This window comes from Mytilus californianus, unplaced genomic scaffold (assembly GCF_021869535.1).
Source record: "Mytilus californianus isolate M0D057914Y unplaced genomic scaffold, xbMytCali1.0.p SCAF_1, whole genome shotgun sequence".
In the NCBI taxonomy this organism is placed as follows: Eukaryota; Metazoa; Mollusca; class Bivalvia; order Mytilida; family Mytilidae; genus Mytilus; species Mytilus californianus.
In genome coordinates, this window is record NW_026262581.1 from 92072085 (window position 1) to 92193980 (window position 121896).

A 121896-nucleotide genomic window follows, 5' to 3' on the forward strand; every position below is an offset into this window, starting at 1 on the left:
TTTAGTTCTTCATTGTTGTAGAAAAATTTTGCAATTACCGGTTGCCAGCCATTTTTGAATACAACTACTTTCGTTTTGTTAATATTCACTTCTATATTCCATTTATTACAGTAAATAAGTAGTTTATCAAGTAGTTCCTGTAGAATTTCAGGAGATTTTCTAAATAATACAATATCGTCTGCAAATAGTATTAAGTATATCAGAACTTCATTAATACTATGTCAACTGAAGGATTAATATTGCTTGATTATAAATAAATAAGGTTTTGGCTCAACTTAAATAAAATCTTTGCTATACATCAAATCCTGTTGTTTTTATGAAAATCAACCATGAAAATAGAATGTACAGGTATTTATAGGTATTTTTTTATCCTGTAATTTTCAAAAGCCATGTTCATAGCAACAACATTTGTAAGATAACTGCAATTTCAGTGTTCATTTGTCTAGATTGATTTTTGTGCAGCCATTACCCAAAAGAAAATAACCAAAATTATTAGGAGAAAGACTGAAAAATCAAATATTCTATATAACACATGGCCACTTTTTTGTATTTCATAAATTCATAATAGCAATTTAAGTCTGATTTTTTTACTTTTCATTACAAAAATAGAAATTAGGAACCATTATGTTGAAATAGGAAAGTTGGTCCATTTACTCTTGAAACTACAAAAAAAAAACAACATCCTAAGCTACCTTAATCTTTTCTTTTTTAAGTCAAATTGTTTCAAGAACACAATAGTATTATAAAGATCTTTAAAAAATTCTAAGACAAGTTCTTTAAATATTACAGTTTTGGAGACCCTTGTAATGTCAGACATATTTACTGGAGCCTATATTATTTACATTAAAATTAATAAGTTTAACATTGAAAACAGTAATATCTTGAGTAAATAAAATTTTGTATCATAAGTGAAACAGTAATGAAGGAGGTATAATAAGAGCCATTATTTGGCCCCTGAAATTGCAACAAAAGAAAAATTACTCAAGACTTTCAAATGTATATTAATGATAGTAATAAATTTATAGGTTAATAGAATCTAGACACTTAATCAGGGTACTCACTAAGTCAGTTGTCTTTTTGAAGGCAAGTCCAGGGACTCATTAATTTTGTCCATGGGACATCCAACAATGAGAAGCATTTTTATAGCTATATGTTTAAATGTTTCACTCTCCATGACTTTAATAATAGAGCATGGAAATGACATTAGATTTAAATTATTTTTAAACTTTTGCTATCAAATGAGTTCAGACAGATTTTCAGGAGTCCATACCTCATGGGCTAGCCTTAGTGAGAACACTGCTTTAGTGAAGAAAAACCTGTGATGTCATAAACATGTTGAAATTGACATATTTGACCTAAAGTTACCAGTTTACTAGTAGTTTTTTGATAAAATTAATATTAGCTACTGCCTTACCCAAAAAGAAAATTTAACATCTGTGTAAAATACAATCTTGTAGAAAAATATCTTTGTGGATAAAGCTATTTCTCAAATCTAAATATTAATGACAAGATATCAAAATGAGGCTATTTTGGCAGTTTTTACTGGTTTGCTCTAAATGTAAGAAGTTTGAAGCTCCTAATAACAATCTGTTTATAGACAAAATTCAAAAATATAAATACTGATATCTGTCAGACTAATGTCTTTTGAATATCTGAAAGATGTTATTTCAGAGATTTGTGATAATATTTGATTTTCTATTTGAAGGGGCCAAAAGAATGGCCTTTAAATATCATACCTTGATCTGATAAATAACCTTAACTTTCAAATGGGAATACAACTCAAAATGGAGAGGCTTAATTTTACCTAGAGATTTCATATTTATTATAAATCACTCCCACTGGAGACCCCATTGAAACAAAGGACCAGTGTTCTCCCCAGACCATTAAAGGACCATGGGCCCGCGATGTATAATTTTTTACCGCGGTGGTATCGTTCTTACCGCGATGTATAATTTTTCTCCGTGGTGCTAAAATTTTCAGTTAAAAAATCGTAAATCGGTAAAGTGTTAAACGACTTGTTTAATCTTTTCCGTGCGGTATAAAATTCCAGGTGAAATTTGACCAGTTCAAACCAGTTCAACACGGATTGTTTACACCACGTGATCGATTTACCTTTATGAGGTTAACCTTTGTTGATTGGATGTAATCGATGTAATTAACACTTTTTACATGATTCTTTTGTGTTTTAATTTAGAAATCATAACTTTATGATCATAGATAACTATTTTAAGGCTTCACTCACCACCTGACAAGTCGGCAAATACTTTGTACACAAACCGTGTTGACCCGATAGTTGTACACACGACGGTATAAATTTTGTACATTATAAAGTTAGCTCAATACTTATATTATAGTTTTATATGTCTCTGATTAAACCATGGCCAAAATTATCTTTAATTATGACATAGTTATTGCATGATATTCCGGTTTCAAACTGTCAACAAGTAATTCAAAGGGGAAAGATCCCATGACCCAGTTAGTTCATGTAGAATATTCAAAATTATTTACAATTAACTGCAATCTATTCTATTTTATAAATAAAATGCATGACTGTACCTTCAAACTGGATATCTATATCCATATGATCATTAATGAATAACAGAAGTGATCTTGCAATTTTAATCCATAAGCACATGTTAAATCTATTTATATCTACTTCCTGTCATTTAGGCGGGAAAATAGGGAGACTTTGTTGTTGACATTGAATATGTTACTTATAGATCTATAGACCTAAGATAAATTTATAGATTTAGGAATTCTTTTTAAATGGATCATGACAAATAAAGATTTAGATTTCAGTGCAGTATTAAGTCTGTATCTATGCATATGTTTGATCATCACCAAAGACAAGAAAGGTTAATATTTACATGTACATGAAATCTATGGCAAAATGTTTTAAAATTTGTGAAAAATTTCTTTTTATTAAAATTTAAGATAGAAACTGGTTCAAATTATAACACAATTTTGTTCTTGTTAATTTTATATCTCCTTATGACAGGAATCCTTTCACATACAACAACTTTCTTTCTAGAAACTAGAAAGTATTTTTAAATTGAACATTTTTGTTCTCTTTTAAATCTGGGAACAGTATATCTAACAATATATATGTTCCTGTTTGAATGATATTTTATTTTTATTGATCATGGATAAAAGATTTAATTACTTTAAATTTAGATGAATATTATGTAATGAATCATGTTTTATTTATTTTCAAAAAATATTAAAAAGAATACAAACTGTTTTATTGATCTTTTTAACCAATAATATTCTGACATAACACAGTACCACAGTATTAAAACAAAACAAGAGACATAAAAACTGCAGTAACTAGAAATATAGCGACGCCACGCGACACAACTGATTGTATGAATCATTTCACCAAGCTGTTCACACGCGTTACCCTGGTGCTATCCAAAAATCCTGGGGAGAACACTGAAGGACCCATTAACATGTATGAATATCTATGATGATACTGCAAATAAAAAAAAAAGTGCAAATATTTCTTGGCTATTACAACAAAATTTTAAAGTAACATGTGAATTTTAAAATTATCCATTTGTTTATGTTGTTTGAAGCTGTAATAAAATCCCCACTATTAAAGCAAACATTTTATCCATAATAGAGAAAAAGCAATTTTTATATGACCGAAAAAAATTTGCGGTCGTTTTTTGGTATCATGTCGTCGTCCGAAGACACATTGGTTTCCGGACAATAACTTTTGTGTGTATGGATTTCTATGAAATTTTACCATAAGGTTTATGACCACAAAAGGAAGGTTGGGATTGATTTTGGGGGTTATGGTCCTAACAGTTCAGGAATAAGGGGCCAGAATGGGGCCCAAATAAGCATTTTTCTAGTTTCCAGACCATAACTTGTGAAATGGTGTATGGATCTCTCTGAAATTATACTACAAGTTACTATATCACAAAGGGATGGTAAGAATTTGCTTTGGGGGTTATGGCTCAAACTGTTTAGGAATAAGGGGCATAAAAGGAAGAAAAACAAGGGTTTCCAGGTTAATGGACAATTACTTAAGTACAAATCATAATTTTAAAGCAGTGTAAGGGAGGTAATTCAAACACATATTGTCAAATTACCTCCCTTACACTGCTTGTAAATTATTTATAAAGAAATGTATTGTCTTTAGGTGATTAGCTTTCAATTTATTTTTAGAAACTACTATTTTAAAAATGTTTAATAAAGGTAATATAATTATAGCCATGATTATGTATGTGAAGGAATTTTATTTTTAGATATTACTATTTAATGTTGCTGATGGAGGCTTTTTAATTTGAAAAAAAAAAAATTTTCTAGTTTCCAGACAGTAACTTGTGATTAAGTGTATGGATCTCTCTAAAATTGTACTACAAGGTTCCATACTACAAAGGAAAGACTGCAATTGAGTTTGATGGTTAATGCTAAAAGGGGGATTCAAAAAGTTTGGGGGGAAGGGGGGTTTCCAATTTTTTGTTAAAAGGGTTCATATTTTTTTCTCAAAATTTTCAAAATTTCAAATTTTTATAAAAGTTTCAAGAAGAAATTTTCAATTGCACAGTATTGCGCATTAGATTTGCAAGATCTTTGACCACATTTATTTTGTGTCAGAAACCTATATTATGTCAAAAATTTGATCACAATCCAAATTCAGATAGTATCAAGCTTGAATATTGTGTCCAAATTTGCCCCAACTGTTCAGGATTCCACCACTGCGGTCGTATCAGGCTGCGCTCAGCGAAGCATTTTATTTATTCTGTTTTTACACTATTTAGAAATGACACTAAATATAAACCGGTGTAATAGAGTGGTGATATATATTATGATTGTTAGTTATAATTATATTCAGTTGTTTAAGTTAAAAATTGCACCTGATGTGTTTTGAATATCAATTTTATTATACATTTGTTAAGTTTTATGATTCAGGTTTAACCTTACCAATTGTGCTTGATGTTGTTAATCTGTTATTAGTGAACTACTATTAAATGTTATTCAATGGAAAAGGAAATAATTGCTCACAAATTTTCAGAGAAATTAACTTTAAATTTTTTTTTTTATTCATGTACATGTGTATTATAAAAAAATATTTAAAAATTGTCTGGGTATTAAAATAGTAAATCTTTTGATACATCAATAGAATTGTGCACACAAGTTTTGACTTCTTACCAAACAAAATATCAAGTTAAAGCATGAATGGTTTCAGTAAGGACAGTAAACTGGTAAACAAATTAAATTTATGTTTGAGAAGAGAACACATTATTTTTGGCTATTATTTATCCATATCAGTGGTATAGATAAAAGGAGATGTGGTATGATTGCCAAAGGGACAACTATCTACCAGAGATCAAATGAAGTAGATGCTAGCAACTAAAGGTGACCAAACAGCCTTCAACAATGCGCAAAACTCATACTGCAAAACAAGCCATAAAAACTCTGATATGGAAAAATAAAAAAAACAACATTCAACAAAAAAAAAACCCAATATCCTGATTTATGTACAAAACAATATGATATACAATGTCAAACGACAACCCTTGAATTACAGGTTAATGAATTGGGAAATGCCCATACAGAATGTGGCTAGGTTAAACATGTTTGCAGGCAGCAATCCCTACCTTTAACCTGGAACAGTGGTGTAGCAGCAACATGAGAACAAACTAAAAAAATCAGTTGAAAAAGACTTTGCTCATTAGAACAATATAGAGCACAAAAACAACTTAAAAACACTAAATACACAAAGTACTGATCTGATCGTACTCACAGTTACTGATAGCTAGTTCAAAGCCAATAACAACTAAGAAAAAAATCATGTATCCAAGACAAAATATCAATCAGTACAGATCCAATGGATTTAGTGTAAAGAAGTCATATCATGACCTTGTGCAATGCCAAAATATAAGTATAGACAAGTTGTAGAACTGTAAGTGTTAATAAGTATTAAATTGGTAACCTTTTGAATAAGTTTATTCAAAGAATCAATAAGCTTATGTGGGTCGTATCTAAATTTATTGGCTCTAAACACAAAATCATTGTAAAAATTAGAATGTAATATATCGGTAGAAATACGTTTTTTACAGGTACAGGTAAAACTTTCATACCAAATCTTTTTATCAATAAAAAATTTAGTAAAGGTTTTAAGTAATTTTTGGTAACACAATCCCTGACTTCTTAATTTGTTAGTGATACGTAGATTACGTTTATTGAAATCTATAGCATCACTGTAGACACAGGCATAGCACACGAGTTTGGATATATAAACAAAGTAAGGTTTGACAAAAGGAACATCGCAATCAAAAAGGGGAAAATTAACAATAGGGAACGTAAAATCATCCTTTTTGTTGTAAATTTTTGTTTGGAGTTTCCTGTATTAAGCCGAAATATTTAAGTATAAGAAGGAGCAGTTATTGCTGTTTACATTAGATTTATTTATAAGTTTCTTGTGGTTAATTCTGGGCAGTATATTTTGGGAATTCACGATTATTTAACGAAAAATTTAATCAATTTAACGGTAGTTGTTGTTGTTGAATTTATCAAATAAAAAAAAGTTTGGCCATAAACTGTGATTCATAAGACATGAACAAGTCTGCTATTAAAGGGGCGCAAATGATGCCCATAGGCATAACATGTCAATAAGCTTTACTAAATATTGTTTTTATATTGAAATATTAAATATCATTTAATATTGTTTTTATTGGTATAATTTAATTGATTTTGTTTTTTGAAAAATTAAAACATAACTAAATATATATTGCTATATATGATCCTACATCTTGTCGATACTGTTTACTTATATGATGGCATTACACAAGGTCATGCGTTTCTCAGACTGTATATGACCTCTTTACACTAATTCCGTTTGATGTGTAATGTATGATACTTTAGTTTTGGAGAACATGATTTACAACTAATTGGCTTTGAACTAGCTTTCAGTAACTGTGAGTACTTTTATTTCGGTGCTTTGGGTCTATTGTGTATGTTAGTTGTTTTTGTGCTTAGATCCGATTTTTTTAGTTAAGTCAATTGCAACTGAATTTTACAGTTTGTTCTTATGTTGAGCTGTAACACCACTATCCCAGGTTAGGGGGAGGGTTTAGCGCTAACAAACATGTTTAACCCCGCCACATTCTTTATGTGCCTGTCCTAAGTTCAGTTGTTGTCGTTGGTTCATGTCTGTCATATTAGATTTTCGTAAATTGTTTTGTTATAAATAAGGCCGTTAGTTTTCTCAATTGAATTGATTCACATTTTTTATATCGGGCTTTAGTCACTTCATCACAGTTCCAGTATATCTAGCATATCTAATATTTCATAGCTAAAGAAAGCTTTGTATGAGTTGCAGAAACTGCATTTGCAATCAGATTTTTTAAAGGACAAGTGCAGAGAGTGAAAAAGTCAAAACTGTCAACCGAATTGAAAAGACCATCATTAGCATGTATTTTATCTAAAACATCCAAGGAATTTTTTATAATCCAGAAATAATGAATACCATTATTTTCTTATGTTTCATTGCAGTAATGATACGTTTTTAGGCAGTTAAGCTGCCTTATGCGAGCACCCTAGATTTGTGTTCTACCCAATAAATGCTGAAATACGTGCCATTGTTATTATCTAGCTGGATATAATGTTATTTATAACTAATTGAATAGTTTTTTCATACTTTTAATTCTGGATTACAAAAATATGACCAGAAAAAACCTTAAATGATCGTCGAACCACCCAAAAGTTTTGAAGTTGCACATAGGAAGTAGAGCACATTAGGAATCCTTATGTAGTTTATTATCCCCTGTGCTTTTGGCTAAGATGTCAAAGAACAATTGTATGAAATATTTAATCGCCGAAAATCTTTAAAGACAAGTCGTTTAGATTTCCCAAATGGCAAAAGTCGTAGGAATATTGTTTGTCGTCAATACGTGTTACAACTACGTCAGTAGTCTATTAATAAGTTCCTCTGTTCATGCTGTTGGCGGCAATTTCAAATTAGAAGACGAAATTTTCGTATCTTTTCAATTTGGAGGCAGGGGTTCAAATTAGCGGTGGTCCGAGGTCCGCGACCTTCCACTTTTGCAATCGGACTCTCGACTTGGTTACTAGCTACGCCCGACGGACCTTTCACTTGAAAGAAAATTAAAAATAACTTTGCAAACCTTTTTACCAAAGTCTCTAAATAAACGATCTCAAAACGTATTTTCATCTTTATTATTCATGACAGCGATGTTCATTTTGTTCAACCGCTAGCTTTATACAGATAATCGCCTACAAGTAATGTGTAAATTCGAGTAAAATCGTATCTGACTGACGAAAACAACATTGAAAAACAATGGATGCCGTGTAGACAATTACAATATCGGGTCCGATTCCGGAAGCGGATAAGGGTAATTCCGGGTTTTGGAGATCAACTACAAAAAAAAATTTCAGGCAGGTGAAAAAATACATCTATGCATGGTAAATAAATATAAACAATAGAAATGGAAACCAAAAGATATATGTAAAAGAAAGAAAAAGCAAAAAATATTTGATACAGAAACTCAAAATTACTTTTTGACAAATTTTAATGTCAAAATCCAATACAATGTGACAGCTGGGAACAGTATATCTAACAATATATATGTTCCTGGTGACAGTATAAATCTTCTTTATCAGTGATAAATGTTGATAATGCATGTAAGATGCTTTTAAAGTGTAAACATATTACTGCAATTTTTTTCTCAATTTTGAAGGGTCAGTTAACATAGCTGGAAGTTTCTTACTTTGTTTTCGCAAATAGTGCAACTAGATTATATGATACCTGAATGTAAGCAAATCATATGATATATAGGTGGAATCCTTTGGGTCACTCTACCCCCTCCTGTTTGATAACTTTGAAACGGATGAGATCCCCACCCCTAAACCATATATATTCATGTATGGGACTATATAAATAATCAAATGAATTATAGGGGGAAGTCCCTAGGGTTACCCCACCCCTCCTGTTTGAGAACTTGGAAACAGTTGAGATCCCCACCCCTAAACCATATATATTCATGTATGGGACAATATAACTAATCAAATGAAATACAGGGGAGTCCCTGGGGTCACCCCAACCCTCCTGTTTGGGAACTTTGAAATGGTCGAGATCCCCACCCCTAAACCAAATATATTCATGTATGGGACAATATAATAAATCAAATGAAATATAGAGGGAGTCCCTGCGGTCACCCCACCCCTCCTGTTTGAGAATTTGGAAACGGTCAAGATCCCAAGACAAGACAAGACAATTTATTTAAACTTAAGCACACGTATGGTGCTACAAGAGGATAACAATTATACATTAACAATTACATATATACTTATACATTTACAAGCAAGACACACAATAAATAAATTAGTGATATCATACAATAAAATTGAAATAAACCATAGTTGGTTGATTTGTTTACAAAATTCTTAATTGCAACGTGGATATGAAGTTATTGTAACATGCTTTGTATTATGAAAATATTTTTTCAATATGTCTTAGAAACATGCACACTTTTGTTAGCAGTGGCACGTTACAGTGTGATAATAGACCAGTAAGTTTCAATTGGGAAGGATTTTGTGTGTAATATGTAGGTATATATCTTTCTCTTAAAGACATAATTTGTTCATTGGAGCATACAAAAAAATAATGATCCCATAAACCATACATATTCATGTATGTGACAATATAACAAATGAAATGAAATATAGGGGGAGTCCTTGGGGGTCACCCCACCCCTCCTGTTTGAGAACTTGGAAACGGTCGAGATCCACCCCTTAACCATATATATTCATGTATGGGACAATATAACAAATCATATGAAATATTGGTTGAGTGCTTGGGGCCACTCTACCCCTTCCTGTTTGAGAATTTGAAAACGGTCGAGATCCCCACCCTAAACCATATATATTCATGTATGGGACAATATAACAAATCAAATGAAATATAGGGGCAGCTCCTATGGTCACTGTAAACCATCCTGTTTGAGAACTTGGAAACGGTCGAGATCATCACCCCGAAACCATATATACTCATGTATGGGACTATATAACAAATCAAATGAAATATAGGGGAGTCCCTGCAGTCACCCCACCCCTCCTGTTTGAGAACTTGGAAACAGTCGAGATCCCGACCTCTAAATTAAACCATATATATTCATGTATGGGACAGCAGAACTTATCAAATGAAATATAGGGAGAGTCCTAAGGTTCACCCTACCCCCTCCTGTTTGATAACTTAGAAACAGATGAGATCCCCACCCCTAAACCATATATACTCATGTATTTGGCAATATAACAAATCAAATGAAATATAGGGGAAGTCACTGGGGTCACCCCACCCCCTCCTGTTTGAAAACTTGATAACGGTCGAGATCCCCACCCCTAAACCATATATATATTCATGTATGGGACAACATAAAAAATCAAATGAAATATAGGGTTAGTCCCTAAGGTCACCCCATCCCCTCTTGTGTGTGTTTTAAGAACTTGTAAAAGTTTGAGATACCAACTCCTAAACCATATTCATTCCTGTTCGTCATTTCAAACAGATTTGAATGACATACAAGGTCAATCTCATAGGCATCACATATGCATATCACTTTACTAGACCTAATCCATGTGTACTAGACTTTGCCCAATGTCAGGCGACCATGGGAATGAATAATTATGGTAGCTTTGTTTGGGAGACTTCGTAACAGCATTCTGTTACAATTATTTCTTGTTTATTATAAAATTTTATTGATGCAAAAAATGAGTTGGTTTAAAGAAATTACCGTAATTATATTTTGAATAATTTCTGGTTCTATAAAAAATTTCATTTTAATATGGCTCATTTTAAAGAAAACATATCTTTCAAGCCCAAGAGTGTTTGACCAACTTTATTATAATCACCTGTCATTTTATTCCAAACTTAGACATCATGGACTTGGGGTGAAGGCGGGGGTCATTTACATTTACTATGGGCAGGTCAGTCAGACCTCACCTTTGATCCCCGTAGTAGTAAACATTTGTCTGATTTGTGTCTCATAACTTTTGCACTGTAGAACACAAACTCAGTTTTCTTTCCAGGGAAGCAAGTCCATGCATACTATTACAAGCTCGTACTAAGTCAACTTGAACTACTAACAGTCAACTAATACCAACGTTAACTATCAACTAGAACAACTGCAATCATTTCGAACTTGTACCACTGCAGACACATGACCATTAAAAATATAGTTGATATATGCGTTGCTTTTGAAAACCTTGATAAAATATGAATTATTTGCCTTAATAATTAATTCATTAAATGAAAATAAATGCACAATATATGAATGTTTAATGTTTGTTCTTTTAAATCTTAAAAAAAAATGAAGCTACATAGCCACAGTTTTCATAATTATGTTTGCCTTGGTTTTTATACGACCGCAAAAAAATTTTTGTGGTCGTATATTGGTATGACGTTGGCGTCGTCGTCGTCCGGCGTCGTCGTCGTCGTCGTCGTCGTCGTCCGGCGTCGTCGTCGTCGTCGTCGTCGTCGTCCGGCGTCGTCCGAAGACACATTGGTTTTCGCACTCTAACTTTAGTTTAAGTGAATGGATCTTTATGAAATTTTACCACAAGGTTCAATACCATAAAAGGAAGGTTGGGATTGATTTTGGGGGTTATGGTAATAACAGTAAAGGAATTAGGGGCCAAAAATAAGCATTTTTGTAACTTCCAGACATAACTTGTGTGTTAGTGTATGGATCTCTCTGACATTGTACCACAAGGTTCCATATCACTAAAGGAATGCTGGGATTGATTTTGGGGGTAATTGCCTCCAAATTTTAGGAATTAGGGGCCAAAAAAGGGGCAAAAAACAAGCATTTTTCTAGTTTCATGACAATAACTTGTGTGTAAGTGTATGGATCTTTCTGAAATTGTACTACAAGGTTCCATATCACAAAGGGAAAGCTGGGTTTGAGTTTGGGGGTAATTGCCCTAAACGTTTAGGAATTTGGGGCCAAAAAGGGGCCAAAAAACACATTTTTTTCTAGTTTCCAGACAATAACTTGTGTTCAAGTGTATGGATCTCTCTGAAATTGTACTGCAAGGTACCATACCACAAAGGGAAGGCTGGGATTGAGTTTGGGGGTGATGAATCATAATGGGGGTTCAAAAAATTTTGGGGGGGGGATTTATTTTTTTTTCCTTTTTTTTCTTTTTTTCCTTTTTTGTTTCTTTTAAAATTTTCCATTTTAAGTTGGTTATTTCTGATTTATATTTAAAATCAAATAATAATGATATGGTAGGAGATACACACCAAACAGGATGTGTAAATTATTATATAATAAGTATTGTGCAATAGCAAGAAATTTTCAATTGCACAGTATTGCACAATAGCAAGAAATCTTCAATTGCACAGTATTGCGCAATAGCAAGAAATCTTCAATTGCACAGTATTGCGCAATAGCAAGAAATATCCAATAGCACAATATTGCGCAATAGCAAGAAATTGTCAATTGTACAGTATTGCGCAATAGCAAGAAATATTTAATAGCACAGGATTGTGCAAAAGAAGATACTTCCTATAAATTGCTTATTTCTTGACCAATTTCAATGGGGTTTTATTCTTGATTTCATGGGGTTCTTTAATATGCTGAATCTAACCGTGTATTTAGTTTTTGGATTTTGGGCCCCATTTTTAAATTGGTCCACATTGAGGTCCAAAGGGTCCAAAATTAAACTTTGTTTGATTTCATCAAAAATTGAATTATTGGGGTTCTTTGATATGCCGAATCTAACTGTGTATTTAGATTCTTAAATTTTGGTTCCGTTTTCAAATTGGTCTACATTAAGGTCCAAAGGGTCCAAAATTAAACTTAGTTTGATTTTAACAAAAATTGAATTCTTAGGGTTCTTTGATATGCTGAAACTAAACATGTATTTAGATTTTTGATTATGGGCCCAGTTTTCAAGTTGGTCCAAATCGGGGTCCAAAATTAAACTTTGTTTGATTTCAACAAAAATTGAATATATGGGGTTCTTTGATATGCTGAATCTAACCATGTATTTAGATTTTTGATTTTTGGGCCCCGTTATCAACTTTGTCCACATTGAGGTCAAAAGGGTCCAAAATTAAACTTTGTTTGATTTCATCAAAAATTGAATTATTGGGGTTCTTTGATATGCCGAATCTAACCGTGTATTTAGATTCTTAATTTTTGGTTCCGTTTTCAAATTGGTCTACATTAAGGCCCAAAGGGTCCAAAATTAAACTTAGTTTGATTTTAACAAAAATTGAATTCTTAGGGTTCTTTGATATGCTGAATCTAAACATGTATTCAGATTTTTGATTATGGGCCCAGTTTTCAAGTTGGTCCAAATCGGGGTCCAAAATTAAACTTTGTTTGATTTCAACAAAAATTGAATATATGGGGTTCTTTGATATGCTGAATCTAACCATGTATTTAGATTTTTGATTTTTGGGCCCCGTTATCAACTTTGTCCACATTGAGGTCAAAAGGGTCCAAAATTAAACTTTGTTTGATTTCATCAAAAATTGAATTCTTGGGGTTCTTTGATATGCTGAATCTAACCATGTATTTAGATTTTGGATATTGGACCATAATAGGTGAATGTCCAATTTAAAATTTTTAAGTTCTTAGACCACATTCAATCTGTGTTAGAAACCTATGCTGTGTCAAATATTTAATCACAATCCAAATCCAAAGCTGTATCAAGCTTGAATGTTGTGTCCATACTTCCCCCAACTGTTCAGGGTTCGACCTCTGCGGTCGTATCAAGCTGCGCCCTGCGGAGCATTTTATTGGTTAACTGCCTACAGCGCTTACAGTGCTTTGATTTGATATTAGTAAGGGAGCTAGTTAGAAGAACTGAAAGACTAGTCGTAGAACACAGATTAGAGGCCGAGATGAAACGATATTTGACTGTGTTTTTTTTTGTGAAGTTACATTGTTTCAGAATATTTGCATTGACTATAGAACAACAAAGTTGTATTCGTTGGATCTTTAAAACATTGTGAACATCAAAAAATATTTAAGCTTTTCACTGCAAAGTTTTTACCTTGGATGAGGAAAGTTCATTAATGTGTGTTGATCTGTGATCAATTAAAGTTTATTAAATGATTTTAAACAACAATTACATACTTTGACAGCCATAATCCTTGTTAAGAAATGAAGAATTATCTTGAGGTGGTGATCTTTATTAATATGTTGAACAGAGGCCCTTTGTAGCTCACTTGCTCTTAAGGGGGAGTGTGAGCTGTTGTCATCAGTTAACAAGCAATGCATTTTATAGACCAAAAACAATATAATATAATTGATTGCAGTAATACATAAAATCTTCAACTAAAATTCTGTCTCGTATAGCTCTTGAAAACTGCTTATTATGCCTGATAAAATATGAAATGTACATTTCATAACAAAACTCAAACGAACAGCACATACAATCGGAATAAAGATAAACACAAATAATTATATGTTAAGGGAACATATAATTTAGGTATGGCGTTGACTTTCAGGAGGCTCAGTGGTCAAGAAGTCAAAGTAATTTATGTACAGTTATCACGAGCCTGTCAACTCAGATGTGATTTCGAATCCGGCCAGAGGTAATTGGCAGGAATTGTCAGCTTTCCAATGGAAGGCTAGTGGTTTTCTTCGAGCACTCATCTTTCTCAACCAATAGAATCTAACCTTCAGGATATAGATATAAGAAGATGTGGTATGAGTGCCAACAGAACCAAAGTCGCTGTAATTGGCGTAAAACACCGACAAAGAAATAAACTACGACTGTTTCTGATCTATATCCATTCTTTGACATGCTATATTGACTAAATACTAATTTAATTTATGACAATATACTATTACTAGATTCGTACTGATTGAAATTTAGTCTGATAAAACATGTTTATTTATTAGTTGGAATTGTCTCTAAAATAGTTTTCAGTAACTCTGAGTATTCTTATATCGGTAAATGTGTTTTTGTTTGTTTAGTACCGATCTGATGAGTCAAGCCTTTTCCAAAAGGATTTTTGTATAGTTTATTCTAATGCTGTCCTGTTATATCACTGTTCAAAGGAGATGGTTGAGCTTTGAGTATTTAAACCTGCAGCACAATGCGCTTTTAATTCAGTGGCTGTCATTGTCATTGTTTTTGTTTTCAGCATAAATCAGGCAGTTGTTTTTCTCTTGATCTGTGTTACATTTCTTTATACCAGGGCCTTTTATATCTTACCATATGGTATGGATTCTGCTCAGTTTTGAAGGATGTACAGTCCGTATAGATGTTTACATCGTCGTCTTTGGTCATTGGTGGATAGTTGTTTCATTGGCAATTTCACATCTTAACTCATATATATTTTATATTTTATTGGATTGATTAGATTAATTCTAAGTATGAGTTCACATACTTTGATTATTTTATTTCTATTGTATTTATGGATACTTTAACACTAGACCGGACTGAACAGATATTTAATTTTGTTTACTACACAGAAGTATAGCTGCAATTGCATACATTTCTGGCATTGGTATTTACTATTGTAGATATTTGAACTTATTATTTATGTCAGATTTATACCTTTGTATATAAAGGATAGTTAAGATTTAAAGAGGAAATTCCATAGGACTATAAAGTTTCTACCATGTAGAAGACGAAAAACACACATAAGCCCAAGGCGTTAAAAAGATCGATTATAGTGTTTACTTTAGAACAGTTACAAGCTGAGAAAACAGATGTTAAGTGGGAATCAACACATTGACCAGCTACCACAGCATATGACCATATAATACCACCCAGACTGAACATCTTTTCGTAATGTTACGAGGAGAAAACTGGTGAGAATACATACAAACTATGGAAAATGAATTACAAGGACACATCCAAAGGTAAAGCAACAGCAAAACAAGCAGTCGCAACAGAGACAGAAGTAAAAGCAGAACTTACTGGTGTGTTAAATCAAATAAAAAAACCGCATAGAAAGATTAGAGTCTAGCAATCAGAATAAAGATGATTCAATCAACAACACCATAGATATAATGGTTCACAACAATACCAGAGAGAAAATTTTAATTTAAGAGGTATCCGAGATAGAGTTTGAGGTTAAGGATTTTACCAACAGCAACATTCCATTTATACTCGTTCTAGTAACTATTTACCTATCACTTGCAGGAGATGTGGTCAGCAAGGACATTTAGAAAGAGGGTGGCAAAAACAGAGATATTAATGGAGAGCCCTTTAACTTCTGTCAGTCATTGACCAGGGGCGATCGATAAACAGTGACAGAGATAGCCATACCCATGAAGCATCTGTCAGTAGTACCACCAGGACTTTGTGGGTCACCATCAGAAACAGTCATTTCTATTAACAGGATACAACTGCAAATTCATTGGATAAAGGGTCAACAGTTGGTTCTATTAGTCAAAGGTTTCACGAGGACAATTTTTTTAAATGCAACCATTTGAATCCATCATCAACATAAAATGTACCATATTTGGGTTATACAGAGTTAAATATGCAGATTAAAGAAGATGAGAAGAGGTACCCTTGCTTACTTTTAGTATTCCGATAGTACATATCATCAGAAAACCAACATATTATCAAACATGATACTCAGTTATGAACAGACATATTGAAAAAGGTATCTGCAGACAGCAAAGCTCACTTCACCTTTGTATTTATCTTTCCGTTGCATGTTTTTGAGAGAAAACGAGTTGGTCAAGAACTACCACATATTAGTTTAATCAGCTGAGAAAAATCGAATCACCGTACCATCCAACACCAATATTACAATTCGAGCAATACTTACTAAGGAAATACAAGTTGAGAAATTTACTATATTGACTTATCATTTAGTTAGTACAAACGTTTGACTGTAATATTTAGATATATGTTCCTTTTGCAATATTTTGTACTTTTACGTTATGCATGTGATGTATGTTTCAAATATATTTGTATGTTATACCATGTTATACTTGTATGCTTCAGGGTTTAACCCTACAGAATGAATTCACGAACGTAACCCTAGATGTCGTTCTTTAGACCTCGTACCATCTGCTGTATATGCTGTAATCACGCAATTTTTTTAGAACGTGTATACACAAAGCTAATTTGTTATGACCTATCGCCATAACTTAATTGTTCGTTTTTTATAATGGATGTTCTAGATTTATGCATTTGTCAAACCGAGTACAAATCATCCAAATCAACCAGTGGAATAAAGTGTATGTGTTGAGCAACCTTGTCCGGAAGAGGCTTGGCTGACAGAAAAGATTTGTGAAAGTAACTATCCTACACAAATACAGCTAAACAGACGGACGTCTAAGGGCGTATTAATATTTACTGTCCTGTTTTTCCATCAATGGATAAATTCCAACAATACAATAGAACTATTTCAAGCTTGCTATATAAGTTGACGATATGAGAAAAAATGTGTAACATGATGTTATATAAAATGATAAAATGACCTGCATTTTTGCGGTTTCCATTTTTATATCGAAATTCTTGGAAAACACTAGATTAATTTCCTCATAAACGATATGTAGTTGACTTAGTTTGATATTTCCGTTTCCTTTTTTACTGTAATTTTTATTTTTCCGAATCACTAGAGGCAAGAGCAAATCTATTAACTCTTCAATTCGTATATATGTCTGTCTGTCTGTACTTCCGTTTGTCGGAATCATAATGAAGGTACTAAGTACTATTGTACGACTCGGGTCCAAACACGGTATAATAGTTGGTTTTGTTCGTACTAATATTTATTTTTTTGTCACTTGACATTCGTTTACGTATTTTCAAACTTTTCACTCAGACATATTTTAAATTCTGACATTTATTCTATCTCCTGGTTCAGACGGTATTCCATGGTTTACCTTCCATGGTTTGTTTTAAAGAGGAGCTCTGTATGTGAAGTATACGAAGAAGCTATTCAACCACGGGTTCTTAATCATGATAATGGTAAACTTAATGCCGGGATTTTCTGACTGTTTATAGAGTTTGACCACTTTTTATTTATTTTATATGATTTATTTACATATAATTTTCATGTACATATTTGTTTTACATTTACATATTTGTAAATAACAAAACTGATTTTGTCGCTTTTGCCGCTCTGCACAAAGTTCAATCATATATACTGAAAAAAGGGAAATTTTTTTTACTATCTATAAATTTCATAAGTTTGGAAGTTTGGTTGCATCTGTAGAAAATTAATAAAAAAACTGGATATCATATGCTAATTTTTACGGTGGTGCTGTTTATAGAGTCCGTAAATTTAGATAAGATCCATGTAAACTTATCGATTCTTTAAATAATCTTATTGCAAAAGATTAACACTGAAATAAGATATTTAAATTATGTTTTTATCTTACAAACGTTGATTTTGTTATCAATAATATTAACGGTACCAGTTTTTCTGCACCAGATGCGCATTTCGATAATAAATGTCTCTTCAGTTATGCTCGAGGCCAAAATATTGGAATATCCAAAACTCATTTAAACATTTAAAAGAGGAATAGCTTATAAACCAAAAACGAAAAAAATTTAGCCAAAGCCGGGAAGGAATTAGAGCACTGCATGAGGGAGACATATTCCTTAAATTTGAGATAATTTTTTGAAATTTTGTAACAGCAAATTTTTATAAAACAATAAATTAAAACATAACTATAAATATCATCGTTAAACTAAATCCAGTGAATGTGTACTGCCTGATATTGTAGTCATGGGTGCATAAATATTTATTAGTTTTACTGGCTTTGAACTACCTCTTAGATCGATACTTTGTGTAAATTGTTTTGGTGTGCTTTATTTTGATTTGACGAGTCTGATGTTAATAGTTTGTTCATATGTTGTTTTGTTACACAATTTTCCCAGGTTAGGAGAGGGTTCCGGCAAACATGCCTATTCTGCCACATTCTGTATGTGCATATTCAAAGTCCGGAGCCTGTAATTCAGTGGTCGACATTTGTTGCTGTATATAATATGTGTTTTCGCTTATTGATCAAACTACTAATTTTTCTTTTGAATTTTTTTACATTTGTTATTCCGTGGCCTTGTATAGCTTGCTATACGCTATCGGTTTTGTCTTTGTCGAAGGCCGTGCTGTGACCTATAGATATAAGAAGATGTGGTATGAGTGCCAATGAGACAACTCTCCATCCAAGTCAAAATTTATAAAAGTAAACCATACATGCTTTTTTCTACAACATTTGATCTCTGGTGGAAAATTGTCTCATGGGCAATCATACAACATCTTATTTTTAAGTGTTTTTGTGTTAAGCATGCCATCATATTTCATACCAAGTTAATAATGGCGGATATAGATTAGTTTAGGTTAACATGTTTAAATATATACCAATGAAAACTACAAAGAATTTTAATATTTATGTTATAATTGAAGCAACATCTTTTATTATATTAAAACACAAAAGCATGTTTGTATAAGGACAAAATTATATAGCCAGAAACTAATACTTTGAGACAAAAAACTAACTAATCCACGAAAATAGAAAACCAGAAAATTTCTCAGATGTAACTGTATTCTATACATAACAAACATGATTGTTTACGGAAACTGACACAATTGCATAAACACACACAGAAATTTTGATTCAAAAACTAAGATTTATATCCTGAAATCTCCGAAAATAGAAAACCTGAAAAATGTCAATTGTAATGCAAATTTAGATTTCTTTGTCAATATTTTCCAAAATATATGTTGAATAAGTTGAAATATTTTACATCTTTTATTACAAACAATATTTATGAATCATCCAAAAACTTGAAAAAGTAAGTAAAATGTATATTATGATTCTGTCAAAATCTCTGTTGCCAAAACAATGTAAAGGTACAAGACTGTATGGATAGAACTTAAATTTCGTATAGCTATGTATAAATTATTCCAGAGCCTGAGACGAACCAGGAAGAAAGGAAAGATTGTTGATACAGATTAAATCAAATTATCGGAACTGTATAAGTTTGACTATTACGCAGATTATACATATAGCTGCTAGATTCAGATACAAGGGGTGGTATAATGTTTGTAAGATAATCCATCCACTGTCTGATTATATTGTGTATGTTTATGGAAATAAGGAATATTCACCAGAGTTCAACATGACGTGGATGTAAACAACAATAGATCACCGTACGCGGGCCTTCAGCAATGAGCATAACCCATACCGTATAGTCAGTTTTAAAAGGCCTGACATTGCAAAATGTGAAATAATTCAAACGAGAAAAACGAAGGCCTGATTTATCACAAAACAAACTAAAAAAACAAATAGGACATACAACCTTCAACGACAACCACTGAATTACAGGCTCCGGACTTAGGACATACACATAACGAGTGTGGTTGGGGTAAAAATGTGCGTAAGTGCTCAAACCCCCCTAACCTGGACACACTGTAAAAAATTGAATTAACTTGTTTACTACTAGCTCGATACCAAAATACACCTGGACACAACAAATATCGTTTTGGAGCAATTACAAAATGAAATATTCCTACCGCCATTCCAACGCTTCGCATCATATTCCAAGCCCACTTTGGTTCTCTTTAAATAAAAAGGTCAAATATTTCGGCGGTTAAGGCATTGCAAATATGGTCATAGTGTACTTCTTAAATTCTGGTCCGCAACGACTTTCTTGTGAGTTTATTAGGTTTCTAAAGCAAAATTCACAGGTTTTCATCAAAATATGATCATGCTGAATCAAATGCAAATGATAATTGTGAAACAATATCATCTTTTATTACATTTGCTAGAAGTGTAATGCATGGTTAAACATTTTCATTTTGAGTGCGAAAGTCTATTTGGATTTTTTTAAACATATTGTATTTGTGAACGTTAGGATCCAAAGTTTGGGATAACTGATCAGTATGCAAATGTTATTAAGAACTCAGGGAAATCATAAAAAGATTGGTCCACTTCCGAAGATGATCTGCTAGTATGATTCTTAATCAATGGAAAATGCAAGAAGATCAAAATGAATGTGTTGTGGTCCTATTGGCATTCGATGAAAAACGTAGAAATGCATAAAAAACGAGATACTTTCATCATAGTTGTCTTTATGAAAAAAATTATAAGACCCAAACATATCCATGATTAGGAAAATGTTCCTTTTGATGATTTTTGTCATAACAAAACGATTTAATCATCAATGTCAATAAGCATTAATTAGTAAAACAAAAAAGTCATTTACAAAACTTCGAGTTTTTGGAAAAATTTAGGATGTTCTAACCCAGGAATAGATTACCTTTGGTGTATTTGGCAAATCCTTTTGTAATTCGGGTCCTCAATGCTCTTCTACTTCGTACTTTATTTGACCTTTTTAACTTTTTTGTTTCGAGCGTCACTGTAGTGAGTTTTTTGTAGACGAAACGCGCGTCTGGAGTACATGATTTTAATCCTGTTATACATTTATTCATTAGTTAATGTAAGTAAACTATAAGACAATAATCATGATAAAAGTGAAAGCCATTACTCGTGTTGAGTGTCTACAAGTAACTTCTCGTAGGACATTTGATTGTTTCATCTTATAATACTGTAAATGCAGAAATTAATGCGAGGTTTATTATTATTGCAAATAATGCGACATGGTGAGTATCGCAAGAATAAGAACTCGTATTTTGATATCTGATACATTCATCTATACGTAGAAATTCCTGAAATCGCAATAAAATCTCGCATTTATCAATTCTTCAAAAATTGCAATGATTAATGAACACAATAATTTCTGAATTTGCAGTACTTCCATTCAAATACTTTCACGAATAACTCAGCTTGAATAACATAATTGCCAAAGGATTTTGCATTTGCTTCGCATCTTGATTCGAGTAGCGAGCCAGAATACAGGCCTTTAGGACGTGCAGCCACCGGTGATGTATTTTCATGTTGTATACAAATTCTAACCATATAGTTATATACACTATAACATCTTTGTTTTAAGGAAACACTTGCCGGTCCAAATTGGGACGGGGTCGGGTCTACTTAAAGTGCATGATCAATAATTTAATATTTAACAAAAATATGTCTTTGTTTCAATTGCTTTTGATGATACTTTGATATTAGAGTAATAAGTGTTAACTTCTTAAATATTTCAAACTTAAAAATAAAGCTTTATGTAGTATAAGTCTATTACCAATAAATAACAGATTTTTTTTCAAACTTTGCAAAAATATAGTCGATATCATGCTATTAAAAAGTAAATAGTTCATCTAGCTTGTTTTCATACCCTTTTATAGCTTGTTATGCGGTATTGGTTTTGCTCATCGTTAGTTGGTCTCTGGTGGAGAGTGGTCTCATTGGCATTAATACCACATCTTCCTTTTTTTATATTAACGACATTCAATAACGCAAAAGACAACACATTTGAAATAACTCTTTCTCTGTCGGAATACAAAGTATTTCCTGGATACTTCATCTCCTAAACAAACATAAATATTATATAGACATAAAACTGATATATTGAAACTATCTAGAAGACTTCAACCTCAGATTAAGGATTGATATAACTTTGAAAATTATTCATATAATATTTCGTACATAAACGACAATGTATCGTAAGCCTCTAAAGGCTGTTTTTTGTTGTTGGTTTTTTTTGTACTAGTACACATGTTTATTGACAAATATACGAATGTTAAAAATTGTAAGAAATATAGATTCTTAAATTGGTACAAGTGGATTATCGGATTCATCCCATCTCGATAGTTAGATAAGTAACTATGTAAGAATCTGTTTCTCTAATGATTATCAAAAAAATTTTCATTTTTAATAAACGAAACTCCCCTTCGAGTGCCTTTCACATTCTTGATTTCTACGTCATACAATTACAAAAGTGATGCGCAAAAATTCCATTTATGCAACTCTGGATCAATAAATAAAAACCACGTTTAAGCATGAACATTACATTTAATGAAATATATTTGTAATTCACTGAGATAATCGGCAACCATATGTTGATTAATTTTTTTTATACAGTGGGTTCAGAAAGGTTAAAATTTAAATGTACCTTTACTGTTTAGTCCATTTTTGGTAATATACTTTTGGCGTGGCTCGGTACTTATGCATCCCGCCATTGTGTTGTTGTGCTGTGCTAATTTTTTGTATTTTTGTCTTTCATTTTTGCTTATGTGCTTTGTCTTTGTGTCATTTTGTTTTTCTTTGTTGACATATTTGTTTGTTTTTATAATGATTAAAATTATAACACAATGTTGACTGCTGTACCCTTTTTTTTTTACATTTTTACCTATTATGTCTGTTTGTTTTGTTTACACATTGTTGTCAATATAATGGAATTATATGCGACTGTCATACAAATGAGAGGTTTGACTAGCTATAAAACAAGGTTTAATCCACCATTTTCTACATAAGGACATGTCTGTACCAAGTCAGGAATATGACATTTTTTTTTCCATTCGTTTGATGTGTTTAAGCTTTTGATTTTGCCATTTGATAAGGGACTTTCCGATTTGAATTTTCCTTGGAGTTCGGTATTTTCGTTAATTTACTTTTAACAAAAGAATTAGAGAAATTGTATTTTACTTATATGTACCAAGTTGCACTTTAAAATAAAAAATATATCTATTATCAAACAAATACTAACGACTTCATCTGTTCTTAGAATTTAAAAGGGTATTGTCCGTAAGTGTTACAACTAAAATGCAATTTTAAAGGCCACAACAGAAACAATTGCACTTAACAATTCAGAAATACTAATATTAAATATTATATATGATTAAATACATGACGAACTAAATTAAGAAATTATAAGAAGCTAAAGTTGCAACTGCCTCAGGGAAAGTTTACCTGAGAAGATTTTAGCTATTCAGTTTATGTCCCTTTTGTTTATGTAGCTCAAAAGATATTCATATATCCTCGCTTTCATTTTTTTGGAGATGAACGTTTCTGAGAAAGGTGAGTCCAGAAAAGTGCCTCGGACGCACTAACTTTATGAAGTGTTATTTTCAATTTTAAGTCACTGTTTTATTGTAACATTGCTAGGAAATTTGTGATTAAAGAGTTGAAATTTCATAGCCTAGGGCAGATAGTATGTGAATAATAATGCGTGGCAGTTAGTTGACAACAGCAAACCTGAAGTCATTGCGTCTGTCACAGATGGTAGTTTTTATTCTAAATTAATTCAAGTAAAATATCCAGATATAAAACAAAATTTGTTATATTTAATTTAAGATGCATATTGAATAACATGGTAATAAATGCAGCCGACACGAAACGGGCAATCAAGGAAAGGAAAGTAAAAATAACAATAAGAAAGGGACAGTTGTTTACCTTGGTATATTTCATTCTAATGGTGAAATCCAAACAAGGACAACGGTCACTTGATAACTTTTAACGTTTGATTACGTTTAGTTTCATGAACATATTGGCCGAAACTGCAAATTTTCAAGAAATGTCTCATACATTCTCTAAATTTGATGGTTGTTTCACGTAGTTCTCCAGTATCAAATATTAATAACAAAATTGATTTATAATTTTAAATGATAAGTATGTCGTCATATTGCCTGAAAATTTTTCGAACTTATTTTCAACTTTCAATATCTCATTGTTAATGAAAAAAATGTACTAACAACTTTATGGAATTTACTTTGTATCTATAACAAATAATTTATTGTTTATAAATTAAAGAAAACGTCTTATTGTTTATAAATTAAAGAAAGAGTATCATTGTTTATAGATATGGATAAAAGATCAGCTGAGAAAAAAAATGTTTGTTTATATATAGTTCTTCATATTGTTATGATCTTATGTGATATGTTTGGTATGTTACATACTTATGTTTCAAGTGGTATGATAAATTAGGGCATGCTGTAGTGTATCAAGTGAATTTTTAAATATTGGATTTCCAGCATTGTATACGGGTAAATCTATTTTTAAAAACACTCCCATAATGTTTTTTGATACACATTTAATTTTATTCATTTATTGTGCACTAGGTGAATTTACAGGTATGATAACAATAAGGAAGTATGAGATATGGATGGTAGGTCTTATATTTTATTTTGACCTGTACAATGACACAGGAAACGCCTTGTATTATTTGTAAATTTGTCCCCTGTTTATGAATTTACAAATGCTTTTTACTTTAAAATAGTTCATTTTGTATAAAAAAAAGTCGAGTATTTTTTCTTTTTTTAAGCTAATATGTTTCATATTTACAAAATATATCATAACGAATAAGCATGTCAGTCGTTGTTCTCTGTAAATTCCATTTACATACTTTGCTTTAACCTCAGTCTTCATGGTCTATGTTAAAAATCATTTTGTTTTAGATTTTATATAGTTCTTATATACATAAATGACTGGATTATAGAAATGAGATTTTATCTTCTTAATTATAACATATTATTTTATTATGCTGTATTGATTGTAATAATTTTCTGAAATATGGGCCTTTGCCAATTATGGTAATTGTGTTTGTGCCAATAAAACATTTGTATATTTGTATAAAAACACATGTTTAATCTTATCAAAAACTAATTTGAGGTCTGATATTCAGGAAATTTTTAATATTAAACTCACAAATTTGTACATGTTTTAAAGGTTATATGAAATATATTTATGACATGTCGTTACTGAAAAATCTTTATTTGTATACAAATATTAAAATTCAGTGTCTTTTTTTCCTATATAGCCATATGACTATTTCGTGCAGAAATTCGTGTTTGTCGTTAAACAGTGATTTCCCTAAAAAATTAAGTCATTAATATATTTCATAATTACTGCAGACGTTTCTGTAATAATCAATTAATTTTGACAAGAAATATCTTCAGTAGAATTTTTATTAAAAATGCGTATTTAAATATGAAATAATAGGGGAATTTCCGATTGGTGAAACACTTTTGACCCAAGACGGTATACCAACACTTCATTCCTGTATGAACAATTCCAATTTCGGAATAATAAAAATTTCTCTTGTAAACAATAATGTGAAACAATGGGGTTTCATATTTTTGTGACAAATTTAGAAGTTAAGGATCACCAGTCATTTAGCCTTCATTGGATACTTAAATTACCAAAATATATTCTACATAGTTTGATATTTACACCTATGCGTAGAAACTATTTTGTTTTGAATATGTACTACTTTCCAGTATGCTCTTTTTGATCGGGCCCGTTTAGGTGGTGTTAAATCTTACAAAGTCTATCCGAATTATTTTGTCAACATTTCCGCTCAAACCGGTGCTAGGGGCCGTCTTAAATTGCCTGTGAGGTGAGAATTGTTTCTTTGATTTTTTTATCCGTGTTGGAGGCCTCACTGTGAATCTGAGATGAAGAACAGCAATAAAAGCGCTGTTCCTTTGGTTTTTATTGTGTATTTTTGTTCTGCATGTACTGTCATGAGTGGATACCAATATCCTTTGTTTTTCTATTATATTAACGGGGTTTGTCTCTTGTGATGTGTGGAGGCCGTAGAAAGTTACCCCGTGCTTGAGGTGTATGCTCTTCTATTTTTATTAAAGTTAAGGTGTATTTAATCTTGAAATAACTTCTCTCATGTGTGCCATATCATTCTCTCAATTTAAGCCAGTTTGTGTTCTAAAATTTAATGATACGCACACCACCTATTATGGAACCCCATTACTTTCTATGTTAAATTTTTGAATATCAAGCATTCATGGGGGAGGGGGCGGTCTATATACCGCCATTAACATCTCGGACCGTACTGGTTACCGGAACTTTTGATATTTCAAATCAGGTAGTTCATATATGAGAAACAGTCAATATATGCCCTCCTTTTTAAATTTATTGATACACTTTTGTAATAATCAAAATTATCAGTCAAAAGGTGTTCTATAAGGATCACTAGTCATTCACGCTTGATTTGATACTTTAATTACCAAAATATATTCTACATAGTTTGATATTTACACCTATGCGTAGGAACTATTTTGTTTTAAATATGTACTACTTTCCACTATGTTTATTTTGGCCTGTCCCGATTAGGTGGCGTTAAATCTTACAAAGTCTACCGAATTAAACTTGAAGTCAGGTGAGAATTCTTTTTATTTTTTTTTTTTTTTTTGCTCCGCTGTTCCTTTGCTTTTTTGTGTTTTTTGCTGTGCATGTACTTATTTTGTGCCATGGATGGATATATCATATCCTTTGTTTTTCTATGTAAAAGACAATAATCCAAAAAGAGTTATTAAAACCACTCCGAATTGTGTGTACACATAAATTATTCAATTTTATACATTTGTGATGGTTTTAAAAATATATCAATTGCAATTTGAATGGAAAAATACTTGGCAAAGCAGGTACACACTAGGGTATGTCAATTTCCATTTCCGTGGGAAATACTTCTCTTCATTCATTTCCTACTCAATTATTGGCACCAAATTTGGAATTATTTCCTTGTTTTCACCAAAGTCCATTGAATCAGAATTTATTTTCTGACACACAATACCAATGATGTGTTAATCAATTATTAATACATTTTATGTGTAAGATATATTCCCCGTTTGTGAATTTCTTATGTTTACTCCAGAGATAACCCGTCTAGTAACCAGTGATCACGGTGCCAATGATACAGTGACGTTGTATCCATACCAGAATACAACAGAGATAATACTAAGCAGCAATGAAACAACAGTACATGTAGATCCGACTGACATGTCTGGTATGTCATAATTATAATATCTGCTTTTATTTTCTTTAAATTAATATTTCTAAATTTTCACATTTCCTGGGCACTGTAAATGCATGTAATTATACAATCAACTCAATTTACCTAATTGTAAAGAGGGTATCACCAGCCCATTAGTCAGTACTTCTGTGTTGACATGAATTATCATTGATATGGTCATAACTAATTAACTGTTTACAAAACTTTGAATTTTTCGAAATACTAAGGATTTTCTACCCCAGAAATAAATTACCTTAACAGTACTTTTTTTAATCGAGTGCACGGATGAGTCTTTTGAAGACAAAACGCGCGTCTGGCGCACATAATTTTAACCCTGGTATCTATGATGAGTTTATGTAAAATATCTTTCCAAATTATGCAGTTCATTATGGTAGTTTGAAATCGAATACGGAAGACATAACCTGACAGTTTTGATATAATTGACCTGTGTTGTATTTGATTTCATTTTTTACAGAAAAAAAAAACAACTTGGTAGTAACATCTATTGAAACATATTAGTAAACCCTTTATCTGGTACACACTAAGCTTTTACCTGTTTAGGATTTTGACTGTTATCAATTATGGCATAATGTTATTTCATTTTAGTATTTCGCCTTTTCTAAAGCTTACCTTTTTTGTTGTACTTTTTAATGCTTGACTTGGACTGTAGAATTTGCATATATTCCTTCAAATTTAGCTTTTCTTTTGACAAATTTAGTTGCTGTATCACTTTAATCAATGTTCTTTGTTCATACAGCACAGTGAATGATTTTGGTTAACGACCTCCCATTTGATATGGCAAATCTTTGACAGTTCTATCTTATTGACTTATTTGACTTATTTGACTGCATTTCCTTGAAAAGTAGATGAGTCAAAGCCTATGAAATTTGAAATCAGAATAAACGAATCAGCCAATTGTCTGAACAGTACTGAATTTACTGCACATGATAAGTCTGAATATTGACTGAATTGACTTAAAAATTTATTGTCTTTTTAGAGTTGTTCAGAACAAAATTTCCGTTTCAGATCAAAATTGGTTTTTCTAGTGCAAACCACAGGCACTTGTCTGAATTTATTTTATCTATACACCTTTATTAGGATATATAGGTAATGTTTTTCGGAAAAAAAGTTTCTGTGGCCCAAACGTTGCATTTTAATTGCCCTTATGCTTTATTTAAAACAGAATTTTGCTGCATTTCAGTATCAGAGGTAATAGGTTAAAAAGAAGTCAATAATCCAACTAAGCGTTACGTCTATGTACAATCCAGAAAAGCTCTTCTGACGCACAAAATTAATAAGTGTTTTGGATCATTCGTATCTCGATATACTAGAATATAAATGTAATAAGTACGTGTTTGAATTACAATGTTTTGATAACATACATGTATATCCTTCATTAATTTAGTAAATAACCTTTATTGTAGAGAAAAACGAAATGTGGTTCCAGGTTTCCATTGCCTTATTTGTGGTTGTAGGAGTCTTTCTTATAATGTTTATATTTTGCTTCATCAGACAAAGGCGAATATTGAGAAAAGCTTTGTCTCGTACATTAAATAGACACATAAGTGGACGGACTTCGTTAAGTCATAAATATAGTATTAATTCGGGATTCGAGGCAAGTGACGATAAAGTTACCATAGCAAAAACAGAAGACGTTACTGCCCAGTCACAAGAAAATGTCATAACAAGGCGAAATGATTCAAACTGTGAATCAGGATTCGAATCATTTCCTGGGTCAATCATGGATCGAAGGAGAGACAATGTCTATGAATCTGGTATAGGATCAATGGAAGGTTCCATAAAGGAATACAAAGGCAAAATAGAAGAAGAGTATACAACAGTTAGTGAAAGACATGCCATATTTCACACAAGACATAGGCGAATAAGCGAAGAGGACTCGTACAAGGAGGAATCAGAAATTCAGAGAACAACTCAATCCCTTGATTTTAAAGACGTTTTGAAAAATATAGAAGCTTACGCAGCCGGGATAAGTACAATTACAAATGACGCTGAAAAGAACGCCGACAGTTTTATCGAGGATGATTATGAAAACGTTTTGGACGTAACAGAAAAAGAAGCCAAAACGATTATTATTGATACTGAGGAAATATCAGCTCGAAATTTGGAAAACCCTACTTATGGTATAATAGAAGAGTATGATAGAGAAATAAGTGATACCGTAGAAGCAATAGAAAGTGACGATTCTGAAGTTGAAGAAAATGCATGCGCAGGTAGTAATCATCACATGTACCAAAACTATGGTCATCTAAGGAAAGATTATCTCAGTGAATTAAAATGTAATTCTGCAGCTAATTCGCTAAATTTCTTGAATTTGAACTGGGATTACAAATGTGACATAGACATAAATGGGGGTTTAGTTAAAGCTCCTAATTCAGATATCAGTTTGTGTTTACCGGCAAATTTTATTTCAACACCAGCAACAACTATCTTCTGGTCAATATTCGCACAGGATTATGAGGTGAAATCAAAGACGAATTTAGAGTCATGTATTGTGTCGCCTGTAGTGGAATATTATACACCATATAAAGAAAAATTTGACGAATATGTGGTGATTGAATTGCCACATTGTATATCAGAACATGAAGACGCTATGGTGCAACCTTATTGGTTCCACCCAAATGCTCAACCAACTGAAGGTAAAATCAACGTCCATCAAATTCCACATGTAAATGAAGATGACTTACATTCAAATGCATTACCCGAAGTGTTTTTCATTAAAACACGTCCAGGTTTTGTGACTATATATACAATACACTTTTCTGTTTACTTTTGTGCGTGTTCCCAAAATTTCCCATTAGAACTATATGCTGTGACATTTGGAAAATATGTTCCCATTGACCATAACCAGGTGAACATCAAAATCAAAGTTCACATTGCAGATGCAAAAATTACTTTGAAGGACTGTTTAGAGGTAAGATAAATTAATATTAAACCTTAATTCAATGAAACTGACGTAAAGTTATGTATCAGTTTTATTAACTAAGGCTTACAACCTTAAGGGTATTTTGGCACATACAATACAATGTATTGTTAATCTAAATTTGATTTTTCATCGTTTTTGTTTCTACAAGGAATGCCTGTTTTGATTACTATTTTGAAAGCCCGATGACTTTTCAGCTTACTATGGTATGGGTTTTGTTCATTATTGAAGGCCGTGTGCGTTGGAATGTAGTTCTTCACATCCTTTTGTCCTTGGTGGATAGTTGTTTCATTGGCATTCATACGACATCTCCTCATTACTTTGCATCACGGAGTGAAGATATTAGTTTCAATCGATATACACGCCATCTTGAAATTATTACCAAACATAAGTTAGTATTGATTTGTTGCTTACTGGTGTGACTAAGATTCTATTGACTTGAATGACTTTTTAAAATAGGAACAAACCAGGACGGGAGACGGAACTATCTATGGATGATCTGACAGTATGAATACTCGAGACCCAGTCGATGAATATGTTGCTATTGGTTTGCATTTTTTAATGCATAATCTCTGCTGTAGTCCATATAGCGCTATTAGTGTTATTCACATTTTTTTCTATGTATGGTGTTTGGTGTTAATACAATATCATCGGCCAATACAAAACTATACGGAAATGATAGCCTTGATCACTGATGCGTTTACTCGATGCTGACCGATATGTAACATTACTACTAACAATAATGAAACTGAAACCCAAATAAAAGTATCCGAAAATAGGAAAAAAGAATAAATACTTCTGACGAAAAAATATAAAAATTGACGTTTTTTCTAAAAAAAAGTAATCACAAAATCACAAAAAATAACCACAAAAACAAAAGTTGACATTAATTTATGATATTGCTAAGCACTGCTTACCTTTTTTGGAAGGTTACACTTGTATTATATAGATTTGGAAATTTGTAGATTTTTTTTTAACTGCAGGCATTGAAACAAGATGAACAAGTATTGGGTTACAGTTACAAAGGTAAGACAGAAATAGATGTAGCAGACGATATCGCGGGATCAGACTCCATAGAAATAAAAGTGGATTTCGAAGATGTTCCTAGAAATATGAATCCCATATGGAAACATTCTGTAGACAAGGAAGGATTCCCTATTCATCCAGCTTCAAAGGTATGTTTTCATATACATACGAAGAAATGAATTGTGAACTGTACTTTAACCTGCAGAAATATCCACTGCTTACTTTAGAATTGAATGTTTCTTTTTATAATTTTATTTAGTTGTAAAAACGTTGATCACATTTTCTATGAAACGCTTCCGCCCTTCATATTAATAATCTTCGCACGATCAACGCTTTTATAACTCTATATAGCATTCAATTCTTATCATTACATTTTTTATGATACTACAACTATGAAATGACGAGTAATATCACATTTTCCTATGCATTGTTATTACGTTTCATAGGAAGTAAATAAACTCATCATAGATACCAGGATTGCAGCACGTGCTGTCATGACTGTTGCATTTTATTGGGAAATAAAAAATCTAATTTCGGAATGCCTCGCGATTGATGTCAGCCAAAAAAAATTACGGATTCTTGTGAAACATACATGTAATGTAATTGTAAGTTATTCTAGGACAAAACACAAGTATATGTTCGGTATGAACAAGGCACAACAGTTTTAGACCATATTAAAACATTTTTGATAATATTGTGACATGTTAGTATCTGTTTTGGGAACAGCGGTAGTTTCCATTAATTGAATTTTGATTTTCCAACTTGCTGCTTTGAAATAAGGACAGCCGATTTCATCGGGACTTGACGAGGTAAATCACCCACAAACTCCCTAAAACTAATAACTATACATATATCTTAAAACTGAAACATATAAATTTGTTAAACATTATATATTAAGCTCCCTTGTGCATGTGTCTTTCTTCTATAACTGATTTGAGAGTGCTTGGAGTGTAAAATAAAATTTGCAATTTTTAAAAACAAGCCCTTAACTCATCTTGTATAGTTTGTTCTTATTTTGTTATGTTACACCATTGTCCCGGGTTAGGATGAGAGTTTGGCGCCAGCAACCTAGTTCAACCCTGCAACATTCTGTATGTGCTTGTCCAAAGTCAGGAGCCTGTAATTCAGTGGTTGTCGTTTGTTGCTATATATCATATTTGTGTTTCGTTAATTTTTTTGTACACAAGTTTTTTGGGTTTTTTTTATCAATCTTTTTTCTTTATTTCCATCAATTGCTTGTTACATTGTCTTCAACAAGTCCAAGCTCCTTGTGAAGAAAAAATATAATTTACAATTCTATTATATTAATAAATTATAAAACATCAATATAATAAATGTTTTTTTACATTAACTAAGAATTTAACTTCTTCCAACTTTTTAGTATAACACATTCGTTTTGTAAATTCTCTAATGAATAGACAAAATACATCAAGTCTTTTTTCATTTTCTGATCAGATAAATAGTAGGATTTATAAATTGAATATCCAATAAAAGTAATTAGATAGTTAAAGCCAAAGTAATATTTACCTGATATTTTACAGCCAAAAACAAGATCTTTTAATGTAATATCTTTTTCTATATTTACTTTTTTCAATAAATTATGAATTTTTCTCCAAAAATTGTTTAAAAAGGAACATGATATAAAATAATGATAATAATCTTCTTCAGTAAAACATTTGTTACATAAATCATTGTTTGTTACCTTCCATCTAAATAATAACTTTTTTGTAGGTAATATACTTTGTTAAAGTTTCCATCGATACATCTTCAATTCATTTTCTTCTAAATAGTAAAAAATAAAGCTGTACAATGATTTCAAATGAAATTATGTTTGTAATGGCAAAACATTCAACCATATATTTATACCAATCGGTTTTACAACTTTTTTCTTTACTAATTTGTTATATAATAACTTATTTGACAAAAAAAGAAATGTCAATATAATTGCCACTTATTGACAAACATTGTCGTTTTACATTGACTCTACTTCTCGTAGAATTCTCTGATCTTAAGACATTGTACCCAATCTTTTAGGATTGCGTTTTTAAGGATGTTAACTCAGCTATCCAGTTGGTTTTATTTTTCTATTTTTTGGAAAATTACATCTTGTGAAATTTCCCAATTTTCATCTAAAATATCATTTATATAAATCAAATTAACGTTTATCCAATTTTTGAAACATAGACTTTTGTTATCAAATTTAATGTATTTATTTCCCCAAATAATTTGTTTTCTAATTTCGTAAAAGGTTTTTGGTTTATCTGTCTGTCCTCTTCCTGCTTTCATCCAGCTTTTTAATACATTTTAAAAAAATTTGGAATATTTGGTAAATATTGATCAACTTTATTATAATCCATATTCATATAAACTACTAGGCAATTTTTTCCTAAGCCTTGTAAATATTTCAAATGTATAAGTTGCCATCTGGCAATATCTGTATTTAAGATTCTACCTATCCATGATGCTTTTAGTGATTCAAGTGACTTTCAATATCAATCATATTCAAACCCCCGTTTTCATAACTAGCAATCAACGTATTTCTTTTAACTTTATCTGGTTTGTCATTCCATATAAATCTAAAACCTTTTCTTTCTATTTCTTTTTTATATTTTTCGGGAAATACACATGAGCTAGCTAAATAGGTGAAGAGTGGTATAAGCAAAGCTCTGATGATCAAAATTTTTCCTACCATAGTGAGATTTCGCTTTTTCCAAAGGAATAACAATTTGTCCATGTTCTCTATTTTATTTTCAAAATAAATTCCTAAAGCTTTTACAGGTTTATTTGTCCAATTAACATTTGCTATCTTGTCTTAACTGTTTTTGAGTTTTCCTATCCATATCCCTTCTGTTTTATTTTTATTTTTAATTAATCCCGAATAAGATCCAAAAAATTCAATTTCATTCAATGCTAGTTCGATATCATTTTTATCATTAAAGTTGTGTCATCAGCTAATTCGCTTATTTTAATACATTGTGTTTTCCTATCAAATTTTATCTAAAATCCTTTTATATCTTTGTTGTTTCGAAATCTCAGTGCCAATATTTCAACGGATATGACAAAAAGTAGAGCAGATAAAGGACACCCTTGCCTAATCCCTCTTGAATTTTTAAACATTTCTGAAATCCACCCATTATTAATAATACATGTTTGAATATCATTATACACATTTTTAACCCGATTTATGAATGATTCATTTAATCCAAAGTAATATAAAGTATCTAACATAAATTTCCATTCAAGAGTGTCAACGGCTTTTGAAAATCGACAAAAGCAATAGCCCCTTCTATATTATATATGTCTGCATAATCTATAATATTTTGTATTTGCCTTAAATTGAATCCAATAAATCTATTTTTTATGTATTCAGATTGATCTGTGTTGATGAGGTTTTTTAGAACTGTATTCAGTCATTGAGCTAGTACACGGGACAGCATTTTTAAGATCTACGTTTAATAATGAAATTGGTCTATGATTTTCTAATATTAATGGGTCCTCCTTTTTGAATATTAACGACAAAACACTAGACTGTTGCGAGTAGGTCATTAAACTATCTGCATGACCCTTATTATATACTTTAACAAGTATATATTTAAGCCTCTCCCAAAACATTTTGTAAAATTCTACGGTTAGATCGTCAAGCCCAGGAGACTTATTCAATTGCATATTTTGTATTGCCTCAGAACATTCTTCAGGCGTTTTTGTCTCGCCTTGATGGAGTCAAAAAGCGAGACATAGGTATGCTGTTTCCGGCGTCGGCGACGGCGGCGGCAACAATGTATTAGTTTGTGATTAGGTCTAGTTCATGGTGAACCACTAGTGGTAGGTCAATGATATTTACTATGCAGTTGTATCAGCATTGGCACATATTACCATGGAGATTATTTGGCCCCGCTCCCTCAGTCAAGGTCTATTGACTTTGAAACTTTGCTTAGTTTACATGTATTAGTTTGTGATTAGGTCAGTTTATGGGGAACCACTAGTGGTAGGTCAATGATATTTGGTATGCAGTTGTATTAGCATTGGCACATCTCATTATCATGGAGATTATTTGGCCCCGCCCCCTCAGTCAAAGTCTATTGACTTTGAAACTTTGCTTAGTTTACATGTATTAGTTTGTGATTAGGTCAGTTTATGGGGAACCAGTAGTGGTAGGTCAATGATATTTGGTATGCAGTTGTATAAGCATTGGCATATCTCATTTCCATAGAGATTATTTGGCCCCGCCCCCTCATTCATGGTCTATTGACTTTGAAACTTTTGCTTAGTTTTCATGTATTAGTTTGTGATTAGGTCATTTTAAGGGGAACTGTTAGTGGTAGGTCAATGATAATTGGTATGCAGTTGTATAAGCATTAGCACATCTCATTTCCATGAAGAATATTTGGTCCTTTCCTCTCAGTCATGTTTTATTGACTTTAAAACTTTTGCTTAGTTTACATGTATTAGTTTGTGATTAGGTCAGTTTAAGATGAACCACTAATGTTAAGTCAATGATATTCGGTATGCAAATGTATTGGCATTTGCAAGTTTCATTTCCATGGAGATTATATAACCCCACCCCCATCATGGTTCATTGACTTTGAAACTTTTACATAGTTTACAAGTTAATGTTTGTTTTTAGGTTTGTTTAAAGGAAACGACTTATGAAAAGTCAATGGTATTTGGTTTGCAGTTGTATTAGCATTGGCACATTTCATTTTAATGGAGATTGTTTAGCCCTGTACCTTCAGTCATGGTTCATTGACTTTGAATATTTGCATAACTTACATGTTAAAGTATTGCTATTTTAATTTCAACATTTGCATTATCAAATAACAAATAGGCGAGACATATCACTGTGTTAACAGTTTATTTTTTTATTTTTTTCTCGTTTGAATTGTTTTACATTTGTCATTTCGGGGCCTTTTATAGCTAACTATGCGATATGGGTTTTGCTCATTGATGAAGGCCGTTCGATGACCTATAGTTGTTAACTTCTATGTCATTTGGTATCTGGTGGAGAGTTGTCTCATTGGCATTCATACCACATCTTCTTACTTTTTTATTTATACTTAAAATAGGCTAACAAATGTGAGAGAAAGGGACGCTGGAGAATAAAACAAGGAAGTACGTTTGTTGTACATTTTATAATTGAATTGTTTGACTCTTTCATAATTGAGGATGTCACATGCGCTCGTGACTCGAGTATTTCCGTACTTGTTGTACATACGGAAATGGGTCAATCTACATTACATTAATAACTACATCACTTGGAAACCCAACCAATATTAAATCGAAACTTACTAAAGATGAAATCCTGGACAATAATAGATTCCCTTTGGAATTTCAAACAACGATGAACTTTCCTTAAATGTAAAACCTTGAACATGTTGAAGTAAATTATAAAGTGTACAAGTTTGAAAAGACCAAAAGTCCTTATATTTCACATTGTTTACAAAACGGCTGGTCGAGAATATTTAAACATGATTTATTATTTCCGCTTAGATTGAATCGATTGATAACAACATACTTAATATTTTAAAATCCAATCTTCTATGAAAAAATAATTGTCTGCTTTTTACCTTTCTTTATCGTGCGTAGAATACATTTCGATGCTTCTCATGAAAATTATGCTTTGACAAGGCAATGATATTATATAACTTCAAATCACCATAATCTCAAAGTAATGCTTTATCTGAAAAAAAAGAGTATGCATATAATTAATTTTCAAATCATTTGGAAACGAGTTGATATTGATAATCCAGGCACAAGAAAGATATTTCAAATGTGGTAATATTAGTGTACAGACTAAAAAAAGTAAAATCATCATTATCATAAAATTAATAAAGTATTTTTTAGGATTTTCTTGTCGTATAAACCATTAAAACTAAACATTATCTGACTTATATACCGTCAAAATATTATTTTATTCAATTTTACAAAGATTTACAGGAAATTGCATGCATCCCATTTTACATTAAATTGGAAGATTATTTTCTTATGTGTTTAGGTATAACCGCGCCTAACGGTTCAATTATAAAGCGTAATAAAACGCACTAATCTAGATATAAACATTAGTAATCACTGTCCAATTACAATAAAAATGTTACTGTATTTGCACTTGAAGACCCAGCAGTAAGAAACAAATGATTTTTTACGAAACTTTGGTGACCATTTTATTATATTAACTTTATGAGAGGATTGTGCTATGTTTTTTTTCTGGTTTCATAGCATTTTTACTACAAAAAAACAGATTATTTTTCGACAATTTTAAATGAACTTATTCAAATTAATTGTTTTCTCTCTTTTGTCTGGCAAAAATTGATAATCAGGATAGAATATTATAACCTCCTCCTCGTTAAATTACGTGGCTCTTCCCCAGTAGAAAATGAAAATATAGTATTAAGTAATGTGTGTTTTCATATTGGCCCTGTTATATGTCCAAGGTCTGTAATAATGGTCTAATGGTGTCTGTAATTGTCGGAGGCAACGCAGAGAAACACGTTACCACCTCCGAGGCAATTATTAATTACCAAAGGCATATAACAGGGCCATTAAGAAAACATCCATTACTTAATCCATGTATTAACCAACTAAACAGAGGAAATATTTGTTTTTACTAAATAAGTAAATAATTGTTAAAATGCCAAGTTTTAACTAAAATCGCAACAGGGCCTTATTGTTGTTTTTTAAGTTCAATTGCAATGTCATTGATATACAAAGAATATAGATAAAGATTTACCTTACAAATAATCAACAGTACTTTGGAAGAAATTTGAAAACTTTCCTATCAATTTAACACATTTAATTTTGGTATACGTATAGATTTAGTAAGAGTTAACAAGCTTCCACTTATACCACATCTGATTAGTCTTTACTACAGTTTGAAATGGGATACACTATCAAATGTTTTTTTAAAGTCGATGAACAACCAACAATAAAAATTGGAGTGCAAAGATGTCATCGGTTGTTCGATTACCTGGACTAAATCGTTATTATCTTCAATCTTCAAAATATTTGTTCAGAAATCTCACTGGCTGTAGTCTTCCGATTTTTTAAACCTATAATAATATAAAAAGGTATAACAAAAATACCGAACTTCAAGTTAGATTTAAAAAGGGGAAGTCCATAAAAAAGACAAAATCAAACGTTATTTATCAACGGAACGAGTGAAAAAAACTGTCATATTCCTGCCTTGGTACAGGCATTTTCCGAAGAATATGATGTAATATAATATAACATAAATGTGTTTTCATACATGATATTTTTTCATGAATTTAAAATAATTATATTTTACAGAGTTGGAATCTTTCTAATCGGTTCAAATGTGGTCATCACAAATTCATACAGACAACAAAGGAATGGCAATTCAAAAATGAAAGTCCTCCAAGGTTTAGAACTGTATTCCAATGCTTCATCGAAATATTATACAAAAAATACATTGAAGAAAGCATCAAACAGAAAGCATTAGAAGAATCTGACACAGACGAGGGAGCGACATCAGATTATGAAGCTATGGAACATATTGATTTAGAAAAAGCTAAACGTCTGTCAAGCCACAGAACTGTACCTAAGTCAGAAAACGGTATTAGTCACACAAGTCATCAATGTGTTAGCATTAGAACACGAATGACAGTCGACATCGACCTCTCAGACACAGTTATTGAAAACCACTATCCAGTAAGTCAGCAATTTAAACATAACGAGGATGTAGATATTCACCCAAATAAAAAATAAATTGAAATTGCTCAATTGTTTTCTTTCCTCAGAGAGATTTCAATACATATGTACCTGCACCGTGACCAGCGCCATAGACCACTCGGTCGATTATTGCTAAAAGAGAAGTAAGAAAGTCATACTAAAACAAAACCATTTTGTGAAAAGTAAAACTTTATAATGACTCTCAGATACAAATTGTTGCGGAAGACCTTCGATCTAAGAATCATATTGTTGGAAAGTCTTTGTACATCGTTTCGACTATTCAATATTCCGATTGCAGTATAGGTTATTACAATCTTTATGATTTGACCTTGTAAGTGAAATATTGTATACAGGCAAAATTTGCCATACCGCTTTTCAGTTTATAGATGATGTAAATGCACTTTAATTACGGTTGTTTATATACCCTTTTCGGTTTTGATGCATCAAATATGCCCCAAAAAGTTCTTTGGGCTTGCTTGGCTCAACCAACAAAGCGACGAACGGATCTGAATTAACTGAAAAATAGTTTAGTCGTTTAGTCCATTTTCAGACTTATCCACTGCGGTAAAGTCAGTACTGTTCAGACTTCGCTTGCTGGCAATTAGATCTGTTTAGACTGTTCAGTAGTTGTTATTTACTGTTTAGATTGAGGTCTAAACAATATGCATGCATGTAAAACAAGGTGATAAAATAGAAAACACTTAGAAGAATACTTATAAAGGTTGAACTGTTCTCCACAGGAAATCACAATGTTAATAATATTCTGAGTTTTATTAACCGTTGGATACATTTCTTATTATTTAGTCGACATCTCATTTTATTCCTCCTTTTGTCAAAAAATGGTAATTGTTAACTATTAAATCCTGAACAATGCGAAAAAAAAACAAAACTCTTGTTTATTTAGCATATGATCGTTAATTCGTTTAGAACTGTTGTCACGAATAAAGGAGAACATTTCTGTTGTACTCCTTAAGCCAATAAGGAAATTTGGGTTATTTGGTTTATTAAAATCATTGAAACAACGATGAATTAAACATTGATATTATCGAATTTTTGTTACAGGAAAGCATAGATGAGTTGCAATGCTTGCCATCCAGGCGAGGTATATTACCTAGTATAATATATGAAATAGTCGATGGCTTAGAGGATGACAAATTTAACGAAATGTGCCGACGACTTGGTGCCGACAGAGAATTAAGATCTCTCATGAGGTATATTATTTTAATGACAAGTTAAAGAACAGTCTTACTTCATTATGAAATTTTATAATATAACCAGAAATTAAAACCATGAAAATGATAAGAATTATGTGTATTTGTTCAATTCAATACTAGATATTTTAGACTTGGTTGTTAAAAAGATTTAGAAAATCAATTAACTATATGACTTAAATAAGATCCCATAATGCTTTTATCAAAACAATCCGTCTAAGAAGTAAGCCTTTGTTCATTTTAGATCCAGCGATAATATGACCAGGGGAAAGAAATATGATTTATTAGACGGCATCAGGGACGATATGTCTGATGGAAAATTTTGTAGAGAAATACTCACAGTCTTAATGATAATGAAAGAAAATAAGCTAAGACAAGCTATATCCGAACATATACAGAAAGCTACTCATACCGGTGAACGTTCAGTTGCCAGTATAGAACCACAGACTGCCAATTTCCAGAGACTTATTCCTGTCCAGAATGAAGACAGAGAAACGTTACACCAGAGTTTAAATTACAATGATGAAACATTTAAAAAGGTCGTAGAATGAAAAAGTTCCAAATTAAGAAATATGAAATATTGAACCTATAAAATTGATCGACAAGTATTAAAGTGAAAGCGATTGTATATTCGATACACGTGAAACACTCAACTTAACGTAAATGGACAATAGATTGCAATATGTGTCCAATCTCTACCTACCTAAGTCTAAGTGTTTCCAAACGCAGGAGATCAGTTTTCTCTTCTATGTTTGGCTCTATTTCATCTTCACTAATTTCACGTGTGCTACTTCCGTTGGTATATGTGTAGTTAGTGGTAAAATCATATATCATTGGGTGGTCTTTCCAGTGCATGATTAGACGACATTCAAAGGTCTTTACATTCTTTGCAGTCACTACGGTATCTGGTAGGCTGTCTCACACTTCCACTTCTCGGTTCGTGAAGTAGTATTTCCTAAAGTCTAGTCTGCTTCTGTTTTTAACCAATATCATCGAGTTTCCTCTTGTTGCCGAGTTTTTGTTTCGCATAAATAAGCCTTCTGTTTCTCTTTGGTCATATACTCCTGTTGTTATCTTGTAGGTCTCTCTGTCATGTCGCCTCTTAACCTTCATAATTTTAATGTAGGAATTTTCAGGTTTTTTATTCGTTCTTCGTTCACACGAAATTTTGGAGAGATTCAACATCCACTATTATAGGTTGTTTATATTTAACAGAGTACGGGGTGTGAACATTACCCTTCGGTTTACAAAAAAGGTATTTGTGACGCATTTTATTCAACATTTCATGTATATTCTAAGAACAATACAGGTGTTTAACGTCTATGAAACATAAACTCAAAACAAAAACCTAGAAATGAATGAATATGAAGAAAAAATTCTAGAAGTCGCCGTTTTAAGTTAAACATTTATCTACGGGAAAGCTCTTGCGCAAGTGTCCGGGGTAGTTTCCGCTATATATAGCATGTTATTAATGGAACAGTGAAATTCAATAAAAATCAATTGAAATATTTACATAAATTATGTGAACCACAGAGCAAAATTACTTAAATGAAGAGATCTGATTTTGCTTGTCGTTTCTCCGCCTACCAAATTTGAGCATGCATTCAAAATGTAAATTGTTATTTTCGCTTTTCCCTTTAGCCTGTAATATAGTAAAAAAGGGGGGACGGATTTCCAAATGCCCGCTCGGATCTATGCCAATAAACTCCTCTTAGACACAAGGCTTAAAATCTTACCTTAGTGCAACAAAATAGGCCCAACCGAAGACAAAGATTTTCAAACAACAACGCACCATGAAGAACAATTGATTTTGTGTAAGACTATCAAAATAGAGTGCACGAAAATCTGACTTAAAAAATGATTACTTCTTAAACAACATTATTCTAAAAGTTCACAATATGAATCTGAAAATAAATAAATTAATCCAATTCTTATGCCCGCAATATATCGGGTGCATTTTGGTAATGAATATGATATGAACGTATGTGCGACGTGACAAGTGTTGTTCAAATTGGGTAGCTATAGGTAAAATGCATAACACATCTGTGCCAATTAAGACCAACAGAACCTAAATAAAAGAGCTGTATCAGTCTAATGTCTTCGACAAAGAAAAGGGTTAAATAAAGGCTTTGTTTATATTGTTCATATTTTCAACATTGATTGTATTTTAGAATGACTGTACTTGAAGTAAAAATAATGACCACTGATGAAGTGTAATTTGAATAAGTTTATTGTTCAATCAGCTGTACATACTATATATCCAATTTTGCTATTGTTATTTACATTTTACACTATATTTGTTATGAAGGAAATTATTTTTAAAATAAATAATACACAAAATTCGTTTTTAATTTCTTAAGTCAATTTAAAGACGATAAAAAGGAGGTAGCAAACAATGATAATAACATGGATTTCAAGTAGCTTGACGCAAGTTTCGACTTCTTGTAGTAAATGACAAGCTGTATAGGATTCCAAACTGAATTCCAGTAGTAAGTGTACCGTTCGGGAACACATGTGCAATCATGGTCAGAAATAAACAAGGAGTAAATATGTCTCTAGTCATTTGAGACAACACGAAACCGTAACAATTGGCCAATTTATAATGGTGACCATGCACTTTGTGTGAAGCATTGGTTGCGTTCGTTCTTCATTTTAACAATTATGTATCTATGAGTGAAAGGAAATTGGGTATACGTCGATGGGATCCAGACGACAAAAATAACAAAAAGACATCCAGAGAGCGACATTTATTATATTCAACAAATATACAGGTGTCTTTACAATCGTTCATAGTATATAAAAGTTGCGAATAAACCTGCAATCATGAAATCCACATAGGAAGAGAATGCTCTGCATGGTATATCGTACGAATTGAGATACGTTAAAGCAATAATCTGGGGCAGAAGAAATATAACTACCCAAAGAACTATGGGGACAACACGCTGGGGCGCATTGCATTTGCGCCAATTTTTACAAAATCCAATCTTTCATTTGCGCCACAAGGTTATATTTCATTTGCGCCAAAAGATAAAAACTACATTTGCGCCATTTTACAGGTAACATATAACGGAAAAGTTTAGAATATTCATCGTGAAGTAACTAAGTAAGCTCATACTCATTTTTTAATATAAAACTGAGAGTCTCTTAGGTTTAAAATTATATAGTGTTCACATGTTTGAGGTGTCAAGATGGACATTGTCAATTTTGAGACAAACAGGCCGCGTTAGTCTTCTCAGAATTGGATTGTTTCATATTTTTCATGTCGGAGCCGTCTATAGCCGACTATACGGTATGGGTTTTCTCGTTGTTGAAGGCCGTGCGGTTGCCTATAATATTAGTTACATAGTGTGCTAGTGACCTAATACGGTATATATGGGGTCAGTAAATTCCATATGGGGTGAGAGCGAAGCTCGAATCCCCATATGGAATTTACTGACCCCATATATACCGTATTACGTCACTAGCACACTATGTAACGAATTTATCTTAACGACTATCTTAATGTGTGAAATTTAGAGTAGTGACCTGTCAAAATGAGCAAGTCTTCAATACCGTTAGCATTAAGAAACTACTTCCATTGATCCTACAAAAACAGATGCCAACAATAACAACTTCTTAGGTTTAAATGTGTTTTATGAATTTATTTCAACCTTCATCATCAATTTCTTCGTCTGTTGAAACCTTTAAGATTTTTTCTCAATACCGTTTTGTTTTTATAAAGGGACGTAACACCACTACTAACCGTGTATGACATAAGCCGCGCCTCCCTACTAACCTAATATGGAATATACACGGTCTCCACGCGGACGCTTTTAACCAATCATATTCCTAGAAATGTATAGGAGGTAAGATAATTGCTTATATCCACTTCATCTGAACTTGGGTGGATAGTTGTCATACCACATCTCTTATTTTATATAGAGGAAATAAGTCTGTATATTTTTATGACTACACATATAGGTTATCCGGCCAATGTACATGAGTACATCCGAGCCGTTGATTACAAGTCTTGTGTCAGAACAAACTTTTGGTTTTACTCAAGTGTGTAGTGCTTTCTTTAAGGTTTTATGATATCTTTAATTTATAAGAGAACTGTGTTTTAACATTTATATGAAAAGCCTCTTATTAAGAACATGTATAGTGCTTTCATTATGGTTACGATGACTAATTTTGGAGGAATATGTTTTATTATGCAATCAAAAACTTTGTTTTGAAGTTAATATTAAAAGATTCTGTTGAATAAAACTATTTTTATATTATTTACCTGTATTTACCTGTATTATTGGCGCAAATGAAATGTTTTATTTTGGCGCAAATGAAATATATGGTTTGTGGCGCAAATGAAAGATTATTTTGGGGCAAATGAAATGTCAATTGGCGCAAGAGCAAAGCACCAACACGCTATTATAATATGCGTACACCCATGGACATATGGTTTGAATTCAGTACGAAGAATCCCATAGGTGCGACCAATAAATTTGGAATTTAGTTTTTCTCATTACAAAAAGAGCAAATGACGAAATATGATGCATGTTTTCAAAACAATATGTTTTTTGTTCAGAAAGGAAAAAAAAAACAGATACAATTTCAAAATAGTTTTAAAAGCTCGTGGATACTGCGTTTAAAATCATTTCTTTTTAAATGTGAAATAAAACATGTAAAATTTGCGTTTGATAGTTTTGGGGATTTAGTAAGATTCGTTGTTTGTTCTGCCAACATTTCGAGCAAATCCACAGAAACAACTACTTTAATGTGGCCATAGCCGCAAGTGCAGTGTGAATAAAACCATTGACTTTTCAAATTCGACATTGAATTGAATTAGCATGAATTATGTCAGCCTTATAAGAATTATGAAAATGACAAATTGTATGTATACCAAAATTTTGTATACGCGTTCATCATGTTTATTCTGGGAAACATACTGCATATCAATTTTATTTTCATCCTTCGTTATGCTACCTTTTGAAGACTTCACATAATAAAATCTCATCGGTAGTTCCACTGTCTGTATCACTCTGCTCAGTTCTTAGTAAAATTGCATACCACGCCTTGTGTCTTCAAATACGTTGACCCTGCCTTCATAACTTTGACCCAGACATATCAGCGACGTCATAATGTATGAACCGACGTTGATAAGTTTGACCCGAACTTATCAAGTCATCTTCCGGTTTGCTAGTGAATTTAAATAAGCACTTGTTTCTATCATGCAAAAAAAAAATGCAAATACAACCCAATAAATCAATTATCTGATTGTCTGTATATTGATATTGTAAAATATCAGCTGCTCGACACAATCTGAAGCTTTTTTGAACTCGTTCGCTGCGCTCACTCGACAAAAAGCTTCATTTTGTGACTCGCAGCTGATATTTTACAATATATATACCCAAAACATCCGATAATCTATTTATCGAGCTTTTTCTGGTCTTTCCCTTCTCTTAGACAAGATTAACGCTTGAAGAAAGTTAGCTTGTTTTAAAATGTCTCATCACACTTTGTGACGTCGCTGATAATTTCTCTTCAAACATCGTGACGTCACTGGTATAATATTATAAGTTCTTCTAATGTCTCAAAGCCGTGATACGAGAATAACGGAGGGACTGGACAGGGTGATATAGGCGGAAGGAATGAAGAAAAATGATTTCTGTATATGCATTGTAGCTAATACAAGTAAATTGCATGTGTAATACAATCAATTGCAATCGTAATGTAGATATCAGGCAGCTGTAATGATATTGATATCAGTCACGACCTCAAAAGCAGACGACTTTTTTTACAACTTTAATTATGCAGTTTATTGCCAACAAACAAACCAACAATTGCATTAATATAAAAAACTGGGTTTTTTTTTGGTTTTTTTTTATATATATTGGTATTATGTATGTTGTCATGTCATCAATATCAGTCACGGTTGCAAATGCTTTATCACACCCCTATTCTGTAATACGTCACGTCACGTTACGTGAAAAACATCTACTTGAGGTATATAAAAACGTAATAACTACTGTTAACCAACTTATTTTCGCGAGCGCTTCATTTTCGCATCTTTCATAAATCGTCGCGAATATGTAACACTTAAGTCTTCCTTTATATAGATACATAAAAAAATCAGAAAACCGTGAAAATTAATCGCAGCAAAGTCGGCTGAAAATGGCTACACACGAAATTAAGTATCCGCGAAAATAAGTTGGTTTACAGTATTCTGCCCTGTTTGGTGTTATATCAGATTCCTCTCGGTTTGATCTTTCAACTGACATGTTTTCGTCCTCATCTGAGTCTAGCTTATAACTTGGAATAGACGGGAGTAGCGGATACCCAGATAATGATGATATAGGCCGACACATTTCTACTGTATTTCCATCAATAATTGGTGGAAGTCTTGGTTATCCAGAGGACGAAAATGGTCGGTTTGCTGTATTCTTATTTGCAATAAACAAAGTCGATAACCTAGCAGACGACATCGGACGATCCATTACCGTTGTCTTGTTTGTTCTAATTATTGGCGGAAGTTTTGTGAATCCAGAGGCTGACAAGGGTCGGTTTATATAAATGTCTTTTCTGTTTTCATCTAAAGATTCGCTTTTTCCTTTTTGCTGCGTTAGACAAATTAATCCCAAGATTGATAAATAATGACTTGTTTTTACCATTGCATTCTTATTAGTTATGGACGGTAACTGCAGGAATTCTGATGATAACTCTGGACAAGTTCTTTCGCCTTTATCGCATATGCTAACGAGAATAGGTAAAACAGGTTTTTGATTTGCCTCCGAATTTTTAGCTTGATCATCTCTCTTTGAAAAACTCTGAAATATTTAGGGTAAATGTTCGGTTCGTATAAAGTCTTGGTATAATGCAGTCAGTAGGCCGACGTATCTTATTTTTCTGAATTGGAATTCTACTTAAGGAGCAAGTAAACGTCTAGCGTCATCTACTTTTCGCTTTTCTTCATATCTTACACTCTCTTCAGTATTCCAAACATAACCATTTATCCTGACCGGTATTCTAGATTTTCTTGTGATTCTTGGTAATTTTGTACCCCTCTCTCTCTCTTTCTAGGCGATCATCTATCATCACCGTTTGGACTTTTAGCATTTCGTGTTCTATTGATTTTGGTATCAGTTCATGGTCTTACTGGTATTTTACTCTCCGGGAACGATCTTACAGCTAACGGCCCTGTTAATGGTGCCCTGTTTGTGCTAGTTATCCTCAAAATGCGGACAGGCATACGTCTTACTGAATTCCCTCGTGGCCTTTCTCTAGTGTTGTAGCCATTGGTACTTTTATTATTTAGTCGTGTGTTAGACATGTTTTTACCATAACCTTCTAACCATTACAGGGATTCTGCTTGAGATAGTAGTGGTACCATGAAGAAACGAGAATCTAAACCTGACTTCACCATCATCTTTTCTCTTAATAGAAACGTCTTTTGCAAAGTTTCCTTCGAGTTTTCCATTTGAAAATTGTACCTCTGTTCTTTTACCGCGTACTACGTTGTGTGATTTCTCATGGTTTGCCTCTTCATTCTTCTCTACTTTTTGGGACTTCTTTTTCATCAGTGTTGTTTTTTTTTTTTTTACGTTTTCCTGCTTTCTATTGATAAAGCTCAGATTTAGTATAGACTTCAGATTCTTTGGGCTCTCGAAAAAGACATCTAAACTTATATTTTTCTTCAATGCATGATTTTCTTTGTATGTATTATCAAGATCTTCAACAGCAATTGCACTGCAAGCAGTTGTTGCATAATCATTGTGTTCGTGTTTGTGACTTTTATCTATCTTTTCATCAATGGAAGGTTTCGATTTAACCTGTGCCTTTCTTTTGCCAGAAGTGAGTTTTGGTTTAGTCATATGATATTTTTCTTGCCCTCCACGTGGTCTGTTTTTAAACCATCTACATCATTATCGTCCTTTTTCACATCTTCTTTGTTTTCATTGCTTCTTGTTTTATTATCTTTGACGGTAATCATCAGATTGTCTGTTTTTCTTTTGTCTGAAGTGAGGTTTGGTTTGAACATTCGTTTCTTAGGTTTTTCGAAAATTATGTCAAAACTAGTATTAATTTTCTCCTCGTAACTGACTTTGTCTGTGTCATCTATATCTTCATCAAAACTCCCAGTTTGGACTGGTGGCAGAACTACTTTCACCTTTTCCTCCTCGGCTCTCATTTTCTCGTCAAGGATATCATCTATAGCCTCACCAACATCACCAATGTGGACTTGTTTCAATTCTGATTTTGTCTTTCCACCTCCTTCTTTTATCATCTTAAATTTGACTTAATTTTAAAAGTCTCCAAAAGGTAGGTCTTTTTCCTCTTTTTCAATAGCCCGTTTTTCAACAGCTTCGTACAATTCCTCGGGATTTCTTGTATACACTTTAACGTACTTTTCTAGAGAAACGCATTCATCGCCCATCCGCCATGTAAAACTGTGACGCATTTTCGTACCATCTCCTTCAAAAACTGATTCCATACAAACCGATTTTTTAAGAACGCATTTTTTGAATGTTCCAGTTAGAAGTTTTTTTTTATTGCACTATCAATATCAATGCTAGATAGATTATTCACATTGGTCAATTCTTTAGCATTAGTATGATCTCCTTGTTTCTTATCATCAGATTGTCGTGGTGTATTTGGGCGTGCACGTTTTGGTCTTTTCCTCCTTCTTATGACAACTTGCCTTCTGCTTTTCGTAGCTCTCCACATATCATAACTGTCTTCATTAGGCCACCATTTATTATCAGCTGATTCAGTTGTTTTGTTTTCTAATTTTGTGGCAGTATCATTATTTTTCTTTCTCATTTGGTTCTCCTCAAAGTTAGCTTGCCTATCAAACTTGAGTTCATGGGCAATGTTTATCGAGGTCAACGATTTCCAGCCGCCATCTTGATCATACAGTCTATTCGTTTGTCTAAATTTTCTATGGAATACACTACTTTGACATCATCTAACCTGGTTAATGACTGGTTTGCAGGAATCGCGGAAAAACTTTCGAGATCACATGTTTCTGTGCCAGCTGGGAGTAACTCTACCTTACCGAAATGACCGGATACTAAGAATTTTCTTTTACCCTCTCGTTGAATACACGATGACTGGCATGGTCTCAGGCGTGTATGCGGTGGTGGATCTGGTTTAATTGGCTAAGACTTCTTTTTGTAATCCATAGAAAAAAATTCGCCAAACGATGTTGAATATTTGTGTTTTAAGAATTCCATTGTCATGAAAACCTGGTTGAAATAAAGGACATTTTTCGGGTTTTGGCCTTGTTTACGAAATATTTCAATTTCTCTGTGATAGATTGGTATGTACTTTGCTCAGAATGTTTCTTCTCTCTCTTATCGTTCTAGATCTTTGAATGTGTATTCCAATGAACTAAGCTTGTGCCAGTGTTATCAAAAGTAAAAGGCTCTGGGTTACGTGCATGGACATAATTAAGCTCTCCCTCAAGCTTTTTAACCATTTGTGTTTCTAAATAAAACCAAACCTGTTTTTCTTCTAACGTTAATTCCAATTCAATTATTCTTTCATTCTTCCTATTAATTTCTCCTTCAATCATATTTAGTTGTACAATATTTTACTCTGGATCTTGTTTTTTCCATGCTGACCTGAAAGAACAAGACGTAATTTTGGTGTATGCAATATCTATATATGAGGCTATAACCTTTAAGAATGTTAGCTTCAAATATTTCAACTTTTCCTCAATATTGTGTAACCCCTCCGACTATTTTCTCAGGCTATGTATATTAAGATTTCTCTCCAGAAACGTCTTATTTTGTTTTGTCAATTTTTGTTTGAAAATTTCCGTCTCAAATACAATTCTCGTAAAAGAGTGGCGGAAGATACCAACGCTATGATGGCAAAAAACACAACGACGAAAACTAAAGAATGAGCAACTCAAACCCCACCAAAAACCGGGTGTGATCTCAGGTGCTCCAGAAGGGTTAGCAGATCCTATATTTAGCTTTCCAAAATGTTGATGTACGATACATCATCCTTTAAAAAGGACGTCAGTTATGATTTTTTTTTTAAATGTATACAGTGGACATCCTTAATCAAAACAAGTCGATGATATCTTTATTTATACCAAACAATATTGGTTTTTGTCACTGTCTGGTCTCAAGAAAACTTTCATGATATGCAATATAGAGCATGATATCTGTCTAAAATTAACTTGAACCCGGGACCCCGGACGTAGTACACGACAGCGTTAGTACTACTAAGAGAGCGAAATTTGCTCCACTGACACAGCTAAGGTTGCATGGCGAATATAAATCTACTAGATCTTACAAAGCATCGCTTAACTTCCAACATGAAGACATACAACAGCTACCTATAGCTAAACTATCAAATCGTATTGTGATCTCTAGATATCTTTTATTTTGAGTTGTTAGGTTTCTGTCCCATGCGTCTATAGTAAGATATACAAGGCATGACAAAACGGGAAACAAATTAAAAGAGAAAAACAAAGGCCTGATTTATACGACCACAACAAACAAAAACAAATATTAGTCTTTTCGTAGTTTTTCTTTTAGGTCGTGATATTGTCTGTTTTTATGGGTCTTTTTGATTTTTGTACATGTTTTACTTCAAATTGACCGTTTGTTCTTACATTGTTGTGATTGTTTGTGTATATAGCGAGCATCATTGTCTGTGCATATAGCGAGCAATCAGCGAAAGAATCGCAATAAAATGACCACGATAAATGAGCTATTGTCTGAAGTGACTACTCTGATTAATCGTTGTTTGAACCATGGAATACAGACAAAACAATAAGCACAACAAATAAAGTAAAGCACAAGAGATCTTGAAATAACATTACGAAGAAATAAATAATAAATATAGAAAGATGGTATATAACACAAATCACATAGAGGTTACAAATGAATGTCAGATCAAGTTATTAGCTCACAGAACCCGTCTTTCATTTATAAGTCTTTGACTTTTTTGATAAATTCATATATTCCTTATGTTTAAAACATCACAATTGTTGATATTCAAAAAGATAGTGAAATTCGTCCCCAATGATACTAGTGTAGCATGATTTACAAGTTCTGTTTTTTCCCGTAATTCTTTACCATCTTCCACATCAATCATTTTATATTCATATAGAATGAACTCCGTTCCATATACCTTTCTCTCAAATAACAGCACTAAAACATGCCTGTGTATATCTTATGTGTCATCTTGCAGGCTACACAATAAAAGAATATGCTGGTAGGCTACTTACTGAGAAAACATTTCTTCATCCTGGTATTGTTGATCCGCGGACATTTCAGGTTTTTCCAGAGGTTCTTCTTTGTGCACTACCACACAAATTTCTATGGGAGAAAAAGGGATACGATAAATAGACAAAAAGAACATATTGTAAACGAAACATAAAAATATAACAAGGCAACAACTACAAATCTGAAGAATGACAGCAAAAGATAAAACAACAACACCCATGATTTTCCAAATAACATTAAGATGTTAACTTAAGTTGAGCAACATGGAAGCAATGCAGAAAAAGGGACAAATATGAACAACAGGTTTATTAGCGATTAAATACGTGAAGGGTATACAAGGCCCTTGGGTTTTCTTTGTTGGTCGTCTTCCTCCTTACTTTAATGTTCATGATTAGTTATTTTACAGACTTTTCCTCGTGTGATGGACGAATGTTAAGAACTAAGTTCCTGTCTCTCACGTCCTAGCGTTAAAGAATGTTGGATTTTACTATTTTGTAATTCCAACAACTAAGCCAGAAGCAATTCAATAAAATATAATTCCCTTTATTTTACTATGCACTAACAGTTCCAGATAATAGATAACTTGAATATAGAATTCGCTTTATTTATTGTTAACTTCATTTGATCATTTATATATGTATCCAAAACATAACAAAAAGTCGTCACTATTTATCAATATATTACATCGATACCAAATATAATGCCTTCATCACTCATTTTAGTTCCAAAATGTTTTTTAGACAAAGACCAAACAAAACAAATAACAATCTATATAAGGATTATATCACGCTAATGAAGTGAACATGGTGAATCTGTATCGAAGTATATTTTCTGTCTATTCGTGAGATATTGCACATTGCCTTCTTCCTTGTTGTAATTCTTCTTTAAAACAAAACTCAATATCTCCAAAGACTGTTCAGTTTGGTCATGTACGCTCATGTTTACGGTCGTGAGGTAAAAGCTCCTTTTTAGACAAAAGAGAAGTAAGCTATTATTATTAAGTTTCCTCTGGGCGCTATCATGACGTTCCAGTCGACGATATCCGAAGATGTGCACATACTACGTTTAGATAACGCTTTGGATGCAGTTCAATTTGGTATATTTAGCTTTGTTCACACGTTTGTGAAATAAAATGCATGCATTACTATTATAATTTGGAATACTTTTCCCGATAATTCGCGTATATGCAATCATTATTCTAAATTCAGATATAATGTTAAAATCGGCCAAATTTATTAACGGACATTTCGTCTCGTCGAACCAAAGTTCATAAAACTATGGTGCATGCAGGCCTGATCGTTAGCCATGGATGGATGCGAGAATATTTAAGGGTTATTGGGAAATAGTACATGCATATTTATGCTAAGAACATTTAATATGTCGTTTGCAACTCCCAATCGGCAAATATCAGATCTACAACTAAAATCAAACTTGTTGAATCTTTCAATTGCATGTGAAAAAAAAGCATGATTTTCAAAATACAAATGTATATGTGATTATTGCGTGAATTCACCATGCAACTTAAATAAAACACTCAATAAATGTCGTGCGTCTGAAGCGTGACTGAGCTTAATCAGGAACGATCAAACCAAAACATTTGATTTGATTTGATTTTTGGTGTTTTAACGCCACTTTTAAGCACCGCTTTTGGGCTATTTCGTGGCGGCCAGTTTTTATTGGTGGAGGAAGCCGGAGTGCCCGGAGAAAACCACCGACCTTCGATAGGAATCCAAAACATTTGAAGGCCAGTGATGTGCAAATGGCCAGTGATGTACAAATACATAAATAATTTAGTAGCTATCAAACCTCCGTGAAAAATAATAGCTTACTATGTAACTGAATTTGCAAATTGTTTAAAAAAAGGGCTAATTCATGGTAATCATAGCCATTCACTCAAATATGATTGATTGATTGATTGATTGATTGATTGATTGATTGATTGATAAAACGAACATGCACATATATAGATAAGAAAACTAAAGATTATTGTGTTATCTTGACTAACATTGTTTATTGTAAGAATTGAATGAAAACATCTAAATATATATGTAAGACTCTAAAGTGCGATGGGGACGCTAAAGTACGATGGTCACGCTAAAGTGCGATGGTATACGCTAAAGTGCGATGCCTCCATACGCCAAAGTCCGATGGTCCGCGAAAGTATAGACGTAAGAAACGTAGTTTGATTATGACGTTAAACAGTCGTTTATACAAACTAAAAATGAACACGCCGGAAGATAAATTACTAATATTTAATTAACAACTGTTAAACCAAATGTCAATGACTTATTAATAATTAATTTAAACCTAACCGTGCTTTGACGTCTGAAGCAAATGTGGGTTTTTTTTTCGGTAGCTGGAAGAAGAACTTGTATCCTGCAGTCGACCATTTTACGTATACTATTTTGATACAAAATAGTATTCGCATAAATATCCTGTATTGTGCTTTTATTGGAAGCGAACGGATACATTTAAATCATTGTTTATGTTTCAGTTTACTTTGCGGTCCCAGTTAAAATATTGTCGCTTTAAAAAGTTACATCGGTAAAATAAAGGTACATGTTTGCATGCGTAAATTATAAATTGTCGGCTAAAATATTAAAATACAACATGTATGTGTAGTCGCTACGAAAAAGGACCTTTTCTCTCATTTAAATTAAAGCTTAAACAAATAAATGTAACATATTCCGACAATAATCGAATTTTGTATTTGTAATTTACAATGACGACTGTAAGGGGAGGTGTTCCCATTAGTGATAGACTGTGTGAATGGCAAGCTACGCCAATTATCACAATATTTAATACGCCCGAATTGTTAAAAATTCATTTACAAGAAATATAATATTTTGTGACACCTAAATTACCTCTTTAGCAATTAGAACGTGTTCGGTCTTCTAAATTTAGAAACAATCACTTCAGCCTACCAGTAGGTTATACTGTCTATCACATATGGTATACCTTAGAATACTAGATTTTACAAAAGGACTATTTTTACATCTTATGTTCTTTAACGTTTTTAAAGCCCTCGAACCTTACCCTATTGGTCCATCGCACTTTAGCTTGATATACCACCGTACTTTAGCAAACAAACAACCATCGCACTTTAGCGTGAGACACCATCGCACTTTAGCGTAGACCATCGCACTTTAGCGTGACCATCGCACTTTAGAGAACCATCGCACTTTAGAGTCCTACATATATATATAAATATATAAACCAGTCTTAATTGAAAACAACGTTCAAACCTATGATTGCGTTGGATAAAAACCGCAATTTTTATACGTGTGCATGCAAAACAAATGTCTTGGTAGAGGGGTCTAAATACAGCACAAACAACGTTTTCCAAAAGACCAAATGAGTGAAAAAGTATATTTTAACAAAACGCATTTGACTAGCAGGTCGAACAACTGATGTTCTTAAACCCTGCTGACTGCCATTGGCGATTGCCAGATAAACGGATCACAAGATGTAACAAAATAGACCTTATAATTAATTTATTACCAAACAGAAAACAATAAACGTGCGGAAAAGATGGTATACCGCAAACATGAGGTGCAAATTTGTACACCATATCCAGATTTCGACAATTAATGTCTCTTCAGTGATGTTAGGAATCGAAACGGTATTTGGAAGGCCATAATTTACTTCAATTTAGGATAGACTCTTGAATTTTTAAAGAGTCAAAATAGGATGAACGGATCATATAAACCCGAAGGCAAATATAATACAAGCCCAAACGAAAAAATATAAACCAGTCTTAATTGAAAACAACGTTCAAACCTATGATTGCGTTGGATAAAAACCGCAATTTTTATACGTGTGCATGCAAAACAAATGTCTTGGTAGAGGGGTCTAAATACAGCACAAACAACATTTTCCAAAAGACCAAATGAGTGAAAAAGTATATTTTAACAAAACGCATTTGACTAGCAGGTCGAACAACTGGTGTTCTTAAACCCTGCTGACTGCCATTGGCGATTGCCAAATAAACGGATCACAAGATGTAACAAAATAGACCTTATAATTAATTTATTACCAAACAGAAAACAATGAACGTGCGGAAAAGATGGTATACCGCAAACATGAGGTGCAAATTTGTACACCATATCCAGATTTCGATATCTATATATATATAAGATCCATTTTTTACAACTTGTGATCCGTTTATTTGGCAATCGCCAATGGCAGTCAGCAGGGTTTAAGAACATCAGTTGTTCGACCTGCTAGTCAAATGCGTTTTGTTAAAATATACTTTTTCACTTTTTTGGTCTTTTGGAAAATGTTGTGTGCATGCAAAACAAATTTCTAGGTAGAGGGGTCTAAATACAGCACAAACAACATTTTCCAAAAGACCAAATGAGTGAAAAAGTATATTTTAACAAAACGCATTTGACTAGCAGGTCGAACAACTGATGTTCTTAAACCCTGCTGACTGCCATTGGCGATTGCCAAATAAACGGATATATATATATACAAATAAGAATAAGATAATTGAATTTGGAGGATGCATATCATTTCACAATAACATTTCCATCAATGGAGACAGTTTATACCAATATCTGCTATGAAAGTGAGTGTAATTAAGGTGAGTAAAAAAAATCAGAATCGTCTGAACTCAAACCTGACTGTGACATCATGTATGTCGACAGGGCACAATAGGTGCCTCTTGGTTTGCATGCAACGCATTTCATTCGATTCCAACACAGTTGCCGTCCTACATATATCTTTTTTTTTAAAAGGAGTAGATAAAAAAAGAAAGAAAAAAGAAAAAAAAGAAAATTAAAATATAAAATATTAAAAATTAGACCGTTGGTTTTCCCGTTTGAATGGTTTTACACTAGTAATTTTTGGGGTCCTTTATAGCTTGCTGTTCGGTGTGAGCCAAGGCTCCGTGTTGAAGACCGTACTTTGATCTATAATGGTTTACTTTTATAAATTTTGACTTGGATGGAGAGTTGTCTCATTGGCACTCATACCACATCTTCTTATATCTATCTACTATCTCCGTTATACTTATAATTTCACCTTAAACATTTTTTGCATATCGTCATTCTTTCTTAAAAGTTTGTGTCTATTTCTAAACCAGCTTACATTGATTGATTATGAAAATAAGAAGATGTGGTCTGATTGTCAATGAGACAACTCTCCACCAGAGACTAAATGACACAGAAGTTATAATTATAATTATATATAGGTCACAGTAAGGCCTTCAACAATGACTCCCATACAGGATAGTAGGCTAAAAGAAAACAGGCCCCGAAATGACAAATATAAAACAAATCAGACGAGAAAACTAACGGCCTGATTTAGGTACGAAACAATAAACGAAAAACAAATATAATATACAATAACAAACTACAACCACAGAATTACAGGCTCCTGACTTTGGACAGGCACAACAAAATGTGGCGGGGTTAAACATGTTTGCTGGCGCCTTCAAACTAGTTTAACCCCGCCACATTCTGTATGTGCCTGTCCCAAGTCAGGAACCTGTAGTTCAGTGGTTGTCCTTGGTTCATGTCTGTCATATTTGTTTTTCGCAAATTGTTTTTGTTGAAGCATAATGTTTTTCTTAAATTGTTTAACATTTTACAGCGGTATAACATGTTACTTTTATTATTCTTCCCTTAGTTTATTTATTTTGTATTTACATTGTATCATAGATCAAATTTATTTGTTCAGTGTATGTACACTGGTGTTAATATGTCTTTTGATTGAGTTAAGCCATTTCAATTGATATTTTATAGTGTGTCGTTCTATGTTGTGATGTTACACTATTGTTTCAGATAAGGGTGAAGGTTTGGTACCATTAAAACGTTTAAACCCGCTGCAATTGTTTGCACCTGTCCTAAGTCAGGAATCTGATGTTCAGTAGTTGTCGTTTGTTGATGTGGTTCATAAGTGTTTCTCGTTTCTCGTTTTTTATATAGATTAGACCGTTGGTTTTCCCGTTTGAATGGTTTTACACTAGTAATTTTGGGGCCCTTTATAGCTTGCTGTTTGGTGTGAGCCAAGGCTCTGTGTTGAAGACCGTACTTTGACCTATAATGGTTTACTTTTATAAATTTTGACTTGGATGGAGAGTTGTCTCATTGGCACTCATACCACATCTTCTTATATCTATTGTTATAAAATAGGCCGTTAGTTTTCTCAATTGAATTGTTTGATATTTTTCATTCGGTGCGTTTTATAGCCGGCCGCGACTATACAGTGTGGGTTTTTCCTCATTGTTGAAGGTCGCACGGTTGCCTATAATTGCTTACATCCACTTCATTTGAACTTTGGTGGACAGTTGTCTCATTGGCAATAATACAACATCTCCTTATTTTTATATTACCTCGTCAGATATATAGATACAAAGCACAAAAAACACAAAAGACACAAAGTACAGATCAAAGAGTACTCGTAGTTACTAATCAAAAATCATGCGCCTAAAAGATTGACTTGATTGGTTGGTTTTTAGGATTCAACTTTCTTTCGCTATGATGCATATGATTAGATGTTTATATTCTCATGTGATCTTTCTGTAAAAACTTTCACCGCTTAATTGTTGCCAAATTATGTAAGATAATTCATTTGGTTTTTCACATGTACAATAAGACTGGTGGTAGTTGTTTGCCTTGTGTCCAGTTGCGTGTTCAATAGAAGATAAAATATATTTGTTTATCGTCATATGATCCTTTAAAAATAAAAATTATGAGTATGTTTTATATACGTTTTACTATTATAAAAAAAAAGTGTACATAGACTTTCTATTTAAAAAATCCCTTATTTTATCATCAGAAATGTACTGCTGCTATTAGTTTGAAGGGAAATGCCGTGATGGAAAAAGTAAACAAACGATGGAAGGAAAATAGTATTAACCGATCCCCCCCCACCCCCGGTTTTTTGTGTGGTTCGTGTTGCTCAGTCTTTAGTTTTCTATGTTGAGTTTTGTGTACTGTTTTTCTTTGTTTGCCATGGCGTTGTCAGTTTATTTTCGACTTATGAATTTGAATGTCCCTTTGGTATCTTAATTTGGTCTCGATCTCTTTTTTCCCCTTCAGAAAGAAAAAGAAGAAAACACTTGACATGACAATAACATCAATAATTCGAGATTAAAACAAATAATATTCAATAAAAAAACTATATACATACGTGAATTACATGAGAATGTATATAAATATATATTATCACGTATGTTTTGATATAACTTACAGATTAGATAGATTACATAATAATTTTTTAAGTGTTGAATCCCAACTAGTTTTAAATTGTAAAACAATTGAAAGGTCTTTTCCTTAAAAGTCATACATTTGTAATGTGAGGCCTTCAACAATGACTCCCATACAGGATAGTAGGCTAAAAGAAAACAGGCCCCGAAATGACAAATGTAAAACAAATCAGATGAGAAAACTAACGGCCTGATTTATGTACGAAACAATAAACGAAAAAGACATATTTATAGTCATATTATTTTGTATAATTCATCTACGTACAGCTATATGAATATATATTTATATGTCTTTTGCAAGTACTCTTTAAGACCTTCCATTTGATATCATGGCGACAAGCATACCTTCTTAAACTTTTCAGTTTGCGCACTTAATGACCCTTTCGAGATCGGAAGTATGATAATTGTAATGTAGACTTGATGACCTTTCATTTGATATGCGACAACACCATCTTCTAGGAAGTCAGATTTTTTTGCACTCCATCCAACTCATTTTTGGGGTACAGAAATTTGATATTTGAAATGTACAAATTACGACCTTTCATTTGATATGAAACAACCTTAAATTTTAGTTAAGATAAGACAATTTCTTTTTTGCACTCAATGACCTCACCCTTCTCTTTATGATGGAAAAGGGGGTTTAAAATTTAGATTTTTTAATAGAGCTCATTAAGACGTTCAATGTGACATGTCACATGATCCCATTTGGCAAAGTTTAAAAAATGATGCAGTATTAATTTTATAAATAGAACTTATGAAACTTACAAAGTCAATATAAAACATGAAAATTTCAAACTGCTTAATTTTCTTTGTTTTTTATCAAATGATTTTGGTATTAAGTCAACCATATAACCATGTAAAACTCTTTAATTTTTGAAGATTGCAGGTGGCTGGCTGTTGTTGAATCAGAAATTTTTGCAAAATTTCAAACTGCAATATCTCTAAAACGACAACAGATATCTCAAATCGGCTAAGTGTAAGATGACCTGCAGATGAAGTACAGCACTGTCAAAACTTGGGGCGATTCCATAGCTCATTAAGGGCTCAATGAATAATTATAGATATATGATGCAATACCGAACTTCAGAACCGGAAGTCGTAGAGACATATGGGACTACCACTATTCAACTCATAACCACTTGACCTTTCTATAATTTTTCAAAAATTGTGTATAATATTTCAAGGGAAATCACTCTTATAAGGGTTGATAACAAAATAATTGTTTATGTTTATTAACATTGCCACCTGTTTCTGTACATGTTGCCATTTTCAGATCGATTATATCTGTAACAATTTTTAAGATATATATATGCAAATAGAAGAAATTGTTTCTAGGGGATATAACTCTAAAAGGGGATGATAAAAAGTCGTTCATTTTTAGAAAAAAATAATTTGAATGTGGGTGATATTTTTTGTAATTTTTTAAGCGAATCTTTGACGCACAATGTGATTGCTGGTTGAATTTATAAACATAATTTAACAAAGACTTCTTTGAGTTTAAAATATGCAACCAGAATCCTATAGAAGAATTTATAGTCTGTATACAGACAGGACACATTCTAAATTCAGCTCACCCAAGGGTGACTGGGGAATAGAAATATGGTCACTCTTGGTCTTCTTCGATCCGCAGTAAAACCCTTGTCAAAGTGGGGCGTCCGTTTGCCTGTGCGGAATGTACAAAAACACGCAGCCAAGTTCGGTTCGTTAAATCCGATGCCTCGTGTAGAGAGAGTGAGATTGTTAATAATAATTTGTTCTCTTCCTTAACATGCATGAAATATTTGCCAGTGGACGTTAAGCAACCAACAATCAAACAATCAATCAATTCATCTACGTACAGCTATATGACTATATTGACCCCCTTTGAAGTAACTCCAAATTGAGTTTTTGTCAATTTGATTTGACGTTTTACTGTTTACTTTGACAATATTGTGATTCATTTGTTGTTCTTCATAAAATTTATCTCACTGCAATAAAGCATAATTGTACTAACACGAGAATTAAAAGTTTCATATGCCGGAAACACTTCTGACCTATCAGATTTTAACAAAACAATGATTTCTGTGCAATGTTTAAATTAATCATTATTCAAAATAATATTTAGTTTTGTAATTTTCTAACCACTTTATTCAATAATACCATTGCTTTTTTCTTGTCATGATTGACTCAGTGTTAAGTCCCAATCCTCACAGTAGACGTTTAATCTCAGTATGTACTCATTTTTGCAAACAATTTGAGGATTCGTATATTAATACTAAGTCGATGGAGTAAAAAAGACGACAATTCTATATCGTGTAATGTTCAAGAATATCACGTGCGATCAAAGGGGGAGGTTAAGTCAGTTATAAAAAAAGAAATAAGGCAGGACTAAAAATATACAGCTTGTTTTACCCACATGGACTCGGTTAGAAGATTAAAATTTTGTTAATCAATGATTTTCAAAATAAATTTCATATTTCCTACAGGTATTTGTATTACATTAACGTATTTAACGTTGGCATCAATATTTATTTGTTTTCTAGCAATGTGCATTTTACTATCCATATCCGTATACTGAAAAATCTTATACCGTCGCAGTTTGCTATCCATACCCATCTTCTTCTTTATATACAGAAAAAAAAACATCAACTGTTTGATGATTACATTCTGGCACATACCTGGTTTAACACTATTGTTAATAATTACAAATTTATCTTTCTAATTTCATATGAATTTTTCAATCTTTATATTTGTAAGTACAATTTTTCAATTTTTAATTTGATTTTTGGTATAAGATAAATACAAGATATAGGTTATGCATGTAGATATGGGTAAGTGTCGAGGAGATTTTCTCTTGTGAGTTTTTCCTTATTAAACCCATAATTTTATATAATAGCAAAATTTGGTTTATGGAATAATATTACTCCTTTTTTAGAGCCACGAACAGATCCAAAATGCATTAAACTTGCTGTGATATTTTATCCTTGACCGATAGATTCAGCTTTGAGAAAGTGCATCATAAATTTTGTAAAATTGTTCTTGGAATAACAAAAAACTCATGTAATATAGCTGCAAAGTCTGAGTTAGGACGGTTTCCACTTGACTCCTTTATAAAAACTCAAGTTTTATTATATTTTTGTAGAATTAACTGCCAGGAAAAAAACCCTCTTGTTAAAGAAGATTTCAAAGTGAATAAGTCTATATCTGAAAATGGAATATATACTTGGCAGACTTTTACAAAGCACATTTTTAAAGAACTTAATATTGAGAAAGAAGAATATGTTGATTTTGATAAACCTTTTAAACTAATAAAAAATTCTCTTAAAAAACTATTAAACATATTTAAAAAAAAGTATGATAAAATCACTCTTGAAAAACTTTCAAATATCGATAACAATACAAACCTTTACCTTTATAGTAAACTTAAAAATGAAATTAAACTGGAAGACTACTTGCACAATCCAAAATTTTTTAAAAGTCGTTAACTTTTAACAAAATTCCGTATAAGTGACCATAACTTGGAAATTGAAAAAGGTCGATATAAGAAAATTCAAGGAGAACATAGTGTGTAAAGTTTGCAAAATTTTAGATGACTGTCGAGGAACACTTTTTCCTTCGTTGCCAATTGCAAATCAGCAGCAATATTAGAAATCCCCTTATAAATGCAATTAAAACCGTTAAAAGCCCATTATCCTAATTTTAACCAGCTTGACTCAATCTCTAAACCGTTGTAAAACTATTTTAGATCCCATAAAGATATTTTGTCTAGTGTTGTAGGCTATATAAAGCAATCCATGGAGTTGAGAAAATAAGGTCCACATTGGTCAATTATCTATATACTTATATATATATATACAGTGGCGGATCCAGGGGGGGGGGGGGGGGGGGGGTTCGGGGGGTTGGAACCCCCCCTTTTTTTGGACGATCAATGTATTTGAATGGGGACATATGGTTGGAACCCCCCTTTCTCCTGGGTTTGGAACCCCCCCCCCCCCCCCTTAAAAATGGCTGGATCCGCCCCTGATATATTATTAATATTAACTTGACTTGTTTAGAACTTTTTTCATGCATTGTATGTTTCTTGTGTACATGTCTGAGGGGGTCATGTCTATTATGTTTGCATTTTAACCCGTCGGGTTTTTTTATTTTTTGCAATAAAGAGTATTATGTATTATATATTTCATAATCATGAATTTAATCACATTTTATCATAAGATCATGACCCTTTTACAATGAATAAAGACGTTTCAGCATTGAAACCTCGCGTTGGTTTCCTGGTATGTGTCGAATATGTATACGGGACGAAACATCCGAACACTGCCGACTGATACCCTGTCCTGTACTTATGTTGTACTCTATTCATCATTTTCCTTTACTGGCATTTACCAGTCAATTTTACCTGTCGCGTCCAGGTAAATTACCAACTATTAATAGAATACCAAAATGGCGACGAAGGATATTTATTAACAAAACCAAAAGTGTAGGTATTCGATTGTAACAACCAACCTGTCAAAAAAGTCTTATTTGGTCACTTTTATTTCAAGTACACAAAATTATTGTCACCTCAAAGACCCCCCTTTTATTTAACAAAACCAGAATAAACCTATGAATCAGGAAATGACAATCCTAATTAGTATTATGACAATATAAATACAGGCTGTAAATTTCAAATTATATTCAATTAATATAAACTTTGAGTAGTAGTAACATATTATGAGTGTTACTGTCTAAAAGATTTACATTTCCTCGGTATCAAAATTTCTTTTTTGCATAAATACATGATATGGTGATTTGGCTATATGATTTTTGGTTAAATTTACTGAAAACACAGAAAAAGCTAATTGGGTCATTTCAAAATGAAGGCTCATCAAGGATTTTCTAACTGTAATAAATGTAATTTTGAGAATATATTTCTTGAAATACAAAATACATGTAGTAAAAATATAATATGAGGAAAGTGTTACCGGTGAAATGGGACGAAGTCAGCAAACCTCTAAATTTACTATCCTCTTAACAGCAGATTTATATATATAAACATTTAATGTAAAAAAATTCACATCATAATTGAGTGCCTGGATGACGAGTCCTTAATTTCTGTATCCTTTAAACTTGAAGGGCATTTTTCTTTATCTTTAAAAATAACGCTTATATATTCTGTAAAATTTTCACTAGAATGATACATGTACTATTAACTTTTGTAATAAGATGATTTCTTTATTTTGACGTCTTTCATTTTATATTAATCAGTATTTTATTACATAATTCTTTTATTTTCTTTATTCTTTTGCCCTCAATTATTCTCTATTCTTTATATTTTTTGCTCAATTTTCTCCATTTCCTTAGTTATTTTGGCCAATATTCTCTATTCTGAAAACCCCATCCAGACCCTCGTAATTTCTGGTGAAAAAGTAGCTGAATTACGGAAACATATCCGATGTTGATCCTATTGTTAGGAATTTTATATATGACATCATTTTCAATGTAAACAAAGAAAAGCAACAGATAGCATTTTTTTGTCTCGTTTTAAAGTATAGTTTTATTTAAAACATAATAACTTATATCTTGAATACCAAGCGTTAACAAAGTTAACGATTTTGAGATCATAAGTATATATTGATTTTCATATTGATTTTTGGTTTTACTGATTTTCTTACTGTTATTGGGGACTTCGTCCCCATATAAGACATCAATATATTGAAAATTCAACTCGCATTTACAAAACACTGTAGTCTCAGAAAGAGGTGTGGTGTTGGGTCTTTTGATTTTGCTTTTTTTTTGTTTTTCAGTTTGATGAATTTAGGGATAACTTTAAAAAAAAAAACTTTATATTCATTATCAAAAAAGTTAAGACAGCATTATCGATTCCTTTGGTCATTTATTTGAGGTTAATATTGGTTTAACCGTTTTTACGCTCATTGATTGGGTAATCTGATACTAGAGGTGCATTTTCACACTAGTTATATTGTTCATCTAAAACTGAAAAAGAAAAGTAAGTACAGATTCAAGAATCGTTAGAAATATTTATTTATGTCCAGAATGTTCTAATATTTAATTAAGTTGTCTGATTCTATTATGTGAACACTGACAAAGCCAAAAACTTGGAAGTGTGATGTCTACTATCAATTGAATGTTCACAATTAGAAATTCAAGGTTCAAAATTTTGATTTGTTTGGAAAAAAATAATACTCATAAATGTAAACACATGTCATGATGACATCCAGTTTTAGGAAGCTACACGTATACAATGTACTCTGTGGGAAAATAATAAAAATTTTGCACTAAAATAACTCCAGCAAAATGAGACATTGATAATCATAATAGTTTTTATAATCTCAGCCAATCACAAATAACTAAACATTACAAATTAATTTTTCAGTAAACCATCATAGGATCCACATGTAAAAGTGAAACAATCTTATATTATAGCTGAAATTAGAACCAAGTTAACATGAGTTATCTCCCTTTACTTTCATTATATTTTCTTATCTGTCCAGATAAGAAATATACAGACTATGCATTTTAATAGAGTAACCTCCCTTTTGATAAGCATGTACAAGCGTATGTTAGCACAGGAAATTTATAGCTAATCGGATAGCACTAAATAACCCAGAGAAGATTTTTCAAACAGAATGATTAATGTAACACCATATTAATGTAATATTATTGTAGGTCACTTATACATGTACATGTACAGTATCTGAGATCTGAACTCTTAATATAACATGTTCAATGAAGCTTTAAATGCAAGTCAAGAGTAACCTACTGTTTGAGAGAGGCTGCTACATGTACATATACTTATACTCCCAAGTTTCATCTTGACACCAATGAATATGAATTTAGGCCATTTTAGATATGATATCAAACATGAAAATTAATAGAAGTCAGTGAATGGAGCATGAACATATCAGAAATTTTGGTCAAAGAGATCAATTTCTTCATGGACAACTGTGACAGTCATGAATTCAGTCATACGTGTACTTTCAGCCCCCTATATGCATCCTTACACCAAGTGATGATTGTAATTTGTAGCTTGATCACCCTGTATATAATTATGTTGAACTAAAGTCAGAACATAGACATAAAGCTTTATACTAAAATCTAAAATTTGTATCAAAACTGGTATATCATTATGTTGCTAGACATGCTAGATAGTACTGTAAATTACAATGTACATGTAAGTGGACAGGAATTGTCTGGGAATTTAGCTTGTTGCATACTTATTTGGAATGTTTTAAAGAGAAATCAGACTCTGTTTGGTAAAAATGTACATGTATATTTTCCATAGGTGAATGTACATGTATGACAGGGTTATAAATCAGTGTTATCTGCATTGTGTTTCACTATGTTTCACTTAGGTGCCCAGTTTCACTGCAAAAAGAGTGCTCTTTGGCTGAATCACACTAATAATAAAGTCTATGTGTACTGAACAAATACATGAACATGTCATAACCATGATGAGACATTATAATTAATTTATTATATATCCTTGCGTTTTTCATGGTTAAAGGTTGGATCAAATTGAAGATGGCCCTTTGAGCCTGTGTAGACTATATAATGGAGAGATTTTAGATTAGAGTCAATGCTGGAGACAGCAACTAAACATCAGTCAATCCATATACAATATATGTACATTGTCAGAAAATATAAAATTTATTTGTATGAGCTTTAGAAACAGGACGAAAAGCGAGCCTCGCCGAGCTTTTCTCCTGTTTCGTAGCGAGTACAAATAAATTTTATATTTTCCGACAATGTACATATATTGTTTTTATCCTGAAATTTACACCCAACACTTGAAACTTTAGTTGTTAAAATCTAAATCATTGTCTCTAATTTTTCAAAGAAATCGACATAGTTTAAACGCAGACCGCGAAGAGGACCCCAAAATGAACTGGTACGCAGAAAGAAATATCCACATTACCGCCTGCTCAACATGGGAGAGGGGTAACAGGAGACTTTATTTGTACAAGTACAAATAAAGCAAAAATTTATTTGTGTACCTGTTATTTGTACAATAGTTAGCTGATTGCAGGATAAAAAGGATTACATTGTCTTTGATACCTTTATTGTCTTTAAGATAAAAAATAACTTAATTTTGATATTCATGGTTTTTTTTACATTTTTTTGTTTTATTACATGTAATTACATTTTTTTAATTAATCTGCTAACTGAACATCAGTTTCTGCTTGTGACTATTTATTTTTTTACTGACTGGTCCAATTGACTAAATCAGCATGGTTTCAAGTATGGAAATTATCTAAACATACACGAAAAGCAAGACTTTTAAATAGAAATAAACTCCCTAAGAGATTCTTAGGTGGACTGTTGCTATGCTAAATTTCTGTTCAGTCCTGTCCAAGATACTCTTATTTTCCAGTGGCAGGCCAGATCGTCTCCCTTTTTCAGTCGTGTCCAAGATACCCTTATTTTCCAGTGGCAAGTAATATCGTTCCCCCTTTTCAGTCCTGTCCAAGATATCGTTATTTTCCAGTGGCAGGCCATATCATCTCCCCTTTTCATTTCAGTCCACAACTACCTTGCAGCCCCTACCTATTTTATTAATTTTATTGTTAATTTGTTCTCTTGAACATTCACTTGATATAAAGTAAAATCTTCCATCTAAGGTTAAAGAGGTACTAAAACCCACATAACAAGTTATTCTTATCTAAAAGTTCGAAATAATTGATAAAAAATGCAAAAAAACCGATGCAATTTGGTCCACTAATTACAGAGATAATAGCGTGTAAAGTTCAACTATTTTTACCTTCAGAAAATCCAATCAACGCTACTTCCCGAAACAGCACTAAAACCAAATCTACTGGAAGTGACGCACTGTGGGTCACTTCTTCGGCTTATCTAAACTTTGTTTTATAAATGAACTTTCTTCTGATCGTTGATTTAAAGCACTGCCAATGAATTTCGCTACCCATTCAAGGCTCATTCTTCATTATGACCAATTTGTCAAAAGGAACAAAATATGTTTCAGAAGGGAAGTGTATTTATAACGTGTTTCAACAGAAAAGGGGGGATAGGGTTGGGATAATTCAACATTGAGTTTTTAACTGAAAACATTGTTCCTGATCGTAGAACTGAGACAAATTGACTGTCAATATATTATTAATCTAGCTATTAATTTTTTAAAAAATATTGAGTCAAGAAAATTTTTTTTTTTATATTTACATGTAGTAAAGTTGCATAACATCTGGGCAAGATATGACGGTAGAGGCTTCTGTTCCATGTAATAAAAATAATTAATTGCCAGTTAAAAACCGGGTATGTGTAATACCTTTTTAATAATGTTAATGATCAAACTATAAAGTTTATCACTTTATAAACACCAGGAGGCATTTCTGCATGGCCAAGTTGTTAATTACCTGAGTGGAGGGATAATAGCTACCCTTTGATCTTTATTACCTTACTGTATACAGGATGTTTACTTATCAGTAGTATCAAAGTGCAGACTGTTTTAATTATCAGGATCAAAATTTCTTGTTTGGTTATTTATTTGTCATTGCTTAAATTTCAAATGAAAGAAAAGTTCAATATTTAAAAAGCAGTATGGTATAATTTTTTTTTATTTAAAAAAAAAATTGGTGTGATCTTAACATTCAGGATTTAGGACACAGTTATTTTGGAATGCGCACCCCTTTTTCTAAAGATTTTATATCAATGGTTTTTGTTATAGTTTTAAATGCTCAAATATATTTTAACTTATTTAATAATTCTATTGCTCTTATATTTCTACGATATAGGTTTTTTCTAATAACAAAAAAAAAACATATATATTTACATATATAAAATTGGCCTGTGATCATGGTGATGGCAAACGTACTGAAAGTTACAGGACAGAAAGTAACAAATTTGATAGTACAAAAGCCACACATACTATTTGTTTAGTTTTGTTTGAAAACATAGGAAAAATTTCTACAATTTTTTTTGGTTACTTGCATATATTCATTTTGCAATTTATGAAATAGTTCATTTAAACCTAGAGTAATGAATAGATGTCAAATTTTATGCATGAAAAGGATATATTTATTGGCACTATGTCATAATGAAACCATTTAAGTACCAAGCCACTTTGACAAATTGTTATCTTTACAATTATTTTTTATTATTGATTTTTTCAGAATAAATTTTGTTTACAAAGTTGCCATATATATAAAAGCTCTAGAAAAAATAACAATTATTTTGACAAATGTTTTCTTATTCAAAAAAAAAATAAACTAAAAACTGAATTGTCAATTTTGGTACTGTGACTTTCTATCCTACATTCGTCCGAAGGTAGGACTATGCTCATGATGCTAGGTCCAGCTGGGATCTGATATATAACGTTACTATATATGACCCGTATAGGTTAATTACAAGTCTATCCAGTATTTCATTTTTAATGAAATAGCTTGATCAATACATATTCAGGTTTTTGCTAAACCAGTCAAGCAGATTACTCAGTTCTTCACATTATCTGAAGAATAAACTTATATAATTTTGAAATGCTGCTGTAGCTAACTAAAGTCGTAAGAAAGAGAATTTTTATTTTTTTGTAGCTCAGAAATACCCACATCATGAGTTTAATTTAACAAATTGAACTCCGTCGTCTTTTGGAAGCAAGTGTTGGGAGAATCCTATTTTGATTGCCGTTTTTCCGCCATGGAAAATAACATGCACGGTTCTACTTCTGCTTCTACGGCCACTTTAGGATGCACATGTTATATTTTGTAGAAAAAAAGGTAGATTTGTGCTCTTGGTTTTTCAATACTTTTCTAATTATAAACATTTGATTAAACTATTTATGCAATTTATATCAAGCCTAGATAAATGGTTATCAATATTCTCAATGTAATAATTGTCACCGTTATATTTCAAAACTGTTATTTTACTTAGCAAGCCGTGATCTGTTTGCATACGATATAACACACGTATTTGATCAGGGTTACCCACTGTGCGTCACTTCCGTTGGGTATAAGTAGTGTGTTGTAGTGGCATGTTTTACTAAATCGTTCAGGTGTTCAAATGAAAAACTGACAGTAATTTGCAAATATCTCGATAATTACAAGATGAAATTTTATCGTTTTTTTTGCATTCTTAAACGTTAATTACGAACTTTAGAATAAGACAAACATGATTTTAGTGTTTTAGTACCTCTTTAATAAATATAAAATGAATAACTACTTAAAGAAAACAAAAATAATATCTACTGCTTTCTCAATCTGATTAAAATACAGATCCTGTATCCATGCTTTGCTTATAAGGATCTGAAAATCTCCTGTTCTCCTTTCTGTAGTGTTCTAATAATTTAATCAACCAATGAAATTTCTGCCTCCAAATTTTTGAAGATGTATATCATTACAACAAAACCAGAGAACATTGAAGGTCTTTAAAACAGAAAGTGGAATGTAGCATGGTCAGATCCTTGTATGGGAAGCATGGACACAGGATCTAATAAATTATTTCCAAATCAGATTGCTCTTTTCTTCGACTAGTTTCGTCCTGAACATGCATGAAATATTTGCCACTGGACATTAAGCAACCAACTATCAATCAATCTTGGACTAGTTTAAATTTTTAATGATTCCATTTTAAAAAATACATTTCCGAATTATGCTTGGCATCCAAAATTACCAGTATCTGATCGATTATTTTCCATGATTAACAAATGATTAAGAAACTATGTGAAATTATGTGTCATAAATATTCTTCAAAACAAAAACAAAAAAACCACTATATAACCTTAAAAATGTAGGTGTATAAACATCATAACATCATTTACAAATGTATGTCACAAGATGACATGTTAATTTGTCAAGGTAAAAGTGATTGATTGATGTCTAGTAAAATGTTTCATTTATAAGTAAAAAATTTAAATATATATTGTTTTTAGTTGGTATTGAATCATTAAAAAAGATAAGATGTATAAAGCTGTTTGATGTGTTTAAACTTTTAATGAATTTTATAGATCTTGTTTTTATGATTTTTAACGATCTTATATTTGGTTGGTGTTGTCAATATTTTAGATTCAGTCTGTGGTAAAAGATTTTTTGGACATCAATAACTTTTTCATGTCAAGAATTCATGGAATTATGAAACAACTTGAACATATTAAAGCTATTTAATGAACATCTAGAAAAACTTTGGAGAATTTTGTGTTTTGATTTTTCAGTATTTTATCGATAAAGCAACAAGTTTTTTTTGATGTAAACATTTAGATACAGTCTGTGTTTAAATTATTTTTAGATATCAATAACTTTGTCAAAATTTCAACTGGATCAAAATCTTGATTTTTTTTTTTTTATGTTTCTGAATTTTGCTGATAGATGCTGGACTAAGTTTTTTCATAGTAAACATTCTCTTACAGTCTGGGGACAGCCAGGGGTTAAAGATTTTTTAGACACCAATAATCCTTTACAATATTTTTACTTACATAAGATATTACACTTCCACTAGGATCTGGGTATATATTGTATTCGCTTTTTCTTCAAGCTTACCGAAAGAAAATGTGCATGTATAACAAAAAATTTTATCAAAAGACTTTCAATCACATCTTTTTATACGACCGCAAAAAAATTTTTGTGGTCGTATATTGGTATGACGTTGGCGTCGTCGTCGTCGTCGTCTGGCGTCGTCCGGTGTCGTCCGAAGACACATTGGTTTTCGCACTCTAACTTTAGTTTAAGTCAATGGATCTCTATGAAATTTTACCACAAGGTTCAATACCACAAAAGGAAGGTTGGGATTGATTTTGGGGGTTATGGTACCAACAGTAAAGGAATTAGGGGCAAATCGTTTAAATTGCTTATTTCTTGACCAATTTCAATGGGGTTTTATTCTTGAATTCTTGGGGTTCTTTAATATGCTGAATCTAACCGTGTATTTAGTTTTTGGATTTTGGGCCCTGTTTTAAATTGGTCCACATTGAGGTCCAAAGGGTCCAAAATTAAACTTTGTTTGATTTCATCAAAAATTAAATTATTGGGGTTCTTTGATATGCCGAATCTAACCGTGTATTTAGATTCTTAATTTTTGGTTCCGTTTTCAAATTGGTCTACATTAAGGTCCAAAGGGTCCAAAATTAAACTTAGTTTGATTTTAACAAAAATTGAATTCTTAGGGTTCTTTGATATGCTGAATCTAAACATGTATTTAGATTTTTGATTATGGGCCCAGTTTTCAAGTTGGTCCAAATCGGGGTCCAAAATTAAACTTTGTTTGATTTCAACAAAAATTGAATATATGGGGTTCTTTGATATGCTGAATCTAACCATGTATTTAGATTTTTGATTTTTGGGCCCCGTTATCAACTTTGTCCACATTGAGGTCAAAAGGGTCCAAAATTAAACTTTGTTTGATTTCATCAAAAATTGAATTCTTAGGGTTCTTTGATATGCTGAATCTAACCATGTATTTAGATTTTGGATATTGGACCATAATAGGTGAATGTCCAATTTAAAATTTTTAAGTTCTTAGACCACATTCATTCTGTGTCAGAAACCTATGCTGTGTCAAATATTTAATCACAATCCAAATGCAAAGCTGTAACAAGCTTGAATGTTGTGTCCATACTTGCCCCAACTGTTCAGGGTTCGACCTCTGCGGTCGTATCAAGCTGTGCCCTGCGGAGCATTTTATTCTTTTTTGAAGCAATCTTTAGTAAATAAAACCAAAACCAACATTTATTTCTTGGAGGAGGTTATTTTAAATCATAAGTCATTGAAAACATTGAGTAATTTTATTTTGCTTTATTTGTTACCATGCAGTGTATCCCTAACTCTGTCTGACTGACAAAATGTCAGACAAAAAGTCATTCAGTCAGACAGAAATTTTCAGATTTTTTAGTTGAAAATATAGTAGAAAAACATCAAATTTCTTTTTCTGTCAGACAAACCCTAAAACAGTTTGGCACAGACTGATCATGGTTATTTTACACATAATACCTGGTAGTTTTAGTTTTATTTGCAGACATATCTAGTGTTGTTATCTCCCCTGAATTGGACATATTCACATATTTTTCCCAAAGTACTGTAAATTTAGTAATTATTAGAATGTGTTTATTAATGCAAACAATTCAAAAGCATCATGTTTGCATTAATAAAAACTTGCATTCATAATTTCTGTTGTGATTTTCCTTCATAAAATTTTTGCTATCGCATTTTGATTTCACATTTTTGCTGAAGATCAACTGCATTCCCAATAAAAAAATCACACATTAATATCTGAATTTACAGTAATAGGCAGAAGGAGCCAGAGGATTTTGTTTGTTTTTGGCCTTCATAATTCCCACTGAGGTACAGATAAAACTGAGGAATGTGAAATGTGAGAATAAAAAGTAATGTATAAACTGTACAGTTCTTTTGTTTTGACTGCATATATATAGCATTTCATTTTTATACAAATTTTGCGGTCGTATATTGGTATGAAGTTGGCGTCGTCGAAGACACATTGGTTTTCGCACTCTAACTTTAGTTTAAGTGAATGGATCTCTATGAAATTTTACCATAAGGTTCAATACCACAAAAGGAAGGTGGGGATTGATTTTGGAGGTTATGGTACCAACAGTTAAGGAATTAGGGGCCAAAAATAAGCATTTTTGTAACCTCCAGACATAACTTGTGTGTTAGTGTATGGATCTCTCTGACATTGTACCACAAGGTTCCATATCACAAAGGGAATGCTGGGATTGATTTTGGGGGTAATTGCCTCCAAATTTTAGGAATTAGGGGCCAAAAAGGGGCAAAAAACAAGCAGTTATCTAGTTACATGACAATAACTTGTGTGTAAGTGTATGGATCTCTCTGACATTGTACCACAAGGTTCCATATCACAAAGGGAATGCTGGGATTGATTTTGGGGGTAATTGCCTCCAAATTTTAGGAATTAGGGGCAAAAAAGTGGACAATAAACAAGCATTTTTCTAGTTTCATGACAATAACTTGTGTGTAAGTGTATGGATCTCCCTGACATTGTACCACAAGGTTGCATATCACAAAGGGAATGCTGGGATTGATTTTGGGGGTAATTGCCTCCATATTTTAGGAATTGGGGACCAAAAAGGGGCAAAAAACAAGCATTTTTCTAGTTTCATGACAATAACTTGTATGTAAGTGTATGGATCTCTCTGAAATTGTACTGCAAGGTACCATACCACAAAGGAAAGGCTGGGATTGATTTTGGGGGTAATTCCCTCAAAATTTTAGGAATTAGGGGCCATAAAGGGGCAAAAAAACAAGCATTTTTCTAGTTTCATGACAATAACTTGTGTGTCAGTGTATGGATCTTTATGAAATTGTACTGCAAGGTTCCATATCACAAAGGGAAAGCTGGGTTTGAGTTTGGGGGTAATTGCCCTAAACGTTTAGGAATTTGTGGCCAAAAAGGGGCCAAAAAACAAGCATTTTTCTAGTTTCCAGACAATTAAACTTGTGTTCAAGTGAATGGATCTCTCTGAAATTGTACTGCAAGGTACCATACCACAAAGGGAAGGCTGGGATTGAGTTTGGGGGTGATGAATCATAAGGGGGTTCAAAAAATTTGGGGGGAGATTTTTTTTCCTTTTTTTTCTTTAAAATTTTCCATTTTAAATTGGTTATTTCTGATTTATATATAAAAGCAAATACTAATGATATGGTTTGAATAGGTAAATTAAAAAATTTTAAGTTCTTACACCACATTCATTCTGTGTCAGAAACCTATGCTGTGTCAAATATTTAATTACCATCCAAATTCAGTGCTGTATCAAGCTTGAATGTTGTGTCCATACTTGCCCCAACTGTTCAGGGTTTGACCTCTGCAGTCGTATCAAGCTGTGCCCCAGCGGAGCATTTTATTCTTTATTTAATGCACAAATTTATGAAAAAGTTAACAATATATTATTTCAATCTCCATCTTTACTGTACAAAAATTATCATAAGTTTAAAAAGTGCTATACACAAGTTGTGAATTAGTGAAGACTTGTCACACAAGAGTTATCCTGTTCTATCAGACATTTTAGATCAGATCCTTTTTTCTAAAAATTATTTCCCAATAATAGAGTGATGGCTATCAGTGAGCTTTTCATCTTGTATTAGGTTCATCACTGTCTATTGAAATTTACAATTGTAAATTGTTTTTGAAGATTATAGGTACATGTATACCTCTTACTTTCAATTTTTGTTTTTAAATTTCTTTTTTTTCAATTTAATTTGTTTTTTTATTATGTTAATGTTTTCATATCTCCTTGGAAGGTTAAATTTTATCAAGTGTACACACAAATTTCTATATATATCGACATGATAAATGTATGCTTTGGTTTGCAAATTTTGAAGGTACATATAGATGCAAACGTAAATTAAATTGAAAAAATGCAAATAAGTAATAAAAGTTGAAGTTGTTTTACTGGTCTGCTTTTTATGGTCAAATATCATAAAAATGAGACAAGAGACAAACACAGATTTTTCTTGATAAATATTGAAATATATAAATATATAACTATATTATAGAGATTAAAAGACTTTATACATATTAGATATGTTAGCTAGTTTTGCTGTTAAATTTTTCTAACATTTTCATAATAAAAAATTTAAAAATGATTTGAATTTGTGAAAGAATTTGGTCATTTAATTTGATAGAATTATATGTACTTTCAATGCCTACTTTCATCAAATGAAAAACTGATGAAAGTAGTAGTATTGCATTTAATAGTGGTAATACCGATTTATATTATATAGTTATTAAATACCGCTGACTGTTAGGGTATGTCAGTGTACTATCTTTTATATTTACATGACAATATCAGTGATTTTATAACACCTACATACTGATAACCTGGGATTTTCTCACGGTCACATTTATAGTTATCATAAGGAAACTCAGTATTAAGTGCTTCTTCACATGGATAATATTCTGATAACCTTTTTGTATCAGTGTATTGAAAGTACTGATATAAATATAGTATATAAATTTGACTTCTATTTCCTATATGTTTATATGTGTTATGAATTTTTCAAGTTTGTAGACTAGCATCCTTCCAGCTTAAATCAAACAATTGCCAGTGCGCAAAATAACAGATTGTACATGTACTTATGATATCTATATGAATTTTTCCAATGGACTTGATAAGATATGTGTATATTTTGTCTGAATTAATTTTCAAGAAATTGGCAAGGATATCCATGTTTATCTGCATCACTGTTTTAAATTTTTAAAAAATTTTCATTAGTTTCAAAGTCATGCAAGATGTACATTTGTATGTTTGTACAATCAAATTTAATTTCCATTAGAATAGGATTTATTAATTTATAATGATATTTAATTATCCAGTTTCCCATGATATATGTAGAACATTGACATATTTGTATATCCATGCACCATAATAGCATGAATTATTAGTTTTAAAAGTCTATGAAAACAACATCAGGAAATAGAAAGAAAATATTTACATTTGTAAAGATGTAAGTGTAGAAAGTTATAAAACTCAGAAAGAATTTTTTTTTGACTTATTAACACTAAGATAAATTTAGAATTACCGTTTACACGGTTTAATTGTATAGAAAGTTATAAATAAATGGAGAAGTTGGGTAATTATCAAAGGGACAGCAACCCAAAAAGACAATGAAACTGAAAAAATCATGTAGAGGTTAGCATACAGTTTTCAGCAATAGATAAATGTCTATACCATATATGTCAAGATAGACTTAATACTATAGTGGATTTGATAGAGCCTGTCCCATTTCAAGAAATCATGAAGCTGGTGAACATTGAGCAGAAATCCTGAATACTCCATAAATGATGGCTTGAAACTTTGATACGATACATTTCCATTAAAAAGTACAACATTATAATTTTTTACAATTTTACTATTTAAATCCCTGTATATATGGAATACATACACATTCTATTTTATACCTCTGCTAAAGACGTGACACATTATATGGTATACCAATGTTCGTCTGTCTGCCAACACTTTGTACCACATATCAAATTTGCTACTTTAACCAATTCTATAATTTTAACACAATATTTGGATTGAAGGAAGAAAGATCCCTTTAGATTTATTAAAATTTGTCTTTGTCGTTACATAATTGTTGGAATTGGTAAACATATATCAAAACTTTCAATTTCAACTAAATTCTGATATGTCATTCCAGATTTATGGGACTTTGCACAATAAGGGTGTATCATGAGCTCTTGGCACAGATGTTTATTAAAGTTGGTCTGAATTCTATTTTGTATTAATTTAAGGTTAAATTTCTAAATATTGAAGTAGTTTGAAATGATCCAATATAAATATATTGTCTTTAAATTTCAGAAAAAAGAAAAAGAAAAGTTTGAAAACTAATGATGAGGATTTTATTATGCATGGAAGATGTAACATAAAGAAAGCAAGGATGACACGGAAATCTCTGTGGAGCATTATAATATGTACTATACTTTGTTGTATAGGTACAGTAACTCCTGTAGTTATATGTAAGTTTTGAGGAAATCTCTGTGGAGCATTATAATATGTACTATACTTTGTTGTATAGGTACAGTAACTCCTGTAGTTATATGTAAGTTTTGAGGAAATCTCTGTGGAGCATTATAATATGTACCTGTTGTATAGGTACAGTAACTCCTGTAGTTATATGTAAGTTTTGAGGAAATCTCTGTGGAGCATTATAATATGTACTATACTTTGTTGTATAGGTACAGTAACTCCTGTAGTTATATGTAAGTTTTGAGGAAATCTCTGTGGAGCATTATAATATGTACCTGTTGTATAGGTACAGTAACTCCTGTAGTTATATGTAAGTTTTGAGGAAATCTCTGTGGAGCATTATAATATGTACTATACTTTGTTGTATAGGTACAGTAACTCCTGTAGTTATATGTAAGTTTTGAGGAAATCTCTGTGGAGCATTATAATATGTACATGTTGTATAGGTACAGTAACTCCTGTAGTTATGTGTAAGTTTTGAGGAAATCTCTGTGGAGCATTATAATATGTACCTGTTGTATAGGTACAGTAACTCCTGTAGTTATATGTAAGTTTTGAGGAAATCTCTGTGGAGCATTATAATATGTACCTGTTGTATAGGTACGGTAACTCCTGTAGTTATGTGTAAGTTTTGAGGAAATCTCTGTGGAGCATTATAATATGTACCTGTTGTATAGGTACAGTAACTCCTGTAGTTATATGTAAGTTTTGAGGAAATCTCTGTGGAGCATTATAATATGTACTATACTTTGTTGTATAGGTACAGTAACTCCTGTAGTTATATGTAAGTTTTGAGGAAATCTCTGTGGAGCATTATAATATGTACATGTTGTATAGGTACAGTAACTCCTGTAGTTATGTGTAAGTTTTGAGGAAATCTCTGTGGAGCATTATAATATGTACCTGTTGTATAGGTACAGTAACTCCTGTAGTTATATGTAAGTTTTGAGGAAATCTCTGTGGAGCATTATAATATGTACCTGTTGTATAGGTACGGTAACTCCTGTAGTTATGTGTAAGTTTTGAGGAAATCTCTGTGGAGCATTATAATATGTACTATACTTTGTTGTATAGGTACAGTAACTCCTGTAGTTATATGTAAGTTTTGAGGAAATCTCTGTGGAGCATTATAATATGTACTATACTTTGTTGTATAGGTACGGTAACTCCTGTAGTTATATGTAAGTTTTGAGGAAATCTCTGTGGAGCATTATAATATGTACCTGTTGTATAGGTACGGTAACTCCTGTAGTTATGTGTAAGTTTTGAGGAAATCTCTGTGGAGCATTATAATATGTACCTGTTGTATAGGTACGGTAACTCCTGTAGTTATGTGTAAGTTTTGAGGAAATCTATGGGAGCATTATAATATGTACCTGTTGTATAGGTACGGTAACTCCTGTAGTTATGTGTAAGTTTTGAGGAAATCTCTGTGGAGCATTATAATATGTACCTGTTGTATAGGTACGGTAACTCCTGTAGTTATGTGTAAGTTTTGAGGAAATCTCTGTGGAGCATTATAATATGTACCTGTTGTATAGGTACAGTAACTCCTGTAGTTATATGTAAGTTTTGAGGAAATCTCTGTGGAGCATTATAATATGTACCTGTTGTATAGGTACGGTAACTCCTGTAGTTATGTGTAAGTTTTGAGGAAATCTCTGTGGAGCATTATAATATGTACCTGTTGTATAGGTACGGTAACTCCTGTAGTTATGTGTAAGTTTTGAGGAAATCTCTGTGGAGCATTATAATATGTACCTGTTGTATAGGTACAGTAACTCCTGTAGTTATATGTAAGTTTTGAGGAAATCTCTGTGGAGCATTATAATATGTACCTGTTGTATAGGTACGGTAACTCCTGTAGTTATGTGTAAGTTTTGAGGAAATCTCTGTGGAGCATTATAATATGTACTATACTTTGTTGTATAGGTACGGTAACTCCTGTAGTTATATGTAAGTTTTGAGGAAATCTCTGTGGAGCATTATAATATGTACCTGTTGTATATAGGTACGGTAACTCCTGTAGTTATGTGTAAGTTTTGAGGAAATCTCTGTGGAGCATTATAATATGTACTATACTTTGTTGTATAGGTACGGTAACTCCTGTAGTTATATGTAAGTTTTGAGGAAATCTCTGTGGAGCATTATAATATGTACCTGTTGTATAGGTACGGTAACTCCTGTAGTTATATGTAAGTTTTGAGGAAATCTCTGTGGAGCATTATAATATGTACCTGTTGTATAGGTACAGTAACTCCTGTAGTTATATGTAAGTTTTGAGGAAATCTCTGTGGAGCATTATAATATGTACCTGTTGTATAGGTACCGTAACTCCTGTAGTTATGTGTAAGTTTTGAGGAAATCTCTGTGGAGCATTATAATATGTACCTGTTGTATAGGTACGGTAACTCCTGTAGTTATGTGTAAGTTTTGAGGAAATCTCTGTGGAGCATTATAATATGTACTATACTTTGTTGTATAGGTACGGTAACTCCTGTAGTTATATGTAAGTTTTGAGGAAATCTCTGTGGAGCATTATAATATGTACCTGTTGTATAGGTACGGTAACTCCTGTAGTTATGTGTAAGTTTTGAGGAAATCTCTGTGGAGCATTATAATATGTACTATACTTTGTTGTATAGGTACGGTAACTCCTGTAGTTATATGTAAGTTTTGAGGAAATCTCTGTGGAGCATTATAATATGTACCTGTTGTATAGGTACGGTAACTCCTGTAGTTATATGTAAGTTTTGAGGAAATCTCTGTGGAGCATTATAATATGTACCTGTTGTATAGGTACGGTAACTCCTGTAGTTATGTGTAAGTTTTGAGGAAATCTATGGGAGCATTATAATATGTACCTGTTGTATAGGTACGGTAACTCCTGTAGTTATGTGTAAGTTTTGAGGAAATCTCTGTGGAGCATTATAATATGTACCTGTTGTATAGGTACGGTAACTCCTGTAGTTATGTGTAAGTTTTGAGGAAATCTCTGTGGAGCATTATAATATGTACCTGTTGTATAGGTACAGTAACTCCTGTAGTTATATGTAAGTTTTGAGGAAATCTCTGTGGAGCATTATAATATGTACTATACTTTGTTGTATAGGTACAGTAACTCCTGTAGTTATATGTAAGTTTTGAGGAAATCTCTGTGGAGCATTATAATATGTACCTGTTGTATAGGTACAGTAACTCCTGTAGTTATATGTAAGTTTTGAGGAAATCTCTGTGGAGCATTATAATATGTACTATACTTTGTTGTATAGGTACAGTAACTCCTGTAGTTATATGTAAGTTTTGAGGAAATCTCTGTGGAGCATTATAATATGTACCTGTTGTATAGGTACGGTAACTCCTGTAGTTATATGTAAGTTTTGAGGAAATCTCTGTGGAGCATTATAATATGTACCTGTTGTATAGGTACGGTAACTCCTGTAGTTATATGTAAGTTTTGAGGAAATCTCTGTGGAGCATTATAATATGTACCTGTTGTATAGGTACGGTAACTCCTGTAGTTATATGTAAGTTTTGAGGAAATCTCTGTGGAGCATTATAATATGTACCTGTTGTATAGGTACGGTAACTCCTGTAGTTATATGTAAGTTTTGAGGAAATCTCTGTGGAGCATTATAATATGTACCTGTTGTATAGGTACAGTTACTCCTGTAGTTATATGTAAGTTTTGAGGAAATCTCTGTGGAGCATTATAATATGTACCTGTTGTATAGGTACAGTAACTCCTGTAGTTATATGTAAGTTTTGAGGAAATCTCTGTGGAGCATTATAATATGTACCTGTTGTATAGGTACGGTAACTCCTGTAGTTATATATAAGTTTCAAATGTACCAATGATGGGGCAATCTATAGGAATGAGCTCTTTTTTGCTTCCCTTGCATGTGAAGTCTAAATGCACAGCCAGTTCCCATAAACATTTCTTTTATCATGTAGTGAGTAGAAACATGTTTGAGAATCTTACCATATACTGAAGAACATGGTAGAAATAAGTGATAAAAGCCTATAGCTCTTATTTAGAGATTCACTCAGTTGGAAATTATAATAAGGTGAATTATAATTTGCTTTGGTGAATAGGTCATCTTGCAGCTGCAGTAGATACCTAAACCTTTTTTATGGCCCACCTACGATAGTAGAGGGGCATTATGTTTTTTGGTCTGTGCGTCTGTTCGTTCGTTTGTCTGTCCGTCTGTTCGTCAATCTGTCCTGCTTCAGGTAAAAGTTTTTGGTCAAGGTAGTTTTTTATGAAGTTGAAGTCCAATCAACTTGAAACTTAGTACACATGTTCCCTTCGATATGATCTTTCTAATTTTAATGCCAAATTAAGAGTTTTGCCCACAATTTCACGGTCCACTGAACATAGAAAATGATAGTGCGAGTGGGCATCCATGCACTATGGACACATTCTTGTTTTCCATACTTCACATACATTTAAATGTTTTATCTGAAAATCTAAGAAAATAGATCAATTAGCTTTTATAAGAATAAGAAGGTGTGGTATGATTGCCAATGAGACAACTCTCCCCCAGAAACCAAACGATGTAGAAGGTTAGCAACTATACATGGAGATCACTATAGTTGCATGCTTAACTGGCATTGTATTCATTTTTTTTTTTTTTAAATAAGGAGAATGCAAAATTTGTTATCATATGATGATATAAAATGTCTGCCATATTAGATGTAATGCAATATGGCAAACATTTTTATTTCATCATACTAATCCATATATTGGTAAGGCATGTCTTAATGATATAACTATTGTTTCTCTTTACAGACAACATAGAAGACATGTGTAATTCTGCAGGATCGTTTGATGTGGACTCAGATGCAGTTGTTTACCTTAGGGGAGGTTACTCTAACTCCCCTATAACTGTACGAGAATGTAATGCTGTATTAAGAGCAACAACGGGTGACCACATTCTGTCTTTTGAAGAACCAACTATAAATCTACAATGTGGAAATGCACTCGACATTATATATGGATCGTATAAGGTAATATTTTAAGCAGCTTGAAACTGAAAACCATGTAGATGAGATATCTTCCATTGACTTTTGTAGATGATTTGTAATTTTTTGGGTAAAGATTACATTCATGCAATTGAAACCCTTATGTGACTGGCTTGATAGTTATCTATCTATTAGACTTTATCACTTCTTTTGAGAGAAAAACAGGGCATTAAGCACACAACATTCTATATATCCTATCCATGAACATTTCAAGAAATTTGACAATGAAATATATACTCAGATATTCAAGTTGCAGAATGATGTGTTTTTATAACCATACCTGTAAAACAAAGACATAAATTGTTCATGGGCATGAATCAAATATCTGTTCTAAAATATCAATGATGTCATTGTTAAATCAATATATTAAAATTGAAAATTGTAGTTGTCTTCCTTTGCCAATAGTTCTAGATATCTCATCCATTGAAGAGCATTCTAAAGCAATTAATACAATGCAATGTTTAATTTTTAGTTACCACTGCAAAATGAATGCAATCTTCACCCTTCTGTGCTCACAAGTACTTTGATTATCTTGCCTGCACTTAAATCACTTAAGGGAGCTACCATTTGATTTTTATGGAGGGGGGCTAGGATGAAATATTTTGTCCTGCATTTTTTTAGCTCACCTGGCCCGAAGGGCCAAGTGAGCTTTTCTCATCACTTGGCGTCCTTTGTTCGTCGTCCGTCGTCGTTAGCTTTTTACAAAAATCTTCTCCTCTGAAACCACTAGGCCAAATTTAACCAAACTTTGCCACAATCATCATTAGGGTATCTAGTTTAAATATGTGTCCGATGACCCCGCCAACCAACCAAGATGGCCGCCATGGCTAAAAATAGAACATAGGGGTAAAATGTAGATTTTGGCTTATATCTCTGAAACCAAAGCATTTAGAGTAAATCTGACATAGGGTCAAACTGATTATCAGGTCAAGATCTATCTGCCCTGAAATTTTCAGACAAATTGTTGTTGGGTTGCTGCCCCTGAATTGGTAATTTTAAGGAAATTTTGCAGTTTTTATACGACCGCAAAAAATTTTTGGGGATTGTATAATGGTATGATGTCGTCGTCTGCGTCGTCGTCTGAAGACACATTGGTTTTCGGACAATAACTTTAGTTTAGAATGGATCTCTATGAAATTTTTTAAGAAGGTTCAATACCACAAAAGGAAGGTTGGGATTGATTTTGGGGATGATGGTCCCAACCGTTTAGGAATTAGGGGCCCAAAAAGGGGCCCAAAACAAGCATTTTTCTAGTTTCAGGATAATAACTTGTGTATAAGTATTTCGATTGCTCTGAAATTGTACCACAATGTTTAATACAACAAGTAGAAGGTTTGGGATTCATTTTAGGGGTTATGGGGCCAACAATTTAGGTATTAAGGGCCGAAAAGGGGCCAAAAACAAGCATTTTTCTAGTTTCCAGACAATAACTTGTGTGTAAGTGTATGGATCTCTCTGACATTATACCACAAGGTTCCATATTACAAAGGGAAGGCTTGGATTGAGTTTGGGGTTAATTGCCCCAAACATGTAGGAATAAGGGGTCAAAAAAGGGCCAAAAACAAGCATTTTTCTAGTTTCCATACAATAACTTGTGTGTAAGTGTATGGATATCTCTGAAATTGTACTACAAGGTTCCATACTACAAAGGAAAGGCTGGGATTGAGTTTTGGGGTTATTGCTCTAAGGGGGGTTTCAAAAAGTTGGGAGTGGGGGGGGGAATTTTTTTCCCAATTTTTATAAGGGATTCATATTTTTTTTCAAAATTTTTTAAATTTCGAATTTTTGAAAAGATTCAAGAAGAAATCTTCAAATGCACAGTATTGCGCAATGGATTTATAAGATCTTTGACCTTTGTGTCAGGAACCTATATTATGTCAAAAATTTTGATCACATCGAAATTCAGACAGTATCAAGCTTGAATATTGTGTCCAAATTTGCCCCAACTGTTCAGGGTTCGACCTCTGCGGTTGTATCAGGCTGCGCTCAGCGAAGCATTTTATTGGTTATTATCTTGAATATTATTATAGATAGAGATAAACTGTAAACAGCAATAATGTTCAGCAAAGTAAGATCTACAAATAAGTTGTCATGACCAAAATTGTCAGTCGACCCCTTTAGGAATTATTGCCCTTAATAGTCAATTTTTAACAATTTTTCGTAAATTTTTGTAATCTTTTACAAAAATCTTGTTATCTGAAACACTGAGACAAATTTAACCATACTTGGCCATAATCATTATTAGGGTATCTAGTTAAAAAATGTGTCTGATGACCCCGCCTTCCAACCATCATGGCCAACTTGGTTAAAAATAGAACATAGGGGTAAAATGCAGTTTTTAGCTCACAGGGGCCCAAAGGGCCCCATGTGAGCTTATGCCATCACTTGGAGTCCGTAGTCGTCTGTCGTCATAAACTATTTCAAAAATCTTCTCCTCTGAAACTACTGGGCCAAATATCTTCAAACTTTAACTAAATGTTCCTTAGGGTATCTAGTTTATAATATGTATCCGAAATTTTGATCCATTGACAAACATGGCTGCCATGGCTAAAAATAGAACATAAGGGTCAAATGCAGTTTTTGGCTTATATCTCAAAAACTAATCTTTTAGAGCAAATGTGACAGGGGTAAAATTGTTTAATTGGTCAAGATCTATCGGCCCTGAAATTATCAGACGAATGGAACAACCCATTGTTGGGTTGCTGCCACCGAATTGGTAGTTTTAACAAAATTTTGCAGTTTTTTGTTATTATTTTGAATATTATTATAGATATATATAAACTGTAAGCAGCAATAATGTTCAGCAAAGTAAGATCTACAAAAAAGTTAATATGACCAAAATTGTCAATTGACCCCTTAAGGAGTTATTGCCCTTTAAAGACAATTTTACACAATTTTTTCAGCAAGTTTGCTAGCATTTAAAAATCTTCTCCTCTGAAATACAGGTGAGCGATTCAGGCTCTTGAGAGCCTCTTGTTGGTTTATATCTCTGAAACTAAAGCATTTAGAGCAAATCTGACAGGTGGCAAAAATGTTCTTTAGATTTATCTGCCCTGAAATTTTCAGATGAATCCGACAACCCATTATTGGGTTGCTGCCCCTGAGTTAGTAATTTTACAAAAATTTTGCAGTTTTTTGTTATTATCTTAGATATCATTATAATATCTAATATCTAATACTATTAATTATGATTTTAACCTTATTTTACATGGTTTCCAAAGCATCAGTAAATACAGGTGAGCGGCACAGGCTCTTGAGAGCCTCTAGTTTTAGTTGTAATCTCTGTGCTGCCTTTTTATTTTTCACTATATTCGGTCCTGACTTTTTTATGCCCCCCCGTGGCAGAGGGGGCATTAAGTTTTACTCTTGTCCGTCTATAGGTACGTACGTCCCAAAATTGGTTTCTGTTCTCTAACTTTAGTTTGCCTCAACCAAATGTCATGAAACTTATACACAATGCTTATTACAACAAAACACAGATCAAGTTTGAATTTTAGTGGCGTCACTTTTAACGATCTAGAGTTATGCACCTTTACAAATGGAAAAATTGCTGAATTTTTCGTTTCTGTTCTCTAACTTAAGTTTGCCCCAACTAATTGTTATGAAACTTATAAACAATGCTTATAACCACAAAACTCAGATCAAGTACAAATTTGGGTAGTGTCACTTTTACAGTTCTTGAGTAATATTCCTTTATAATGTTATATGCAAGCGGGGGCATCATATGTGTCTCATGGACACATTCCCCATTTATTTTTTTTATTAGCTTATCCTGACCTTTTTTTTACATAAATTGTCATTCTGCCTTTTTTTTTTTTTTGCCAAGTTGCTCATCCTGCCTTTTTTTTTAACTCAAAACTCATGTCCTGCCTTTTTTTTTCCAAATTACATCAAACTTTTTTTTAAATTTTCTATCTTTATTTTAGTCATAAATATAATTTTTTGCACTTAACAAATGCATTCAGTATGGGATTATTCTTTTAGTCATAAATAGCACTTTTAAACCTTCATGGGTTGTTATGAAACTTGGACAGTAGCTTCTTCAAGAACAAGAAACACCATCTGAAGAAAAAAATTTAATTAAAAAACAAAATCTGTATTATTACTGATACATGGACTTGAAATTTTTAAAGTCAACATTGTACTTTTACACTGACACCAGTATTCACAGTAACTAGTTTTGTATGTCATATTTTTGTTATATATTTCAGAAAGCATATGCTTGTGACACTCTGGCCTCTGGAAAATTTTCTACACAAACAAGAGATGCCACTGTTAAACTGACATTAGGTACTAACATGGCTTCCAGATTTGGAACATTTCAACTCCAGATATCAGCTGGAATAAGTAAGTCATTTCTTTTTTAACTTCCTTGGCATAAGTTTTTGTAATCAAATAGTCTCTGTCTTCTTGTATCATAAATCTTTATGTAAAATCACCTCTGAAACCAATCAGTTGATTTGAATCAGACTTTCACATATTCAACTTTAGGATGTCGAGTTTCAATATCATATTTGTTCAACCAAATTTGTCAGCTCTTGTATAAATTGCAGATATTCCCTAAGCTTTTATGTATAATACAATTGTTCTATAGAAGTTAAAAGATCACATATTAGCTTTGGTCTGGACAACATACATTTTACCCATTTTAATGCAAGCATTAAATGCAAGTTCTGTCTATTATCTAGAAAACTGCTATTGAGAAAATCTGACAGGGACAAAGTACCCTTTGTTATGTGTGGGTTGAACTACAAGAAACTTTAAACAGACAAATTACAGACAAGACAGATAGGTCAACAAATCTGAAAATAGTAAATCCTCTTATAGAAGTTTTTGCCCTTGAATGACCTTTTTTTGGTATTTCGGGCATAAACTTTAGTAGATAGACATAAGGTAAAAACAGAAAAAAAAAATTCAGCAATACAAGATGAAAAAATAAGATCTTAGTCATGAAAAATATTCTAGTCTTCAATGTTGAAAATGCACAAAGATTCAGGAGAGCTACCAACGCTCTTTAGAGTGGCTAGGTTCTGTTGAAGAATTAGGATCCCTGATTTCTAAATATTTGCATAATTTTTATGATTTATAGAATATAGATTTTAACAAAAGTATTTTGACACAGTTATATATACATCAATCAAACAGATACTGAAATAGTCATTATTGATATATCTTAATGTAAAACTACATCTATTTCAGAACCAGTTGATGCATCACAAAACAGTGCAAGTGCATGGTCCGTTGGTATCATTGTCGGAACTGTAGTTGGAATATGTGTTTTTCTCTTGCTTATCTGCATAATTGGAGTTTGTATGCATAAAAGGATGAGACAGGCAAAAATGAACGAAGCCATGTATGCAACTCAAGACAAAGGTCGGCTTGAGCTTGATATAACACCCAATAAAAATTTTGGATACACAAATAGTTACAATGAAAATGGTGAGGCCTCTCCTGCAGCCAGAACAAAGTTACTTAATGGTTATGATGAAAATAGACGTTTAAATCGTCCTGATACTTTGAATATCAGAAGTGCTTATACAAAACCTGTTCCTGCCAAAGACCCTAGGGGTCAAACAATTAACAAAGATTATCAGGACGATGGAGATGACACATATTACAATATGGACGAGGACAAAATTATACAACCCAATAGACCTAAAACACCTGTCACACCAATCTTAAGTGCTCTTCAATCTAATCCCAAATTCAGGAAATCATATACTGAAAATGAACGTGATGCTGAGGACAGAGCAATGAGAATTTCATATTCTACATCAAATGACTCCATTAATCAGAGGCCTCCTTTACCAAAAGTGCCAGATTCAAACACTCGCCAGGTAAATCTGAAGAAAAATCAAAGTATGAGAAAGGCCACAAGACCTGATTCATATGTTGATTGGTCATCTTCAACACAAGGTTCAGAAGAAATGGAAGATGAAAGAGCACAAAATAGAGAGGCGACTGAAAGACCTAAACACACATTACGACCTGATCGTAAGAGAAGTCCAGAACAAGAAAGAAAACAAACAAACAAAATGAAAGATCCGAGAATAAATGATCTGAGAGACGATGAAGATGAACGCATTGGACTATTTCAGAAACAATCAAGTACTAGATCCAGTGCTAGGAGTAGTAAACGATCTCAGAGATCACCTAGACTTGGTAAAGGTTCAAAGGGCTTTGGTCACAGAAGAACTGGAAGTCGAGGAGACGATGCTATCAGTATAGGGTCCAGGACAGATTTAGAATCTCTTCCTCGTAAGTGTTCTAGTTTTTTTATGATTTCAGTTTTCACATGTTTCAGACAGAAGTTGCATGCAGTGACCCAGACCCGGTATTGGTCTTGTTTCATACCTGTATTGTCTCATTGGAAAAGTATACACAACTTATTTTAATACATTTGATTTTTACTTGGTGTCATTCACCCAAAACATCCACATTCAAAATGTGAGTTCTAAGGCATAACAGTACATAAAATGGGTGGTTGATTTTGTCTGGATTAAATCAGATAATAGATCAGTATGTCTGAAGTCTATATCTACAAGAAGAAAACTAAATTGACCATTTATATATTTTTAATGGTGAAATATGAGAATACTGTTAAACTTAATATGTTTTGTTTTTTAAATATAATAATGAAATTAAATGTTTGTTAGAAAGTATGTTTAAGAATATTTGTTGGAAAACTGGTTTGAAATAGCTATAGGATTGAGATGCATATGTGTTTTGAATAATTTTCATTGTATTAACATCACATTTTGTTGTACCTTAATTTGTGAAGTTGATTTATAAATAATCAGTTTTCATGTATCACTTACATCATTATAAAAATAAGGAGATGTGGTCTGGTTGCAAATGAGACAACTATACACAAGAGTACAGAGTCGAAAGGAGACAGGCCGAAGGATTTATTCATCATGTTTATTAAGCTGTCAAAGAAAAGTATGAAATTCTTTCGTTATGGCTCCTCCTAATTTGTTTGATAATTTACTGTATGACATGGTGGTAAAGTACAAATAAATGGCTATCTGGACAATGTTGTTTTTATTAGTTTGTACATCTATTTTGGGAAGAGTCTGGTGTTTGTGGTAGATGTGGTTTGTCCCATATTGTCCTACACAAGAACATTTAAATAGATAACATTATTATGATAAATGTAACACAATTAACTTTATATTACAACATATAAATGAAGAAGTAAGGTATTGTAAATGGTAAATAATGCAACAGAATTGCCTCAATAATTTTAATCAGCAGACAGCACTAAAACAAAGGGCATAATTTTCAATTTCTTGTAGCTCTCAACTAGCTCCCCAGTATTTTGCTGATATTTTTTTTTTTCATACATATATATTGATGCTTTCTTTAATTTTTCAGCTCTGCAAAGATCATCCTCTAAGACATCATTATATGCATCTAGATCATCACTTTATAGCAGACGACGTAGTGGCCGTGATAGAGCAGGGTCGTGTGGTGATTCAATGGTTTCATACGCTCATGATGACATAGACTTTTATAGGCGGTCAAGGCAATCTCATACTGACTATGATGATGAGGATGATTTTGGTGGTTATGAAAAACCAATTTCACGAAATGATCGCTTACGAATGTCTAAATCAGACCATGACTTGGGACGTGCAATGAGAGAAATTTCGACACAAACATTACGTGAGACTGCCACCCAAACAGGTCTTGAAGAGCCTGTTACTGTTCATACAAAGCGCACTGTGAAAAGACGTCCAAGATCTAGAAGTATGTCAGCAATGGGAACTCAAACACAAAAGAAAGAAAAAACAAAAAAGAGAACTAAATCAAAACAAGATTTGGCAGCAACAACTGATGATGAATTACATGAAACAGAAGTAAAACCAGTTGTTAAACCGAAGCCAAAACCAAAACCTAGAAAATCATTAAGTACTGCAGATCATGCAGCACAGTCTGACAATGAAGGTCTAAAAAAGAAAAAAATGAGAAGGAGATCAAAATCTGATGCACATATTGCTAAAAGTTTAGAAGATCTGACACATGAATCTAATGATAAGGCTGAGCCTGGTCCACAAGTACCGCAGCATATACATAGTAGTCATACTGTTCCTGCAAATCTACAGAGTTATGGACCACCAGGGGCAATTGTTGTTCCCCCTCCTTACACAACTCTTCCACATGGAGCACAGCCTACACAGTTTGTGACAAGTCAGGGACAACCAGTCATGGTTCAGACTCAGCCTGTTGCTATGCCATACCCAGGGAATCCACCCAGGCCACTAGTACCACCACAGTACCCAGTGGCACATGTCCCAGGAAAACCTCGTAAATCAAACTGGGAGACTCTTATGGAAATGACAGACAAGAAGAAGGCAGGTTTGCCGACAGACACAGAGTCTGTGGTTAGTTCAGTGTTTACGAGTAATCCTCCCCCGACATATCAACCAGGACAGCCAGCATTTTATCCTTATCAGCAGGGTTACAGCCAACCACATATTCAACAACAACCAGTTCAACAATTTCAACCTCCACAGCCACAACAAGTTCAACAACCACCAGTTCAGCCATCAGCACAGTACCCACCGTCCCAAGGTTGGACACTCCAACCAGAGGGTGGATCTGATGGTAGTAGTAGTGGGACAACAGGAAGTGGAAGTTCTACATCGGGAATGTATGTTACACAACCGCAAGGTTTACCACCTCAGGGGAAGTCATCATGGGACAAGTTGACGGAAATGACTAATCAACAGTACAAAATTGCTTATACATCAGAAAAAAATGATAGAAGTGAAAGTGTTGTATAGAACATCGTTGTGTAACTTCACTTAATTTCAGTCTTTGTAGATAATGATTTTTTTTTTAAGAATTACATGTACTGTTTTATGTTGTTAATGATATTGTTACAGTACAAATTAATTGTAGGATGCTTATGATATGTACACAGTGTTGATTTTTCCTAGTGGACAAGATAAAAAAAAAATCACTGTATATTTTCAGTAAATATAAATTATTAATAGTACTTATGTTAAGTATAGAAGCAACTCTCATAGACAATATTGTCCTTTCATAGCTTTGGTTTTTCTGTTTAGGCATTTTTGGTATAAATGCTCACAATTTTTCATATATTTGGCCTTTTTAAACTTTTGGTCTCAAGCGTACTTTATAAAACTGAACCATGTGTCGAAGACATTTACATTTATAATACATGTAAATACTTAAATACTTTATAATATGTTCATTTAAATTTCATAAAAAAAGTAAAGTTCTTTTCTAGTTTCACTGATCAATATTGTATCAGAAGATTTTAATGAACTGTTTGAAATAATGCTTCATGGATTGTGAAAATTTGTAATACATGTAAAACAGAAATGTGCAAATTGAAAAATAATTCTTTCAGAATGACATTATCCAAAAGGTCTTTAAATTTACTTATGGTCTTAATTAATTCACTGAACTGAAATTGATAAATTAGTCATTTTATTGATAGCATACAATGAATCAGTAGAGACATGCAAGCTTCAATCTGTAGTGTATATAAATTGTAAATATCTTTCACTGTTTGGTGCACAATCTATAGATTGATTTTCATGAATAAATTTTTAAACTGAAAACAAGCAAGAGGAAATAGTTTTATTGTACCTTAAATTTCATTTAGAAATTATTATAAATCATTTTTATTTTGTAACCTTTTAAAAACATTTTTTTTTTACTGCATGTATTAGTAGTTTGTTGATTTTGAGGCAACATATGTTGTCATCACATTTGTATGCATTGTCACCACACAACAGTAGGTTGTTTCAAAATTTTAGTACGATTTGTTTAATGTAAAGCTTAATTCTGGATTTATATACAATATACATGCATAATAAGTGTATGTTATCACCATAATACACTTTCTGAGATTTTCTGGGATGCACAATAAGATCATAATGCCAAATGCATATCTTGTATCAGTTTGTATTAATTTTGTCTCAAAACTGTTTATCATCATTATGGTCATTTTGTGTTTCGTCATTACACACTTTCAGAAAATCCATCCATATTTTGCATAAATTTTTTTTTTTTTTTTATGATTTTACCAAACATTTGTGAGAAGCAAGTATCAGATTTATGTATATAGAATGGAAATGATCATGTATAACTTCATGTTAAATCTCTAGTCACTCTGAAGTAAAATTAGTGCTTTCACAATTAATATGAAGTAGTGAGACTCAAAATTACAAACTATTTCTGTATCATCGGATTCATTACTCTTGAATTGAATTTAAATTGCTGATTGTGCATAGCATATCATTATGGATTTTTTTAAAACTGTGCAATTTCTTTTGATTATTTTGGGAAGTGTGGAATGGATTAATAATGTCTTATTCAATTTGAGTGTAGAAGATTCAGATTTACAGCAAATGATTTATGATATGATATCTGATGCATAATTTCTGAAATAAGATTGCCTTTGATCTTATTTTACAGATTTGAGTATAATAAAACTATGTTTTCCCTTTTTGTGGGCTTCATGAATTGTATGCTGCTTAATGGCTTAAACAAATAGTTAACCATGGTCTGGGCAATTGTATAAAACTGGCATATCTTGTTTTGTTTGAGTCAAAAGATTGTTTTATATATCAAACAATTGGTTTTTTTTTGGTTTTTTTTTAAAGAAAACCAGTCTAAAATATACTTAAATGAAATAAAAATATTTTAGTTCAGTTAAAATTTGAATTTGCAAATGTACAAATTAATCCCAGGTTATTTTTTTTGTCTTAGACAGAAGATTTTAAATTTGTTAAAATACCCTTCAGAATAAAATAATTGCAGAATTTTACTTTCAAAATAAACAGTTAGTTGTTTCCTAATGTGATAGCTTATATAATTAAGTGCTACTTTTTCTCAGAATTTTGTTATAATGAAGCTGGGATTAATATCATATTTATTCTATTGTAAAGTTGTCATAATTGATTCAAAAACATCAAAAGAACTTATAAGTTGATTCAAATAATTTGGAAATAAATCCTGAAGGATTCTTTATTTTGATAACTTTATGAATTTAATGCTTATGTTATGCTATACATGTATCAGTTAAGGTTTAATTGAAATAATGAGTGTTTTCTATATTTCAAACACAAATATTAGTGTAGGATGTACCTGAAAGGTCATGGTTGTCAGAATCTTAGAAAGACTGCATTTAAAGCAAAGCATTTATTAGAAGTCGTTTAGTCTTGCCATCTTACAATAGTGTTTCTATTTACATGTAAACAATAAAATAGTGCTGCAGGCAGCATATCTATATAAACAGAGTACTGATCATAAGATAGTACAACCAATACATATCATATTATTATACTGTGCCATTTATTTATAGGATAGTAAACTGTTTACACATAAAATGTGTAATTCCCTAATAGAGTAGCCATTTCTGTTGTTTGATAATTTAAATTGTAAAATAGAATCACTGTATTATGTTGATAGTTAATACTTTTACTATACTGTTGGTAGCTGTAGATAGTGATACTGTTGGTTACTGCAGCTAATACTGTTCATTTCTGTTGGTGAAAAAATTATATAACTATAGTGATATAGTCTCATTATGATATTTTTGAATAAGAGTTTCTTGGGTACAATGTCATTGAAGGATAACATCCTTCAGATCCTAGAATCTTCCTCAAGTTGAAAGACTATTATGTGTTTATTGCTGTTTTCCCATGCAATGTCAATTACATCAGCTTATGACATGTTCCTACTCTTCTTGACAGAAAACAAACCATTCTTAAAAAATTTCTCAGTAAAAGCTTGAGATGACAAATTATCACTCAGAAATATCAAGACATATTTAAGAAAATAGTGATAAGCAAAATTATTTTCTGGATACATTTTTTGAACATCTATCACATAAAGAAATTTAAGAATCAGTTCAAATATTTAAATTAAACGAGATAATCATTATATATACATACATGAGATGACAACTAAAACAAACAAAAAAGACATCCTGAGGTGAACACTTACACATGGTCTACAACAATAGACATTTCTCATCTTACAGACTGCAAACAAAATGATTGTATGGTTGTACATAGCTTCAATTTCATTCTCTCATTAAAACAACAATTTCATTTATACTTATCTTCTTTATGAAGGTATGATAATTTTATATTGGGTATTTTAAATGTATCTGTATATATGAATTTGTATATAATTTTGTTTAGTCTATCAATTTTAGAACATATTTATGTATATTGTACATTTCATGGTGTATATTGTTAGTTCATTTTTTTTACCTAGTTTAAAATTCAACATTACCATTAAAACAAACGATGATATATAATATTTAAGTATCATCTTTTTTTTAATTTTTATTTTTATTGTTATGTTGAAAATATACTTCTAAGAAGATGTGAAGAATAGAATTATGAATTTTACAAACATGGTTGTGAAAATTTTTGGTTATCTATGCTGTTTCAGGAAAACTTTGGAATTTATCCTTTCTACATTCCATAATTATGTATTGTTTGGACTAGGCATTCATCTTATTTCAATTGTTTTTTTTGTATGAATATGACTTTAAATATACCTTTTAAGATAATTTTAGTATACAGTTTTGTTTAGGATAAAAGTGAAATAATAGCTATAAATATTGATTAATGCTAGGTCTGATCCTCATTTTAGAGTCAATGTAAGATATTATTGCTTTGCAAATTTAGGCAAATGTTGCAGGAACATGTCTGTGAAGTACTACATATGAATTCCCCATTTCCTTCCAGTTTGTAGAAGAACATGGTTGCCAGAGGTACTTAATTGTAACTATCGGTATATAAAAAGTTCACTTCAAAATACAAAGCTTAATCATTTCAAACTTGACATGTATGGCAGCAAAAATGATACCTAGCACGTAATTGATAATTAATTATAAAGTAAATGTAAAATTAGAAATGAAGATGCAGTCAAGACTTCAACATTTCAAGTTTTTTTTGTTCAAGTTTTGTAAACAGTCATATGACTAATCTGTGACATATAAGTAGGAAACATGAGAGGAACAAACTTTCTAAATGCAGAAAAGAAAAAAATTATAGTGTGATAAATAGACAACCATTGGACCAAGAATTTGTCTTTTCATAAACTGTAAAAAAAATTGTTTCAAACCAAGGGGGATATGATTAAATATGAGATGTGAGGTATAATGGATAAGGATAATTCAACAAAATGACACAAAATAGACGTGAACAAAAATCTCATATTACCCTATTTACTTGCTTTCAGGTAATTGTATTAAGTTTCAAGACTTATTGATGTCATGTGATACTTGTTTACGATGAGATACTTGTACCACATAATTTTTCAAACGGTTCACATTACTTCTGAATTTAAAATATTGAAGTTTGACTGTGAATTACTATCAACAGTGTAAGCATTAGACTTCATTTTAATCGATGTGTTAAAATAGTTTGCCATACATAAGTGCATAAGAAAGATTGACCAATAGTGGGTAAAGGGGTTCTTTGATATGACCTATCTTGGTCTGTACTTGTTAAAATGTATTTGCTCAAGTTGAACTGTCTCTAAGGTGACAGGAAACAGGCATTTGTGAAAATAACTGAATAAGAGGGTAATATGAGTAAATGATTCACAACAAAATATATGTATATAACATTTCATCTGCATTACTTTAATGAATGATTATTTGTTTTTCATTGTTTTGTATTGTCTTCTTTTAAGATTAAGTTGAATTATGGAAATGCAAATTGTGAATTATGAAAATAGCTTTACATATATGATCATTTTATCATTGTCATTATTACATCTTTACATCAGTTGAAATATATTTACAGACGTATCAAAATTCAACATTCCATCAAAATATGTTTATATAATAACTTTCTTTAGAAAATCATTATTCTATATGTATATTTGAAATAAATAAAAACTATATGTCTAAACTTTATTTGGTTTATTAATTTCTACTGAAATTAAAAACTTTTTGTTCACATTAAGGAATTCAGTTTCAGTCCGTGTTTTACTCCTTGAAAAAATATAGAGAGCATATAGTCATCGGCATGAAACTCATACAGATGGAAGATATAGGGAAGGGGAAGAATTCCATTGATCTTCAGGTTGAAAATCAACATCATGGTTACTAGAAATAGAAAATAATTGGAAATGTGATTTCTGGATTGTAACTTAAGTTTTCCTTGATTGATTGAAATGAAATTAGTATGGATGAAACAAATAGGGAAAGAAGCCTATTGATGTTATTTGAGGGGAGATCGACGGCACTGTTACAAAAAAGTGGCGGAAAACTTAGTTGGTTTCGGGGATGAAAACTGTAGTTTCTATTATGCGTTTATAATGGAACTTGATGGAAGATATGGAGAAGCAGAAAAAATATTGATTTTCAGGTGAAAAGTCAAAGGTCAAGGTCACACCTGATAAAAAAAAGACTGGAAAAAAACACAAAAAAAAAACAATTGCAATATCTTGTTTTGGGTGATGGTTTGAGGTACACTTGTTATATTTTTAATAAAACCTATACAAGTGATAGAAAGTAGATAAAGTAGGAAGTTGCTAGATGTTCAATGTTCAAGGACACTGATTCTAAATTATATTTTATTTTTTTTGGTCGGAAAAATGGTTTCCGGATGCATATTGTAACAATTTTTCCTGGACTACAATGCAACTTACACAAATGGAAGTTATACAGAATGAGAAGACACTTAATTATGTTGGTGCCAAAAGGTCAAAGTTCAAAGTCACAGCTACATGAATAGTTTTTTGTTACGAAAACAAACATTTCGGGGTATCGTCTTTTTTTTTAAGAAGTTCATCGGAAAGTACTAATAGATAAATAATCAGTATCAACTTCACAAATAATACAGGATCATCTGGTCTTGAATTATAGATTCTAGGCGCTGATGCTTATTAACTTTATTGATTAATCAACTCCGATTATTGTATCATTCTCCGGCAGACCAGTACATAAAAGCTCTATATCATGGTGATGAATAAGAACAAAGATGATCTGAAATGAACTTGAAATGAAAAAGGGTAGGGATGGGGCACAAGAAGAGAAAGGACTTCTCACTACAATAAAAAATATAGGGGTGGGAATAAGATCGGAAAGTTTAACCACAGCATCATTCCCTTGTTGAATGATGCTGGCAATTTTTCGTGTTTGAACCCTGATACTCTCCAAACGCGATTTGTATATCTCATTCTGGTACGTCGGGCACAGCCGCAAACGCCCTTTGCGGGATAAAAATCTGTTATCTACAAGGAGCATGAATGGCTCACCTGACAAAACTATACATCATTTTTAGCACACCAATTAAGATTATGACCTAGACCACTTGGGAAGCATGTGTTTACTTATTTGTATATCTTCTCTTTCTTACCAATTTTGACGTTTACAGTTTCCCTCAATCTATCCAATCCTCAAGATTAATGCAAAAACGCAAGACTGATAAAAATCGTGATTGAATTGCAATAACTCCTATATGGAGTCTATAATGAAACTTGCTGTCAACTTGACTTCCTGTTGATCAGTTTATGTTGTTTACAAAGTTTCTCTCTTTTTTTCATAGTTGTCAAGATGTTAACCGATAGAACAAAATATTGGTAAAATTTAACCTTAGCTGCAAAAAGTGCCTTAACCGGAAATCCGTTATATACTTATGTTGGAAATAAGGAATCAAAAAGGTTCTTTGACAAAATATTCTATCACGGCAGATACAGTTCAACAACAATTTTCCGTTTTAAGACCAGAATCTTTCATACTAGATTCCGAAAGTATATCAACTGACCCATTACCTTCCATGTTCTTCTAACCATTTTTAAACAGGCGCACACTTCATGGAAAGTCCCTATCATTATCTTTTGGGACATGGCAAGGGGAGTCTTATAATAAGAACAATAAAACATTTCACCAAGCTCTCGGGTATTGGGATATAGAAATATATTTTTCTAAACCATGTTCGGTTTTAAAACTTTATGATTCATATATTTAGGTGAGGTATGTACAACATCACACCATGTTGAACCCAGAGTCTTGTTCGGACTTATTTGAACGATGGAGTAGACTAATCAACACTTTGTGGTAACCAATATCAGACATGCAACATTCTTTAAATATATTTTCTATCCAATCTAATCAGAATGAAAATTACACAGAACTAATATGTACTCCCTTGCCACATTTCATTCCAATAGAGATAATGCGATTCATTTAAGTTTTTAGATTTGTAACTTCAAAATAGATTTACCGAAAAATGATATTCAATTCCTTCACTCTAAGCACGCAGAAATAAGAATAATGAGCAAAATATTACTGGCGCTGAGTCAAAATATTATGTCGGGGCACAGAGATATTTTCCTGTGAAATGTTAAAACCTTATAAACGCAAACTAGGTGATCTAGTACAATTGAGACAAGATTCCCATATTATCGAATTTTTTACTGTTTCCCCCGCCTGGTAATTTTGTGTTAGTGAAGTCTATCTTTTGGGACTTTGTGCCAATTTGTTTTGATTTAGTTTTGATAGATTCATTCAATAACAAAGACTTTTCGTTACACGAGGAAATAAACACAACAGTTTTAAGAAAAGAAGGAAAAATAAAATAAAACACCATAATGATGCAGTGCAATTTCAATGAGACAAGGACATGCTTTTGTTTGAACTTTTTTTTATATTTTCTGCTATTAATATTTTCAAATTAGACATTGATGAAAACTAACTCGTTAGGTTTTATGGATATTTACCTGAAGTTATTAGCTTTATGTTTTGACAACCTAATCTGATTTAATCCCTTCTATTCCTACATGGATTTCTTACAAATGACATACCAGATTTTAAAATGTAGGAATAGGAGGAATAAACCCTAGAACCTAGCTTTGGTTAATAAAATCGTGACAATTAAGAGGTATTTATAACGATACGGTTAAACCCTACCCATCCGCTTAACTTTAGTTCCTGGTCTGTAACATATATATTGCAGATGGCTCTATTGCAATGGATTTTCGTTGCTTTTATTCATATTTTTAAGGTAATTCTATCATGCAATTGTTATATTAATAACCGACGAAGGAACTACAGACAATGTTGTTTTCCTTCAGATATCGGAAATATCGCGGTTGTGTCTCGATAAGGTCAGTTTATAGGACAACTTATGATAGGTCAATGACATTTGTATGAGGGTAGGAATGCCCTTTAATTATCGTTAAGCGTCAAACGTCTGTTTTACGGTACCGTTAGCGTCAAATGAGCCTTAATTTTTTTATCGTCATTCGTCAAATCTCATTTTGTAGCTACCGTTCATGTCAAATGGAGTAAAATGTTTATCGTTAGCGTTATTAGCGTTATTTCAACAAATATTATATCGTTATTCTTCATTCCTATCCACTTGTATTACACGGCAGTTAATCGTTATAAATCGTCATCGAATAAGTAACGGTGGTCAGGAATTGCGATCTGATAGTGAAAGATCTGGTATCGGATAATTATACATGCAATAAAATACAATTCAACTTCTAAATCTATGGGAAAAAGTCGTTGTATTATCAAAAACAGAACAAATCATATACACATCAAATGTGTCTGTCAAAATGATCACAAAAGAAATATTGACTTTGAACTAAATTAACATACCAAAAGATGCAGGACTTATGAAGAAAACACAAATATCGACACAGAAACTTATGCAAATTATTTAAGAAAAACATGTTTCACATTGAAACATATATGTTACATTTGAAACTAAATCGTTCGTGTGACAAATACATTGTATTACAGTAGAGTAAAAAGATTTTTTTTCATGGAAACGATTCAGATAACTAGTACTTTAAAAAAAAGTAGGATTTTGTTAATTTTTATCCACAATTTATCGTGAGAGTTCAGATTATGCATTATTTTGATCGTGATGGACAATGAGTTACCAAACAAAATCATAAAAAAATACATTTAGTTCACCAATTGATATACTTGTAAGTGGTTTAAGCGTGTTAGTCTATATAAACGTAAATAAATGGGGTTTTATGATTTTGTTTTTGCATCTTTTTTATGTAATTAACTCTACATCATTTTCTTCGCGATAAATACTTAATATACATATATACAAAGAGCACTTCCATGGTCACACAAAGCTAGGTTAAACAACAGCGCGAATATATAGATGTATTATTGCTTCCATGGTGAGCCATATTTACACCTTTTCATCGTAAGAGGCAACGAAAATTTAATACAAAAAATAATTAGTCCAACAGGAGCGCATCTTGCCAAAAAATAAGTGCTATCAGTATCATTATCAATTATGGTTAAAAAAAAATAAAAATCGATTTTTTTTTAATAATTTTAACCTTATCCAGGGAAAAAAATCAACTGTATATCACTGTACTATCTGACACACTAACGATTTAGATTCAAATATAGCATATGTCTGAATGTGACCATAATTGATTCTAAAACGTGCTTTTCTTTACTTATTCGAATAGGGTTATGTTATGTGCCGCCTTTTGTGTTTTCTTCAAAAGAACTGTATTTTTTTTTTTACTTTAGTGCGCAGTGTTATTATAAGGAATAATAATGATTTTGACAGACACATTTGTAATTTCCGAGCTTATAATATTTTTAAAGTTGTACAAAATTTTATTTTGGAAACAGGGAGATTTGGTTTATAAATCTTTAGATTTTTAGTTCGATTTATATTTTGAAATTTGTACTTAAACTTTATTTTGTGGAACATATTCATATTATATTCACAGTTAAGACCATAATTAGAAATGAGTTGAACACAGCTTTCGGTCAAACTGACTTCTGAGTAACTGGCAAACCACAGAATAAACATGTAATGTAAATTGCAAATCATATTATAGCGGGTTTCTTTACACTATGTTCCATATGTTGTCATCTTGTCAAAGGAGACGGGTTTATATAAGTTCTTCTAGTTTCCGAATCCCTGTATTTCTTTTGTATAATTGTAATTTGTGCACTTTTGAAAAATATAATATTATTTAAACTAATTTCCAAAGCTGACTTGCATTTACGACCAGATCGCAATACTTGACTACCGTTAATTATTCTTTCACGATCATTTGTGTTGATATGTCGAATATCAGACGTGGTATTGGTTCAAAATAAAAACATTTAATTATCGATGTGTATAATTTTGTTGTGTGTTTTCTTTCCTGTCTTGCTGGTAGAATTTGAAACTTTGACTTGATGCAAAAGCAAAAAAAAGATTTCTACATGGTCTACGTCGAGTTTAAAAAGCATAGATTAAAGACGCGTGTTTTGTCTTTGGTTTTTTTCTATTTAGTCAGACGATCGTTAGTTTAATCAATTTTTGAATTCCACATTTTGTTTTAAAAAGGTGTTGTTAATTACGATTAATGGTAAATTGTTTTCCGTTGCAGGAGCATGTAAATGCTTTCCAATGCTTTAATAATGAGGATCGACGTTTCGAATGTTGTCATCCCTGTCGCAAAATTGACAGTACGTATTCATGTAAGATAGCATGCCCAAAAGACTTTTTCATTATAATTAAGACTGAGGATTTGAAATGTTCACAAAAAGGATTCATCATAACCTTTGAAGATTCTGATATTGATGAGAACATGCAACCATTGTGTGTACGACGATGTCCTGAAAGATACCAAAACTCTTTAGAAGCAGAATGTCAGTACTGTGATGTAAGCTGTAATGTGACTGCTACCATGGAACACTATGATAAAGCAACTGGCCTTACAATCGGTTTATCTACCTTGGCATTGGCATTCAGTGTAATAGTTACGGTTATCATTATTTTATACTGTGTGTTCAAGCGCAGACGGATAAAGAGAAGAAAGGTATGTGTATTGGTTTAGAAAACTTTAATTAAACCGTTTTAGAGATGTTGTATAAGTACAAACAAATCCTGTCAGATTAGGATGAAAACGGTTTGAGTTCATCACTGGATTACTTTTTAACAATAGTTTTTTTTTATATCGCAGAACCTTGAAACAGATAAAAAAAGTAATAAAAGGAAAAGTAAGGTGTTCGAACTGAACGACATTCATACAAAGGCAAAACGACATCTAGAGGTCAACTTGTGGTCTTCAACGATATAGACAAAGGTGTATACAATTTGACATTTTCGTCCACTCTCAATTTTTGTAATACCAGGACTAAGCAGTCACATTTATTGTTCAAATGGAGCGAGATTTTGTGTTTACTGGATTGTCTGAAGAACCCCGCAAAGGTCGCTTTTAGTGCTTCCAATAATTACGAAGAAGGATATTATATTAAAGATATTTAAATAAGGTATCCTTTATATCGTTAAGGATATAGAATATTCAACTAGTTTAAGTATTTTCACAGAAAATCGGCACTGCGACGTGCCATTAAGATATTTCCATTCTTTAAATTGTCTTGTCAATTGTCGTACTGTCTGACTTCTTCACAGCCAAAACACAATTCAGGCCTAAAATGAATACATGTGATACAACCTTAGAAGGCGACAATGGTTACGAACTGTACTTAAAGGGGCATTAACTACGAGATATAAAAAAAAATATATGATTTTTTTTTCAATCATTAATGAAAGTGAAATTTTGTCAAAATAAGCTAAGAAACATCGCTGATTAATTATTCACTTGCAAGTGAATTATTCGATCTCATTGATTCCGTATTCATGTGACTTCAATTGAGCCATGGAGATTATTTGGCCCCACCCCCTCAGTCATGGTCTATTGACTTAGAAACTTTTGCTTAGTTTACATGTATTAGTTTGTGATTAGTATAAAAATAAGGAGATTTGATATGATTGCCAATGAGACAACTATCCACCAAAGTTAAAATAAAGTGGTTGTAAGCAATTATAGGCAACCATACGGCCTACAACAATGTGAAAAACCCATACCGTATAGTCGGCTATAAAAGGCCCCGGCATGAAAAATATGAAACAATTCAATTGAGAAAACTAACGGCCTAATTTATAACAAAACAATTTACGAAAAACAAATATGACAGACATGAACCAACGACAACCACTGAACTACAGGCTCCTGACCTGGGACAGGCACATAAAGAATGTGGCGGGGTTAAACTCTTAAGCGCTCAACCCTCCGCTAACCTGGGACAGTGGTGTAACAGCACAACATAAGAACAAACTATAAAAATTCGTAAGGGTTCCACGAAACCCAGTGTCTCGTCTACGTTTGCTGTTAGTCACAGGCTCAACAAAAATGGGGAAAAAATTATTAAAAATTTTCCTCTAGATACTTTCTTTTGATTGTAAGAAGTTCTGTTCAAGTTTGGTAAAAATCCAAGAAGGTTTATGAATCTAATAAATGTTTTAAAAACTTTAACTGCAGACTGTACGTAATGTTAACTGGAATAAAACTAAGTCCATTTATAAGTAATATACGGAAAAACAGGAAATAATTTTTTACAAAATTTCCTTCCAGATACTAGATTTTGATCATAAACAAGCTTCTGTCCAAGTTTGGTACAAATCCAGGGTAGTTTAATAAAGTTATTAAAATTTTTAAAGCTTTAACCACAGAGTGAATGTAATGTTAACTGGAAGAAAAACTAAGTCCATTTATAATTAAAATACGGACGAACAGGATTTTTTTCAACAAAATTTACTTTTGAATTCTATATTATGATCACAAACAAGCTTCTGTCCAAGTGTGGTACAAATCCAGGATAGTGTAAGAAAGTTATTAAAATTTGAAAAACTTTAACCACAGAGTGAATATTTGTGGACGACGACGGAATGTAGGATCGCTATGTCTCGCTTTTGCGACAAAAGTCGTAGGCTCGACAAATATCAGTTGAAAAGGCTTAACTCATCAGATCGATACAAAGAAAAACATCAAACAAAAACACAGACAGGACGTGGCAGGGTATATATCTATCCCTCATCCATAACAACAAAAAAGACACTAAGTACAGATCTGAGAGGACTCGCAGTTACAGACAGTTAGTTCAAAGCCAATAACAACTAATAAAACAAATCATGCATCTAAGACTAAAATAATCAATCAGCACACATCCAACAGTGTGAATTTAGTGTAGAGACGTCATTAACAGTCAGAGAAAAACATGACCTTGTGCAATGCCAAAATATAGGTATCGACAGATTGTAGTACCGTGAAAGTACATATGTGTAATATTTAGTATGGTTTTAATTTAATGATAACAAACTCAATATTTATACCAATAAAAACAATATTCAAAGATTTAATTACAGTGTTGAATAGGTAACCTTTTAGAATAAGTTTATTTAAAGGATTGATAAGTTTACCCGGATCGTATCTAAATTTCCGGGCTCGGTTAACAAAATCACTGTAAAATTTAGGATGTGCTATTCCATTTGAAACAGGTTTTCTACATGTACAGCCAAACTTGCAAACCAAATTTTGTAACTACGGAAGAGTTTAGTAAGGGTTTTAAGTAATTTGTGGTAACGAAATCCCTGACTTGGATTAGGTCAATTATGGGTAACCACTAGTGGCATTTCAATGATATTTGGTATGCAGTTGTATTAGCATTGGCACATCTCATTCCCATGGAGATAATTTGGCCCTGCCCGCTCAGTCATGGTCTATTGACTTTAAAACTTTTGATTAGCACATGGTTTACAGGTATTAGTTTGTGATTGTGTCAATTTATAGGGAACCACTAGTGGTAGGTTAATGATATTTGATATGCATTTGTATTAGCATTGGCAAATCTCATTTCCATGGAGATTATTTGGCCCCACCGCCTCAGTCATGGTCTATTGACTTTGAAACTTTTGCTTAGTTTACATGTATTAGTTTGTGATTATGTCAGTTTATGGGGAACCACTAGTGGTAGGTCAATGATATTTGGAATCCAGTTGTATTAGTATTTGGACATCTCATTCCCATGGAGATTGTTTGGCCCTGTACCTTCAGTCATGGTTCATTGACTGAATATTTTGCTTAGCTTACATGTTAAAGTATTGATATTTTAATTTCAACATTATCATTTTACTATCAAAATAACAAAAAGGTGAGACATATCTCTGTGTTAACAGTTTATTGAATAGAGTTTGTATATAATACAGCTTTGAACAAATGTTTTTTTCTGTTATTTTCTGTTATAGACAACCCAGAGGAATAATAAAACTTATGATTCTGCAACAACCCCCGTGATTAAAAGCAACAATAATGAAATAAGTAGCAACGAATCTTACACACAACATGGTGGTGTAACAATTGCGATAGATAATGCAGAAAAGGAGGTGTCAAATACTAGTAAAGCATTAAATAAGGATTGTTCTCCAGAAAATTCGAATGTATCTAAAGCTGGACATTTATCCGAAAACCATTACCAGAAAAATAATAGTTGCGAGAAATTGTGTGTTGCTGAATTAACACCAAAATGTTATGGATTACAACAAAGGAAAGACTTTGTCAGCAACCATGAAAGCATAACAGCGTTGGACATTGAAAAGGGCACCTTTTTTAATTCAGAGAGAGTTATTATACAAAATATAGATAAAATGATTGTGAAAGGAAAACCAACCATCATTGTAGGACATGTTAATGGCATGTCTGTTTCAGATAAAGTCACAATGATGAATGTCAAGGCTTTTTGAAAATAAAAAAAAGTGAATGTTGCAATTATGACTACAAGAATATTCCAATAGTTTTTAAAGATAACTAGAAGAGGCTTCAGTATTTTTCTTTCTTATTTATGAAAATAAGGAGATTTGTTTGTTTTTGGGATTTTGACTTTCTTATAGAAATAAAGAGATTTGGTATGATCACAAAACGCCAAATGTAGAAAGGGTGCAAATTGATTTGTTTAAACATACTTTCAATTTGTGTTGAATAAATGTTTACAAATGTAATGATTTAATTATGAACTTTATATTCCACTGGAATATGAAAGAATGTTCAGATTATTAAAATTTTGGTTGTAACTTTTATCTTCAGAAAACTGTTTTTTAAGAACATGATACAAAGATCTATTTTTTTTTATACTGTGAAAATTCGATGTGTTTATTGTTTAACCTTGGACTGAAAAGGTTTTTGGTATAACCAACTGTATCAAAGGTTAAAAAATTCTAGCAAGTGTGTGAATTATAGATATTGTGTATCAAATATATCACTACAAAGAACGTATGTTGTTAACTGGAGATATTTTACTAAGATATGTCCATCAACACACAATGTATTTATTGAAACTTGACGTGTCTATATATGGTGTAGAAAGGTCAAATAGAATTTGTGTAACTTGTACCATAAATGTTATTGGAGATGAATTTCATTATATACGTCAGTGTCCAAAATGTGTTCAATTATGTTAGCTGTTTATTAAAACCATATTATTAGCATGATGAAACCAGTCTTACTTTTGAGTGTGGAAAGCGTAAAACAGTTTTCAAAGTTATATTTATATTAAGAAAAAGCTTTTAGTTAAATGTAAGTACTATGAACATTTGTAATTTACAACACTACAACACTAATTGCAGATGTTTGAATATTGTAATGCTGATTAACGTATTGTAAAAAGCTAATAAAGAACCTGAATCTGATTACCAATGAGACAACTGTTATCCAAAGAACAAATGAAAAGAACCTGATTGCCAATGAGATAACTATCCACCAAAGAACAAATGAAAAGATAATTAACAACTAAAGCTCAAAGTACGGCTTTCAATAAATAGAAACACCCAAACGGCATAGTTCATACGCTACTAAAGGTCCCCGGATGACAAGACGTGAAACAATTCAAAATAGAAAACAAACCGCCGGATTTATACTAAAACAATACACGGAAAATTATTATTGCAGACGGCAACACATGACAAACACCCTGGCTTCGGACAGACACATAAAGAATGCTGCGGGCTAAAACATGTTTGTGAGTATTCTACTCTCCTCTTATATGTGACAGCAATGTAACAACACAACATAAGAACGAACCGTAAAATCAGTTCGAAAGTAAATCATCTGATCAGGTCTAAGTATAAAAACAACTAACAAGAAGATAATAGACTCAAAGAACAACCTTATAGTACTTGCAGTTTCCGAAAGCTAGTTCAAACCCTAATATCAACTTACAAATAAACAATTGTGTTCTCAGACTTAAATATCAATCAAAACACCTTCCAATGATTTAGTGTTAAAGACGTCATAAGCTGTCAAAAAGCTTAAAGTAAACAGTTTGGTTTAGGCCATATATGCTACATTAGCAAATATGTCTGGCATTCCGCAATAATTGTCACAGGCGAGGACTTCTGATAGTGAACTTACGGTCTTCAAAAAAGACAAACATGTAAGAAGATACAAAAGGCGCAATCGAAATTATATGAGACAAGTCAGGAACGTCAAGCCTTTGTTAGACCTGTGGGTGTTATTATAAAATTTTGGTTCATTTGTATTTTTCGGAGTTCGATTGGCGTCCTTTTTACTGAACTAGTATACAATATTGTGTAGTGGCCAGCTGAAGCCCCTTGGGCTATTTTCTGCACTTTGGTCGGGTTGTTGTCTCTTCGACACATTCCCCGTTTCCATTCTCCATTCTATATGTTCATTTCTTGGTTACAGAAATCATTTTTTTTGGATTCTAACATACTCATTTCAACGTACTGCAAGTGTAGATAATCATACCAAGATGTGCTCTTTAATGAGCTTTGAACCAAGGTTAATAAAGCATGAAAGGCTGGTCAAATTTACCAATTTACGCTCAAAAGCTGACCAAGTTGTTTTACACTTTTGCATCAGATTGATTGATGGCTACTTAACATCAAGCGGCAGATATAACATGAATATTCAGGGTGATAGGATGTTAATGAAATACAAATATCCTGCATTGATCAAGATTGACACATATTTTTAGCTCACTAGTTATCAGTCAACATGAAGAATGAATATAACATTCTTCACCATTTTGCCAATTTGGGATCCTCACAAATGCATCAAATCTCTTAGGTTGAGCTAATACAAAGAAAGGCAGTAAATATGTTAACAATGATTTTAGATAAAGAGATAGACAACAAACATGGTTAACTCCTTGCAGTGGGATAGTCTACAAAACAGAACTAAGTTAAGGTTAATTATACTTTATAAAATTAATTGGCCGTTGAAAGATATCGTGGTACAAAGGTGACATATAGAAATACTTTTCAAAAGGGTAGAATGGTATAGTTTTTTTTAAATATTTTTCTATTTGCAATTACACACGTTTCAAAAACTGTATAAATGTATAGTAATCAAAGCACAAAACCCCTGTAAGGGAATCTCTTCAGTTCAGACATTTTACTGTGTCATTTTTAAATTACCTTTCAGAATAAGACAAGGTTTTTTGTGCATGGTAACATTTTTAAAGTTCACAACTATTGTGCAGTCTTTGCAAAAATGTTATTTTCCTCTCAAATAATGCCATATCTCTTCTTTTTTGTTATGTTTTTTATGAAGAACTAATATGTTCCCTTGTCACCATCTTATGGTGTTTATATATCTCAACTTGTACGATTCGCTCGTGTATGTAACAACGTATTAGATTTTAGCGAGAGAAATTTATGTATTTCTGAAAAATTATTACACCAGGGTTTTCAATATCATAAACTAGTCAAAACATTTACTAAATTTTATCATCAGTATAAGGACATCATTCGTAAATATAACTCAACATGCAGACATCTTATACGTTCGGGTATTTCACATCCAATCTTTTATGGTAATATTCTTTACAAAGCACAAAAATGTCAGTATTCATCTCAAAAGCTAACAAAACCTTTAAACAGACTTATTAAGAAGGGATATAGTTACGATACTGTTGTCAGGTCATTAAAGATTGCATATTTTGGCTTTAATATTGATTCATTTATAGGGTCTTTGCATCGGAATTAACACATTTATTCTAAAACCAGTTGTTGGCATGACACGGGTTATGTTCTTCTCATATATTTTATGACGGTATAATACTAAACCCCTAACAGGAGGGATTGTGCCTGATATTCATATGATGAAGACATAATCTTTCAATCAGTTTAATTGAGGTCTGGAGCTGGCATGTCAGTAACTGCTAGTAGCCTGTTGTAATTAATGTATTATTGTCATTTTGTTTATTTTCTTTTGTTTCCTATTCTGACATCGGACTCTGACTTCTCTTATACTGAGTTTTAACATGCGTACTGTTGTGCATTTGTTTTTTCTACATTGTCTAGAGGTATAGGGGGAGGGTTGAGATCTCAAAAAACATGTTTAAGCTCGCCGCATTTTTGCGCCTGTCCCAAGTCAGGAGCCTCTGGCCTTTGTTAGTCTTGTATCATTTTTAATTTTAGTTTCCTGTGTATAATTTGGAGTTTAGTATGACGTCCATTATCACTGAACTAGTATACTTATTTGTTTAGGGGCCAGCTGAAGGACTCCTCCGGGTGCGGGAGTTTCTCGCTGCATTGAAGACCCATTGGTGGCCTTCAGCTGTTGTCTGCTCTATGGTCGGGTTGTTGTCTCTTTGACACATTCCCATTTCCATTCTCAATTTTATTGTTCCTTTTAGAGATTAAATATGTTACAATTGATGGAAAATCCAATTGTCCCATCAATTTTGTTGGGCAAACTTAAAAGGTACATATCACATTAAGTCAAGACACATAGAAAATGAACTTGCTGTAATATTTAAAGCCTATATGAATAAACTTCAAAATATTACTTACACATTCAAATACATTAGAGTTAAATATAAATAACCAAATAGCAACTAAAAGAATCATTTGTAATCTTTTTCTTTATTAAAACACTACATGTCTTCAATTATGCAGTACTTAAATGTAGCCTATTCTTACTAATAAAATCAAACTTGTTATCATTTGCATCTATAAATAAAATATCATTCTTACAGAAAAATGCCTGTAACCACATGCATGCCCCCCCCCCCCCCCCCCTATCTCCTTTTGTTTAATATCCAATCAAGTTACACTCAGTCAGTAAATTAGGATTGTGCAAAAATTGTGATGAAAGGGATGTGAGACACTGAAATTAATTAATTGTGGGTGGTTGCAATTTCCTTAAAATTTTGTAAGAATAGTAACAAAAAATTTATATTACGGGTGGTTGGGGTCTAAAAAAAAAAGGTACCTTCAGTGCCGCAATGTGTTAATTCTGGAAGAGCCCTTAACATATTGACATGCCATACAGTTTTTAATCATCAAACATTAACAATCATATTCAGATCAAAATAGTTCTGCGAGTATAAAACCAATTTACTACGCCTGCATATTATCTCAGCTATCAAAGGATACTGTATGTTTAGGTTACTTACTAGCTGCTTTTATTTGAAAATCACAAATAGAATTGAGAATGGAAACGGGGACTGTGTCAAAGAGACAACAACCTGACCAAAGAGCAGCATACAGCCCAAGGCCACAAATGGGTCTTCATCGAAGTGTGAAAATCCTCCACGTGAAGGTGGGCTTCAGCTGGCCCCTACACAATAATGTATATTAGTTCAGCGAAATGGACGCCACACTAGACTCTGAAACATATAAATGGATGAAATAACATCCTTTAGATCCTAACAAGACATTAGTTTGTCAGATAACTTTAATAATATGTTTAAATTTTGTTTCAAATGTTTGCTTCAGGTCATCAAACTTCTGTCATTTAAGAAAAAAATAACAAACAAATGTTGCAAGGATTGAGGTAAGGCTCTAGTAATAAGTGTTATGCTCAAATTTCATCATAACTCTTTTATTCATACTTTATATACTTAAAAATCCCATAAAAGTAAGAAGACAACACAAAATGTGACGATTGTTGGTATCTTAATGCCCAGTGGCGTGTATTTCAAGCATATTTATGATGACCCCGAATTATAAGATAAATAATAAAGCTTTGTGTTTTTAGAAAATATTTGACTTTATTCTGAAGGTAAAAAGCACTGACAAAATGCACACATAAAATTATAACCAACACCACTCATTATTTGATCCAAGTGCATAAACTATCAAGGGCTAAATAATTATTTAAAATATGCAAAACAGAAGAATTTGGTACTGCTTTAGTTTTTTGTTAATTTTTGTCATCTATGTAATTATAGCATTCTTTTTCACATAAATAAGGAATAATTAGAAAAAAATGTCACTTTCACCTCACTATATCACTATATCACCTAGTTTGTGCAAGACATTATTTAAATCACAATTTGTAAAAATACTTTCAATGCCCAATAGACTTTTCAGATATTTAAATGATGAGGTTTTCGGTTATCTGAAAATGACCACAAAAAATATTTTAATCAAATTCAGAAAAGAACATATTAAGTAAAAATACTAAAAATATAGTTTGTCCATTTATATAAATATCATATTGGCAAAACATTGAAAAAAAAATAAATATGGTTATAAAAAGCAAAATAAAATGAGATTCAAACAAGTGTAATATTATATCATTAAAATACTGTAAAATTAATAAACACACCATGAAGATACACTTTAAAAATAACTAGTGACTCTCTTTAGAAACTTAACAGTAACAAATAAAACAGAATTTAACAATTAAATACTTGTGATTATTATACAATGGAAGAAATTATCATTTCTTCTAAATAAATTTAAAAAATGTTTTCAGTTCTCCAGGAAATGTTGTGAACTTGTACTAACTTTTAGCAAGTGATTATTCATTACTTTCTTTTGGTCCCAAACTTATAAATTGGGGCAGCATCTGGACTTGGAGTCTGAAATGGAAAAAACATATAATAAAATATAATCTATTTCAAGTCGCATAGAGGAATCTTGGCTGATATTTACCTAGTCAATACAGTAAATAAACAATTTAATTGGTAGATGAAAATAACACTTAACTAAAGGCTCTAAAGAGCCTGTGTCGTTCACCTAGGTCTTTGTACATATTCAACAAAAGACACTCTCATTGTAGATGAGAATAGAATTCATTACAAAAATCTATTTTATGTTGATCTTGTTAAGCTGATCGTTTTGTCTGTTTAGTTTCTCTTTATCTTCTTTAGTTTTTGCCCAAACCACAAAAGAGGGTAAAAAAATCCTCATTTAAGGGCAATCACTCCAATAAAGAGTGGCAGTCTACTAACTATATCGGCAAAATTTGACTTCCTTATAGACATTGCCTTGCTGATCATTTTTGTTCTATTTATCTATTATAATTTTTATCATATAAGGCAAAACGCAAAATATGGTAAAAATGTCACCAAAGGACAAAAAAACTAATAAGGAATCGACCGACGATTTCCATCTATTATAGTTTTCAGGATAATAGGCGAAAAAGGACAATAACTCTTACAAGAAGTCCCCTAACAGTTTTGACATAATTAAACAATTGGTAGAGCTCAACATACAGAACATTTCTGCCTCTGTCAGATTTTCTCTAATTATTACGGTTTCAAAATATTAGACAAAACTCGCATTTTACCCCTATGTACTTTTTTTAACCACAATGGCCATCTTGGTTGGCAGGTGGGGTCATTGGACACATTTTTTAAACTAGATACCCTTATAATGATAGTGGCCAAGTTTGGTTAAATTTGGTCCAGTATTTCCAGAAGAGATGAATTTTGTAAAAGTTAGAGGCGGACGATGGATGCCAAATGATGAGAAAAGCTAAAGGGCCAGGTGAGCTAAAAATGTTGTACATCCAAAGCCCTTTTTTAGGGTTTTACCTTCATTGGGAACCCCCACACCTCAACATTTGAAAGCCAGGGATGTATAAATACTTAGAAATTCTAGGAGCTAAAAAGGACAGGTAAATTCACCCATGGTCAACTTTGCTTGAGGGAGTTAGTTACCTTAGTTTCTTAATAATTTCTTAATTTATCAATGGAGAATTTTAGAAAAGTCTGTTATAAATCATGTAAGTACCAAAGCTCAGCCTACTGAGCTGATGATACCACCAACAGTCCACCAGAAATGGTATCAATCCAGTTCTAGTATATAAAGTGAACACTTTATGTTGCCAATCAAAGCTTTTTTTGTATATACTTTCATCAAGAAAGCTCAAACCTTAACATTTGAAAGCCATGAATGTATAAATAAGTAGAAACATTAAGAGCTGTATAACTAAACTTTTTTGTTATAAATCAGGTCTTTGTTTGTTTTTTTTTCATTTGAATTGTTTCATATTTTGTCACGTCAGAGCCTTTTACAGCTGGCTATACAGTATGAGTTTTGCTCATTGTTGAAGGCTGTACAGTGACCTACAGTTGCTTAAATCCATGACATTTGGACTCTGTTTGATAGTTGGCTCATTTGCTATCATACAACATCTCCTTATTTTATACTAATAGATGTTTAGGTCTATATAAATAAGAAGATGTGGTATGAGTGCCAATGAGACCACACTCCATCCAAATCACAATGTGTAAAAAGTAAACAATTATAGGTTAAAGTACGACCTTCAACACGGAGCCTTAGCTCACACCGAACAGTAAGCTATAAAGGGCCCCAAAATGACTAGTGTAAAACAATTCAAACAGGAAAATCAACGGTCTAGTCTATATAGAAAACGGGAAACGAGAAACACTTATGCAAGTTTTTAGATAAAATTATAAAATGCAATCGTTCATCATTGATATTCCATTTTTTTTAGGTCAAATTACATTCTTTAATAGCTGAAAGAACCAAGTTTTCTTACAATTATTTGAACATGTCCATAAATTTTCATTTAAAGTAAATGAATGTTTACATGATGATGGACATTTAAAGAGTGAGATAAACTGTATAAATCAAAAGAATATTCCCAAAGGTCCATCATATTTCCAGTTAAAATTATGAAAGATTCATATAATTGATCATAAAAGAAAGATCTTGTTTTATGTTGTATTCCTGTTAATTGATGCCAATACATTTGGTGAAGCATGAAGACCATCACAAATTACACTGTAAAGTTCTTCAATCAGACAAGATCTTAAAGAAAATTACTTTAGATTTAATCACGTAAACTCCTGATTTGATCTTACCACTATCCTTAGTGCTAAACGCTGTTCATTATCCTGATCTTACCTCTATCCTTAGTGATAAACGCTGTTCATTATCCTGATCTTACCACTATCCTTAGTGCTAAACACTGTTCATTATCCTGATCTTACCACTATCCTTAGTGCTAAACGCTGTTCATTATCCTGATCTTACCTCTATCCTTGGTGCTAAATGCCGTTCATTATCCTGATCTTACTTCTATCCTTAGTGCTAAACACTGATCATTATCCTGATCTTACCTCTATCCTTGGTGATAAACGCTGTTCATTATCCTGATCTTACCTCTATCCTTGGTGCTAAATGCCGTTCATTATCCTGATCTTACCTCTATCCTTAGTGCTAAATGCCGTTTGTTATCCTGATCTTACCTCTATCCTTAGTGATAAACGCTGTTCATTATCCTGATCTTACCACTATCCTTAGTGCTAAACACTGTTCATTATCCTGATCTTACTTCTATCCTTAGTGATAAACACTGTTCATTATCCTGATCTTACCACTATCCTTAGTGATAAACGCTGTTCATTATCCTGATCTGACTTCTATCCTTAGTGATAAACGCTGTTCATTATCCTGATCTTACTTCTATCCTTAGTGCTAAACACTGTTCATTATCCTGATCTTACCACTATCCTTAGTGCTAAACACTGTTCATTATCCTGATCTTACCTCTATCCTTAGTGCTAAACACTGTTCATTATCCTGATCTTACTTCTATCCTTAGTGCTAAACACTGTTCATTATCCTGATCTTACTTCTATCCTTAGTGCTAAACGCTGTTCATTATCCTGATCTTACCTCTATCCTTAGTGATAAGCGCTGTTCATTATCCTGATCTTACCTCTATCCTTAGTGATAAACGCTGTTCATTATCCTGATCTTACCTCTATCCTTAGTGATAAACGCTGTTCATTATCCTGATCTTACTTCTATCCTTAGTGCTAAACACTGTTCATTATCCTGATCTTACTTCTATCCTTAGTGATAAACGCTGTTCGTTATCCTGATCTTACCTCTATCCTTAGTGATAAACGCTGTTCATTATCCTGATCTTACTTCTATCCTTAGTGATAAACACTGTTCATTATCCTGATCTTACTTCTATCCTTAGTGCTAAACACTGTTCATTATCCTGATCTTACTTCTATCCTTAGTGATAAACGCTGTTCGTTATCCTGATCTTACCTCTATCCTTAGTGATAAACGCTGTTCATTATCCTGATCTTACTTCTATCCTTAGTGATAAACGCTGTTCATTATCCTGATCTTACTTCTATCCTTAGTGCTAAACACTGTTCATTATCCTGATCTTACTTCTATCCTTAGTGATAAACGCTGTTCGTTATCCTGATCTTACCACTATCCTTAGTGATAAACACTGTTCATTATCCTGATCTTACCACTATCCTTAGTGATAAACGCTGTTTGTTATCCTGATCTTACCTCTATCCTTAGTGCTAAACACTGTTCATTATCCTGATCTTACTTCTATCCTTAGTGCTAAACACTGTTCATTATCCTGATCTTACCTCTATCCTTAGTGATAAACGCTGTTCATTATCCTGATCTTACCACTATCCTTAGTGCTAAACGCTGTTCATTATCCTGATCTTACCTCTATCCTTAGTGCTAAACGCTGTTCGTTATCCTGATCTTACTTCTATCCTTAGTGCTAAACACTGTTCATTATCCTGATCTTACCTCTATCCTAAGTGCTAAACGCTGTTCGTTATCCTGATCTTCTAACAGTTCTGATTCCCAGTCAGCATCTTCATTGGGGTCAAAGCTATACATAGGCATTAAATGATGTCTCAACTTATCCATTCTAAAAAAAGTTAATCTTACTTTTGACTCTGTCAGATATTTATAGTAGAAAGGATTTTTTTTCTAGTAAACATAAGGGATGCTTATATATATTAATTGGTACCTTCTTCAGTACATGTAAACCATGATTATTTCTAAAATGTTGCTAAAACAGCAATCCCTCTTCAAACCAAAGGTCATTTGAAACATTATGTCTTATTCAGAGGTGACTCCTTCTAAGCAAAAGTTTTGTTTGCTTATCACTTTCAAAAATTTTGATTATTGTTACATGTTACATATACATTATAGCACAATAGGATCTCAAAGAAAATCTAATAAAATGTACTTCAAAAAAGCAGCACAAAAACTCTGTTTTAGAATATATAATTTTCCATGATTTAATCAATTATCTATCTTTCATGCATACAGAAAACGTGGAAAATCATGAAAATAATACCTAAATAGTTTTTCATGAATCACAAAAATTCAAGCAGACGACATTTTAACTTTTATTTGAATTTCATAATCATTTTCGAAATTCAAAATTTAATCATCTCTGTTTAGATTATCTAGTGTTACTATTTTCCATTATTTCTTTTTTCATGATTTTTAATACATGTATTTATGTGTACAATTACATGTACATAGTTAATATTCTAAGAGAAATATGTCTATTGTGGTTGAATTGTGTAATTTAATTGCTGCCTTATTAGTATTTATCCAACACCATCTTACAAATTTTATTACCGATATATGAATAGTATAACTATGTAAAAGACAGTGTTTATTGCTACTTTAATTCTAGGGACATATAACAGTCTTAAACAGTATCAATTACTTTACAACAATGCTATACAGTTTACCGATATAGTTTGCATACTGATTTTGACAACCCTAAATATTATTTTAAAATAAAAAAAAACCTTTTGAAATGCTGGTATTTTCAATACTGTTGAGTCATAGGGCATATTATTAAATATGTTTGTAGTATGCATTCTTTTTAATTGTAAAGATGATCAGCTCATTTTTACACAAGTTTGAATATTGGAGACAAAATACATTTATAATGTAAATTATAATTCAAAGAAGACTGTGACATCATTTGTGAAAAGCCTCAGCCGTTTAGTCCCTTAATCATGTTCATGCAGAACAGTAATTAAGTTGCATGAGTCTATGGTAGCTAGCCTATATAGGTACTCTTTCTTTAAAAGTTTTTGTGACATCATATGATTACACTTACGTACCTGTTTTTCCTGAAAATTATAACTGCCTGAAATATATAAACAATCAATTTGTTTATTTTTAAATAAGCATAATTATCTCATTTGTTAAAATAGTTTCAATTCAAAAATGAATATCTGGAAATATACATGTATACTTTAAAAATATATGTGTCTGAACAACACCAATGGCCCCGCTCAGAAAAAAAGCTTTAAGCCATTTTTAGGAGTGGAAATTTGAGAATGAAAGTCTGTATAACTGTAATTTTCATGAAATTTTCAAAGTCCAAAGCCTGTTATTTCAGCAAAAGTCATTGGAGTGGAACCAAATGTAAACTCATCTGTAATTCATCATAGTAGACTCACATACTAAAAATCAGCTCAATATGTGAAGGCGTTTAGAAAAAGTCTGTATAACTGTTCATTGCGTAATGACGAAAAAGAGTAAAACTATACATGTATGGCACGACAACTGTGTTCCTTGGCCATAAAAATTATTCAAATGCAACAAATCAAAGACCAATTCTTTGATTTCTAGTGCTTCCTGTTAATTATAACATAAAGATACCATTTTTTGTGGGATTTGTGTACCTCAATTTCTGTGTAATGTTTTGTTATTGTTGTTTGTCTCTTTTTGTCATGGTGTTGTTGGTTTTATTGGAGTTTTTTATTGTCCCCGTGGTATGTTCTTTCTTTTTTAAAACTGTTACTAGTAAAATACAATAATTCATCACCATGCTATTCAGGATGATCTAAACTGTGCTTAAATAAGAATGTTATATAGAAATATTATTAATACACTTCAATGAATGTCTGTAAATGAAACATAGAAATCAAACATAACTTAAGTTGGTTGAGCATTAGATGAAGAACATGATGATCCAAATGTGATCAACTGCTTTATTTCTCACATTAAAGATTTGTAACAAAGGGATATACCATAACATTGATATTATACCATCATGAGATCTGGACCAAAAGTTCATCATATCAAATCAATTCAACAAATATAAAAGTCTGTCAACTACAAAAAATGTACATTGTATTGAATGACAAACCAGAATTTTTTCAAAATCAAAATGGAGCTTCCATAAACCCTAACATTTATGTCAAGTTTTAAGTAAAAAAATTTGAACAAACTTGAGTTTGCATGATATGTGTAAATTTACCTTAAATCTGAACAAAGCATTATCTTGTTTTTGTATGATCTGTGAAAAGGTGTGCATAAAAATTATTTATACTTACAATGAGAGCTAACAGTGCAACAAGGATCACAGATCCTACAGGAACTAGAACATAAGCTAAGACATGACTAGATGATGTGGAATGATGCTCTGTCAATACTGTGGTATGTTCGGTTATATTTTCTGTCACTATATGATATGGCACATTGTTTGAATCAGTACTGCTCATCTTAAGTGTAATTTACTGACCAACTAAATCTGGTCAGTTCTTATTTCTAAATTCTCATCCTTCTTTACTACTTTATACTTGTGTATCAACCATGCAGAAAGTTGATTTTGCCTTGTCATTTACCTGTAAAAACATTTATAGCATGTTTTATTTGAAGTTGGCATTGGTGATTGAATTAGATTTGAAAGTTAGGAAAGTAAGGTTTCCCTATGAAAAAGTTTACACAGGAGGTACATATAGAAAAGAGGGTTACAAATGAAAGTTTGAAAATCAACGTCATTTTATAAACATCCAACAATTTTGTCAAAGCCTTTGTTTGTATGACGTGTTTTGCAGAAAAATTTACCTTTAGATTATTCAGTTTTAAATGTTAATACAGCAATTTGAACATATATCATATACATGTATGTCATGTATGTAGTACAACTGTCTAAGACCTTCCAAGTTTTTTAAACTATTATGCATGAGATTTTTAGTGGATACACAATTTTCAGCAAACACATAAAATTAGTGGCTAGTGAATCCAAAATTTTATTGCATATTATTCTGGGGAAATGCAAAATTGCATATCTTATTATAAAGTATAATTTAGAAATGTATTATAATGCAGCAAAAAGTAATGAAATTAAATATTTTATCTTTTCCAAATACATTATGAATATAGTGAGGTTTTTTATTGATCAATATGTAATTCAATTTGACTTTATGCATTGAAGATTTTGATATTTAACAAAGAAATATGTGATTTTAATCATTTGCAAAGATGATAAGAGCATGAGCAGTTTTATGCCTAATGTGCGAGAGTTGACAGTATTGCTGTTTGAATGTAATCTGGAGGCTGAGCATGTACAATTATTACGATTGCTTAATACATTAAGTGTCAAACTCTAATTGGAAAAGGACATGTGAGAATAGCACAAGGTGTGTTCTAATACTTACACCTACATGCACTTTGCTGGTGAAATTCACCACTGAAAAGCCATTGTTTGTTGTACAAGTTTTAAATATAAAAAATTTCAACCATTTTTGATTTTGAGTCAAATCTAGTTGAATGTTCACCTGAAGTTATTCATCCAAAACAAGATATATCTTGTAACAATTCTTTGAAAATAATTCATTTATATTAAAATTTCATGATTTTAGTAAAAAAAACAGCTTTTTTTTGCTGCATATTTATCTAATATAAAAAAAATTCATCAGTGATTTTTTTCTTCAAAATTGGTACAAATAATCTTCATACAGTTTTACAATTGTAAGTCAAAATGTCCTTTCAAAAAGAGGGGTCCATGTACTCTTTTTCAAGCTAATGATTAAAATCACTCAAAAAATGCATCTTTTCCCGATATGTTGCCATTTGACATCGCAGAAAATAACAATTTACGTTAGCAACATCATTACCTCCCTTATAACTGTATTGTATGCCCTTAAATTTGGCATTCTTAATTTTGAATTAATATGAAGGTTTTCTCCCAAGACTTAAAATTATAAGGGGACAAAGTCCCCTATTACAGTAGAAAAATCAATAAAAAAAAAAAAAAAAAAAATCGGGAAAATTTCCCAAAATTTTCATTGTACTAATGAACTCAAAATCATTACCTTTTTTTTTGTAACCTTTTTAAATTCCCGCATTTGCGCAGAAATCTACTTCCTTCTTCCGGTCTCGTTTGTCATGAGACTTTGAGTGAAATATATATTTATCAGTCCAGTAAAATATAGGAAGGAACACAATAACAATTTCATTTCAAATATTCTTTGATATGAAAAAACGTTACCTGATGATAGCGTTTCTTTGTTTACATTGAATATGACGTCATAACTAAAATAACGTCAGAACTAAAATCCCTAACAACAGAACCAAAATCGGAAACGTTACGGTATTTCCGTTTTTTTTTTAAACAGATTTAGAACTTGAAATATGTTTGAATTAAAAAAAATAATTTATATAGACTTCGTCCCCTTTCACAGGTATTGCCTGCCTCATATTATTCTATGGTGTAATTAAAGAAATTGTGAGGTTATACATTGTAAGTAAGCTCATTTTCAACTTGAAAATACTGAGGATTTCATTACATACACTAGAATTACATGTACATTGTGATCTCCAAGGGATTTTTTTGGGGTTTCTTTAATAGTCAAAATTTAATCTGAATGTCAGACATTTTGCCGAGTTATATATGTTATGGTTTCGTTATTCAAAGGTTATTACAATTAGTCGTGTTATCTTAAATATGTCTTCTTCATACATGTCGTAAAGAATGAAGAGATGAAGTAACAGTGTTTTTTTTAACAAATGTATAGTGCACAGGCAACTTTTTATTTTTTCTTAAGGTAAACGCGTTAAAATCTTTTTTTCCATCCAGCATCCTGCCTTTTCAAAACCAAGTTAGAACTCTAGATGGAACGTTTTCTTACATTGTTGACTTTGACAATACAAAAATAATCTTCCAAATCTACCGGAAGTTGTTTTAGATATGGTAAACAGGTAACAAAGCGGACATAACTTGATATTAAATCCGGAATTTACTACCCCATTTTATAATATTTATCGTCAGAACTGGAACTTAACTAAATGAAAATTTAGGTTTTTTTTTCAGAGATAAAGAAGAACCTAGCTGTGAAGACATAAATATAATATATTATTAGGTTAAAATCTGTAATAAATAACAAAATTGAAACAATTAACCAGTTTAGAACTATGAAGAAATCTGGGACTATTATACTAACCGGCATAGTATAATAGTCCCAGGAAGAAATGTCAATTATATCTATGTCAAGCACAACTCTAACAATTAGAGACACAATTAACCTATTTCGGTGTGTATATCGTGGCCGGACGGACGCCAAATGGAGATGATCTATATAATCATAGATATAATAGCTATTATATCTATGATATAATACAGCTTTATACGTCAAGTAATTAAATTTGCGATATATGTACTAGTATTTTGACATTATTTATATTTCAAGTACAATTTTTTGTACTCTTTGAGATTATTTTTACGCCTTGGAATTTTTAGACTGCACTTGCAAGTACACAAAGTCGATAAGATATATTTATAACACTCGAGCTATTAATAGCATAATTGACTTACCAGCAATAGATCTAATGAACCTGTCGGTGATATTTACCTGCTGATGTATTAAAAGCGTAGGCTACAAAATCCAA

General features: G+C 32.2%; 4 protein-coding genes across 6 annotated transcripts; 3 read left to right on the top strand and 1 right to left on the bottom strand.

Annotated features, from left to right (window-relative positions):
- Nucleotides 1-24807: 24807 nt before the first annotated feature.
- On the top strand, nt 24808-42819 carry LOC127726035 (uncharacterized). 3 transcript variants are annotated; one of them, XM_052233370.1, is made up of 7 exons: nt 24808-24850; nt 27478-27609; nt 29040-30547; nt 31540-31731; nt 38864-39244; nt 40328-40476; nt 40721-42819. In XM_052233370.1, the coding sequence occupies exons 2-7, from the start codon at nt 27603-27605 to the stop codon at nt 41025-41027; spliced, it is 2544 nt and encodes an 847-aa protein (XP_052089330.1). In that variant the 5' UTR covers nt 24808-24850; nt 27478-27602; the 3' UTR covers nt 41028-42819. The 3 variants fall into 3 exon arrangements, with proteins under 3 accessions (XP_052089330.1, XP_052089313.1, XP_052089324.1); XM_052233353.1 differs by lacking the exon at nt 24808-24850 and adding an exon at nt 24932-24972; XM_052233364.1 differs by lacking the exon at nt 24808-24850 and adding an exon at nt 26803-26982.
- Nucleotides 42820-63295: 20476 nt separating this feature from the next.
- Nucleotides 63296-91550, top strand: LOC127726033 (uncharacterized). The gene is made up of 6 exons (XM_052233337.1): nt 63296-63364; nt 77162-77319; nt 82122-82339; nt 86566-86701; nt 87554-88612; nt 89732-91550. Exons 2-6 carry the CDS (start codon nt 77208-77210, stop codon nt 91141-91143), a joined length of 2937 nt encoding a protein of 978 aa, XP_052089297.1. The 5' UTR covers nt 63296-63364; nt 77162-77207; the 3' UTR covers nt 91144-91550.
- A 7585-nt stretch (nt 91551-99135) lies between these two features.
- Nucleotides 99136-106679, top strand: LOC127726097 (uncharacterized). Its single transcript, XM_052233430.1, has 3 exons — nt 99136-99369; nt 101735-102166; nt 105436-106679. Exons 1-3 carry the CDS (start codon nt 99322-99324, stop codon nt 105928-105930), a joined length of 975 nt encoding a protein of 324 aa, XP_052089390.1. The 5' UTR covers nt 99136-99321; the 3' UTR covers nt 105931-106679.
- Nucleotides 106680-110053: 3374 nt separating this feature from the next.
- Nucleotides 110054-121207, bottom strand: LOC127726107 (small integral membrane protein 29-like). Its single transcript, XM_052233433.1, has 5 exons — nt 121140-121207; nt 118560-118850; nt 117339-117364; nt 115993-116116; nt 110054-112019 (listed from the first exon to the last, which is right to left on the bottom strand). The coding sequence occupies exons 2-5, from the start codon at nt 118725-118727 to the stop codon at nt 111966-111968; spliced, it is 372 nt and encodes a 123-aa protein (XP_052089393.1). The 5' UTR covers nt 118728-118850; nt 121140-121207; the 3' UTR covers nt 110054-111965.
- Between the last annotated feature and the right edge of the window lie 689 nt (nt 121208-121896).

Excerpts from the sequence above, each read along its gene's own strand:
- LOC127726035 (XM_052233353.1), top strand. Across the intron at positions 30,548-31,539 it reads CTTTGAAGGACTGTTTAGAG|GCATTGAAACAAGATGAACA; the intron begins GTAAGATAAATT and ends TTTTAACTGCAG. Across the intron at positions 31,732-38,863 it reads CTATTCATCCAGCTTCAAAG|AGTTGGAATCTTTCTAATCG; the intron begins GTATGTTTTCAT and ends TATATTTTACAG.
- LOC127726097 (XM_052233430.1), top strand. The coding sequence starts at position 99,322 with ATGGCTCTATTGCAATGGATTTTCGTTGCTTTTATTCATATTTTTAAG. Across the intron at positions 99,370-101,734 it reads CTTTTATTCATATTTTTAAG|GAGCATGTAAATGCTTTCCA; the intron begins GTAATTCTATCA and ends TTTCCGTTGCAG. Across the intron at positions 102,167-105,435 it reads GACGGATAAAGAGAAGAAAG|ACAACCCAGAGGAATAATAA; the intron begins GTATGTGTATTG and ends TTTCTGTTATAG.
- LOC127726107 (XM_052233433.1), bottom strand. The coding sequence starts at position 118,727 with ATGAGCAGTACTGATTCAAACAATGTGCCATATCATATAGTGACAGAA. Across the intron at positions 116,117-117,338 it reads ATAATTTTCAGGAAAAACAG|AATGGATAAGTTGAGACATC; the intron begins GTACGTAAGTGT and ends AACTTTTTTTAG. Across the intron at positions 112,020-115,992 it reads GTTTAGCACTTAGGATAGAG|ACTCCAAGTCCAGATGCTGC; the intron begins GTAAGATCAGGA and ends TTTCCATTTCAG.
- LOC127726033 (XM_052233337.1), top strand. The coding sequence starts at position 77,208 with ATGCATGGAAGATGTAACATAAAGAAAGCAAGGATGACACGGAAATCT. Across the intron at positions 77,320-82,121 it reads AGTAACTCCTGTAGTTATAT|ACAACATAGAAGACATGTGT; the intron begins GTAAGTTTTGAG and ends TTCTCTTTACAG. Across the intron at positions 82,340-86,565 it reads TTATATATGGATCGTATAAG|AAAGCATATGCTTGTGACAC; the intron begins GTAATATTTTAA and ends TATATATTTCAG.